At 45.4% G+C, this 112,665-nt stretch overlaps 2 protein-coding genes across 4 annotated transcripts; both read left to right on the forward strand.

Moving 5' to 3' along the window:
- Window positions 1-1,497: 1,497 nt before the first annotated feature.
- Window positions 1,498-36,907, forward strand: ATXN3 (ataxin 3). Of its 3 annotated transcripts, none has more exons than XM_004584334.4 (11): window positions 1,498-1,602; window positions 12,216-12,380; window positions 12,584-12,628; window positions 15,680-15,765; window positions 16,177-16,243; window positions 19,692-19,779; window positions 22,775-22,907; window positions 23,211-23,377; window positions 24,921-25,017; window positions 32,486-32,595; window positions 36,571-36,907. In XM_004584334.4, the coding sequence occupies exons 1-11, from the start codon at window positions 1,579-1,581 to the stop codon at window positions 36,663-36,665; spliced, it is 1,077 nt and encodes a 358-aa protein (XP_004584391.2). In that variant the 5' UTR covers window positions 1,498-1,578; the 3' UTR covers window positions 36,666-36,907. The 3 variants fall into 3 exon arrangements, with proteins under 3 accessions (XP_004584391.2, XP_058511147.1, XP_058511146.1); XM_058655164.1 differs by lacking the exon at window positions 1,498-1,602 and adding an exon at window positions 11,288-11,732 and having other exon boundaries at window positions 12,587-12,628; XM_058655163.1 differs by lacking the exon at window positions 1,498-1,602 and adding an exon at window positions 11,290-11,732.
- Window positions 36,908-43,766: 6,859 nt separating this feature from the next.
- TRIP11 (thyroid hormone receptor interactor 11) lies at window positions 43,767-99,258 on the forward strand. The gene is made up of 20 exons (XM_058655193.1): window positions 43,767-43,919; window positions 48,989-49,047; window positions 49,604-49,714; window positions 51,461-51,721; window positions 55,308-55,376; window positions 57,043-57,208; window positions 58,230-58,577; window positions 62,901-62,932; window positions 67,484-67,678; window positions 68,534-71,560; window positions 75,234-75,374; window positions 75,842-76,035; window positions 81,253-81,416; window positions 82,340-82,443; window positions 82,934-83,033; window positions 94,049-94,130; window positions 95,034-95,148; window positions 95,571-95,687; window positions 96,718-96,850; window positions 99,033-99,258. The coding sequence occupies exons 1-20, from the start codon at window positions 43,781-43,783 to the stop codon at window positions 99,248-99,250; spliced, it is 5,775 nt and encodes a 1,924-aa protein (XP_058511176.1). The 5' UTR covers window positions 43,767-43,780; the 3' UTR covers window positions 99,251-99,258.
- The last annotated feature ends 13,407 nt before the right edge of the window (window positions 99,259-112,665 follow it).

Below are 112,665 nucleotides of genomic sequence, written 5' to 3' on the forward strand. Positions count from 1 at the left end.
TGAATAGGTTAGAATTCTTCCGCAGGGTGGTCTGGTGTCCATGCAAAGGAAGGTGGAGCTGCATTCAGGTGGCTGTAGAGACATCACCGTGCCTGTCTCAGTCCACTGCACTGGACGGAAACCCAGAAACTGGCCCTGCCATGTCTCCCTCGTTCCCTGGTCTCCACAATCTGCTCCTCAGGTGCAAACCACCTCAGCCTCACGGAGGGACCTTCAGTGACAGCTGCCCCCCTGCATACAGCGCCCCACTGCCTTTACGACCTGCAGGCAGAGCCAGCCCCTGTGTCCCAGGCATCCCACAGGAGCACCAGGTCATGTCCAGGCTGCTCCATTTCCCGCCCACCCGCCTACAGTGATGTGAGAGACCCAGAAGCTGCTGGCTCCTGGTTGTTGCTTGGCCAAGCCACTTGGAGGGTGAAACGGATGCAGGATCTCTTTCTTCTATGTAATGGTCTTCCAAATAACTAATTTTTAAGGGCTGTGTGTATGGTATTTTGTTTTTTTTAAGAATGGCACCACAGGGGCAGGTGCAGTGGCTCGACAGGTTAATCCACCTTGCAGCACCAGAATCCCATATGGGTGTCAGTTTGTGTCTTGACTGCTCTACTTCGCATGCACCTCCCTGCTTGTGGCCTGAGAAAGCAGCAGAGGACAGGCCAAAGCCTTGGGACCCTGCACCTGGAAGAGCCTCCTGGCTCCTGGTTTCAGCTTGGCTCAGCTCCATCTGTTGTGGCCATTTGGGGTTATAGAACATCTTCCTTTGTTCCTTGTTCTCTGTAAATCTGCCTTTGAAATAAAGAAATCTTTCACGAAGTGTACCACCACCCGGTTTCAAGGTGCGGCATGTGCACCCATCCTACTCTTGAAACTGCATCAGACTCCCGCCCTCTTCCTGAATCAAGTCTAACCTTTCTGCTTGCCCCTCCCAATACCTGCCTTAGGGATGGAACACCAGCTGTAGTCATGGGCCTTGTGGGCATGAATCCTGGCCACCATCTGACCCTGGACGCTGCTCTGTTGCTAGTCTGTGCCTCGCTTCCCGCAGTAAGAGCTGCATCAAAGGGTGCGCCTAGGAAAGCGCCTCTCCTAAGAGTAAGCCCTATCAAAGCATCATTTTTACTTAAGTTAGGAATTGGGGGAATACAGAGTTGCCCTTTTCATGAAGGCATCTTCCGTAAAGGAGCTGAGTCAACAGTTACATACAGATGTGCTAAGTAGAAGACAAAGTAAATGACAACATGGAATGGCGGCGAGCAGTCCCTAGCGCGCCTCTCAGAAAACCTGAATAATCCATAGCAATGGGTGGAAAGCCGGACGGCTCTTCCGGACGGCAGGTGGCGCTATGGCATTCCCCATTTGTCCCGCCCCAAGGCTGGAGATGGCAAGATCACGTGTCTCCGCGTTTACCGCCTCGGCGACCACTCTCTTTCCGCGACGCGTGACTGGCCTCCTCGGGGATGATAGGCCCTCCCGGCTCACGTGGGGCGGGGCGGGTCGGGGGCGGAGAGGTGGGGCCGAGGGGGCGGAGCCGGCGGGGGGCTCGGTCGGCGCGGGGCCGTTGGCTCCAGACAAATAAACATGGAGTCCATCTTCCACGAGAAAGTGAGTGTCGGCGTTCGCGGGGGCGCGGCCGGAGGCTGGGACGCGGGCTGGGCCGTGGCGTCGCCGCTGCGGGCCGGCTGGGTGGGGCGAGGAGCGCCGCGGGCGCGGCCCGCTGCTGAGCCCGGGAGGGCCCCTGGACCACCGCGCTCCCGGCTCCTTGCGCCCCGGAGGCCCCCGTCTGAGGAGCCGAGGCCGCAGGTGGCGGGAGAAGGAGAGGGCAGGACCCGAGGGCTGGTGGCCGCGTGGGAGGATTCCTGGTCTGCGTTCTCCTCCCTCAGCTTCCCTGAGGTCCAGCTAGTCACCTCTCCACCCTGGTCGTCCCCCCACCCCTCTCGTCCTGCCCCCTTCGCCCTCCCTGGGCTTCTCATTCCATACTGGAACCTGCCATGCACTTTGGATCTTTGGGATCCGTATTCCTGGGCTTCCGCACTCACTTAGGAGACCTCGGGCTCACCCACCCCAGGAAGGCTGGCTCTTTGGGGAAGTGGAATAGGAAACCCCAGCCTCTCCCTTCCATCCTCCGCCCCTAAGCAGGGCGGTCTTCAGAAGAGTTATGTTACAGGATGTTTGGGTTTGGTGGGCTTGGGGTGGGGGTGTTGGGGTGGGGCTGACTTTGTTCAGTATTCCCAATGTTTCTGGATCCGGCGGCCAGCCGTGTTCGCAGGTGTTAAGGTGGACTGGGGTTTGGTGTTGTCATCTCCCAGTCTTGCCTTTATTCTGCCAGGCCATGCACCTGGAGACAGAGACTGTGGCATGTGGAGGAACTCGTCTTTTGTCCTATGCAATCATCAAGCCACTTTGGGCGTGAGTGAAACCCTCAGGTCGACCTTGGTAGTTGTTACCTTGTTTCCAAATAGTTTCTTGTTTGGAGAAGTGAGGCTGTTACTTAGTTTCTGATTTAGTAAGTACTTGTGAATGAACTCACACAGTCAATCAATCCGAGACAGAGGAGTCAGGTAATAGCTCCATAGTATAAATCTAAACAAAAGGTAACACGCAATGCTTTCTCTCTGCTGTGTGGGGGAGAGGAAGGACTCAGGGTGGTTATCACTGTTAGTTTGACTTGCTTAACATAATTTGTGAATCTTGGATAAGATTTAGTTGCTTGGCTGAAGAGATTGGGTAAGAAATACACGTGTACTTTAAACACACACACAAAGAACTTATTTGTTTGAAAGCCTCCTCCTCCTGAAAGACACTGCCTATCCCCCGGATTGCTCCCCAAATGCCCAAACCAGCCACTGCAGCTGAACCCAGGGCCAGAGATTGAGTTCAGATCTCACGTACAGGCAGTGGGTCCCTGTTCTCTTCCAGGGTGTGTGTGAGCAGGGAGCTGGAGCTGTAGGTGAAGCCCGGAGTCAAACCCAGGGACTGCAGCCTGGACTAGGGAGGTGCCAAGCAAGGCCTTCCCCCGGGGGGGGGGGGGGGCGTTTGACCTGTGCTCACATGCCCGCTCCCAGTTTTTACTCCCAGTTTTGAAAGGCTTTGGTGTATCCATGTGGCTGTAGGTTTCCACACAGGAAAACCTTAATCCTCCCTGCCCTACAATGTGTATGCTTTTTAATTGTTTGAGAGGCAGATGGACAGGGTGCCAGCCCTCTAAGTCACACCCCAAGAGCCTGTGGCGGTAGGGGCTGCACCGCGCACAGGGTGGGAGGAGGGAATGCAGCCCAGGTCTCTGGCCTGGTGGCAGGCATTTCGGTTGGTGAGCCTTTATCACGGTTCCACAGGCTGCGTTGGCAGGGAGCTGGAGTCAGGAGCTCTACTCGGCATCAAACCCTGTTTTCCAGCATGGGCACATTTTTTAAAAGATTCATTCACTTATGGCAGCGTACAGAGAGGGAGGAGGGGAGTAACAAAGACCTTTCCTCCACTGGATCACTACCCAGTTTTGACCAGAGTGGTCAGGTTGAGGCAGGACAAAGCCAGGAGCTAGGTCTCCCCCCTGGGTGCTGGGGCCCTGGTACTTGGGCCATCTTCTGCTGCATTCACAACTGCATTAAAAGGGAGTGGCTCAGAAGTGGAGCAGCCAGGACACGCGCTTGTGCTCATATGGGGTGTTGGCATCACCACTGCTAGTCTGAACATGTGCCCCATATACTATCAGTCACTAGCTAGTTTGGGTACATTTTAGTGAACCGCGTAATCAAGAAAAAGTTCGTGGGCCCGGCGGCATGGCCTAGTGGCTAAAGTCCTCGCCTTGAAAGCCCCGGGATCCCATATGGGCGCCGGTTCTAATCCCGGCAGCTCCACTTCCCATCCAGCTCCCTGCTTGTGGCCTGGGAAAGCAGTTGAGGACGACCCAAAGCTTTGGGACCCTGCACCCGTGTGGGAGACCCGGAAGAGGTTCCAGGTTCCCGGCATCGGATTGGCGTGTACCGGCCCGTTGCGGCTCACTTGGGGAGTGAAACATCGGATGGAAGATCTTCCTCTCTGTCTCTCCTCCTGTCTGTATATCCGGCTTTCCAATAACAATAAAAATCTTTAAAAAAAAAAAAAAAAAAAAAGAAAAAGTTCGATACTAGGCTGATGAAAATCTGCTCACGGGCCGGTGCGGTAGCCTAGTGGCTTGCACACACTGGGATCCCATATGGGCACCAGTTCTAATCCTGACAGCCCCGCTTCCCATCCAGCTCTCTGCTTGTGGCCTGGGAGAGCATCGAGGACGGCCCAAAGCCTTGGGACCCTGAACCAACGTGGGAGACCTGGAAGAGGTTCTTGGCTCCTGGCTTCAGATCGGCTTGGCTCTGGCCATTGCAGTCACTTGGGGAGTGAATCATCGGATGGAAGATCTTCCTCTCTGTCTCTCCTTCTCTCTGTATATCTGACTTACCAATAAAATTTAGTAAATTAATATTTTTTAAAAATCTGCTCGCTAGAAAAGCATGAGTGTCACTTATTGATATATGGGCTTAAAGGTATTGCAGGAACATGCTTACACTTATCAACATGTTGCCTTGGCATGTGAAGATGCTTAACAACCTCAGGCTCTTTGGGTGTGTTTCTGCCATCCCAGGGTTCACTGGAAGCTTGTACACAGTCCCTTCCGTGGTGCCAGGCTCACGAGTGCCCATTTCCCTTGCGTAGCACACTTTTTAAGATTTATTTTATTTTTATTTGAAAGACGAAGAGACAGATTTGCCATCTGCTGGTTCGCTCTCCACATGTCCACAGCTTCTGGAGCTGAACTGGTGCAAAGCCAGGAGAATGAAGCTTGCTTCAGGTTTCCCATGTTGGTGCAGGGGTCCGAGCACCTGACCCGTCCTTGTCTGCTTCTTTAGACCGTAAGCAAGGGGCCGGATCAGAAGTGGAGCAGCCAGGGCTTGACCCCTGCAACCGTACAGGATGCTGGCCACGGGCCGAGGCTTAGCCTGCCGCACATGACGCCCGTCCTCTCTGCAGCACAATTTTAACCTGGAAACCAGAGAACCAACTTTGGCCCCAAAGAAACCTAAAGAATATATATCTATAAAAGCAACTTCTTTTGGCTTGTTGGTTTCCCTGTTTTCACTTAGTGGCTATTATTTAAGTAAGGCTTTGCGGTTCACGATCCACTAGTACACTGTGCCTGGCACGTCATAGACCTTCTGAGTGTGAGGTGGGTGTGGCGCGGCTTGTTGGAAGTCAGTGAACTTGCCATCAGTATTTGGAGGCCTAGGAAGGCATGGTTGGATCTGTTACATTTTCTTGTCTGTATGAGTGTATGGTCTTTTTCCTGTACTATTCAAAAGATAAAAACCATCGTTAGATACTGGAGCAGGTGGGATTTGGCCCATGGGCTGAAGTTTGTCCAACTTCTAACTTCAGTTCTGATACTAAGTGGCTACTGACCTGAGTGACGCTGATTGTGGGTATTTTATGAACTATTGTTGGCTACTCTTGGTGCAGTCACAGTACCATCTAATTCAATCATTTTTTTTAAAACTTGAAATTTTTTACTTTTATTTTGTGTAAAAGAGAGATAGAGACCTGCCATTCCTTGGTTCACCCTCCCACATGCTTGCAACAACCAAAACTAGGCTAGACTGAAGCCACATTTCCTGTGTGGGTGGCCAGGGACCCAAGTACTTGAGCCATCTCAGGAAGTGAGTTAGCAGGAAGTTGAGTCAGTGTCTGGGAGGTGGGACTCAGACCAGGCACTCCTGTTTAATGGGATGCTTGTGTCCCAAGGGACAACTTAACATGGCACCAAATGCTACCCCTAAAATTTATACTATTTTTTTAAAAGAGATTTGTTTATTTTGTTTAAGAGACAGAGTGGCAAGGAGAGACTTTCCATCTACTGGCCCTCTTCCCAGGTACCCAAAGCAGCTGGGACTGGCAAGGCTCAAGTTCAGAGCTGGGAACTCCAGCTGGTTCTCCCACGCGGGTGGCAGGAGCTCTGGCACTTGGACCATGGTGCCAGGTGCGTTACGAAAGGCTAATAAAAAAGTTACCAAGACTTGAATTGGCATTCCTGTGTGAGCTGCTGGCACCCAAGCACCTCCACAGGCCTACCCCTTCAGTTCATGCAGATTAAATAAGGTTTTCTTTCATTGACAGTGTCACAGGGCCCGCACCGGGCCCTGAATTGGTAATTGTAACATAATATGTGGTAGGTGTGGTGATGGCATAAGCAAGGTTGAGCATTGATTTGTGACAGTCATTTTGTCCTTGTCATGGTGGGCAGCATTGGTCATTGTTGTTCTAGATAAGTGACTTGAACACGTGGCAGCAGGATAGACCCTGAGAGCTCTGGCTCAGTTTGAATCCCATTTATGCCGTTCCCTCCTGTGCAGTCCTGGACCAGTTAGGGTGCCTGATCTTCCTGTTGGGGTTTCCTTCTCTATAGTTTGAGTGATGAGTGCAGACTGTCCCACCAGTGCAGGCCGTGGCCCTACTCCAGGTGTCTGTTTACTGAACCTCATAGTAAGTGCCTTGAGAGCATGACGTCGCATCCATGCTGTGGGGCTGACTGTGTCCCTGCTTTGTCCATCTCTGGGAGTATTCTTAGCTTTGTACCTGGCTTCTCTTGTAGTTTATTACTGGTGTCCCTTGGAGAGTGAACCTGTTACAGGTTGTTCCTGAGATTGGTATTGCAGCAATGGTGTGGTCGCAGTTTTGTCCTGTGGGTTTATTCAGCACCTTGGCAGGCACTGGCATTGTAGCTTAACGAAGCTGGCATCCCATATCGGCACTGCCTGGCTGTTCCACTTCCAATCCAGTTCCCTGCTACTGCACCTGGGAATGCAGATGGCTCATGTTCTTGGACCCTACTGTCCATGTGGGAGTCCTGGATGAAGCTCCTGTTTTTGGCTTGGCCCAGCCCTGGCATTTCAGCCATTTGGGGAGGGAATCACTAGAAGAAAGACCTTTCTGTGTTTTCCTCTCCTCTTGTGAATTTGACTTTCTGAGCACAGCGGAGGAGGAGCTGTGCTCACTATCCTGGGAACTCCACGTCACAAACTTCAAGGCAGAGTGAATTTCTCTCCCACTCTGGTCAAATGAGAGTGAGGAGATTTGGGATAGCTTGGGGTGTGGTTGGAGCAGGGAAATGTGTTATCTTAGGGCCATTTGTCTTGTTGGTTGCTGTTCGTTTTGATCTGTCTTGTAACTTCAAGTCATTTTTAAACTTAGACTGAACAGTTTGTTCTTCGTTTCCTTTAAAATACATGACTTGATATTTCGTACAGCCAAGAGTTCAACTTGGGCAAGGTTTTATTTCAACAGCTGATTTCTCTGTAATTTAGAGATATTTATGTATTTGAAAGGCAAAGAGAAGTATCTTCCATCTACTGACTCAGTCCCTACATGCCCACAGCTGCTGGGACTAGGCCAAGCCCACTCGTTCCAAGCGGGCCACATGCTTGGCAGGGGCCAAAGTCATGGACCATCACTGCTGCCTCCTATGGGTGCAGCAGCAGGATGCTGGGACTGGAGGCACAGCAGGTGGTGCTGCAGGCATCTCTCACAATGTCTGAGAGTGGTCTGCTGGTGCTAATCCCCCCGCCACCCCCACTCTCACCAGAGTAGCTGCTGTCCTCAGCTCTCACTCCACAGGTGAATTTTGCCTGTTATAGAGGTTTTATAAACACAGTCCTGCACTAAATTTGCTTTACTTATTTAATTTTCTGCCTGACACCTCTCACTTGTCAGCCACCCATTTGAGCCTTAGCTCAACAGCAACACCCCATGCCGTGTGTCCCCAGCAGGCTGTTGCCTTCGTCCCTCGTCCCTCGTAACCACTTTCAACAGAACACCAGGCTGCAGGTGCCACCAGGCTGCAGGCAGAGCATACAGGTGTTCACCCCTGGGCCCTGAACACACTCGCTCTGCCGAGGTCTGATCAGGTTTCTGGCTGTGTGCACAGGGACAGCCCTGAACCACAGCAGGAAAGTGGGGTGTAGCCTAAGTCCCAAGTGTCCTAGAGCCCAGGCACCACAAGGTGAGTGTGGGTAGCCCAGATTACCCTCTGAGAGGCCACTCCCACCCAGGAGCAGACCTCTTCAGGGGTTCTCCCCCTCCTTTCGAGCTGGCCTTCCCAGGCAGTGCTTTGGGATGCAGTGGCCATGCTAAGGCAGGCTGCTTGAGGCCGCTTCATTTTGAAACATTGTTTGGCAGAGAACATTTATATTTTTGCAAGTAGTGGTAGTTAATTAATTCCCATTGTTATATTGAGTTCCTTTGTTTTTTTTCTATTCCATTTTACTCATTATACTGTGATCCAAACTGTTACATTTGTGTGGTTTCCCATTTGGAGACCATTAGGAAGTGTTGCCTTTCCTAACATTGTGTTACCTAACTCTTGATGAGCACATGTTTGCATTTCTGGTCTTTTCATGATGTGCCCAGTAGTGGAACTGCTGAATTAAAGGTGTGTGTGTGGTAGGCTTTAGTAGAGACGCTAGAAATGACTTTCCGAAGTCGTTGTGTTGGTTTATACATCCAAATATAGCGTAGAGCAGTTTGTGTGTCTAACCCTTTACACCATTGTAGCTCTGGATTTTTTGTTTTGTTTTTAAATAAAGACAGAGTGAGCAAGCTTCCATCAGATGGCTCACTCCCTGAATGCTTGCCGTGGTCAGAGGCTGGACTAGGCCCAAGCTGGGAGCCCAGAACACAGTCTGGGTTTCCCGTTTTGGTGACAGGCAGCCAGCTCCAGGAAGCCTTCGCCACTGCCTCTCAGGGTTGACATGAGCAGCAAGCTTGGAGCAGGAGCCAGTTGAGACTAGAATTCCAATATGGGGGCCGGGCGTCTGGACCAGTGTCCTTGCTAAGCCCCGCCTCACGCTGCGGGTGTAATGTGTGTTTCTATGCTGCCTAGTGAAGGTGAGTTCCTTTTGTGTTTTAGCTGTTCAGCACTTGTGATGTGCTTGTTTTCTTACCTATTTTCAGTAAATGTAAGTAGAGCATCTCTATGTCCCTTCCTTTAGCACATGACTTAGTGGGAGTTGCTCTCTGACAGCAGAACTAGAGTGAAAGAAGTCTCTCACTGCTGCTGCTGTGACAGGAAGGAGAGTGTCTTCTCCAGCTCCAAGCTGCTGCCTGCCACTCAGGAAATGAATCTGTGATACCCTCTGCCCCAGACTCACAACTATCTCATGCTGCCTATTAAAGTTTATTTGTTCACTGTTAATTGTTTACAAGTTAGAAAGAGAAGGAAAGTTCTTGCATCGCCTAGTTCATACCCAGAATGCCTGTAACAGAACCAGGCATCTGGTGTCTCCTGTGGATGTCAGGGATTCAAGTATTTGAGGCGTCACAGGAGGCCATTAACAGGAAACTGGATTGACAGGGCAGTGGGGGGCCTAGATTTGAATCCAGCCTCCAGAATGGGATGCAGGTGGCTTGCCCACTGAGCCAAGCATCTGCCCCAGTGCTACCTTTCTGTCCCTTTTTGTAATGTACCCTAGGTCTTCTCAATGGCTAAATTTTGTTCTTAGAAGAAACTGATTGGGCCCGGCGCCGTGACCTAGCGGCTAAAGTCCTCACCTTGAACGCCCCGGGATCCCATATTGGCGCCGATTCTAATCCCAGCGGCTCCACTTCCCATCCAGCTCCCTGCTTGTGGCCTGGGAAAGCAGTCAAGGACGGCCCAAAGCCTTGGGACCCTGCACCCGCATGGGAGACCCGTAAGAGGTTCCTGGTTCCTGACTTCAGATCGGCGCAGCACCAGCTGTTGCGCTCACTTGGGGAGTGAATCCTTGCACGGAAGATCTTTCTCTCTGTCTCTCCTCCTCTCTGTATATCTGACTTTGTAATAAAAATAAATAAATCTTTAAAAAAAAAGAAGAAGAAACTGATCCATCAGGGGAAAAAAGATGTGTATTTCTTACTTTCTAAAAAGATTTTATTTTTATTTGAAAAGCAGATTACAGAGAGGAAAGACAAATGTTCCATCCACTGGTTCCCTCCCCAAATGGCCACAATGGTCAGCACTGGACTGTTCTGAACCTAGGCACTTCTGTGGATCTGCTCTGTGGGTGCAGTGACTCAAAGGCTTGAGGCATCCTCTGCTGCCTTTCCAGGTCATAAGCAGGGAGTTGAATCAGGAAGTGAAGCAGCCTGGACCCAAACATGTGCCCCTATGGGATGTTGGTACTACAGGCTGTGGCCTAGCCTGCTGTGGCTTAGCATGCTGTGCCACCGTGCTAGCCCAAATGGTGTATCTTTTGGAGTCATCATGTATTATGCGATATAGCTCAGAATAAACTGCCTGCTTTTCAACAGGGTAAGGAGTAGACCTTACTAGGGAAAGAAAGAGCTTTGCTAACTAGCGTTAACAGGAGAAACAAATATTGTCATATTTGCCATTATGTCACTGAGGGGCAGATGCAGGCTTTGTGTTCCTGGATGAGTTCCTGCAGCCCCAGGGGTCTCCCATATGGTAGGGCAGCCTGCGGAAGCAGTGCTGCTGGGAGGAGGAGGCCTGGGATGGACTCTAGCCTGCTGCTGTATAGGAATACCTGGACCCATGGAAAGCTGCAGCCTCCTCAGCCGCTGCCTGGGAAGAGGAGGCCAGTGGTGAACTGACTAGGGACTCAGTCCCTCTTCCCAGCTGTGCCGGGGTGAGCTCTGGGAACCTCCTTGGAACAGCACTGCTTGTTGCAGTGCATTGGGCACATTGTCTGCAGATTCCTCTGAAGCAAATGCCAGCTCTAGAATGCTAAGTCTCAGTCTTTAGTTTTTACTGTTTATTTGTTTTGAAAGAGAGATTTCTCCTTGGCTGGTGCACTCCATAGATGCCTGAAACAGCTAGCAGTGAGGCAGGAGCTCAACCCAACTCTCCAACCTGGACAGCAGGGACCGACTACTTGGACTGTCACCTGCTGCTTGCAGGGTATGCCTTATCAAGAAGCTGGAGCTGTGAGGTGGGACACCGGTCCTTTGATGTGAGGTGACCCAGGCCACATGTTAACCACTGGACCAAACACCTGATCCCAGAACTACAAGGATGGCTCTTTTCCTTCCTCTTTTTCTGTTCCTTCCTTCCTCCCTCCCTCTCTTTCCTCCCTCCCTCCGTCCTTCCCTCTCTCTTCTTTCCTTCCTTCCTTCCTCTTTCTTCCTTCCTTGCTTCTTTCTTTCTTTCTGTCTCTCTTTCTCCCTCCATTCTCCCTTTCTCCCTTCCTTCCTAGGATTTATTTTAAAGACAGATTTACAGATGGAGGGGGACACACACAGACACAGGAGAGAGAGAGAATATGAGTGAACAAATGTCTATCTGTTGCGTATCTCCCCGAATGGTCACAGCCAGCAGAACTGGGCCAGACTGAAAGCAAGGACCAGGTGCTTTGACCAGGTTTTCCACGTGGGGGCCCAGGCACTTGGACTATCTTTTGATGCTTTTGCCAGGCGCTTCAGCAGGGAGCTGGATCAGATGTGGAGCAGCCAGGACTCAAACTGGTGCACCTATATGAGATGCCGGCATCCCAACAGCAGTGGGACGTGCTGCACCGCAGTGCCAACCCTGAGCTGCGAGTCTTGATGTGGAGTGATTCTCAGCTGTGTTGGCTGTTGAGCTTTGAAATCCCAGGAACAAGGATGTAAGACCAGGAGAGCTTGTCACAAACCAGATGTTTGTCACAATACTTCTAGCATTACTCATTTGCCATGGATTCTCCAAAGGTGACTTTCTTTTAGATACTGAAAAGGTTAGTAAGTGTTTCTATAGAGTAGTTTTGAATAAATTGTGATATTCTATGTGTTTAGTAGGTGATAATGTTCCATTTTAAGTCACTGTTAGCTTTCTGGATCATGTGACTAAATAATTGTAGTTTCATTGATGATAGCATTGTAAAATAAAGATCAGCAAATCACAACATGTTACGTTTGAGACTTAAAACATTTAATCTGATGGGGCTTGGCAGCGTGGCCTAGTGGCTAAGGTCCTCGCCTTGATCCCATATGGCCGCTGGTTCTAATCCCAGCAGCTCCACTTCCTCTCTATCTCTCCTCCTCTCAGTATATCTGACTTTGTAATAAAAATAAAATAAATCTTAAAAAAAAAAAAACATTTAATCTGATGGTATTAAAAAGGTAATAACTAAATCCTTTAGGGGAAGATACTATAAAAACAATTTGATAAATCACATCTGAATAAATCACTTGTGTTTTTTTTCTTTTGCGAATGTTAGCAAGAAGGCTCACTTTGTGCTCAGCATTGCCTGAATAATCTTTTGCAAGGAGAATACTTTAGTCCTGTGGAACTGTCCTCGATCGCACATCAGCTCGATGAAGAGGAGAGGATGAGGATGGCGGAGGGCGGCGTCACCAGTGAAGACTATCGAACGTTTCTGCAGGTTCTGATTTTGAACTCAGTCTTCTTTTGGGTCGGGGGAGACTTTAGAAAAGAGCAGTTTTTCCTGAGAGCTGGCTTGTTAATTCTAACTCTGCTCTTGACATTGTAAATGGGATGTATAGCATGGTATTTGAATAGCCACACTAATGAGCTTTTCCCGCCTCTCCTCGTCCTGCGCCACCCCCTCTCCGTCCCAATGAACAGCAGCCTTCCGGAAACATGGATGACAGTGGCTTCTTCTCCATTCAGGTGAGCGGCACATGCGCACACTCAGATTGTGCATGTCTCTCCAGCGCTGTCAACTGTGAGGCATTTGGATTGTCGTTAGCCTCTCCTGGTCGACGTGATGACGTGACCTTCACAGTTTCCTCCAGAGATTGTCTCCACAGAGGTCAGGGTTGTTTCCTAGGAGTGGATTTGTATACAGGGAAATGTGAACATCAGGATTCTAGATTTTGCATTAAAATTGGGCTTTTAGGGGGCCAGCATTGTGGTGCAGCAAGTTAAACCACTGCTTGTCGCATCACCGTCATCCCATGTGAGTTCCAGTTTGTGTCCTAGCTGCTCTACTTCCATCCAGTCCCTTGCTGCTTTGCCAGGGAAAGCAGTGGGAAATAGCCCAAATACCTGGGCTTCTGCCACCGTGGAGGAGACTTTAATGGAGTTTCTGGCTCCTCGGCTCGACCTAGACCACTCCAACTGTTACAGCCATTTGGGGAGTAAGCCGATGGGTGGAAGATTCTCCCAACCGTTCTCCCTCCTCCCCCATTTCTCTCTCTCTCTCAGCTTTTAAAAATCACTTGCTGGGAGAGATTATTTAATTTGCATCCACTATTAATAGCCTTAAATCACAGTAGTAAGTCACAGTGTTTTATACTTATATGTCTTGGTTAACTTGAGAAGCTGCAATACCTTGCTGCCTTCCAGTTGAGTCACAGTTGAATCTCTCTGTGATGGTCTATGGGTTGTGACTTGTTTTTACACATATAGCATTTTTCTACTCTGCGATACGTGTATGTGTCCCTTGATGATAGGACTCATTCTTAGAAAGGCGTCATTCGGCAGAGTCCTCGGGGTGCGGCCATCCAGGGTGTGCTTCCACGGACCTGGCTCTTGTCATTCACTTCACAGCTAGGCTGCATGCTGAATGTATACAGCACGTAACCCGCTGCTCTTAGGGCTCTTAGGGCTGGCAAATCCGAAGAGTATGCCATGCTTGACACCTGGTTGGCACATGGCATTGCACAGTGCTTTCTGGTGCTGTTTGGTATGTTCTAAAATACACGAAGGACTGCATCTTAAAACCCTAACCCCTGACAGTCATTCATCCCATGGTCGTGCTGTGCCTGTGGCCGTGGTGGGGGGTGCCACTGGATTCTCTGTGTTGGTACCTGTACAGTGCTAGTTACAGGTGTCACGTGCAGTGTCTGGGCAGCTCTGAGGACACGCAGTGGTGGAGGTGTTGGCGACACCGTGACCTTAGGATGGCTACATGTAACATGACGATTACACGTGCCCTGAGGTTCTTTCAGGACCTGCTTCTGTGAATGTCCTGATTTATCTTGAGCTTGTCCTGGACTCCTCGGGCACCAGCATCTCCACCCAGGGCCTCCTGGTGCTCCTGTGACCAGGTCGTGGCTGTCACAGGGCCAGGGTCAGAGGCCACAGCTGGCCCAGCACTTGCCACTTCCTGTTTGTGCTGCACAGGTTGGTGTGGGAGCCCACACTGGCCTATTACGCTGCATTTTCCACTTGCTGTTGTGTTGGCTGCCTTAGAGGGAAGTAAAGCTACGGGCATTTTCCTTTTTCCTAGAGAATTCAAAATAATTGGGCGTGCCTTTTGTTTTCTATATATTGAAACTGATGGCCTTAGAAGTCTGAAGTCTAATGATTGAAATCCCAGATAGATACCAAAGGGTGCTCTTTAATAGACATAGTAGTGACATTGCAGAGAAGGAGTTAATGTAACTTTTAAAAGCAGTAAACTTGGCAGCCATATTATCAGATGTAAGTTATGAATGACTTTTTTTCCAAAGATTTATTTGTTTTTATCAGAAAGGCAGGCTTACAGAGGAGAGGCAAAGATCTTCCATCCATTGATTCACTCTCCAAGTGGCCACAACAGCTGGGGCTGAATTGATCTGAAGCAAAGAGCCAGGAGCCTCCTGTAGGTCTCCCATGTGGGTGCAGGGTCCCAAAGCTTTGGCCATCCTCTGCTGTTTTCCCAGACCACAAGCAGGGAGCTGGATGGGAAGTGGAGCAGCCGGGATACAAACTAGTATCTCTATGGAGTGCTGGCACTTGCAGGATTAGCCAATTGAACCATTGCTCTGGGGCTCTATGAACAACTTTTATGAATATCCTCTGTGGCTTGGAGTTTATATATTTTTAGGTCATTTCATCTAGAAATTGTTGTGGTTCTCTAGAACATCTCAAAAACCTGATGTAAAAGTGACTTTTAGGGCCCCAATGCGACAACCTAGTGACCAAATCTTCGTTTTGCGAGTGCTAGGGTCACATGTGGACAACAGCTCGTGCCCCAGCTGTTCCACATCCCATCCAGCTCTCTTTGTGGCCTGGGAAAGCAGTGAAGAATGGCCCAAAGCCTTGGGATCCTGAACCCATGTGGAAGACCTGGAAGAATCTTCTGGCTCCTGGTTTCAGTTCAGCTCAGCTCAGCTGTGGCCACTGCAGCTGTTTGGGGAGTGAACCAGTGAATGGAGGATCTTCTCTGTCCTTCCTCTGCATAAAATCTGATCTATCTTTCTGATAAGTAAATAAATAAATTTTTAATATGGATATGTGTTATGGACTCAGGTAGCTGTATAGTTAACACTGTTTAATAATCAGAGCCTTCGTGGGGCCAGGATTGTGGGACCACAGGTTAAGCTGCCACCTGTGGTGCTGGCATTCCATATGGGTGCCGGTATGTCTGCTTTCATTCCCATGCAGCTCCCTGTTGTCAGTGTGCCTGGGAAAACGTCAGGGAACAGCCTGAATGCTTGGGTCCTGTCATTCAGCAAGCCCAGATGGAGTTCCAGGCACCTGGGTTCAGTCTGGCCTAACCCAGCCTATTGTGGCCATTTAAAGAGTAAGCCAGCTGGAAGAAGATCTCTTTTTTTCTCATTCTCTCTCCTGTTTCTTTCTGACAGCCTTTCAAATAAATAAATTCTATAAAAATAATATAGCCTTCTAGAAACATATAAAAAATACAGTGGTTTGGTCGACTTATCTGGCTACATTCCTTAAATTTGGAAGAATAGTTCTGCTCATGAAAAGTTGCTATTTTTTTTTTAACAGGTTATAAGCAATGCCTTGAAAGTTTGGGGTTTGGAACTAATCCTGTTCAACAGTCCAGAATATCAGAGGCTCAGAATCGATCCTATGTAAGATTATTTTGTTTTTGTTTCTTTTCCTACATTTGGCTTTTAAAATTACATTTTTTTTTTCACGAACATCATATTGTGGGTACTTCTCATGTTCCTTGTTGCATACTCTCCAACTTTGCCATTGTACCTTTGAAGTCCCTGAGCAGCTGCCCATCGCTGGGTCCTCCTGACCCCCTCTCTGGCAGCGCAGAGCTGGTACCGGGGGTCACATTAGGCAGGTTGCCTTGGTGCCACATTTCTAAGCTGCTGTATGCGTGCTTATGGAATTGTTTTGTTTTTCAAAGTCATCGATGCTTAACTCTAAATGCAATCCTAAGTTATCAGGAATTTTATATGATACTAATAGACAAAATAAATGTGTATAAGCTGTTAATGTTTCAGCTTAATACCATATTTTTTGTTTTTCAGAAATGAAAGATCATTTATATGCAATTATAAAGAACACTGGTTTACTGTTAGAAAATTAGGAAAACAGGTAACAGTTTTCTTCCTTTTATCTTTCTTCTTTATTCTATATTCCATTTGTAATAGAAGGAATTAGTGTGTTTAAAATTGGGAAACTAAAAAAAAATTGGGAAACTTATCAGTAATATATGTGTAAGGTGTGGTTTCAATCTTAACAGAAATTTCCAGATTTAGAAGGTAGCAGCAAATTCTCTTACAGCTTTTTGTGTGATAAACTATATACAATTCAGGTATATATTTGGAGAAATTCTATATTTAACATAAAATAGATTTGGGAAATCCCAAACCCTATAGAGTTATACTCTAAGTTCAAAATAAAAAATTTTAACTAGGAAAAAAAAAAAAGCTAAAATAGATATCATTACCTTTAAGTAGGATTTTATGTGATTTCCTCTGAGTTATTACATTTTCAAATTTATATTTGACATTGTACTGTCTTAAAGTCTTTAGCAGGGTCAGGTGTGAATGAAAACATTCAGCCATGCTGATAGATATACATTGATATAGCAAGATCGCTGATGGAATTCTAACATGTCATGTCATAAGTATATGTACACAAAATAATTTCTGGTTTTAAAAAATGGACCAAGTCTTGACCAAACTTTTTTTTCTAGTAAAATTATTTAAAATTCTTTTGTTAGAATGTTGCATCTTTGAAAGAGGGTTATGGGGAATGTAGCTATTATAATGGTTATGAATAAATTCTTGGACATGGCATTGCCTGGATGAATCTCAAACCTAGCTGAAAGAAAGCAGCAGCCAGATCCAAATGCTTCATACTCTGTGTTGTCATTTCTGTAAAAGGCTAGACAGGTGCGGGATCATGTGTGGTAGCAAAGTATGTGGGCCAGCAGTTGCCAGAGGAGGCAGTCGGCAGAGCCACAGAGGGAAGGCCGGCCAGCAGGAGGCGCGCACAGTGATGGCTCCACAGCTATGTACAGTTGTTCAGCCCCTTGAGCTACAGATGTGAACTGTGCAGGGTGTTTGCAAGTTGGTTGTATGTATCAAGCGGTTTTAAAAAGCAAAGAGAATTTTAAAAGGTAAGTGTAGTCAACAGAGAGTGCATTGAATCATTTAAATCCATAAGAGATGATTCAAGACAAATGGCCTACTGTGAACCTTCTAAGTCTGCCAGCAGGAAGCAGATTTGTCCCACATGTTTATGCGTTAGGGTTCCTCTGAGGTGCTCAGAGCCATCCAGGAGTTGTGGTACAGGGGATCAAGGTGGGCACTTTGTGAATGGGTGCTAACACTCAGGGGAACCCAGGCAGGGCACTGCCCTGGGGTGTTAGCGTCGGGATCCTAGTTACTCCTCAAAGGAAATGATGAGCCAATGTTCTTTTTCTATCTAATTGCTAGCTGTTTAGGATCTGAAGACTTAGATGTCAAAATTTCCTTTGTGTTGAGTTATAGTTAAACTTACATTATTATTTTAGAAGATTTTTTTATTTTCTAAGCATAACTTGTTACATCTTTGACAAACATAGAAGACATCAAATTTTAGTTTATTGTCTGTGGTTATCATAGATGTTTTTGCTTAAAATTGGCCTTTTTCACCATACTCTCATCGGATATTCCTGTGTAACCAAAGAGATTGGTGGAAAAAGTACTCTCTTGCTTGTCACAATGAAGCCCAAGTTGTTGAAGTGACATTGTCATGACCATAGCTTTGGAAACTTGCTGGGTTCTGTGGTTTGAATTAGGATTCCTGTGATCTGGCTTCTGGGTCGTGATCAGGGAATGCCAGCCCGTGGGCAGTAGTAGGTCAGCAAAATTATTTGTTCAGGCCCTGCCAAGGCAAATACACGCAAGACTCAACATGCGCTAAATCTGAAGCAGCTGGTTTTTTAGTTGATTGCTTGCTGTGGTCCAGGAGTACTGTTACAAGTATCCAGTGGCCATTGGCAGAAAACAGGTTCCCCACCCTGGTAAATGATGTGGATTATTTGTGACAGAGGGTTAACAATTTTCATAAAGTGAATTGGTGACTATATATTTGCTTCTGGGAGTGCCTTTCTCAAAACTGGAGTGTTTGAGACAAAATGGTATTTGGGACAAAGTAGTGGGAAAACTTTGCATTTTTCTCATTTTTCTTCCATAGCAGTGGGATTAATAGTTATATGGATTGCTACTGGGAAAAAGACTAATTATTGCCATCAGTAAGGACACATCATGCATCGGTCCCAGTTATAGTGACTCCTCTTAGGAGGGTTTTTTTTTCCTGTTTACTTTTTCTTTTTAAAATTATTTAAAAGGAAAAGAAAGAAGCAAAGCAAAAAAAAGAATTTAAAAAGAAAAACTAGGGGTCAGTGTGGTGACCTAATTCGCCACCTGCAGCCCCAGAAGCCCCTATGGGTGTTGATTAGAGTCCCAGCTGCTCCATTTCCATCCAGCTTCCTGCTGATGGCCTGGGAAAACAGTGGAGGAGGGCTCAAGGCTTTGGGGGCCCTGCACCCGCGTGGGAGACCTGGAAGAAGCTCCTGGCTTCAGGCCATCCCACCTCTGGCCTTTTTTAGCCACTTGGGGAAGTTCTCTATCTCTGTAACTCTGGCTTTTAAGTCAAATAAAATGAATCTTTTTAGAAAGTACGAGTTTGGATCCACTCCCCAAGTGGCTGGGCCAGGCTTTGGCTAGGCACCTGGAACTCAATGTGGTTCTCCCACGTGGACGGCAGGGACTCATCCTGTCTGCAGGTGCATTGACCAGAGGCTGGATTTGAAAGCAGTTGTGAGCTGAGCCCAGAGTTCTGATATGGAACCTGCATGGTCCAAAGGGACCTTAGCCTTACAGCAGCACAGTGCCCACCCCCACTTAGACTTTCTTCAATTTACGGTAGTGTGAAAGCTGTGCATGTTAGTAGAAACAGTATGTTAAATTGGGATCTTTTTTTTTTTCAAGTGAGCAGTATGCGGACAATTCTTTGTGGTGCCAGACAGTGGCAGCAAGCTGTTTCTCGCAGTCAGCTACACGGTCATGAGGGTAGACCCTGGCACCTCTTGTGCTGGATCACTGGGCTGTGGTTATGATAGCCTCTCAGGCCAAGGCTGTTAGCCGCATTTTCAGCTTAGGATTTCAACGTAGAAAAGAGTTGGCTTGTTGGGACATAGCGGCTTCTGAAGTTGAGGTGTGTCTGTACCATTAGCTTTTAATTTTACTACTTTTTAGATGAGTTCAGTTATGACTTAAAACTTTTAAGAAATACTTGTTAGTAATAAGTCTGCAACACTATTTCAGGTTTTTTTTTTTTTAGAGATGTGTTTATTAAAATGCACAGCAAGGAGCGCCTACTTTGACTTCTTTGAAGTCACATGACATTGTTCAGTTATTCTTCGTCTGAGTTCAGTGTATTCCCACTAGTTGGACAGCTTTGCCGGATCCGCTGTGCTGTGTTCTGCCATGTGAAACTTTCTTCCTCATTACCTGTGATGTACACTAAACTGGTTGATTTTCTTTTCCAGTGGTTTAACTTGAATTCCCTCTTGACGGGTCCAGAATTAATATCTGATACATACCTTGCACTTTTCTTGGCTCAATTACAACAGGAAGGTAAACAAAGACTGAAAACTATGTGATGGTGTTTTTTGAAATAGCTGAATGAAATAAGCTCGTTGGTTGTGAGTGTAACAGTGTTGTGCTGGCTGTGACCGTGAATCGATGCTTGTGTTTTAGGTGTGAGCTGCGGCTCGGGCTTTGGATGAAACGGTTCAGTTAGAGTTCTGACACCTGGTGCTTCTGTTTGTAGTGCTCCACACACAACTGGGGGTTGGAGGGAGGAGGGGAGAAAGAACTCATTGATTCACTGGTTTACTTCCCAGATGGTTGCAATGGCCAGGCCTGGACCAATCTAAAGTCAGGATCTAGAATTGCATCCGGGTTTCCCAGATGGTTACAGAAGCCCAAACACTTGGGCAGTCTTCCACTGCTTTCCCCAGGCACGTTTGCAGGGAACTAGATAAGAAGTGGAGCAGTGGGGATCTAGTTGGTGCCCCTATGAGGAGTCAGCATTGCAGGCTAAAGCTTAACCCACTGCACCACAGGGCCAGCCCCTAGGATAGTTTTTGAAGGCTTGTTTTCTCATTTAACAAGGTATTGCAAGCTTGTCTTGTGCATTCCATGCCCTGGGTTTGAACTCATTTCCAAGGGAGATCTGGTTCCTTTCAGGTAGAATTTAGCGATGGTGCTCTGCGCACTGGACTGCCGCGTTGGTTCTGTGTAGTGGCCCTCCATTCCTGTGGATTTCACTGACCATGGAGGGAGGATCTTAAAAATGTATCTGTACAGAACATAGATTTGTTCCTTTATTATTACTCCTTATATGATACAGTATAATAACTACATAGTATGGGATTACTTCAAAAGTTCATGGAAAGTAGAATTAAACAGGACCTGCAGAGTGGCCTAGTGGGTAGTCCTTGCCTTGCATGCACCGGGATCCCATACGTGCACCGGTTCATATCCTGGTGGCTCTGCTTTCCCATCCAGCTCCCTGCTTGTGACCTGGGAGATCAGTTGAGGATGGCCCAAAGCCTTGGGACCCTGCACCTGTGTGGGAGACCCAGAAAAGGCTCCTGGTTCCTGGCTTCAGATCAGCTCAGCTCCGGGTGCTTGGGGAGTGAATTGCTGAGCCAAAGCACACCCTGGGATCCTACCTTTATTTTTTAAAGCAACTTTTTTTCTTTGTAAGATTTATTTATTTTTACTGGAAGGTAAGATACACAGAGAGGAGGAGAAACAGAGGAAGATCCTCTATCCGATGGTTCATTCCCTAAATGGCTGCAGCAACCAGGGCTGAGCTGATCCAAAGCCAGGAGCCAGGAGCCAGGAGCTTCTTTTGGGTCTCCCATGTGGGTGCAGGGTCCCAAGGCTTTGGCTGTCCTCGACTGCTTTCCCAGGCTACAAGCACGGAGCTGAATGAGAAGCAGGGCTGCTGGGATTAGATCCAGTGCCCATATGGGATTCTGGTGCATGCAAGGTGAGGACTTTAGCCACTAGGCTACAGTGCTGGGCCCAATCCTCCCTTTTTGAAACACAGTCTGCATTTGTCTTCTTTCAGATTCTTTTTGTGGCTTTTAATCTTCACAGTTTCTTAAAAGTGATCCAAGGTTTCGTTTTGAATATGTGTCATCCCATTATTTTAAATGTCCTCTTTAAATCAGATTTTATATGCCAATAATTGCCAAGCTTTTATCTTTGGCCTGCACAGCTCCCCAGATGCCAGACTCCTAGTGCAGACATTCCTGGGAAATGTTCCTGAGTTAGAATTTCAACTTCTAGCTTCGACATCTCCACTTGAAGTGCAGAAAGCATTTCAAACTGAACTTGGATGTAAAAGACTGCCTTTTTTCCTCCCCTCATTCTGTCGCTCAGACTTCCTGTCTCAGCACTGGTTCATAAGTTACTGAGAAAGCTGCTAAGAGTGCTTGTATAGAGTTGATGCTTGTCCCCCCTCTCTTTGGAGCCCTCAGTGGCTCCCAGCACATGCGGAGTAAAATCCAAAGTCGAGTAAAGCCCACCATCCTGACTCGGCCACGTAAACAAGGCAGAGAATCTACGCCTCAAGGAAGTGTTAAGGTCTGGGAACAGCTGTAGTGGCAGCAAACATGTTAAGCCCTCTGACCTCTGAATATATTTACCCTTGAAATAACTGTTCAATTGTTTGGAGTCCTTTTGATCTTTGTTTCATTATCTACTAATGCTTCCACAGGATATCCCATTGTAAGTTGCAAAGTTTCAGAAAAATGACTGCGGAGAAAATCCAAGTTGGTGGAACTGACTTAGGCTTGGTCCACGCTCCCTTGGTTTTGTGTAGAATGTCCACCTGGGAAAATCCTTTATTTCCAGGATGGTGTTCATAAAAAATTATGCAAGATGCCTGTAATTCTTTGGGAACTCCAGTGACACTTGTGGCATCTTGAGTAGATTGGGGGTGCAGGCGTCCAGTCTTGTTTTTAGTTATGTGCCTGTCTGTCTCTCAGGGCACGGCAGCTATTCCCACAGGTGACTCATTTTATCCTTGTTGCCCATTATTAAAAACATGATTGTATCCCAACTCTCGGTACCTATGAGGAAGTTACCAACTGAAGGTAACAATTAAAGACGCCAAAAACATATGGGTGAAGTGATTGACAGAAACTGGGCATCTGGGTAAGTAGAAGGTTGTGATTAAACCAGGTGCTCTGGCCCCAGATCCCTTGCCCTGCCTGACCTGCTCTTGCCTGCCTCTGTCCCGGGAGCGAGTCTCCGGGCTGGCCCACCACTGTGTTTGTCAGACCCATGGCAGACATGGCTTCCTTTGTTTCTCCTGGTCACCTGTGAGATGGCTCGTTCAGTCATCTCATCAGATGGGGAAAGGCAGGCTTAGAGACTCGGGTGTCACCTCAGTCACCCTGCTGGTATGGGTTGGTATTTGAACAGAGGTGGTTCTGACTCATCAGCTCTTTTTCTTTTTCTACTATACTGTGCTGCGTTATTCTGCCGCTCTGGGGGCTCTAAACCCAGTTTTGACTTTCTCCTCAGCTATTCACTTTTGCCTCCCTTTTAGGTTATTCTATATTTGTTGTTAAGGGTGATCTGCCAGACTGTGAAGCTGACCAACTCTTACAGATGATCAGGGTCCAACAGATGCACAGACCAAAACTTATTGGAGAAGAATTAGCACAACTGAAAGACCAGAGGTAAAAATGAAGCCTGCAGTACAGAGTATAAGATGTTACTGCATTTTCATTACAAGACTTAAGCCCCGTGTTCCTATTGAATGGGTGTGGCTCTCGTAGACTGTAATGCTTTAGTGATGTGTGTTGAACCCAGCTGAAGTAATTAAATGTATTCACTTAGACTGACATTTCTACACCCTCTTTATATAACTAGACCTTGTTTGTTGGTTTTGACTTGCCATAAGATCTTTGGTTTGTAGATGCCTCTCTGTTATGTCTGAAATAGAGTGGTTTGCAGTTACCATGAGTGCTTTTGTTCTTTAGAGTCCATAAAACAGACCTGGAACGAGTCTTAGCAGCAGATGATGGGTCAGGAATGTTAGACGAAGATGAGGAGGATTTGCAGAGGGCTCTGGCACTAAGTCGCCAGGAAATTGACATGGAAGATGAAGAGGCAGATCTTCGCAGGGCTATTCAGCTCAGTATGCAAGGTATAGACATTCTGATATACGCTTAACTCATTGTTGAAGGATTGATTCAGCTTCTCCCTAGTTTTCCTGAAAGTTAACGTTCTGTTCGCACAAGTTCTTGGACAATTATTGCAGAAGCAATAGCTATATGCAGTCAGCTTTACTTTAGACTTTTTGAAACATTTATCACTTTTTACAACCTGTTTTGTCATAGAACTATATTACTTATAGTTAACTGATACAGTTATATTTTTCCTTCTGCTTATTTTAGTTGGCTAAACTACCATGCTAACATAACATTAAATTGAAGCTCATCTTTGGGGGTCAGTTGATGCTTCTCCCAGCCAGCTATTTCAGAAGCATTTATCATTGTGTTGTATGTTATAAATGTATGTGACATAATAGGAGGGCCTGTTCAAAGAACAGTAGTTGATTTGAAAAAATCCAACGCAAACTGACTCTGCTAAGGCCACTCTGGGGGGCTGGCTTTCTGCTGCTGATCGAGCATACCATTGCCTCAGAGGAGAGTGAAGAAGTTTACCTAAAGCTAGTTTTACTTGAAATGTTTTGTTTTTATCTAATTCTCATGAATTTGCTTCTACTCTTTCTTTCTTTTTTTCTTTTAATATTAGGTGAAAGGAAGAGTGTCAAAGACAGAAAAATATCTTTGGTTTCTTGTTTCACTTGCCAAATGACCACAATGGCCAGCTCTGGCACAGTCAAAGCCGGGAATTCCGTCTAGGTCTCCCATATGGGTGGTAGGGGCCCAAGCACTTGGGCCTCTCCCGATGCCTTCCCGGGCAAGTTAGCAGAGAGCTGTCAGTAGCGAAGCAGCTGGAACTTGAACCAGAACTACAGTGTGGGGTGCTAGTACAGGTTAACTCACAGGGCCACAGTGTCAGCCCCAGATTTGCTTCCCCTTCAATCAATTGAATTGCTCAAATGTTTACATAAAATTATAATTCCATGAATGCAGAGACTGTTTAGCCGGAATATCTCGTGGCACAGGGCCACCTGAGTGTGCTGTGTGCTGTGTACTCTGCTAGATTAGGCCCTGCGGGAGAGGAACCAGCTTATTTCAGGTGTTGTTGTGTATTTTCGTCTTAACAGCTTTATTTCCCAATTTGTGCATGCAAATGTACAATTATCATATGTGGACCTAGCAGTATTTAAGCTGTGGTGGTGCCCAGATGTTTAGAGGCAGAAGAGTATGGAGAGTGGGTTCTCTTACTTTTTCCCTTGGAGTTGCTTTGAGCAATTCCATGAGCTTGAAGGCGGAGCTTCATTTCTAGTAAGACAAGGAGAGCACACAAGGATGGCACTAATGCGTTCTCAGCCTGGGTTGGCTGCTGCGCTTGGGTTCTCGTAGCTGCTTGCAGCACAGCTGGGTGACCGCTTTGGTTGCAGTGGTGTAACGTTCAACTTGGACTGCCTGCATCAGATTTTCCCTGCGCTGTTAGAGCCTTTTTAAACGTATGGAACAGTAGTGTGATAAGCGTAAATGTATCACATTCCTTGAATTGGTATTGAAAACCATTTTTGTTCTGTTTTATTTTGTGTTCAGGCAGTTCCAGAAATATGTCTCAAGATAGTCCACAGACTTCAAGTACAAATCTTACTTCAGAAGAACTGCGGAAGAGAAGAGAAGCCTACTTTGAAAAGTAAAGTAGTTGGTACAAATTAAAATTTCACGTTAAACATTTTTGGCTATTTTGTCTGTTTGCAAATGACTGCTGAACAGTTGAATGTATATTTGGAAGATTTGCAGCATCATGCAGTGTAGATTTACGGGGAAACATTGTCTCAAATCTGTGTAAGTTTTTAAGAAATGGAGCAAAGCAAACCTTGGGAGATTTCATTTACCAAAAGGAAAACGGAATTGGAGCAGGATCAGAACAATGCCTAGTGTCTCTCGGCTGCGTGACCAGCCCTGCAGAATCCTGTTGGCTGTGGTGGCAACGCTCTCATCCTGCATACGAAAGCTCACTGCCAGGCTAGGAACTGCCATGCTCATTGCCGCGTCGTGGGTGGGTCCTCCTGCCCATCCGCACCAGTGACACGGAGGCGACCGTAGCGCTGAGTCATCAGTGCCGCGAGGCCCATGTTGTTCCCAGCTCTAGATGTGCTTGCCAACCGGAATTTTCATCCTTCCTTTCTAGTTGTTCACAAATGCTCTTTTCTTTTTCCAAAGGAAAACAAAACTCCACCTTCAAGATAGTAATGATCTCTAATAGATGCGTAGATCGTGTGACCCCAGGGGTCAGAGAAGGCCGCTCGCTGGCTGCATCCGGTCTGTTACTGAGTGTTTCCTCAGTGTCAAGGTGCATGTACTTCTGCTCTTCGGTGTGTCTGTAATTGAGCAGTGTCTTAGAACCATCGTTGGCAGAATTCTAGCAATACCAGTTTACATTTGGTGGTGTAATGATGATAATGTTCATCTTTTAATCTGGTTTCTGTTTTATTTTAAGTCAAAGCTCAGAAGTATTTGAAGCAAAGTTCTGAGTGGCTGGCATCCTCTTAATGTGAGATATTTCCAGTCTTTATTCGGTGATAGGTTGATGGATTTCATTATATTTAAAGTTCGAAATAGTGCTTACTAGTACTTTGCGCTTTTAAATTCTCAAATTAGCCTTTTCATTTCTACATTAGAATGAGCCTCAGATTTATGCAAAAATGGAAAAGCTAACATAGTGAGCCACTATTTATTAATACCCATTTTGAATAAATACAGCATGTAACCAGTGTTTTTTATTCTCCCAGCTTCTATTCTTTCTATTCTCTCCCTTCCAAGCTTGGACTCTTTTGTATCACTTAGTTTATAACTATTTCAGTATGTATCTCTAAGATATATGAGCTTTTTGTTTTTATATAGGCAAACACTTTGTCACACAATGGTAATTACATGGAAACTATTAGTAATTTCATATCATCAAATACCTGATTAGTGCTAGTTTTATTTAGTGTTAAAATTACATAGTTAGATAAAATTAATATTTCAGAAAATTTAAGTGGGTGCAGGGACCCAAGTCCTTGGGCCATCTCCCATTGTTCTCCTAGGCACAGTAACAGGAAGCTGGATCAGAAGGGAGGCAGTCAAGACTTGAACCAGTGCCCATGTGGGATTCCAGCACTGCAGGAGGTGTCTTAACCCTCTGTACCACAGAATATCAGAATTTAAAGAAAACACATTTCCTCTGCTCTTCAGTAATTTGATGTTACTATTTTGGACACATTCTCTTCCAGTCAGAGTCACACATGTATTGTGTAACAGTTATTCCCCAGTTAAGTAAATATCCTTTGACCAGTCTGCATATTTCATAAAATGAATAGATGCATCATAATTTAGATAGTACCCTTTGGATTTTTGTTATGATTGATAGTGCAGTAACAGTCATTTCTTTTAATTATGGTGAAGATGTCAGATTATTGGGTTGAAAGAGGTTAACATTTTTAAGGCCTTGGTGCAGATGCCTAATTGCTTTCCAGAAGTTCCTAAGTGATATTTCTTCATGCCTATTTCAAACATAATGTTTTGGCAAAATAAAATAGTCTAAACAAACATACTTTATAGAGAAATTGCAGAATTGACATAACACTCACAAAACCAAAAACCTCTCTTTTGTTTTTAAAATTCATCTGAGAGGCAGAGAAAGAGAGATGTATAGAGAAAGCTCCTGTCTGCTGGCTTACCCTGGAAAATGCCCACAACAGCCAGGGCTGGACCAGGACGCGGACACAGGGTCGAAAATGTCAGCCAGGTCTTCATGTGCATGGTCAGCATCCAGTCCCCTAAACCGTCGCTATTGCCTCCTGAGGCCTGGCTGTGCAGGAAGGCGGGGTCCGGATGGAAGACCCAGGCCCTCAGATGGGAGGCCCAGGCATCTTGACCAGCAGCCTACCTGCTCGGACAAAGCACTCCAGAGCTCTCATTTGCAAACTTTTTTTTTTTTTTTTTTTTTTTTTAGAAATCTTTGAATTAAAAATGTGAAACGTCCAATAGATGTAGCAGTGAAGATGATTCAGTAGCAGGCACAGCTGAAAGGGTGTTTTGGGGTGAGCGTGCTTCCTTCCTGATTGGAGGGCGGGTGGCTGTGGGTAGAAGATAATGACAGCTTCCTCTGCCTTCTGCTGTGACCCTAAACATACTGAGAAGAGCTAGAGTTCTCTGTATAGTCACAAGCTCCTGAGATTTGAGAGCTAGCCTTTTGACGAGGGAGGTGAGTGTGTGCGCATGTGCTTGGCTGGCATCCGGCCATTACCAGACTCTGTTAATGATACAGAAGCTGTGAAACTAGTACTGATCACTTGGTGTAACTGTACCCGTAGTGCTGTGACTTCCTTCTTTTGAACTTGGCTGTAAGGTTACGAGGTAAACTCTCTCTTAGCATTATTGACATCTCTTCCAGCTGTAGCTTGGAAATGATGCAGATTTTTTTTGGTTATGAAAAGCAGTTTTCCCCAGCAAGAAAGAATACAAATACTGTTTTCATGACTGTGGATTGCTGTGATTTTTTTTTTTTTTTTGATTGCTTAACACTGTAATGGCATAGCCTAATTTATCACACAGGATTTGAACTACTAGAAATTACTTGTTGAAAAACGAGAGAGATCTGTTCTCAGGTTCCCTTTACCAATGCCTGTAGCAGCCAGGGCTGGGCCAGGGCACAGCCAGGAGCCCAGAACCTGTTGCCTCCTAGTTTGTGTGTTAGTAGGAAGCTGGATCAGAAGTGTGTGTGGTATTTGAACCATGGCAGTCTAACCTAGGGTGCAGGTGTCCTGAGCAGTGGCTGAAGCACTGTAGCCAGCGCCTAGCCCACTAGAGGTGTTTTATACAGAATCTCAGGGTAGGCTGGCTGGTCCAGGCCAGGCCTCTGCAGTAGCATAGCTTGCCTGCAAGAGCTGCAACCAGTCCCCAAACCAGGCTGGTGAGGAAGCAGGACATCTGGGTTAAAAAAAAAAAAAAGCACTGCTATAGCAGTGACTTCAGGAAACCACCACTGTGCTTGTCCAGGATGCTGGACTCCACTGCCGACTGCAGTGGCTGTGCTGCCAAGTTGTAAGCCTGGTCCTGCCCCATGACTGCTTGCCCACAGAGACCAGCTGCTGCCTCGTAACACAGGTGCTTGGTTTGAAACCAAAGTATTTCTGTAAAGCAGAGGTGGGGAGCATCCTGTAGCCAGGCCAGTTAAGGTCTGGCCCTGCCAAGGTAACCATAGGCAGGTCTCAAAATTCAATCAGTTAAAAAAAAAAAAGATTTATTTACGTTTATTAGAAAGGCAGATTTACAGAAAGGACAAACAGAAAGATCTTCCATCTGCTGATTCATTCCCCAGATGGAACCAAATATTTCCTCTGGATCTCCCATATGGGCACAGGGTCCCAAGGCTTTGGGCCATCCACTATTGCTTTCCAAGGCCACAAGCAGGGAGCTGGAAGGGAAGGGAAACACCTGGAACACGAACCAGTGCCCATATGGGATGCTGGTGCTTGAAAGTGGCAGACTAACCTGTTGAACCACAGCACCAGCCCTTGTAACAGGCTCATTTTTAAGCTGATCATTTTGTATGACCTGCAGCTAATGTTATAAATATCCAGATGATGGAAGCAGGTTCCTCAGCCCTGCTGTGCAGGTTTTTGGTTGTGCAGCCTGTAAAGGACTGAAAGCGCGGGAGAAGCAGAGCAAGACTGGGTGCTGGGTGCTGGGTGTTGAGTGCTGATGGAACAGTCTCCCAATGCATCACAGCTCTAAGGGTCAGACAGCTTCAAAGTTGACAACCGCTTATTTCTCCTTTTTCCTAAATTAAAAATAGAATAGCCTGGGGCTGGTATTGTGGCACAGCAGGTTGGGCTGTTGCCTGGGAGACTGGCATCTCATATGTGCGTTGCGTCAGTTTGATTCCTGATGCTCCACTTCAAAGTCAGCTTCCAGCTGGTGAATCCTGGGAAAGCAGAGGAGGATGGCCTAAGTGCTTGAGCCCTTGCCCCTGACCTGGGAGACCCAGATGAAACACCTGGCTTTGACCTGATCCAGTCTTTTAAATCTCTTAGAAAAAGAAGTAAATAATCCCATAAGTAGTATAAAACACATTTTTAAAAAGAAAAATAAAACCATTTCCTCTAGAACTATTCTATTACCTGCCATTCCCTTCAACTCTGGCAGACTTCTTTCTGTAGAATGGGAGGAGAGTCAGGAGGAGGAGAGGTGCCAGAAGTGCCCCCATCACCCCCAGTCTTTGTCGTGTCACGTTGCAGAGACAGGACTGCTGGTCCGCATCACTGATGCAATACATCACTGACAGTGTACTGCAGCCTCACGCCCCCACACATGACCACATTCTGGCTGAAAGGCCAGCTGGAAAGGCCTTACAGTTCCCATTGGTTGGCTTTTCTCTAACACTCACCTTTAACATGTAAGATTCAGAGGGATCCTAGATAAAAGGTCTTGTGGTATTGGTAGTGTGGCTAATAATAAGTTCTGATCCCTTTTAAAATCTTAATGTACTTTTTTTTTTAAGTTATGGCTTCTTTAGAAAAAATTTTTTTTATTGGGAAAGCAGATTTTAGAGGGGAGACAGAGAAAAATCTTCCATCTGTTGGTCCCTACTTCCCTTGCTTTGGTCATAACAGCCAGAACTGAGTAGGTCCAAACCATCAGGAGCCAGGAACCTCTTCTAGACCCCCTAAGCAGGTACAGGGTCCCAAGGCCGTAGGCCATCCTCCACTGCTCTTCTAGGCCACAAGGAGGGAGCTAGGGAGTAGAGCAGCTGGGACCTGAACCATTGCCCACATGGGATGCTGGCACTTGCAGGTGGAGGATTTTCCAACTGAGTCACCATGCCAGACCTGGCTTTTGTGGTTTTTCTTCTTTTGTTGTTTTTCAACTTTTATTTGAAGGAGAGCCAAGGGGAGAGAATAAATCTTCCATCCAAGTTGGGGCAGGAGACCAAGCACTTGGGCCATCCTAGGTGCATTAGCAGGGTGCTGGATCAAAAATGGGGAAGCCAGGACTCAAACTGAAACCCGTGAGGGATTGCGAACGTCACAGGCAGATGCCTAACTTGCTTCTCCTCAATGCATCCCCAGGTTGTGGATTGTTAACCAGGTTACCATTTGTAAGTTTTATTTTTAGTTTTCTGTGTGTTTATATATACATAAAATTATTTCAAATTATTTTAAGGATTTGTTTATTTTTATTGGAAAGGCAGATTACAGAGAGCGGGAAATACAGAGAGAGATCTTCTGCCCGCTGTTTCACTCTGCAAGTGGCTGCAACAGCTGGAGCTGAGCTGACCTGAAGCCAGGAGCTTCCTCCAGTCTCCCATGTGGTTGCAGGGTCCCAGGGCTTTGGGCCATCCTCTAATGCCTTCCTAGTCCACAATTAGGAAGCCAGAAGGCAAGTGGAGCAGCTGGGACACAAACCAGCATTCATATGGGATCCCAGATCATGCAAAATGAGGCTTTTACCCATTGGGCCACCACACTGGACCCTCAAATAATTTTTAAGATTATTTTTATTTGTTTGAAAGTCAGAATTAGATAGAGAGACATTGAGATAGAGATCTCTCTGCTGCTTCACACTCCAAATGGCCATGACAGCCAGGCTAGGTCAGACCAAGGCCAGGATCCAGGAGCTTTGTGCAGGTCTCTGGCCTGGGTGGCAGGGGCCAGGGACGGAGGCCACCTTCCTCTGCTTTCCCAGGTGCTTCTGCAGGAAGCTGGATGATCAAACACGGGCAGTCAGGAGCGAGCCAGGGTTCATGTGGGAAGCTGGGGCCACAGGCAGTGGCTTGATGCACTGCACTACCACTCTGGCTCCTCATGTCAGATTTACATAGAAGCAGAAAAAGTATAGGGTCCCCTAATCCTTGATATTTTTGAACCCTTTAGGAATAAGTTACAGACATGATTTCTCAGTTCTATGTCAATACTTTTAGTGTGTATTTTCTAAGCAAGATTATTATTTTAGTGCATATTTTCTAAGCAAGATTATTTTGCATATTTATAGTCTAACCATTTTGTTTAAACTTAGTAATAGGGCCCGGCGGTGTGGCCTAGCGGCTAAAGTCCTCGCCTTGAACGCCCCGGGATCCCATATGGGCGCCGGTTCGAATCCCGGCTGCTCCACTTCCCATCCAGCTCCCTGCTTGTGGCCTGGGAAAGCAGTCGAGGACGGCCCAAAGCTTTGGGACCCTGCACCCGCGTGGGAGACCCGGAAGAGGTTCCAGGTTCCCGGCTTCAGATCGGCGTGCACCGGCCGTTGCGGCTCACTTGGGGAGTGAAACATCGAACGGAAGATCTTCCTCTCTGTGTCTCCTCTCTGTATATCTGACTTTGTAATAAAATAAATAAATCTTTAAAATAAATAAATAAATAAACTTAGTAATAGATGTTTTATGTAGCATTGGTTTTCTTTTTGAAAAGATACGTCAGTATGTATTAAAATACTCCTGACAACTTTGTGGTACATATTAGACTAAGTTTTTGTTTTTCATCAAGTTTTTGGCAAATACTACTTGATAAAGTTCTAGGCATTGGGAAAACAGATAAGCAAGATTTGCATTTTGTTAGCTTGTGCTTTGAAAGAGGAGACAGGTAGAAGAAAATCAGACAGTGTAAGTTTATGCTGAGAGGGAAAGTGAAGTGAGAACACGGTGGTAGCATTGAGAGGCCTGTCCCAGTGTGGGGACAGGAAATTCCTGACCAGGGAGATACCGCTGCTCAGGACTGAATGAGAAAGATCCAGAAGGAATGTTTGGTCTAGCTGGCTCACATGGTCACGGGATGCTCTGTCTCCTCAGAGGTACTGTTTGCAGTGACTTCTAACACGGTTAACAGTGTATGGATTGTGTGAGAAAAGCTAATTGTGACTTCTTTGACAAAGTAGATATTTTGTGGTAAAAATAGCCCGTTAATGTGATGAATTTACACTTCCTGTCTGAGTTGCTTAGCGTGGGAACCTGCTGTCTCTTAAGTAATATGTCTCAGACATTACCCTGGTGTCAGCGTTCGTGACAGTGCCTATTTTATTTGTGGGACACTTTGTTTTCCATGTGAGTACATTTTCTCATTCTGTATTTATTCCTGGGTCTTGTATTTTTTTTAATGTACCTTTCCTTTTCACTGTTTTAGGCAGCAGCAGGAGCAGCAGCGGCAGCAGCAGCAGGTAGCTGCCCCAGGACAGATTTCCCATCCCCGGGAAAGGCTGACTACAAGTTCTGGAGCCCCTGGGAGTGATCTAGGTACAGCCCTCTGACCATGCACATTTATCTTCTGCATGCTCTGTTTAATGCATAATTTCCATGTGATTTTTGCCTTGTAATCTTCTTTTCCTTTTTAATGTTGGAACTCTTAAATGAACTTATGATCTACTCAATATCCCTGGACTGAAAAGCAGGCCAACTAGGGAAGTCAGTTTTTGGCTTTAAAATTATAAATACAATAGTTGTAACATCACAAATCACACAGAAATCCCTCAGAAGTAATGAATATCAGTAGGTGCAGAATAAATATGTTTACCACTTTGAAAACTGCTGGGACACTTGGCTGTCAGGAAGTCCAGAGTTCCTTACCTGGTCTTAGAGTAATAGTCTGAAACTTCAGGCAACTCCTGCTCGTGCAGGTAGAGTGAAAGAACTTGTCAGCAGATGTGTAGCACCCTCCCACTGAAGAGAGAGCAGCCCAGCCGACAGGTGGAAGACTGGAGATTTCTCACCAAGTAGGGTGTAGAAATGACAAGCAAAAGGAACGAGGCTCCACTTGAGTTGTCTTTAAGGGAAATACAGTTGAAATCTACAGGAAGAGACCTTGGCACACCTGGAAGAGTGGCTTAATGAAAAAAAAAGTACCAAATATTGGCAAGAATCAGAACAACTAGGACTCTGTTGTACTGCTAGTGGGAGTGTATAGCGGTGCTTTAACTTGGGAATGTATCCTAACCATGGTGGTCAGCAGGCTTGCCACACAAAAGCTCACACACATGCGCACCGCTAGTTTACCTATAATTACCACAAATGGGTAATTGCCTGTGTTAACCTTCCTATTTCAAATGTATACACAAGCTCTGGTATGGCCACACAACTGAGTCAGAATCTCAAAGGAAGAGAAAAGACAGACAGGCTTGGGGCCTCTGGAACACAGGAACCACGTTGAAGAGACAACCCGGGATTTTTGCCTCAGAGAGTCCTAGACTGGGTGCAAGAGCAGCCACATGTACAGGCCAGGAGAAGAAAGCCTGCTGTCTCCAGGCAAAAGGGGTTGCCCAGCAAGATAAAAGCTGAAGGAGATAAGCCTTTATTTTCAAATTTATGTTTTATTGATTTAAGAGGTAGAGAGAATTTCCATCTGCTGGTTCACACCCTATGTGCCCATTATATCCAGGACTCGACCAGGCAAAGGTCCTGGATATAATGGAGGTGGGTGCTCAGTCAGGTTTCCCACATGGGTGGTGGGGCCCATCGCTGTTGCCTCTCAGGGTGCATGTCAGCAGGGAGCTGGACTCAGGAGTGGAACCAGGACTAGAACTCAGGCCTTGCAGGAGTGATGAGCCTTTCCACACAGCATCTTAGCTCTGCAACACAAGCTTTCAGATAACAAACACAGCGGTACAGGCCAACAACCACAAAGCAAGCTGGCCTCCTCCAACTGCAGCCCTGTCAGCAAAAGCCAAGTAGGAGCCTAAGTCTATATACATCAGCCTCTAAGTTGGCCAACTGGAGTGGTGTCACGAGAAAGCCAAGCAGGGAGCTGTGTGGTGCCGGTGGCCTCGGGGCATCAGCTGCCACTGGTACTAAGTAGGCATTCCTCTGGCTTCCCACATGAAGCCTGGAGGAGAACCAAGATGCCGCTCGGTGGTTGTCAGAATGCTTCCGTTAGCAATCACGTTGAATATGCTTGAATCCAGTGAAAAAACAAGTTTTGGCAGAGAAAAGGAGCTACAAAGAAGAGTCGCATGAATTTTATACCTGTAAAATAACAGTAACAAATTTGAAATACAGCAGATGGACAGCAGCAGAACAGAGAAGGCAGAACCTGTGTCCTTGAGAACAGGAGCAGCAGTGGCCCTTTCTGAGCCACAGAACAGACTGGAAGGAATGAGTAGAGACCCAGCATCTGTCATAAGCATCTTAGACAAGAGAAGGAAATGGGACCGAAGAAGTGATGGCTGAAAAATTCTGAATGGAATAAACTTACAGAAATACACACTAACATACATCAGGCTTCTGAAGACCAAAGATATCAGCTGCCAGCGCCTGCCTGCTCTTAACACAGAGAGCATTGGCTCTGGGATACGACATTTGTACTCAGTGGGCATTGGTCCTCCAGAAGCAAAGTTTGATGTCCACACAAAAACCTGTGCAAGCCGTCTGTACAGATTTGGTTGTCAGAATCTCACCATCAGTGCTGCAGTAGGTGAGTGGTTAGCTGTGGCGTCTTCACACCATGGAAAGCCTCCATGGATAGATGCAGCCACTGGGGTGGAGCTCAAGGACATCTCAGCAGGTCTGGTATGACTCCCTGCTTCTAACATTGTAACAGTGCCATGTGTCAAGTCAGAGAGCAGGTTCGTGACTGCCAGCAGGTAGGGAAGAGGGTGCACCTTGGCGGGTGTGAATAGGACGCAGTTATCATGAGCTGGGTCTTGGTGGTGCTGTTCCGTCTTGGCAGTGTGGTCACATGAGCCTTCTGGCGCAGTAGAATGCTGTCCAGGATTGCACACAGCACTGTGCCTTGGCACGGTCTGGGTTTTGGTTTATGCTTTAGTTACATAAGCTGTAACTATTGAGTGAAATGGTTGAAGGAGATGCTGGGCTTCTCTGAGCCGCCTTTACAACTCTGCATTGACAGCTATTTCAAGGCAAAGAATTTTGGAAAGCACAAAGCATTGATCAAATCTCAGGTACAGTTATGCTAAGTTGAAGAAGTTATATCTGCATCATTGTTTCATTCATATGGACTGCAAGAAAGGGCACCTTACAGGGCAGACCACATCAGTGGGTACCAGGGGCTAAGGGCTTACTGCATTGGACTAAGCAACTAGGGAGGTAGGGGGCTGGCAAGAAAACAACTCTATATCCTGGTGATGTGCATGTACCTGTGCATTTACTAAAATGTTAAACTACAAAAGAGTGAATTTTATATTATATGAATTAAAAAATCAGAAGAGGAAACTGGTGCCACATGGGAATGTATTTCCTAAGAAGTTCAGTCCTTTTTGGAAAGATGCTGTGGTGGAGCAGGTCAAGTTGCCACTTGGGACACCTGCAACCCATACAGAAGTGTCAAGTCAAGTCCCAGCTGTCACCTCCTACTGACATGCACCCGAGACAGCAAATGATGATACAAACTCTTGGCTTCCTGCCATTCCTGGGGGAACATGGGAGACCAGATGGAATGCCTTCCTCCTGGCTCTGCTCTGGCTTTGGCAGGCATTCGGGGAGTGAACCAGTGGAAGGAGGATTTCTCTCCCTAGTTCCTTCCACTTTCTGTCACTTCTACCTATCAAATATATATATATATATGTTTCAAATAAATAATCACCTTATTTATTTGAAAGATAGAAAACAAACTGAGAGATAAAAAATTTCCATCTGCAGTTAACTAGATGGGAGCCAGGAGCTTCATCTGAATCTCCCACTTGGGTAGTGGGGTCCCAAGCACCCCATCCATCCTCCACTGCTTTCCCTAGGATCATTACTGGGGACTTGGATCTGATGTGGAGCATCTAAGACTCAAGCTGGGGCCCAGAGCAGTAGCCCAGTGCCTAAATCCTTGCCTTCTGTCTGCTGGGATCCCATATGGACACTTCTTCATATCCCAGCTGCTCCACTTCCCATCCAACTCCCTGCCTGTGGCCTAGGAAAGCAGTAGAGGATGGCCCAAAGCCTTGGGACCCTGTGCCCATGTGGGAGACCTGGAAGAAGTGCCTGGTTTCAGATCGGCTCAGCTCCGGCCATTGCAGCCACTTAGGGAATGAACCAGCAGATGCAAGATCTCTCTCTCCTTCTCTCTGTTTATCATCTGCCTTTCCCATGAAAAATAAAGTAAGTCTTTAAAAAAAATAACTCAAGGTGGCACTCATATATGGTATGCTGGCATCACAGGTGGTTGCTTAGCCTGCCAACTTAAAAAAATAAACATTAAAGCAAGTTACCTTTTGGTGACTTTCATGATTTCCCAGAAATTTCTAAGAAATGTATGTTTTTCCTTCCTAACAGATGACACTATGAGTGAAGAAGACATGCTTCAGGCAGCTGTGACCATGTCTTTAGAAACTGTACAAAATCACTTGAAAACAGAAGGAAAAAAATAATGCCTTTAAACGATGATTTAGATACTCTGGTTTTCTGACATTATCCTGTGGGGTGACAGGATAGGGTTCATTTCAGTAATGTATCCGAAAGAAAAGTGTTCCACCGGGGAGAGGAGACTTTTAGGTGATTTGCAAACAAAATGATGAAAAAGTTGGAAAATCTGTCTGTTATTAGGACTAAATAATGATCCTCCACACACTAGCCAAAGGCATTTAGCAATTAAAGACATTTGAAATAGTTTTCTAAATGTTCCTTTTTCTTTCTTTGATAGTGAATCCCTAACACGTCTGAAGTAGAGCCTTGTGCACACGAACCTGTCAGCTCTTGCCACAGAACCTTGTCCTTATGGTTTTACTGTCTTGCCTCTTGTGGCTCATTTGACTCATTTTCATCCAACAGTTGCTTTTATTTTTTATTAACCAACTTCACCTTTTCAGGTTAGCATCTCTAGCCTGCATTAATCATAGTCCTGGTTCCAAAAGGATAAACTCTTCTCCCTCCACATCCATGCACCGTGTGTGACCTTGGGGCTTTCCTCGTGTTATTTTCTCCAAACACAATGTCTCTGCTCTCTGGTTTTCCTTATTTTTGTACAACTCTTCGCCCTGCTCTGTCCTGGCTTGCCCTGTAAGCCCTCACTGAAGCAGTCCTCACCTCCTGACTGGCACATCCCCCTCTCTGACGTCAGCCTTGCACAGAAAGCCGGGAAGAAATGGTGAAGCAAGGGTATGCTTCTGGAGCTGCTTTGTGAATGTTTCTTCAGTTACGTCACAACTTTACAGCTTTGTTGTAACCTCTTTCCTGGCCTTATTGTTTCCTTTCTCCTCCACTTGAGAAAAAATAGAAGCATAGTATGCAAGCAGGTTTCTTTCTGATAGATGATTTTATGTATATACCCACCATGAATGTATGATGGACACAATTTGGCCTTCAATTTTAGTCTGGTTCCTTATAATTTTTTTCTTTTCCATTCACAATTGAATGTAGACTCTGAATCACACCTGTTGTTAGTGGTTGGAGCTTAGTAGACATGATCTGCAACAGGTCCGTTTACTAATGAAAATGTTTAAATTGGTATTGTGATCTGACAGTTGCATGTTTAAACACCTGCAGGATTATGGAAGGCACCATGCTTAACGTGTGTTAATAAGCAAGTCCTTAGTTTTGATAAACATGGTTAAGATAAGATGCACAGAGTTTGTTGTTGGGTCCATGGAGTAGCATGCTTTCAATGAAATGTAACCATGTCTCTCTGAAATTGCCCAGCTCCGTGCAGCTCTCCAGTCCCCTTTCCTTTCTGAGGCCCTTTTGGATATATTGAATCATTCATGAGCTAGAATTCAAGAATTTGCAACCAACAGCTTAAATAGTTCAAGAGTGCCGTGCGACCCTACTGGTGCCTGGCTGCACACGTTTAATCAGGGAAAGTTTTCTGTTCTATGATATATTACTAAGTCACTGAAAAGAGAAAATATCTTTTATTTATGATTAATAAATAATTTTTCTTGTATAGAAGTTGTTTTAGATTATTTTGTGCCAACGAAATTTCCTTTAGATTTACATAAAGTTAGAGTTTTATTTTAAAGTGCGAAGTTCTCTTTTAGCAATGGAAAATGTTTCAGAAGAATTCAAACCTAGAATTGCAAGGAATGTTGGAGTTTTGTACTACTCCCTCAGGATTTATAAACCTGAGTATTTTAAGACAGAACATTTATGTAAGGGTCCCCAGGATGACAGTCACAATTCCCATTCATGGTTGGCCTTATCTCTTCCTATTGGAAAATCACACAAAACTTCCCATGTACTTCAGCTGCTGCTACTGAATGGAAAATGGAGAAACTAAATATATATTTAAATGTTACATAGTTTATGGAATTCGTATATTATATACCCTGGTTCAAGCACTTAAGCAGATGTGACATGGTGACCTGTCTTGGTTCCAGCAGCACTAAGCACACACTGCATACATTTGAATGTGTTCTGTGGTTTTTTGTGGAATTGTTATCCTGGGCAGGCACATTTAGAATCTGTAGTAAGCTGCCATGTTGTTTGGACTAGCTTAAATTGAATTGAACATTTATAGTTTATATCTTAACTGGCCATTATGAAAAATGCCAATTCTTCATAATATAGTATCAGAAAGTATAAAAAGTATACAAAGTTATATAGTTCATATAACAAGAGATACCATTGACTATAAACCACCTACGATAAGATCAGGAACAATGAAATTCATGATTACTCTTTTAAGAACTTTATAAAAATTTCCATTCCGTTTTACCAATTGGGAACACTTTAATGTTTAATATTTAAACTATTGGTATCTTTTTCCTAATGTAATTTGTATTACTGGGATAAAATATATATAGTGGTGATGTAAGTGTATAACTAAACTTTAAGCCAACTTTGGAAATACCACTTTCATATTTTCAGATGTCATGATTTATTAAGTAGTTATTTGTGTTTTAAAAATTCAAATCTAAAACTTCCACTAATACTTTTTTTAGAACAGTTAGCATAAATGTTTCAGTAATGTAAATAGCTTGAAAAGATTGCTGCAGGTAAATCCTATAATTAACCTTTAAGATCGTAGCCAAATAATGTACAATTCACAGAATATTTTTCACAAAGAGGTGCTTTGTTTTTTTCTTCAAAGTTGATTTTTCTTAATTAAGTCTTTATTCATGATGCCAAAGTTAATGAGGAAAAAAGCTCAAAACTAGTTGAGCCTTACAGGCAAAACAACCAGTAGTTTTTATTATTTTATTTAATATTAAATCAAATAAATTTTATTCCAATCAGAGCCCAAGTGACATTGTGAGTACCTATACACTTCATACCATCTAAAAAGTCATGCCAGTCCCATGCATTGCTGAATTTTGAAAACTGGTCCAGTGGACTTGTGCAAATCCAAGAAAGATTGATTCATGCTTAGTCAATCTTAACTGAAAAGCCATGTTTTAAATTCTTGGGAGGAATCAGTTATTGATGATTTTCTATTAAAAACTGAATCTTCAGTTGGAGGGGTCTGAGGATACTGTTTCCATAGTGAGTCGTTTATTTTATCTGAGCCCTAATAAAACTAGAAATCTGACCTTAATTAAGAAAAATCAGATTGGAGCAACTTATCATTTCAGCACTGTAAATATTTTTTTCATATTCAAAAATTTTTATTCATTCCTAGTTCCTGCTTAACTACTGTCTTTGGCTGAAGGAATGAATTGGCTTTGCATTTTTTAAGTTAGTCTGATATATAATAAAAAAACAATTTTCTGCTTTTCTGGAAGAAGTTTGGTTCTTGAAATTTTTTCTAAGTTGAAAAATTCTGTTCTTATTCAGAAATGGTTTGGCATTTAAGAATTAATGCAAATAACTTCTAATCTCATGTTTATTAATTGGCATGTTTCATCGTGTACCAATTGATATTTTAAGATGGGGTTCCTAGACTAACAGCAGGAAGCCTGTCCAGGCAGGAATTCCTGATTTATGGAGGAGGTCCCTGGTGTAATTCAAAAGTAAATGATGTTTTTTTTTTTTTTGAAGAGGAAAATACACATTTGAAATGTGATTGTTAATTTCTACCACACTGGACTACCAGGAATACCTGTTGTTTTTTTTTTAATGACTATTCTGTATCAATATCTGAAGTATGAAAGCTGTCTAAAGTGAAAGGCAGTCTGTTGGCCACGTTACAAGTGCCCTGTGGCAGTGCCGTGTGCGCTGTTTGCTCAGGACCCGAACCTGCAGCCCCTCTGTGTGTGCTCCTCGCAGAGTTGCTTTGCTGAAGGCACCCACACAGGCCTCCTATCTGGTGTCTGGTCTGCGAAAAGCCGGGCTTCCAAAGCACTGTGGAATGCTTAGGATTCGATTGTTACTGTGGATGCTCCATGAGTTGTATTTTAAATATCAAAGATGATTAAATAAAGAGAATGTTTGCTTTTGTATTTCATTTTTCATTTGTGCCCTACTGTTTAGAGTGTAAGAGTCAGAGGACAACAGCCTGTGCAGCTTGGCAGAAATGCAGTGCCAAACCACAGTCAGACCCACTGAATCAGACCTGCCTTTGCCCAGGCTCCCAGGGAATGGTGAAGCCCTGGGCTGCGCATGCTCCCTGACCAGGTCCTGGGATGGGAAAGCCCTAGGGCTTCCTCCCCGAGATCTGCTCTAACAGAGCAAACCTACGATTCCAAGTTTTTATTTACAATATATGCTTTTAAATGTTGGTTCAACTTTTAATTTTTGCTCAACCTTTTTTTTTAACCCTGAAGACAAAACATGTAACATTTAAACAACAAGAAAAAAAAAATGTTGGTTTTATTTTATCCAACTTGAGAATGCAATTGGGGTTGGGCACAAAATATCAAAATGTATTTCATGCATCCTTTAAGTAAAGACATTAAAAAAAAAAAGGAAAAAGAAAACTGTACAGGGAAGCAGGAATGTGAGGAAAGGGGGGAGCCAGTCTAGTACTCCAAGAACAGAAGCCTGTGCCGTGCAGAAGCAGCGAGGCTGCATCGTAGGCTGGTCCTGTCCAGATGGAAGAGCTGCAGCATTTTCACTTCCCGGGACTGTTGGCCCGGGGGAACCTGGAGTGGGCTCTCACGGCCCGAGCCTCCCACTGACAGAAGTGCTGCTAGCTAATGTTCTCCAAAACGAGCTCAGGGAAAGGAAGCCAGGTCAAAAGTGGGAATTCAGTTAACTGTACAAAAGGGGAAAACGCCTGGGGAACGACCAGCAAATACTCCTGTGAGAGAAGAGATCTGAACATTTTTTCAAAGATGAAAATGGGGGAGTGAGCAGAACCAAAAACTGATTATCAAATGTTAACAAACATGAACACCAAGAATGCACAGGAAATGAGAGAAAGAAACCATGGGAGGTGGGGTGAGAGGTGGACTGGGATCAGAGGATTTGGTTTAAGTTTCTGCAAGAAACAGACTTCCCAGAGAGGACTCCTTCATCAATACTTGAACTGGCTGACAGAGCTAATGGTCACAGTTTTGAAAGGCCTCACTGAGTGCCTGCCACAATGAAACAAAAACCCACATAAGAGCACATCATTCATTCTAGAGCGTCTGAGAGCAACAGGAGACCTGACAAGCTTCCAGGAAGAGAAACACAAGGTCCAGAGGGCAGGGAATCAGCCTGCACACACTGGATGAGGCTTAGCCTGTGCAGGAAAGATCTCTGTCCCTGCTAATTCTGCCTTTTAAGAATTAACTTATTTTTATTGGAAAGGCAAATCTCAGAGAGAGAAAACTCTCCCATCCAGTGGGTCACTCCCCAAGTGGCCCCAACCGCCGGAGCTGAGCCAGGAGTTGGGAGCCTCTTTCGGGTCTCCCACGTGGGTGCAGAGTCCCAAGGTTTTGGGCCGACCTCTACTGCTTTCCCAGGCCACAAGCAGGGAGCTGGATGCTAACATATACTGACTTGACAGGGAGAGATGGGCTTTTGTTAAACAGGGATAAGCTCCTCCCAGTTGGGGACCACGGTCCTCATGACAGGTCACAAACTTGCCCTCTAAAATGAGCCTCCTGAGAAAAAGGCTACTCATTTCAGGGACTAGATAAGGAACAAAGGCTTGGACTTGGGCTGAGAGAGATGATGTATGCACAGCCATCCAAGGCGAACGGACCTGGGGGCTTCAGAGTAATATAGCAGGTGTTTCTCTGGACCGCTCTGCAGATTTCAGAAGCGAGGATGCCTTGCCCATAAAAAATGCGCAAAGCATGTAACAAACACTTCCAGAATAGGGTGCGAATTTCTTTTAAAAAGCATCCACCCTGCAGAAAGGGCAGTTACGGTCTGCAGCCGACAGGGTCCAAAGATGCAAGGCATTCCGCTGTTGCGTTCCCGGAGTGGGCACCATCCCGGGCCGTGAACGGGCTCAGAAAAGATGCCAGCGTATTTACTGCGGCTCTTAACAGAAATGCACAGCCATCATCCCCAGCTTTCAAAACAAAAAGCGCAGGCGTCTCCGGGGCTGGGTGCTGCGTGCCCACGCCCCAGTGCACCCAGCGCGCCAGCGCCACGTAGCCAGCTTTCTTCCGGCAGGAAAGGGCCTCCTGGCAGGTGTGTGCGAGCCAGTGGCCGAGGTGTGGCCGGGGTCTCCCACGCCCACCGAGGTTGGGGAGCGTCCATGTCCCCCACAGCGCGTCAGAGGTGAAGTCGGCTTCTGGAGCAAAACCCAGGGAGCGGGCGTCCCCAAGGCGGGCTGCAGAGCCTCGGCAGGTTGTTACAGACGCTGTCAGTAACAGGTGCGGGTCCTGTCCGGACGCCTCAGTCCGCAACCCATCTCGGACAACTCGGGGCCCTCCACAGCCCCCTCAGGGTGTGTGAGACAAACGGCACAGAGGCGTGTGAGGAGCTCCTGCGAACCGCTTCCCCCCGCGCCCGTGGAACGACCCAGCCAAGGCTCCTGGAACCGCACGCACTGCTTTCGCGGATGTAGTCCGAAAGGAAACATTCAAGAACACGACGAGGAGCGCCCTCTGAGTTGCCGGGTCGAGGGCTTCCAGGTGGCCGGGGCAGGGTTGCTTCTGCCAGCAAGCTCGGCCGTGGAGAGTCTCGAGAACTGGAGCCTCCAGCTGCTCCTGTCACGGCCAGACCCCGCGGGCGACGTGGACGCCGACCTTGCCCCGACCTGCCGGCCCGGGCCTCCGGCCAGGCCCCCGCACGCAGTCCTCCGCGGTCCCACGCTCCTTTGCGTCCGGCGGCTCTGCAGGGCCCCTCTACGCCACCGCGGCGCACCTCTATGATCTCCGCTGCTTGGAGAGCGAGTGTCATGGCGGCCGGCGTCGAGTTGGCAGTAGTGTCCCGCGGAACTGGGCAAAGTCATTAAAGCCAGGGCAGAAGGACGTGTGCCTGCTCGGACGGTGGGACGTCGTGGGAAGGAGCGGAAGCAGCTCGCGGTGACGCCGTCACGAGGGCCTGGGTCGCGGGGCAGTTGGTGGGCCCTCCTCGCGCCGGCGTTGCTTAGGAACCCCACATCGCGCTGTCACCTCCTGAACCCCGAGTTCTGGATTAGTCCCGCCAAGATCGCGGTTAGAGAAGGTTCGGCGCGATCGTCGGGACGCGTACGACGGCGATTTGATGTTCTCTGAAACCCGCGACGATGGCTTCCTGGCTAGGGGGCATCAGCTCTGGTCTAGGCCAATCCCTGGGGCAAGTGGGGGGCAGCTTGGCGTCCCTCACTGGCCATATCTCGAATTTTACCAAGGATATGCTACTGGAAGGAGCGGAGGAAGTAGGAGGTAACAGCTGGAGGGAGGGAGAGAAGGGAGGGCCGGTTCCCACCGGGCGTCCGTCGGGGGACACGGTGCCCCTCCGTCCTTTCCCCTTCGTACTCTTGCTGCCTCCTGCCCAGCCCCTTCTCTCGGGGGAGGCGGGGGGAAGGACGTGTGTGTGTGTGTGTGTGAGAGAGAGAGAGAGAGAGAGAGAGATCCTGGGAAGATCCTGGGTGCGTGTGTGCCCACCACTTGTGTGGGAGAACGGCGCGGGACAAATGGGCACCTGTTTTTGGTGGTGCTTGTCTTCTGGTCTGTTTTCCTGACAGTGGAAATAACTCTGAAGCGGTGGTGCCACCTGCCCTCTGAGGCCCCAGAATGTTATTTGCTCGCGAGTTCCCTTGCTGTGTTGGGTTGTTGGCCCACTGTGCTGCTACATGGTGTGTTGCGGTGTATACTTGCCCGTGTACATAACTGCTTGGAACCCAAGGGCTTGGACATTTTTTCAGCGCAGGTCTGCCTTCCAGCACATAGAGGGCTGTTGTTTTTATTGTGTTTTGTTGTTTTGGGTGAGAGCTCGTTTGATGGTTTTATTTTCTGATTGAACATGGTGGAAGTCCTGCATTAATCGAGCCTTGACAGTTATCTGGATTACAGATAGGAAGATAGCGCTTCTGTTGATCATTTCTGGTATCTGTTTAGAGAGACAGTGAGGGAGCTGAAGTGCGCTGTAGTTCTTGGGGCCCTTGTGGGTGGCAGGTGCAGTGGGCCTCGTTTGGGAGCAGGGATTTAGAGCTGACCATTGTGGGACCCTGCAGGCAGTCATCACCCAGAGAAGGGTTGAAGAGCCTTGGAAAACTGAGAGCAAAGGGTTTGCTGTTGTTTTGACCTCTTGAGCCAGGGAGCATGCCTCCATCTAGCTGGATGTAAGGCATGTTCAAGGTGGAGTTCACTGTGTCCTTTCTGTCCTGTGTGTTTTCAGTCTTAATGGTTTCACCATCTGCCCAGTTGCCTAAGTTAGCCATCTTTATGTCCGCTTTGTCTCTTTGCCATCTCATATTTCCAGGTGCTTACTGCAGCTCACTTTGTGTCAGAGCTGACCCTTCCCTGGTCACCCTTCCTGCTTGGGTTCAGATCCCCGGAAAGCTGTCCCAGAGACTGTTGCCTTTTATGTCCTGTCTCCCACTCCTCCCTCCAATGCATTGCTGTTGTATTGCCAGTTGTTTTTTCAAGAAGAAATTTGCTTAAAAATGTCCTAACCCTGTTACCTCCAGAATCCAGAGCTGCTGCTTTTTCAAGGCCAAGGACCTATCTTGTCTTTCGTTAACCACTGTTTCTAGTTGGTACATCACTTGTGTATGTGCACTTTCATACACATATGCCCACCTATAACCCACCCAACTGCAGCCCCTGGAGTGTGAGTCCAAGCCTGCCCACATGGCCAGGACTTGGAGAAGCATTGGGGTTGCTTGCCTGCAACATATGTTCTGGTGCAACTTTGGGCATCTCACTTGAGGCAGCACCTGGACTGCTTTTTCAGTCCTTGTATAGTCAGCATGTGGCTTCTTTGTTGGTAATTAATGGATGCTCCATAAAAATTATGTGAAGGAGTGATTAAAATTCTGTAGTTACTTGATCCTTTTCATTTTATTTTGCACTAGCACTGGCTTGACACCTCACTTACTGGTTTTGTATGTCATTTAAAAATGTGATCCAAGTTTAGTGTGTTCAGTCATTAACAGTCTTTTTTTTTTTTTGTATTAATTACGTTGCATATGTGACACAGTTTCATAGGCTCTGGGATTCCCCCAACCCCTCCCCTGCCCTCCTCCCATGGTGGATTCCTCCACCTTATTGCAGTGTTACAGTTCAAATTCAGTCAAGATTCTTTCTTTGCAAACATATACCAAGCATAGAGTCCAGCATCTTATTGTCCAGATAAATTCAACGGTTTCTTGGGGAGACCGTCTCTGGTCTGAAGGTAGAGCTGGCAGAATAGCATCCCAATCAATTAAAAGCCCCAGCACAACATCAACAACAATTTACAACATTATGGAATTATTTGACATGGTATTGAGTAACCAGTATGTTAAAAAATGCAAGTTCTGGGCCCAGCGGCATGGTCTAGCGGCTATAGTCCTCGCCTTGGATGCCCGGGATCCCATATGGGCGCCGGTTCTAATCCCGGCAGCTCCACTTAAAAGTATATTAGGTTTTACAGTTCTTTGATGTAGATCATAAGCAGTCTGACTCACATTGATTGTACGTTCATTGGTTACATCACAATATCTTATTGCATGAGATACAGTCTGTTTGGGGTTGGAATAATATTACAGTTCACAGGCACATTAACAGTCTTTTATTGTTTATACGGTGCCAGCATGGAACAGGAAAGCAGGTCACAGTACCACTGCTGGGACACCCTGAAAACCAGCCATGTTGGCAGTATTACCAAGTTTCTCTTTTTTATTTTTTAAGATTCATTTCTGAATTTTTTTTTTTACTTGAGAGAGTTACAGAGAAAGAGGAAAAGATAGAGAGATCTTAATACACTGGTTTGCTCCTGAAATGGTCACGATGGCCAGAACTGTGCTGATCTAAAGCCTGGAGCCAGCAGCTTCTTCCTGGTCTCTCATGCAGGCGTAGGGTCCCAAAGACTTGAGCTACCCTCCACTGCTTTCCCAGGCCATAAGCAGGGAGGTGGATGGGAAGTGGAGCAGCTGGGATTCAAACTGGTGTCCATATGGGATGCTGGCCCTGCAGGCTGAAGATTAGCTTGATATATCCCTGCACTGGCCCCATAAAGCTGCTATTCTGCAACTGTATTAAGGCAAGGTTAGGAACGTGGGCTTTTAAATTACATAGACATGGGTTGAAATTCTGCCTCTGGGTGCAATGCATAGAATTGTTGGCAAATTTGTAACTATTTAACCTCTACAAAGCATATTGTCCTTATCTAGCAGCTGGGGGCACTTGCACCCACTGCGAGTTTTTTAGAGAGTTCATCAGAATGTTGAGTGTAAGATGTCTCTGGCTCTGCCTGACTGCTAGCATGAGCAGACGGTACATGTGGCTTTCCCTCATTGAGAGAGTTAGCATTTTTTAATCTTCATGGAGTATCTCTCTTATATAAGGGCCAGGATTTGGGGGATTTAAGGGAAGGGAGCAAAGGGCAGGTGGTGGACATCTGCATAAACCTTTAAATTGCTCTTGGAAATAATTGTAGCTTTGAACAGTTACCTTCCTAAGCAGATTAGGTTATACTTTGTCCTCATCAGAAGCAATTAGACCTCTCAGAGCTTAAAGGGAGATGTACAAACCACAGAAGCAAACCTACCTGGTCATTTTCAAAACAAGAAATGTAGGTGGCTGCAATTGTTACATGCCGCTTGAATTTTCTTTGATTTAAACCGGAAAGGTGTTTTTTGGGGGGTTTTATTTATTCATTTATTGATTTTTGATTATTTATTTGAGAGGCAGAATTACAGAGAGAGAGGGAAAGACAGAGAGACAAAAATCTCCCATTTGCTGGTTCACTCCGCACATGGTTACACGGCTGGAACTGGGCCAGGCCAAAGGTCAGAGCCAGGTCTCGCATGAGGGTACTGGAGCTCAGGAATGTGGGCCATCTTCACTGCTTTCTGAGGAACATTAGCAGGGAGCTGGATCTGAAGTGGAGCAGCTAAGACTCCCACCACCACCCATATAGAATGCTGGCCCAGCAGTCAGAGGTTTATCTTTCCACACCACAACCTGTTACTAGAAGTTATTTTTATAATATTAAAATGCTGGCTGGCACTTGGTAACTTGGGGCTGGCACAATGATTCAGCTGGCTAAACCTCTGCCTACAAACGCATCCTCTATGGGTACTGGTTTGTGTCCCAGCTGCTCCACTGCTGATCCAGCTCCCTGCTTATGGCCTGGGAAAGCAGTGGAGGGTGGCTCAAGTCTTTGGGGCCCTGCATCCAATCAGAGACTTGGAAGAAGCACCTGGCCCCTGACCTCAGATTGGCCATTGTAGCCATTTGCGGAGTGAATCGTAGATGGAAGATTTTTCTTTCTCTCTCTCTCCTCTATTTCTCTCTCTGTAAATCTGCCTTTCCAATAAAAATAAGCAAGTCTGAAGAATGAAAATAGCTACAATGTTATATAAGTAGTTCAAAACATGCTAGTACCTAGGGGAAAAAAATCTAATCCTGGCTGAGGGCTTTCTGACAGCTTTGAGGATGTCATTTTAGCGTTAGCAGGCTCTGACTCTATCTTGCCTACTTTTAAATGTTCATAACTTTAAATTAAAATGTATAAAACTATGCAAAATGAATCCATGACCATTTTAAATCATTTGTGTCTGCTACTGTGTTTAATTGCATGTTTAGAACATTATTTGATAGTTTTGAAAACAGTTGAGTAAGTTAAGTCTCATCTAAGAATGCAACATACGCCAGCAGAGAAAGTTTCAATTGGAAAACCTAATTTCCACAACAGTGCTGTTTTTTGGTTTGTTTGTTTGTTTTAGTATTTGTTTGAAAAGCAGAATGATAGAGAAGGAGAAAGGCAGAGAGAGAAGTGTTGGTTCACACTGCAAATGGCTACAGTTGCTGGGCCTGAGCCAGATTGAAGCCAGGAGCCAGGAACTCCTTCTGGTTCTCTCTCTCACATTGAGTTGCAGGAGCCCAAGAAGTTTGGCTGTCCTCTGCTTCTTTCCCAGACTCATTAGCAGGAATTGTTCGGATAGAAGCAGAGTACCAAGGACTTGAACAGCAACCTGGTAAAGGATGCTGCCATGACAAGCAGTGGCTTATTGGGCTGTGCCACAGTGCTGGCTCAGCAACTAACAACAGAAGTTTACGGACACTTCCAAGGGGCCAGGGTAGATGCTGGAAGCTGCAGGGCTTACTGAGTGATTCCTGTGACCGGTGATTAGTAGCAATGGAAAATTGTGATGATAATCCGGTAAAGTGTGCTGTGAATTTATTTTTGTGTAAGCCTACCAGTCTGTCGAAACTCAGTGAAATCTATTTTCCATAAAACGCCTGTTATTACTTCAAATGGCATTGATCAGATTTGCTCAGGGATTTTGTTTCTTTCATAACAGAATTATCAACTTCTAGAAAAAGTGAAATTGAAGCCCTTCATTCGATCTTAAAATCAGAGGTAAGGAAAATTTAAAACCACACTGGCAGTTTATTTCAGTCCTCTCTTTTTAAAATGCAATGTTCTCTACTTTTTATTTCCTCTTATTTGTCTCGTTTACCCCACCCCGAGCTTTTTATCACTCTTCCTTGATGAAGAGAATATTTACATTTTTCTACAGTTTGCTATTTTTTAAATAAATGCCCATCTGTATTTCTGTATCCTGGAAAGTAGGAAGACTGCCACATTTTGAAATAATATTAGCAGCAAATTATTATTAAGAATGACTATGTTTGAATAGTACGCAGAGTTGTAGAAGCGCATTTATTCATGTATAATGTGAAGAATGCAATTCTGTTTAATCTGCAACTCTCTAGTTCTCTAACTTTAAAATACCGATAATATTTGTGTGCAAAGAATTTAAGAATATAGGAGTGGCAAATTAACTTTTAAAGGCCAGAATTCTTTGACCTTTCTTTTTTTGTAAAGATCGATGTTTTTTTATAATGCCAGATACATAACTATTACCTTCAGTCCTTTTGTTGAAAATAGTATTTTTTTTTTTTTTTGCTTCTAGAATGAAAGGCTCAAAAAATTATGTACTGATCTTGAAGAGAAACATGAAACATCAGAGCTTCAAATAAAACAGCAGTCAGCAAGTTACAGAGGCCAGCTGCAGCAGAAAGAGGTAAGGTCATTGCATTAGCACGTACATCTGCCATCTTCCATGTGTGGTTCACTCCTCAAGTGGCCGCAATGACCGGAGCTGAGCCGATCCGAAACCAGGAGCCAGGAGCTTCTTCCGGTCAAGGCCAAGGCCAGGATCTCTCACATAATTTCTCTTTGAGATCCTAATCATGGCCCCTTGTGTTTTCTTTTCTAAAAAGATTGCATTTACAGACCAAAGCATTCTTCTAACTGTGTTTACAGTCTTGTGCAAAGTTACCTGTCACTGACAATGGACTTGAAGTGGAACTCCAACCATGGTCAGCCATGACTCCCACACCAGAAGTGTTCCATGGATACAGACTGACACGGCTTTTACTTTTCTTCTCATCCTTTGAGATTGATAGGAAACAGAACACTAAGAAATTGCTGGCTCTTTCTCTCTGCTTTTGCCTTTCCCTCTGTAGTTCCACCTATAAATTGTATTTATTCATTTGAAAGAGTTACAAAGAGAAGAAGCCTGGGGAGAGATCTTCTGTCTACTGGTTTACTCCCCAAATGACTGATTGCTGGGACTGGGCCAAGCCAGAGCCAGGAGCTTCATCTGGGTCTCTTACATGGGTGGAGGGACCCAAAGGTCTTGCAGCATCCTCCACTGCTTTCCTAGGTGTGTGGGCAGTGAGCTGGAGCAAAGTGGGGCAGCTGGGACTCCGTCAGCACTGGATGGGATACCTGTGTCACCGGTGGAGGTTTCACCTGCTACACCATGGTGCTGGCCGCTTGCATTTACTTTTTTAATTTTTCAAAAATATTTATTTATTTTTATTGGAAAGTCAGATATACAGAGAGGAGGAGAGACAGAGAGAAAGATCTTCCGTCGATGATTCACTCCCCAAGTGAGCGCAATGGCCGATGCTATGCCGATCCGAAGCCAGGAACCTCTTCCGGGTCTCCCACACGGGTGCAGAGTCCCAAGGCTTTGGGCCACACTCGACTGCTTTCCCAGGCCACAAGCAGGCAGCTGGATGGGAATTGGAGCTGCTGGGATTAGAACCGCCGTCCATATGGGATCCTGGCGTGTTCAAGGCGAAGACTTTAGCCACTAGGCCATGCTGTCAGGCCTGCATTTACTTTTTTTTTTTTTTAAGATTTATTTTATTTTTATTACAAAGTCAGATATACTGAGAGGAGGAGAGACAGAGAGGAAGTGGAGCTGCCGGGATTAGAACCAGCGGCCATATGGGATCAAGGCGAGGACCTTAGCCACTAGGCCACGTCGCCAAGCCCTACATTTACTTTTTAAAAGTCATTTTTAAAAAATGTTTGCATTCTATGTGAAAGGTAGAGAGAAAAAGAAAGAGGTCTTGCACCTGCTGGTTCACTCTCTAAATACCTACATCATCCAGGACTACCAGGCTGTAGCCAGGAGCTGGGGACTCCATCTGGGTCTCCCATGTAGGTGGCAGGTACCCAACTCCATAGGCTGCGTCTGGGACCTCCCAGGATGTGCCTTAACAAGAAAGCAGAAGCGAAGCAGAGCTACAACTCTGATGTGGATTGTGGGCGTTCCACACAGTGAGTTGACCACTGTGCCCAATGCCTGTCTCTTAGTTTAAATAAAGATATGATTAGGATATTACAGATTCAATTAATAGAGTATCATCACTGGATATCTTGGACAAATTACTATTATCCCTTCTAGTGTTAATTAATAAAAAAGTCAATAGTGGTAAGTAAGTGATCTCAAATATGAATTATAAATACGCAGGTGGAAATCAGCCACCTTAAAGCCAGACAGGCAGCGCTGCAGGACCAGCTACTAAAGCTGCAGTCGGTCCACTCGGGAGCTGGCAGCGTCCCTGCCACATCATCTGCATTCAGCTACGGGGCCAGTCATCACACGTCAGCATTCCACAATGACGACATGGACTTTATTGACATAATTTCCTCACAAGAAGAAATTAACCGGCTGTCCAGTGAAGTTTCGAGGCTGGAATCTGAGGTTGGCCACTGGAAAAACATAGCCGAGGTAGGTGGAAATTTTCAAGAGCTTTTGAAAACTACAATAAAAATATGGTACTACCTTGACAGCTGTCTGCAGGGCTCTCCTAAAGGAGGAAGCAGAAAGCCTGCGTTCCGCTTCTCAGTCCATCAGGGACTGGGAGGGCTTTGCCCAGGTCGTTTTCCTTTCTGTTCAGGATTTGGGGACATTTTTGGTTGATTTTTTTTTTTTTTAAACTATTGCAATTTCAGGACTCAGACCTGACATCTTTTTCCCTAGAGTTCCTGAGGATTCTCCCGTGGAGACCACAGGTCTCCCAGGTACTGTGCTTGAAGCTGCTGCTGGGCTGTTGGTGAGGGTTCTATGAACTGGGATAAGATGAAATGGAAAATTTTGATAAAAGCTGCTCTAGAATGTATTAAGCTACTTTGGTCATTTCTCATGCATTAGAAATGAAATCATCGTGGAGTATGCCTTTGAGGTGTCGCCTGGAACACCTCATCCCATGTTCGACTGCCCAGACATTGCTGACCGTTCCACCTTTCCATGAATGTGCACCGTCAGAGGCAGCAGGTGAAGACCCACGTGTTTGGGTCCCTGCTCCCAATCGGGAGATCGAAGTTGAGTTCTAGGGCACTGGCCTTGGCCTGACCGAGCTCTGGTTGTTACAGGCATTTGGGAAGTGAAGTGGTGAATGGGTGATCTCTATCTCTTACTCACTTTGTCTCTCTTTCAAGCGAAGAAGCTTTCTTTTTGATAAGACTGTTTCTGTATTTCAAAACCAATTGCAGAGAAGAGAAGAAACAGATCTTCTATTTACTGGTCTACTCCCTAAATGGCCACAATAGCTGATGCCTGGTCAGGCAAAGCATTGAGCCTGGAGCTTTTTATGGGTACCCTACAAGGGGGCAGGGGTCTCTCAAAGTGACATATCTATTGTTAAGAGTTGCAGTTCATGTACATGTGTTTTTTACTCCAAATTCCATGGTCTTTCTGCTAGACTGTGTTCTTTCTTTCAGCCCTGGAGCAGCTTTTGACCCACTAACCTGATTATATAGTCATTGTTAATTAAGACCACCATATGAGTGGTGACCAGGGTCTTGGTTGAGGGAAGAGGTTGCCCAACAAGTACAAGAAGGTGAAAGTTAAGACATGAAGTTATGCTGTTCTGTTGCCCAGTAGGGCAACTATGATAACAATGTATTCTGTATTTCAGAATAGCTACAGGAAAGAATGTTGAATATCTTTACCACCAAGAAGTGATAAAGGATTAATTTGGTAGATAGTGCTAATTGCCATAAATTAAACATTACACAAAGGTATTGAATCATCACCTAGTACCCCATAATATGCAATTAATGGGTATCAGTTGAACAATTTTATAGTAAAGACAAATACCAAATACAGCTTGAATGAGAAGAATTCAAAAGTAATTTTCTTGTCAGACAAAGATTATTCTGTACTGGGATAGAAATAGTGGGTAAAATAACTTTTGAAAGATTTCTACTGGATCATTAACATTCATGTTAAGTAATTTGATACTTTAGATACTTCCTTACAGAAAGGTGCTTAGTTAACTTTTGTTAAGCTAAGCCTAATAGTCTATTTTTTGGTCCTTAGTCTTTTGAAAACTGTTGTCTCCCCATTTAGTAACATTCTTGGATATGGTATAATTTATATATATATATATATGTATATATATATATATATATATATCTTAATTGTATATTATTCTCTACTGGACTAGATTCTTTTTTTAAAAATTATTTTATTTTTTGATGATTTTGACCTAGTTGATTAGGTGATAAGGGTCAGAGGCTACAGGAAGGTCAGTGAGATCACCATTTCCACATTCTCTTTTTTTTCTTCCTGTATCTGGGGGAAGGAAGGAGATAAGGGAAGAGGCCACACCCAGCCTCCCAACCATCCCAGGGTCCCCAACATGGGGCATGCTCTGAGGGTCCTGCTCAAGAGGTTTCAGTTGTTCAACAGTTCTGAATTATTGCTGATCTCGCCACTCCAAGTACGATAAAATCTCTCCAGAACCCATTGGTTGACGTAGTCCACCTTAGAGTCTCCATTTGCCCAGATATTCACTGCCAACTCTTGGCTAGAGTAGTTGATCAATTTACTCTGTCCTCCATCCTCTGTTATGGTACCAGTTGTCCTTTGCGGACTGAAATGTACTACCATATCCCCCATGTGCACCTGGACATGCTGTCCACTGCTCTGTTTAAGCCATTGAGGAGGCCCAGCTCTGACACATGCACTCCACGGTCAGACCATGGAACCTGCAATGCTTTCCATGGTTGCGGTTCTGAGTCCAGCAATTCAGCTGGGGGTGGTCCCCAAAGAAACTTCATCTGAGCTGATCCCAGACCTGATTCTTGTGTGTGCTTGCCAGTGCAGTGTCTGGCACAGTCCTTTGCCCCAACTTATGCACATGCTGGTGGTTGCAATTGTTGGGTCAGTTCCCTCTCCAACCCTGTCTTCTACACAAACCAATGGGTGTTGGAGCCCAGCCCAAGCCAGCTCACCACACATTCCTGTAAACCAGTGGGAGCTGCAGCCTAGTCAGAGTGACCCGCAATAACCCCCATTAGGACTACACCCTGCACTGGTTCCTGTGCTTTCCAATATGTACAGCAGACCAATCCAATCTGTCCCACATCTTGTTAAGCTCTCATACATGTTAATGGGCATTGAAACTTAGTTCAACCCTACCAGCCCCAGTATGCAGCCCACACATCTGGCAGCAGGTGGCATTCTCTGTCCAGCTAGGCCTGCCCCAGTCCTGATTCTTATGTTCACCAGTCAGAATGGCAACCCAACAGGGAAGTGCCCACTGTTTTTCTAATGGGCCCACTCCCATTCCTGGATCTTGCACTCTCCAGGTGGCTCTGTAGTTTAACTGGACAGAATTTGTCCCCTGTGCCAGCATCTGCCAGCTGATTTATTTATGTATTATATATGATTAAGATTTTATATGTTTATGTGTGTGATGAAATATATATATTTATGTTATATAATATGATTTATTATATATTTATGTATCATTAAGGTATATATATCTTAATTGTAGATTACTCTCTACTGAACTAGATTCTTTAAGATATTTGCCTTTCTATAATTAGAATCTGTTCAAGAAATATCCATTTTTAAATTTTTTTTATTTATTTATTTTTTTAAAGATTTTATTGTTATTGGAAAGCCGGATATACAGAGAGGAGGAGAGACAGAGAGGAAGATCTTCCGTCCGATGATTCACTCCCCAAGTGAGCCGCAACGGGCCGGTGCTGCGCCGATCCGAAGCCGGGAACCAGGAACCTCCTCTGGGTCTCCCACGCGGGTGCAGGGTCCAAAGCCTTGGGCCGTCCTCAACTGCTTTCCCATGCCACAGGCAGGGAGCTGGATGGGAAGCGGAGCTGCTGGGATTAGAACCGGCGCCCATATGGGATCCCAGGGCGTTCAAGGCGAGGACTTTAGCCGCTAGGCCACGCCGCCGGGCCCAAATATCCATTTTTTTAAAAAAATATTTTAGGTTAAACTTACTTTGTGGATTCCTATTTTATAAAAAAGGTGTTTTAATTATTTTCTAATTCTCTTTTTCTAGATTTCTGAGGCCAAAGGAACACACAGTTCTGATCAAAATGAAGTCTATAAACTTCAGTGTATCATTAACGTAAGTCAGCTGGCTGATAATGGTTACTCTGCATATAAAAATCTGTGTATTAAAAGCATTCTGGGACAGACATTTGGTGCAGTGTTAAGATATTGCCTACAGTGCCCATCTGTATTGGAGTGCCTGGGTTCAAAGCCTAGCTCTGCCCCCCAGTTCAAGCTGCTGCTTAGCAATACACACCCTGGGAAGCCACAGGTGATGGCTAAAGTGCTAAATAAAATTTTTTTCAAGTTTTAATTGCACATAATAACAACACTGAGTTTTTAGTATGTCAAATATTGTCAGATTTAGAATTTTTTGACTTTTCCATTGTTACAATCCAAGTATAGGCTTGTTCCAGAGTCAGATGTGGGTTTGAATCCTGGCTACACTACTTTCCTTCTGGGCTGCCTTGTGCAGGTTAGTTAAGCCCTCTCCAGCCTCTGTTTTATTATCAGTAAGGTAGTGTCATACAGGATTGTTTTGAGATTTAAATGTGGGCCCACTGTGATAATTCAGTGGCTAAAACCTCGCCTTTCACACACTGGGATATCAAATGGGCACCAGTTCGTGTCCTAGCTGCTCTGCTTCCCTTCCAGCTTCCTGCTTGTGGCCTGGGAAAGCAGTCGAGTGTGGCTCAAAGCCTTGGGACCCTGCACCCACATGTCCTTTCAGGAAAGCGAGGCTAATTTATAGACGAGGATTTTTGGTTATAAACCACAAAATCCTCTCTGGCTTAGTAAAACAAAAGAGGGTTTTACCAGAAAGTCCTGGGTGGTCCTGCCAGAGAATTAAAGTTGCACATTCTCGCCTCTGAAGGACGGGAGCAAGAACAGCAGCAGGATTCTAGATTCTTTTTAGAGATTTTTTTAAATACAGAGACAGAAAGGGAGAAACGTATAGCACACACACACAGCCCCACCACCCTGATCTTTTGTCTGCTGTTCGTTCCCCAGATGGCTGCAATTGCTAGAGCTGGGTCAGACCAAAACTAGAAACCAGGAGCCTCATCAGGTCTCCCACCTGGGTGTGCAGGCCCAAGTACTTGGGCCGTCTTCTGCTGCGGTCACAGGTGCATTCGTAGGGGGCTGGATACAGTGCAGAGCAGCCAGGACAAGAAGCCATACTCTTACAGGAGGCGTTGTCATAGGCAGCTTGCAAATCAATGAGTCCTGCACCACAACGCTGGCCCCAGGGGCAAAACTTGAGGATATGGGTTTTGGTCCAACTAGTCGCCTGTTAGGGACTCTCCTCCAGATAAAGTTGCCGGGAAGTACACCACACTGATGGTGTTGACAGGGATGGCAAGAATGTTGGTTTCCAGACTGGCAGTTCCATCAGGTTGATGGGAAGAAAGCTCAGTGAGAGTGTGGGGTGCTGGGAAAGTTCAGACCAGCCCTGGGGCAGCTGCTGGGTTCATTCTTTGCTTAGGAAAGGAGCTGTTCATGGTCACAGGTGCCAAGGAAGTGATGCCTACACTCCTTCTTTGTTTCACTATTCCCTGCTGATATTCCCTGGCTAAAACAACTGTTTCTAAGTGCTAAGAAAGGGAAAGCTGGAATCTGTCAGGATTGTTCTCATTTGGGGGCTGTCTTAATATGTTCAGAGAATTAAGACTTAGACCACAGTGAGTTAGGTAAATTCGTTAATCATCAGCATATTAAAACCTTGTTTTTCAATTTTTAAGGAACTTAAACAAAATCAAAGTCAGGAAATTGATAACTACCAACATGAAATGGCGGTATTGCAAGACACGTATCAGGTGAAACTGGCTGAGGTAACTCGTCGACATCGAGAGGAAATCCGTGGCCGTGAGGAACGCATTGAGGAGCTTGAGCAACTATTGGAGCAAGGTTATTAGTTTTGTTAACTTATTTCATGGTGTTATTAGATGATAACCTTGGTGATCTGCCGACCTGGACGATGCTGTGAACTTGAACTGAGTTCTAAAGAATGGGGAAATGATGAATTCTGCTTGTCTGCCAGAGGTTTGCAGTGGCACCACTATTTCTTTCCTTTATATTTATAAAATATTTTTACTTATTGTTTTTCTTAGAAGGGCAGATTTTTACAGAGAGACAAAGAGAGATGGGTGAAGGGTTTTCTTCCATCTGCTGGTTCACTCCCCAAGTGATCACAGAGGTTAGAGCTGAGCTGACCTGAAGCCAGGAGCCAGGAGCTTCTTTCAGGTCTCCTACGTGGGTGCAGGGTCCAAGGCTTTGGGCTGTTATCTACTGCTTTCCCAGGTCAGAAGCAGGGAGCTGGATCAGAAATGGAATAGCCAGGACGTGACCTGGCACCCATATGGGATGCCAGCGCTTGCAGGCAGAGTAGCAGCCTGTTGAGCCACTGCAGTGGCCCCAGAACCACTGTTTTTAAGCCTCTATAAAAATGAAAAAGTCCTTTGCCTTTGTGGTAAAAACTTAGAATTTATAGATTTCTTTGCCCTGTTTGGTGGTGGTATTTTGGTAATAAAGGATTGGCAATATTTTCACTTTTGAATTCAGATCCATTGGCTTTTCGGTGCTGATTCAAATCTTTTCCCCTTTTTCTTTCTTTCTTTTTTTTTTTTAAAGATATATTTATTTTATTACAGCCAGGTATACACAGAGGAGGAGAGACAGAGAGGAAGAACTTCCGTCCGATGATTCACTCCTCACGTGAGCCGCAACAGGCCGGTGTGCGCCGATCCAAAGCCGGGAACCTGGAACCTCTTCCGGGTCTCCCATTCCCCTTTTTCTTTATTTAAAAATGATTTTTTTCCTATCTCACCTTGTCTTTCCCAGCTCTCCAGGTTGCCAGCTCTCATGGGTGTCTCAGTGGTACTAGCGAGCTGCTGAGGTTACGGTGTTTGCCCTTGTGTCTGTGTTGCAGGTGGTTCAGGAGCTGACCACGCTAAAGTCTCCGAGATGCAAAAGTCCATTGAAGTATTACAAACAGAAAAAGCTGAATCCTCCCAAAAAATCAATGAACTGGAGGGTGAAATAAAAGACATAACTCAAAGATTAACTTCCGCTGAAAATGACAGGGATATTTTGAAGAGAGAACACGAACAGCTGAATGTAGAAAAGCGACAAATCTTGGAAGACTATAAGACCTTGCGAGTGGAGTTTGAGAGGCTGGCGTCGTATGCTGAGAGACCCGTGGAGCTTGCGGCGGGCGGGGAAACCGTGCCGAGTGCAGTGACGGAGGAAGTGCTCAGGCTCCGGCAGGCCCTGGCTGGTATAAAGCGCTTGGCTCTTGCTTCCACTTGGCCTTTCTCTGCATCCCAGGTGTTTTAGAGACCGACACTGAAGCACTGACCACTTCGTGGAAGTGGTGACGAACATGACTCTGTGTTTGAATACGGTTGTTTGGCATGGAGTTAGTGCTTTGGTTCATAGATTAGAAATAGTGCCTTTCTACTAAAAGGGCTCAAGTATTCCCTAGGTGCCTTTCAACTTCCCTTCTTTGTCCTTTAAGTATTACATGGAACTCATTGATTTGCAAGACCATGTAGGTTTCTGGGAAATGTGTGTAGATCTTGGCATTCCTGGGACTGGGGGAGGAGTGAGCAGGGTGTCTAGGGTTATTTCTCTTATCTGTTCAGAATCGAACCCTTCTGTGAGTCCCTTAAATAGGGAATGCAGTTGCCTTCTTCAAACACTGCTACGTGAGAAATGCTCTCCTGTGTTGAAGCCAGGGCCTGCATGATCCACTCTCAGATCTTAGCCCGTTGTCTGTGTTGTGGATGACGTCTAGTTACTCCACCAAAGTCTTGTGGTGACAAAGTTAAATATCGAAGGCAGAAGGCCAGGAGAGCACAATGGGAGCTCTTCAGCTGGAAAGACATGTTTTTATGTTGTCCTTTGTCCTCTCCTTACAGCGTAAACTCTCCCATCATAACTGAACACATTCATTCCTGCTGCTGGCGTCTTCTAACTCCCCACGTTAACTCACCCAGTTGTTTGTCCTGAGCTCCTGATATGGATGACCAACTCATCCTTCGTCACATGGGCTTTGTAACCAAAGTCAGGTTCAAAGTCCAGCCAGCGTGTCCTCCTTTGCTCTTTCTCCCCCACCTTAGTGACAGCTAGCATTTGCCAGTGTCACAGATACCCGTTATTACTCACAAATCTGCAGTTTCTGTTTCCTTAGTGTGTCTGGTTCAGGGATGTTTCAGGGTTTTGAACCAGAGGAGCTTGATGATGTCACAGGGTCCCCTAGAGTGTTGTCAGCCCCATGAGTTGCCATGGTGGCAGAAGAAAGGCAGGCAGTGGGGCTCTGGTCCCTTGGGTTTGACTTCAGTGGAAGTAAATCTGCTGTTTTAAAAAAACATGTTTGTGCTTTGGGGTGATCCGTCAGAGTTTATTGTAAAAGGCCAGCCTGCTTCCAGCCCTGCTTCCTTTTGTCCGTTGACACAACATTCCTTCAGCAGGTCGTATGTGTTCTCTGCCCGTGCTAACTGTGGACAGGCTCATCCTGGGGCAGAGGCGGACATAGCTGGGTTGGAATCCAGCGCCGTCCCTGACTGACCGACCTTCAGCCACTTAGCAAGCAGCTCTCTGCCTTGGTTGGGTTCTGTGCATGCGTTTGTGTGTGGGTAGGTGGGAGGGTAGGGTGTAGATAACAGTATCTGTCTATACTTCAGTATTGAGGATTGTATGAGATTTTAGCTGTAAGTTTCTCTGTAGGACAGTGCCCATATTGTTAAAAAAAAATGTTAACTATTTTAATCTTGTGGTCTTAATGATTCCTTCAATCTCTTTTTTAACCCTGTGCTACAACCAGGAAAAGCTATTCGGAAGTGCAGAGCAGGTTACTCCCCTGCTTTTTGTGCCTGTGGTTCCCTGTGAACTTCAGAACGAAGTCTGAACGTCCACGTCACACATAGACTGTCCATCACGGTCCGGTCCCTGTCTACCAGTGTCACCTTTAGTCATTCTTTCCATTTTAAACTAGCGATTTCTGACCGTGAGTCAGCCCTATTGTCTCTTAGCTCTGTTGCCTTTGCTTTTTTAAGATTTATTTTATTAATTGGAAAGGCAGATACACAGAGAGAAGGAGATACAGAGGCAACGATCTTGTGTCCACTGGTTCACTCCCCAAATGGCCGCAATGGCCACAGCTAGGCCAGAGCTGAGCTAATTTGAAGCCAGGAGCCAGGAGTTTTTGAGTCTCCCATGGGCATACAGAGTCCAAGGCTTTGGGCCACCCTCTGCTGCTTTCGCACAAGCAGGGAGCTATATGGGAAGCTGGGCTGCCAGGATTAGAACCAGCACCCATATGGGATTCTGGCACATGCAAGGTGAGGACTTTAGCCACTAATCTCACCAGGTCCTGTTTGTACATTTCTTTTAGCCAAAACTTAGTGTCTTAGAATGCAAGAATCGTTCATATAGTTCATGGAAAATGAAAGGTTAATTTTGATACAAAATAAAATCTTAAATCCACACCTACCTCCCCCCTTACAATTTAGTTAGGCACTTTTTTTTTTTTTTTGAGATCACTTAAGGTGTCATGATTCAACAGGCTAACCTACTTGCAAGCATTGACATCCCATGTGGTCACTGATTTGTATCCTGGCTGTTCCTCTTCCATTCCAACTCCTTGCTTATGTCCTGGGAAAAAAGCAGAGGACAGCCCAGCTTTTTGGACCCCTCCACGCGCATGGGAAACCTGGAAGAAGTTCCTGGCTGCTGGCTTCTGGCTTCAGATCGGCTCAGATCTAGCCACTCCGGCTATTTGGGGAGTGAATCAATAGATGAAAAATCTTTCTGTCTCTACCTCTCCCTGTAAATCTGCCTTTCAAATACAAATAAATAAAATTTGGAAAAAGAAAAGTATTTGTACGTCAGAGTCAGAGAGAGGGAGAGACAGGCACAGATCTTCCATCTGTGGACTCGGCTGATGGTTGCAGTGGCCTGAACTGGTCCCGGCTGAAGCCAGGAGCCTGGAAATCCCTCTGGGTCTCCCCTGTGAGTAGAGCCCCCCTCCCCACACACACACACTTGGGCCAGCTTCAGCTGTTTCTGCTTCAACTTCCAGGCACATTAGCAGAGAGCTGGATTGGAAGTAGAGCAGCTGGGATTTGACCTAGTAGCTATATGGGATGCTGGTGTTGTAGGCATTAGCTTAACGTGCTGAGACACAACGCTTTTTATTTAAAAGGCAGATTCACACAGAGAATGATCTGCTGGTTCTTGCCCCAAATGCCTACAATGGCCAGAGCTGAGCCCGTACAAAGTCACAAAGCCAGGAGCCATGAACCTTTTCCATGTCTCCCACATAGACGCAGAATTCCAATATTTTGGGACACCCTCTGGTGGTTTTCCGTGTCACAGGCAGGCACCTGGGTCAGAATTGGAGCAGCCAAGACACAAACCGGTGCCCATATGGGATGCTAATGTTTACAAGTGGAGGATGAGCCAGTTGAGCCATTGCACCAGTTCCTATAATTCACTTTTTAATGAACTTGTTGGAGACCTCTCTTGTGGTCTCTAATGTAGAGATGACCTCCCTGGGAGCTACCCAGCACTGCCACCTCCTGGCTGTCTTGCTTCCCTGGGTTAGGGATTCACCATTTTGCCTCTTGCCACCTTGTATTGGGTGCATCACATTGGGCCATAGCCGTGAATTTACTTCTTTAACCCTGAACTATCAGCTCTTTAGGAAGAAAGGCTGCATCTTCCATCTTATAGTCTAGCACCTAGCCTGTATGGTCAGTATTTGCTGAACTTATGTTAAATGAGTGACTCCAGCTGGACTTAGGGGTTTCTTTGTGGTCCTCTTCCAGATCCTCTTGTGTTTATGGATCTTGCGGTAAGACCAGATGATGGTCATTTTATCAATGGACGCTTCAAAGATCATTGCACGAGTATTGTTTGGCTATAAATGCATGTTTTTCTTTTTGGTTTTTATTTTCAACTACCTCAGACCTTTTGCTATTTCCTGCTGCCCAAACTAAGCAACTCAGTTTGAAGGGTTGTTAGTGTTTTGATCAAGGAAATAACTTTATGACTCATCCAATGTACAGTTGTAATGGTTTCTTTTTTTTTTTTTTAAAGATTTCTTTATTTTTATTGGAAAGTGATAATTTTAGAGAGAAGGAGAGATAGCTCTTTCATCCACTATCTCACTCCCCAAGTCACCACAATGACCAGAGCTGAGCTGATCTGAAGCCAGGAGCCAGGAGCTTCTTCCAGGTCTCCCACACAGATGCAGAGGTCCCATGACCTTGGGCCACCCTTGACTGCTTTCTCAGGTCACAAGCAGGGAGCTGGATGGGAAGTGGAGAGGCCAGGATACAAATTGGTACCCAAATGGGATCCTGGGGCATGGAAGGCGAGAGGACTTTAGCCATTAGGCTACCATGTCAGGGCCCTCTTATTGACATTTGTATTATGATTTTTTGATTTAGGCAAAATTAAAATATAAGCAAAACATTATGTTCTGAACTGTTCTGCTTATTAATTGTTTATAAATATATTTTGTCTTATTGAGTTGACTTTTTAGTAGATAATTATTCTGTATAAATAATGTCAAATTCATTTGTTATTTTTACAGATGCTGAAAAAGAAAACACCAGGCTCAACCAGGTAAACTAATAAGGGAAAAAGCTTTTGGCATTGTTTTACTAAGAAATGTATATTTGCTAATTATACTTTTTTTTTTTTTTTTTGCAAATTCACGTGAATTTACTGTAAGATTGGTCTCAATAATTTTATGTTTGCTAATTAATAACAGAAACAAGCATCTAAAGTATTTATTTATTTGAAAGAGAAAGAGACCTAGAGAGAATCTTTCACTCACTGGCTCACTCCCCAAACGGCTGCACTAGCTAGGTCTGGGCCAATATGAAAGCAGGAGCCAGAAACTGCATCCGGATCCCCAGCGTGGGTGGCAGGATCTCAAGTACGTTCTGCACTGCCTTCCTAGGCTCACTGGCAGGAAGCTGAATCATAAGTGAACTAGCCAGGGCTAAGACCAGCCCTCCATGTGGGATGACGGCATCACAAGGGATGCTAACTACCTGTCCTGTGATACTCACTGTAGAGCCAGAAACCTTTTGTTTGACCAATTAGCATAATTGTAAAGTGTTGTAGCTGAAGAATGCAGGTATGCCTGACTCTTGGAAGATGACTCAACATATGTTACATGTATAGATGATAGAAGCAGAGAAATATATTTTGATTTTCCTTAAAAAAATTCAAGGACTTGTTTCCCAATCTAATAATTAGAAGTGATTTTGTATATATATTTTTTCAAATTAATTTCTACATTGAATGTCTAAAATGAGTGACTAACTTTAGATGGGCCACTGTTGTTGCATTTTTATAATTTTTATATGTCACTGAAGAAATATGGCTTGTGTGCTTTTATGTAAACTGGAAATTTCTTGTCTGAAGACGCTGCTGTAATATTTCTGTAGGATAGCAGTCTCAGGAAATGGAAGCACAAGTTTTAGAAAAAGAGAAGTCATTATTGTGTCAGGAGAAGGTGGGTGCTGTGACAATGGGGACAGAGCTAGAGAGATGTGTGTGTTGCAGTTCTGAGGGCCTGTGCTGCCCAGGGGAATACCTGGTGGTTGAGAGTCCTAAGGATAAAGGTGATCTCACTGACACTTGGCAGGCCAGGCTGTAGTACCTGGGCAGGGTTCACACAACTCGAGGCTGCCCAGAGCTGACATGTAGAGATAAGCTGGTATGCACACACCTATGGGCAGCGAAGATAGGTAAGGCCTTTGGGTTCCCAGCACAGTGCAGTCAGCGGCAGCAAGCAGGTGGGTCTGGAGGTGTTGGGGGTGTACTGCTGCCATGCTGCTTCGTGTGTTCCTTGTGGTGGCTAGGGATTCTTCAGTGGCCAGCAGTTAAGCAGGGACTTTGGTCTTTTTATGTCTATTGGCAGCAATAATGGCAATAATGTTTAATGCATTGTTGGGCACGGGAAGAGGTGTTTTTATGTTTGCTACCACTTGAGGCTGCTTCCTTATTTAAGACAGGTACTTAAAGGTAGGACACTTGTAAGCTTTTATTATTAAGGTCCAGTATTTCAGCGTGATTTAAAGCCCGTGTATTTCATAATGCTTGCTGACAAACGAGATAGCACAGGTGGAGAATCCTTCGCGTCTCTAGTCCTGGACCTTTTGCCCAAAGTTGGTCTCTTACCAATCTCTGATACATCTTTCTAGACCATGTATGGGCTATATATAAATGGATGTGTATCTGTTTATAGAGCTAGATATAAACTGACCATATGTACTGACCTGTGTACCTTCGCTGTGTTTTCAGCTTCTTTCCGCATTAGTTGACACACAGTGCTTCTCAAAGGGAGCACTCTTAGCTCAAGGGGAGGAGTTGTCCCTCACCCTGGCCTTCTGACACCACTCCTGCTCCCTGCTGGGTGCCGCTACTGTCTGCCAGGTGTTACACACCTTCCTCGGTTGTTTCTCTGCCCCATTATCGTATGCTCTCTATCTCCCTCCGTTGCGTGTGTTTGGTAGTTTTTAGACCTCTTTGCATGTGTCTAGTAGAAGTGGCAAGATTTTTAGGATGTTGTTAGCAGTTAGATGATTCATTGAAGCTCCTTGAAATTTGTCTCCATGAATCTGCGCATTGATTTTAAAACGCCAGAAGTACATATAAGACTGTGTGCTCTTTACGATTCACCAGAAAAAATGCATGTGGTGTCCTGAATGAGCAGATAACTTTAGAAAGACATGAGCGTCTCTAAGTTATAGTTGAGAATGAACTTTTGAACTGGAAGGAAGTGGGATTGTGATACAAATGTTACATGATACAGTGCTTATTAGTCTCTTATAAAAGATGTTTAGGCTCTTTGAAAGAATCTGAAATCCTTCTTTACTTTGAAGTAGATTCCCAAAATTTGATTGGATTTTTAAATATGTCGAAAAAGGTTTTACAGTTATATATGGTAAACATTGCAACAGAATCATGGGGCCGGCATTGTGGCATAGCAAATTAAGTTGCCGCCTGCCACCCCAGCATCCCAAATGGTCTCTGGTTCGAATTTCAGGTGCTCCACTTCTGATCCAGCTCCCTGCTAATGTGCCTGGGAAGGCAGCAGAAGATGGCCCAAGTACTTGTTGGGCCCCTGTACACCTATGGGAGACACAGATGAATTTCTGGCTCCTAGCTTCAGCCTGGCCCAGCCCCAACCACTGCAGTCATTTGGGGCAGTGAATCAGTTGATGGGAGATCTCTCTCCCTCTCTCTGTATCATACTCTAAGAGTAGGATAGAAAAGTCTGCCAATTGGGAAAGGTCTTCTCGAAAGAAGTTGAACCAGAAGATAAATTTAGAGTGGATACATTCTTAAAATTAATTTTAAATTAGTTTATTGGAAAGGCAGAGACATGGAAGTAAGAGAGAGGGAGGGAAGGAGGGGATATGGGGAAAAGGAGGGGTATCTCCCATGTTCTGGCTTACTTCCCATATAGCTGTAATAGGGCTGGGCCGGGGGCAATCGGGAGTCTGAAACTCCAACCAGGGTGTGCACTAGCAGAAAACTGGGATTGGGAGCAGATCAGAACCTAGATATTCTAGTGTTGGATGCAAATTTTTTTTTTTTGAACTTTTATTGGAAAGTCAGAGAGAGGAGGAGGGACAGAGAGGAAGATCTTTCAAAGGTTGATTCACTCCACAAGTGGCCACAACAGCCGGAGCTGCGCCGATCTGAAGCCAGGAGCCCAGAGCCTCTTCCAGGTCTCCCACGCAGGCACAGGGTTTCAAGGCCTTGGGCGTCCTCTACTGCCTTCCTCTACTGCCTTCCCAGGCCAGGAGCAGGGAGATGGGTGGGAAGCAGGGCCGCTGGGATTGGAACCAGTGCCCATGTGGGAGCCTGGTGTGTGTAAGCAAGGACTTTAGCCAGTAGGCTACCATACCAGGCCCCAATTTTTTTCTTTTAAAACAAGACTTATTTATTCATCTGAAGGAGTTACACAGAGAGACAGAGAGATCTTCCATCCACTCCCCAGAAGGCTGCAGTGGCTAGGACTGGGTTAGGCTGGAGCCAAGAGCTTTTTGCAGGCCTCTTACATGAGTAGAAAGGGCCCAGACACACAAGCCATCTTCCGCTCCATTTCCCAGACCATTAGCAGAAAGTTGGATTACAAATGGAACAGCCAGGACTAGAACTGCTGCCTCTCTGGGATCCTGGCCTTGTAGACAGTAGCTAAACACACTCCACCACAGAGCTGGCCCCTGGGTACAGGTGCTGTAAGTGGCATCTTAACTACTACTCTAGGCGTCTGCTCCAGTTGTTGCATCTTATTTATAGTTACAAAGATGTTTTTCTTGAAGCTGTGAATTAACTAGCACATAAATGAGGCATATGATTTGTGGAATCTTTACATGTCATTATTGAGATATTGTTGAATAATGTTTCTGGTATAGACTATTTAAAAGAGATTCCTCAGGGCCCGGCGGCGTGGCCTAGCGGCTAAAGTCCTTGCCTTGAACGCCCCAGGATCCCATATGGGCGCCGGTTCTAATCCCGGAAGCTCCACTTCCCATCCAGCTCCCTGCTTGTGGCCTGGGAAAGTATAGAGGACGGCCCAAGGCTTCGGACCCTGCACCCGCGTGGGAGACCCGGAAGAGGTTCCTGGTTCCCAGCTTCGGATCGGCGCAGCACCGGCCGTTGCGGCTCACTTGAGGAGTGAATGATCGGATGGAAGATCTTCCTCTCTCTCCTCCTCTCTGTATATCCGGCTTTCCAATAACAATAATAATAATAATAATAATAATAATAAAAAAAAGAGATTCCTCAGGAGCTAGCACCATGGCTCATGGCTTGGCAGGCTAAGCCGTGCCTGCTGCACCAACATCCCATATGGATACTGGTTGAAGCTTACCTCCAGTCCAGCTTTTGCTAATAGATTGGGAAAGCAATAGAGGATGACCCAGGTGCCTGGGCTCCGCACCCATGTGGGAGACCTGGCTGTTGGCTTCGGATTGGCCTCGCTCCTACTGTTATAGCCATTTGGGGAGCTAACCAGCAAATAGAAGAGCCTCTCTCTCTTTCCTCCCCCCAGCATAATTCTGTCTTTAAAATAAATACATCTTTAAAAATCAGATTCTCTAGTTGTGTGTGTGTTTGCATGTGCATTGTAATCTTTTGATGTCTCTTCAGAAATCACTTGCAAAATTAAGCAGTGAATATGAAGACATTAAAAGTATAGATGGGAGAAATTTGAATTCAGAGTTACATAATCTAAAACTTAACTTGGAGGCAAAAGAACGGGAACTCAATCAGAGTATTGGTGAAAAGGAAATACTGATGGCTGAGTTGGAAGAATTGGACAAGCAGAATCAAGAAGCTACAAAGGTAAGATACGATACAGTGAGTTGGCACATTCTGTTTTGGATTTACCTGCAAAACTAATGGGTGCAGTTTAATTTTGTGGTGAAATATTTTAGTTCATTGATGCTGTAGCTAATTTTTTGTGCAGTGTAAGGTGGCAAACATTTTCTCTCTCCAAGCTGCAGCATCCTCTCGGCTGCGTCTCTCAGCAATCCTGCTGTTGCGATCTGCAAACAAATCAATGTGGCTAGCCCTGTTTCAGTCAAGTCTCATTTATGAAACAAGCAGTGGGCCTGGTTTGACCCATGCTTTTAACTCCTGCTCTAGTGTTTCAGAGTTGAGAATACTTATAACTTACAGTTTACCATTGTGTGTATGTGGTGGTGTTTGTTGGTTGGCTTGTTTTTTTAAGATTTATTATTTCAGAGTTACAGAGAGCTTTCATCCGTGGATTCACTGACTATACGGCCACAACAGTCGGTTGTGCTGGGTGATGCCAAGTCCAGGAGCTTCATCAGAGGGTCTCACAGAGTGGCAGGGGCCCATACACTCGGGCCGTCTGCTGCTGCTTTCCTAGGTCATGAGCAGGGAGCTCGGTCAGAAACGGAGCAGCTGAGGTGTGAACTGGTGTCCACATAGGATATCACATCACAGACTTGACTGCTACGCCACAATGCCAACCTCTTCTCTGGGCTGAAAAGAAGGACTTGCTGAAAGATATTGTAAGATAATTTTGTAGAAGATATTGAAATAGAAAAGAAGTTGTTTTTAAGAAGGGTTTGACATTTCTGAGGATTGTATTGTGTGTGAAATCTACAAGTTAAATATTAAAATGAAAAGGTATTGTAAAGCTATCAAGCAAATTATTTTTTCTTTCAGCATATAATTTTAATGAAAGATCAGCTGTCAAAACAACAAAATGAAGGCGAGGTCATCATCAGTAAACTGAAAGAAGATCTGGATCATGAAAAAAAGAGAGTTCACCAGCTTGAGCTTGACAAGGAAAACATCTCTGAAGAGTTGGAGGAGGAGAGAAAAAACTTAATTCAGAATGAGAAGGGACTGTGTGCTTTGCATTTAACCAAGCAGGAGCTCGAAGATAAAGTGCAAGATTTAGTTGATCAACTAAATAAAGCACAGGAGAATAATGAAGGCATCCAGAAAGAGAATGTTGAGCTCAAAGAATGCATTCGACAAAATGAGGAGGAGCTTAATAGAATTAAAAAAGAATTAGTTCTTCACCAAGATTTAATTAGTAATAATTGTAGCGATAATTTACTTAAAGAAAAGGAAATTGAACTAAGAAACTTAAAGCAGAAACTTTCAGAAGTACAAGAATGTGATGAAAATTTACAGAAAATTGCCTTTGATCTCAGAATAGAAAATGAGAAGTTGATTTTGGCATGTGAACAGGTGAAACATGAATTGGAGGAGTCTGTTACTGTAAACAATCAGGTTTCTTTAGAAAAAGACATGATTGTGGAGACCCTGACAAGGGAAAAGGAGCAGCTAGAAGCTCAGTTACGTGGCGCTGAGAAGAGGCTGTCGGAGGAGGCCGGCAGGCACAGGCAGAGCCTCGAGGAGCTGTCCAGCGCACACGCGTTGGATTCCTCTGCCCTTAAGCTGGAACAGGAACGTTTAATGAAACTCAATCAGGAGAAAGACTTGGAAATAGCGGCTCTGAAAGCGAATATTAAGCAAATGGACACCAGTCATAAACATACCGAAGAGCTTTTGTCATCTAGTTTAGAAAAGCAGGAGCAGTTGACACATGTTATAAATGAGCAGGAAAATTGCATTGAAAATCTTCAAGAAAAAAGTTCAGAGCTGCAGGCGGAATTGGACAAATATATTGAGACTTGTAAAAAGAATGAAGTTTTACAACAGACCATAGAGGAAAAGGATAGAAGCCTGGGCTGCATGAAAGAAGAAAATAATCATCTCCAGGAGGAGCTCGAGCGGCTCAGGGAGCAGCAGAGTCGGGCTGCGCCCGGGGCCGAGCCCAGACCCCCCGACAGCATGGCCGAACTAGAGTCAGAGGTGACCCAACTGACCATTATCAAGGGACAGCTTGAAGAAGAGATTAAACAACATCAAAAGATCATTGAAGATCAAAAGCAGAGTAAGAGGCAGCTGCTTCAGTCTCTGCAGGAGCAGAAGAAGGAGATGGAGGAGTGTAAGTACCAGTATGAGCAGATGAATGCCACACATACACAGCTGTTCTTAGAGAAAGATGAGGAAATTAAGAACCTGCAGAAAACAATTGAACAGATCAAAACCCAGCTGCCCGAGGAAGGACAGGATATCCCACCCAAAAACTGTGATATCTTTCCTGTAGCAAAAGTTCAAAATGTTAGCGTGGAAAATGAAAGTGAAAAGCATGATTTATCTAAAGCAGAAACAGAAGAGTTAGTAAAAGGAATAAAAGAGCGAGAATTGGAGATTAAGCTTCTAAATGAGAAGAATATATCTTTAACTAAACAGATTGACCAACTATCAAGGGATGAAGTAGGAAAGCTAACTCAGATTATTCAGCAAAAAGATTTGGAGATCCAAGCTCTTCATGCTAAAATCTCTTCGCCGTCCTACTCCCAGGACGTCCTTGACCTTCAGCAGCAGCTGCAAGCCTACGCTATGGAGAGAGAGCAGGTACTAGCTGTTTTGAGTGACAAAACGAGGGAAAACAGCCATCTCAAAATGGAGTATCACAAAATGATGGACATAGTGTCTGCCAAAGAGGCAGCCCTGATTAAACTTCAAGATGAAAATAAACTAATGTCCTCCAGGTTTGAGAACACCAGCCAAGAAATGTTTAAAGAAACGGTTCAGAATCTATCACGGATCATAAGAGAAAAGGACATTGAGGTAGAGGCATTACAGCAAAAATGCGAGACTTTATTGACTGTCCTGCAAACCTGTGGCACCAGTAACGAGGCCGGGGGTGTTAACAGTGATCAGTTTGAAAAGCTGTTACAGGAACGTGATAAGTTAAAGCAACAGGTAAAAAAAATGTTTGAGTGGAAACAGCAAGTAACGACTACTGTCCAGAATATGCATCACGAGTCAGCCCACCTCCAGGAAGAGCTGCTTCAGGTTCAAGCTCAAATGTTGGTGAACAGCGACTGTAGTGATAAATTACAAGGGAACTATGATGACCTGATACAGAATTATGAACAAAATGAAAACAAACTAAAAAATTTGAGGCACGAGTTGGCACAAATGCAGCACTATTTTGGGCAACTCTGCAATGCCAAAGACCTTTTCTTAGGAAAACTTGATAGCATTTCACCCCCGCCGTTTACTGGGTCATTGCCTCCTTGCGAGGCAGCAGGGCCTCATGGAGCCAACGAATCTGACAGAACCAGGGAGACTTCCCCATCACTTCAGCAAGAGGTAGAAGAGCTAAGGAGATCCCTGAAAGAAAGAGAAACCTGCATCAGAACTCTGCAGGAGAATAACCAACACCTGTCTGACTCGGTCGCTGCCGCCGCAGAGCTGGGAAGGAAGGAACACGAGCAGCACGACTCGGAGCTCGGGCAGCTGAAGCACAGGTATGATGTGCTGCAAAACCTGCTCCAGGAGAAAGACCTCCTCCTCAAGGACCAAAGCAGCCAGCTGCGCTCTTCCAGTGAAGATTTGACCAACAAAGTGAATGAGAATGAACTTTTGAGGCAGGCAGTAACAAACCTGAAGGAGAGAATACTAATTTTAGAAATGGAGATTTCAAAACTGAAGGACGAAAATGACAAAATAGTAGAAGAGGCTAGGGGGAAGGAAAATGAATATCAAGCATTACAAGAGGCTAACATGCACATCTCTGTGATGCTGCGAGAAAAAGAGGCCGAGTGCCACTCACTGAAGGACAGAGCTGTTGCTTTTGAGCAACTGCTGAAGGAGAAAGAACAGGTATGTTCTGGGTGGAGCTTCTGGAAGGAGGCTGGGACGGGAGGAGAGGTTAATGTATTAGTTACTTTCTTGGTGTCTCTGAATAGGATTACAAATTTGTTAATTTAGAAATATTTATTTCAAGGTAGTGTGACTCATTCGCAGTAATTTTTTCTGAGAGGCATGTGGAAGTTTCTCAAATTATTAGATATTCCTTGGTATTTCTAGTAGAAGGTTACTTAACTTACTAGTTTCTAACTAGACAAAAAAAAATGGTAGCAATTACAATTTTTATTTTTAAAAAAAGTTTGGGTTTTTTTTTAGAAAGCAGAAAAGTACTAGAAAAGGGAGTTTTGAACTCACCTCAATTAACCAGATTTTAGGCATATTTCAGTAGCTGCTCGTGATTGAATGTACACAGTGTTGTATGTGAAGAGAAGCACTGTGAACACATTGCATCTTTGATGATGATCTGTAGTGAGAAGTAGCATTTTGCCCATGAGCTGCTCTGTGTGTGTGTGTGTGTGTGTGTGTGTGTGTGTGTGTCAAAGCTAGCAGCTACTTCAGGAACCAGGAGCTAACTTTACATGCAATCTTCCATTAAAAAGAAAATAGTAGGTGACCTATGACATTGCCTTGTTCGGATTTGATGTTAGTCACAGCCTGGAATTTGAACAGTCATGGCCAAGAGTACAGAACAGGCTTAGTAAACAATTCTAATCCCAGCTCAGTTACTGGTGGCATGCTAGTTATGTTTTGACCTTGTCAGTTGATTTTTTTCAACCAGGAAATATGGAGGGCAGTGCAGTAGGTTGTGCAAATATCAGTAGTTTGTGGTGCAAATTCTTTGTTTGTTTGTTTGTGTTTTAAGATTTATTTATTTTTATTGCAAAGTCAGATATACAGAGAGGAGGAGAGACAAAGAGAAAGATCTTCTGTCTGATGATTCACTCCCCAAGTGACCTCAACAGCCAGTGCTGCCCTGATCCAAAGTCAGGAGCCAGGAGCTCTTCTGGGTCTCCCACACGGGTGCAGAGTCCCAAGGCTTTAGGCCGTCCTCGACTGCTTTCCCAGGCCACTAGCCGGGAGCTGGATTGGAAGAAGGGCTCCCGGGATTAGAACCTGCGCCCATATGGGATCCCAGTGTGTTCAAGGCAAGGACTTCAGCCAATAGGCCACGCCGCCGGGCCCATATAATTTTTTTTACAGATTTATTTATTTTTATTGAAAAGGCAGATAGATGAGAGAAGATGACCCAGAGAGAAAGATCCTTCGTCTACTGGTCAGTTTACTCTTCAAGTGGGCGCAGTGCCCAGAGCTGAGCCAGTTTAAAGCCAGGAGCTTCCTTCCCCCACAGTGCCCCACCTCCCCATGTGGGCACAGGGTCCCCAAGCTTTAGGCCATCCTCTACTGCTTTCCCAGGCCACAAGCAGGGTGCTGGATGGGAAGTGGAGCAGCTGGGACACAAGGCAGCACCCACGTGGGATCCTGGCGCATGCAAGGCGAGGGCCACTAGACCATCGCTCCGGGACCTTTACATCATTTTTATAGTAATTATTGGAGATCTGTTAAATGTTCCTGTAGGGCTTTTTGGTGTGCCCTTTTACTGTGGTTTCTGTATTTCTGGTAATAAAAGTTTGGAAAAGAAGTGATAGGTGAATTGATGGAATATTCAGGAAGTCTGAAAATTTGTGTGGTGCTAGGTAGGCATGAGATAGGAATGGTTCAGCTCCTGTTACCTGTGAGTCTGTGGTCGCAGGGTCCTGTGTTGAAGTTGAGAAACTGCCTCCTCTTCCCTCTGTGCCGTTCAATTGAGTGGGGACACAGAGTGTCAGTGTTGGGCTGTTCCTGTCCTTCAGCATGAGTTTTTAAAAATATTTGTCGGGAAGCTGGGGTTGTGGAGAAAGGGAGAGACAGATTTTTTTATATGCTGGTTCACTCCCCAAATGGTTGCAATGGCTAGGCCAGACCAAGTCCAGGAGCCTGGAGCTGAGTCCGGGTCTCTGTGTGGACTACAGAGCCAGGTGCTTCAACTGGTCCACATTAGCAGTAGCTGGAATTGGAAACAACCCAGACTGGGCCGGCACGCTCATGGAGGATGCAGTGTTCTGGTGGCGTCTTCGCTGCTGCGGCCAATGCCTGTCCTTGTCTGTATGTTTTCATTGACATTTATACATGCGAAGTGTGCACATTTTATGGAGATTCTCCTACGTTATAGGAAGCGTCCCTCAGCTAAGTAGTACTAAAGTATTGCATTACTTGAAGCAGTTAACATGATTATTTTCTTCTAATACTTCATATGTAATTTAAAAGCACTTTTAGGTCCTTTTAACTTTGAAAGGCAAAGTTAAAAGGAAATACAGATTTTTTTTTACATCCCTGGTTCTCTCTCCAAGAGGCCCACAATGGCCAGGGCTGCACCAGTCCAAAACCAGAAGCCTGGAACTCCTCAGGTCTTCCACTTGGGTGGTATGGGTTGAGCCCCTTGGGCCATCTTCTGCTGCCCTCCCAGGTACATTAGCAGGGAGCTGGAGAAGAAGTGGAGCAGCCGGGATATGAGTTGCTTCCAATATAGAAAGCTGGCATCACAGGGATGTGGTTTTACTTGCTTTGTCACGATGCCAACCCTAGATTGTATGTTGAATCTAATAAATCTTTATAGAAGTCTTGTTTTAGGGATGAAGGATAGTCTCAATAGGAGACCCCTAAATCAGAGCCGTTTTATTTCTCAGTCATTTGTTCTACGCAAAAAAAAATTAAATTGTAAAACTATTGGGAAAATACCTTCTTATCAAAGAGGGAGAATGGAGATAAAAGTAACAGTTTTATGTTTGAGTTTCTGTTGTCCTGGGGATCTGTTGTGCGTTAAAGAAATGGAAAGCTTGTATGAGAAGAGTTGGCTATAAACAACCTGATACTTCTTTTGTGTGCTTTTTAAAATTCCAGCTGTCATCTGAAATCCATAGCCTTGCTTTTACAGTGAAGTATTCCCTTCACTGTTCTCTTTAATGTGTTGTACTGTGTGGGATACATCTAAGAAGAAATTCACATTACTATCTAGCAAGATGCCAAACTGTTCTTTCGCAGTAGGCTGTGCGTTCCTTGCTGACCGCTCAGTCTGTGCTTTGTGTAACTGCGGTGTGGGTGGCGGATGAATACCCGCAGGTGCACATAGATCTTGGTACGACTTGCAATCTAGGAACACCTTGGTAAATAACGGGATTTTTGTTTTTTGAATTCTTTTGCAGCCATTTCCCATAGACATACCTTTTCATTTAGAATAGTTTAAGATTTATAGAATAATTGCAGGGATGGTGTGGAGACAGTTCTCAGCTATCTTACACCATTTCCGGAAACTTCCTGGTAGCAGGTTTGTGTGGTGCCCGAGTCAGGCTAAGGGGCCGCTGTGGAGTGTTGCAGTGTGCTAAGGTCACCTGTGAGCCGCTCATTTCCCTTTCTACAGCAGGTCCCTTGGTGCATGGATCAGGTTAAGCCGCTGTTGAGTGTCACCGCAGTGCCATCAGCATGCCACTTCAACCCCCACTTCCCTCCGCTCCCTCCCTCCACTGGGGCAGTTTCTTGAGCTTTCCTTGGTTTTTGTTTGACTTTGACGTAGTCGATTTTATTTTAAAATTTTTTGATGAAGAAAATAGTGTATTTTTCTCTAACGCTAAAGTCACTTTTTCCCCTAAAGGGCAAGGCCGGAGAATTAAATCAACTTTTAAATACGGTTAAGTCGATGCAGGAGAAGGTGGTAACGGTCCAGCAGGAGAGAGACCAAGTCCTGCTGGCCCTGAAGCAGAAGCAGATGGAAACCAGTGCCTTCCAAAATGAGGTGTGCTTTCTCTGAAGGGAACGGGAGAGAACACTGGGAGCGTGATGAGTCACAGTGCATTTCTTGGGTGGTTTTCCTTAGTTTTCCTCTGATGTGTGGTTGAGGGATTCTGACCTCCTAAGGTGCCTTTTTTTTTTTTCTCAAAAGGGAAAACCCTGGTTTATCATGTATGTGAATTTCCCACTTACAAAGTATGAACAAAATGAGGCTTACTAAAAAAGTGTTCAGTCCCATTTTCTGTGGGAGCCACAGGGAGTGAGCTTGTACAGAATACACCTGCCAGATGAATGTTCAAGAGGATTTCAGAATTTTCTCCCAAGCCTAAATACATCTTGCAGTATGTGAAATTAGTGTACAGTTACTAACTTGAATAACGGGGAAGAGGTTTTTGTAAGAGTGCTTTGTCAGCAGGGTAGGCAGCCTGGAACATTGTGTGGAAGAGAAGTGAAGAATTTGTCATTTTCTAGGTTCGACATTTACATGACAAAGAAACGCGGTTAAACCAGGAACTAGAGCGGCTGCGGAACCACCTGTTAGAATCAGAAGATTCTTACACAAAAGAAATTTTGGCTGCTGAACAGAGAGAGGCCAAAGTTAGAGAAAAAGTCACGGTTTTGGAAAAAAAGCTAGTTTCATCCTCGAATGCGATGGAAAATGCCAGGTGAGGTCTTCGTTTGTTTTCCTCACCTTCAAGAAAAAAATTCTTGAGTGTCCAACTCGACGGTTTTTTCTGCCTTAGCTCTGTTTCACAGGTGATGAGGTCAGGCACAACGAAGGTGCGTGGCTCTCCAGCGGACTTTCTGAATGTCAGCCATCACTATGGGTGATTGCCCCTTACTGTTCCAGCAGTAGGGGCGGAATTCTGACAGCTGTGGTTAGCTGTGTCCAGCTCACAAAGAACTGATTTCGTTTCATTTCTTTTTGTTCATCAGCTGATCAATCTAAGGTTGAACTAGATGCTAATATTAGGAGGAAATAAAGGTAAGATGAAGTGCTAGGTCAGTGTGAAGAATTAAATGATGTTTAGTTTAAGAGACATTTTAGGTGACTAGGTCTCTGCTTATATATTTAAAATTTTTATTTCTTCCAATAAAATATTTTTCTCACTACAGAAGCATTGTATACTCCACTTCAGGAAAATCACACAAATGAAGATGCCGTGACAGAGTTCCACCCACACAGCATAATCCTTTTCGTATTTTTAAAATTTGTGTTGTGGAACTATTTAGAACAACGAGGAGTATGATCTGGAAATCCCCAGGCTAATGTATTTTTGTGTTGATGACAGTTATTTCCATAATATGCATTCTGAGAAATGAAACTTATAGGTCAAGGAGCATTTTAAAACTTGGAATTGTACTGCAAAGTTATTTTTGAGAAAAAGATTCTCACTACTATTTTCACTAGTGGTTGTACAGCATTTTCTCTTTTCCCTGCATGTTTCTGTGGGAGATTTCAGGAAGCAGTGAAGACATTCGAAGGGTGAACCCTTCCCCTGGCCTTGCAGGGTGGATTTTTCTACCTTCAGGGTCAAGTGAAGATGGGGATTACAATAAAGGATCGTTTCTGTATATGCTTCACATTGGCAGGAATGCCGAAACACTGTCGGGCAGAAACATTGCATGTTGTAATTCTTCTTTGCAATTTTCAGGCCCTGATGTGCTTTAATCAAAAGAATTTTGTCTTCAGCCCCTTTCGTGTACCGTTACTAATAAGGGTACAGGAATGATGTCACTGAAACAGAGCTATAATCTTAATTCTTTTTCAGAATCAGTGTTGACTCCGTGTTGTGGAAGGTATCCTCCCCCGTCCACTCGAGAGATGAGCTCAGAGTCGGGAAGGGCAGTGAAAGGGAGACTTTCTTCTGGGCTTGCAGGGTCAGCGTCGGAGGGCCAGGCACCAGACCAGCCACGGCAGACATTCATAAGCTACCACGCAGTCCCTCTCCACCCACCCCCCCGCCCTGTTTCTTCCCTGACGGAGTGCTATGGGCTATTCAATCACAGTGACCTTCATCCCTCTCTGTGCCTTAGTTCTCTCTTGTGATTTGGTTATTCCATAACAGCCTGTTAGCCTAGTGAGTTTTGCTACATCTGCAAGACAGCTCATAGTAATTTTCCATCCTGTGGTGAAAATGGACCCCGGAGGTTTTCTTGCAGCACCACTGTCCACGTGCAGCCAAGCCACGGTGGTCAGCCTGCTTTCCTGCTCTTCTTTCCATAGCGCTTCTTGCACATGATGAGTACATCTGAGCCCTGCTGCCTGTTACCCGCATCCCACCAAGTGCAAGGTGCTGCAGTCTCATATCCACATGTGGACTGTGGTGCGATTTTCCTTTGAACTGAAATAATAGCTTGAATACTTAATAGGGCACTTACTTTTTACTTGAGGGCGATTGCCCTGTTTGTACTGCCTCCCGTTCCGGAGAATGTCAACATGCTGTGGGTGGGAGATAAGCCATTCGTTCTGCACCCCTCCCTCAGGATCTCTTGCGCATAGTTTAATAGGTAGTATTTGTTGTATGAATAATTCATATCTGCAAGCCAGATTATGGTGTTTTGAACCTTACTTAATAGTAACACCTGGTATTTATTGACTTTTTGAGTGCTGCCATTCTTAATATCAAACCAGCAATACTGAGTCCAAGAACCTTTGAGGCCAGTTTGGATCTTCTGATTACCGGTTTGTGTTTAATCCACAAGAGGGTGCTAGTGGGCAAAGTCTCTTCAAGAGGAGTTGCTCTTTTTTTTTTTTTTTTTTTAAAGATTTATTCGTTTTATTACAGCCAGATATATACAGAGGAGAGACAGAGAGGAAGATCTTCCGTCCGATGATTCACTCCCCAAGTGAGCCGCAACGGGCCGATGCGCGCCGATCCGAAGCCGGGAACCTGGAACCTCTTCCGGGTCTCCCACGTGGGTGCAGTGTCCCAATGCATTGGGCCGTCCTCAACTGCTTTCCCAGGCCACAAGCAGGGAGCTGGATGGGAAGTGGAGCTGCCGGGATTAGAACCGGCGCCCATATGGGATCCCGGGGCTTTCAAGGCGAGGACTTTAGCCGCTAGGCCACGCCGCCGGGCCCAAAGAGGAGTTGCTCTTGACTCCAGTAGATTACTGTTGAGTAATAATTTAAAAGGATACTAAGAAGCTAGAAAAACCATTGCGATATTTTGAATGTGATCGTTATACATGAAGGAGGTTTACCCATGATACAAGCCTGGGTAGCTGCATAGAAATAAAGCTTGCTGTGACCACTGGATTGTGTTTTGGGGCATGTGTAGGGGTTATTGTACTTAAGGTAGGTGGAAAGAGTGCTAGCAGTCACAGATAACCCATGCAGTTCTTCAGTGGGGTGGCCTTTGGGAAATCGAGAGTTCCCTGTTACTGCAAGGTGTCAAAATCAAGATGCTATCAGGAAATAAATTCCTGTTTAGGTTGGGAGATGGACAGAATGACATCAGAGATGCCTTACAACTTTAAGCTTTGTTTGAAAATTTGTTTTATTGTTTGACAAAGCAACATAGAAGTTGGGGCCGGCAGGGGGTAGGGGGCAGAGGTAGAGAGAGATCTTCTATTCGCTGGTTCACTCTCCAAATGGCTACAACAGCCAGGGCTAAGCCAGGTTGAAATCTGGAGCCAGAGGTTTCCTCTGGGTCTCCTGCTTGAATGCAGGGCCCGAAACACTTCAGCCATGCTCTGCCTTCCCAAGCACATTAGCAAGGAGCTGTATCAGAAGTGGATCAGGGAGCCCAGCACAGTAGCCTAGTGGCTAACCTCCTTGCCTTGTATATGCCAGGATCCTATATGAGCGCTGGTTCTAATCCCGGCGGCTTTCTATCTGGTTCCCTGCCTGTGGCATGGGAAAGCAGTCAAGACAGCCCAAAGCCTTGGGACCCTGCACCCGTGTGGGAGACCCAGAAGAAGCTTCTGGCTCCTGGCCTTAGATTGGCGCAGCTCTGGCTATTGCAGCCTCTTGGGGAGTGAATCAATGGACAGAAGATCTTCCTCTCTGCCTCTCCTGCTCTCTGTATATCTGACTTTGCAATAAAAAATAAATAAATCTTAAAAAGAGGAAGCAGTGGTGCAGCCAGGACAGGAACCTGTATATATATGGAATTACATCTTAGAGTTTAGCCTGGAAACACAAGTTGTTAAATAGTCTGTAAATTAAGCTAAACATTTCTTATTTACATAATTATCAAGGCTTTTTATTATTATCATTTTTATTTGATTTGAAAGACAGTGTTTATTTACTCCCCACATGTCTGCTCCAGCCAGGACTGGTTCAGGCCTGTGCCAGGAGCCAGGAGCTCTGGCAGGGCTTCCCATCCGTGTGGCATCTGCTGCCTCCCCTGCACACATTGTAGCAGGAAGCTGGAAATGGAATTGGAACTCAGACTCAACCCAGGCACTCAGTGCGGGCTGCAGGCGGCCCTGCCGATGGCTCCGGTGCTGTGCTCCATGCCTGACCCCAGTTCTTGGTGTTTAGAAGGTCTGCCCAGAGACTGACGTTGTGACGGAGCAGATGAAGCTGCTGCAAGATGCCAGCATCCTGAATGGGTACCGGTTCATGTCCTGGCTGCTGCACTTCCAGTCCCGCTCTCTGCTGATGTCCTGGGAAAACAAGACAGGTGGTCCTGTGTTTGAGCTCCTGCCTCCCTCGGGCGGGCCCCGGTCCCAGCCCTCACTGTGTGGCTGTCTGGCAAGAGAACTAGCCAACATGCAAGCCCTCTCTGCGTAACTTTCTCAGATAAATAGATCTAGTAAAAAAAGTGCTTTGTTCAAAATTTTTTTTTTTAAAGATTTTATTATTATTGGAAAGCTGGATATACAGAGAGGAGGAGAGACAGAGAGGAAGATCTTCCATCCGATGATTCACTCCCCCAGTGAGCCGCAACGGGCCAGTGCGCGCCGATCCGATGCTGGGAACCAGGAACCTCTTCCAGTCTCCCACATGGGTGCAGGGTCCCAAAGCTTTGGGCCGTCCTCGACTGCTTTCCCAGGCCACAGGCAGGGAGCTGGATGGGAAGTGAAGCCGCCGGGATTAGAACCGGCGTCCATATGGGATCCCAGGGCGTTGAAGGCGAGGACTTTAGCCGCTAGGCCACGCCGCTGGGCCCTCAAAATTATTTTTAAAAATATTTATTTTTATTTAAAAGACAGAGTTACAGAAAAAAAAGTGGGGACAGAGGAAGAAATCTTCTACTTTGCGTTTCATTCCACAAATGGCTGCAAGAGCCAGAGCTGGCCAGTTTGAAAAAAGGAACCTGTAGCCTCTTCCTAGTCTCCCACATTGGCACAGGGTCTTATAGGTGCCCAAGCACTTCGGCCGTCCTCTGCTGTTTTCCCAGGCCACTAGCTAGGAACTGGATCAGAAGTAGAGCATCTTGGACTTGAACTGGGTGCCTGTATAGAATGTTGGCCACTCAGGCAGAGGCTTTGCCTGCTAACCCATGACACCAGCCCTCAAAATTTCTTTTGCAGAAAGATAACTGAATTAACAAAATGCACTATCTGAGGGAATCTATAAGCTTCTTTGAAATCTGATTTGAATTTAATGCAGTAAAATGTAGGGAAGGACAAAATCATAGAGAAAAGTAGAATGGTCGATGCCAGGGGAAGGGGAACTTAAGTAATGAATATACCAGTTCAAGGAGAGGGAAAGGCTCATGAGGCGTGGATGCTGATGATGGTTACACAGCAGTGGGAACGTATTTGCTGCCCCTGGACTGTCCCCTGGACAAACGTTAACATGATAAATATTGTGCATATTTTACCAGCATAAAAATATGTAAGAAGATGTTTCTATAAAGTTGTTTCTTCTACTGAAGTATCTAAGCAGATAGAAGCAGTTTGCCTGTTATTGTTTTGGTTTGAAGGCATCAAGCCAACGTGCAGATAGAGTCATTGCAGGAGCAGCTGAACACAGTCTCCAAGCAGAGGGACGAGGGTGCCGTACAACTCTCTGCGGCTCAGGAAGAGCTGAAACAGTCCGTCGTGTCCATCAGGAACCTGCAGATGGTGCTCGAGCACTTCCAGCATGGTAAGGCTGTTCTGCTTAGAGCCGCCATGGCTCAGGCCCGGGCAGGCCTGTGAGAGCTTACCCCGTGTGGTGAGGGCAGCGAAAAGCAAGGGGCCATCAAGTCCGGGAGACTGCTTTTACAGTTAAAACAGAACTGACGACATTGAGTATTGGTCAAGTTTGTCTTGGTATCTCACTGCCAGTTAAGGTGGGAATTGAGGTGGGGTGCAGAGAGCCCCTCTTGGAGCACAAGGTGCGCTTTGAGCTCCCAGCTGGAGGCTCAGTCCTTTACAGAGTTTTACTCATGGTGATTGTTGGAGACATTCACCAAGCTGCCCCTGACTGCCGTGTCCTTGGAGAAGCACTTTCTCCCATCGGGAGCACCTTTCTGGAGAGCAGTTTGTCTTGAGACTTGTGGTGCTTTTTCATGTTCCTCCCATCCCGAGATGAACCCACTTCAGCTCATTTGATCACCCATTTGTTGATTCATTCATTTGCTAGTTACTGTCCATGATGTACCTACTAGTGTGGGTGGCGAATAGGGGACTGAGAGTAATAGCAGAATAGGGTGTTATACTTGTGTGTCCAAGCAGAATTTAAGTTTATTCCTGTATGTCCCTGCTTGGTTACTCATATGGTTGGAATTTATAACTACAGGAAAAATTCTAAATCTGCTGTGGGGAGGCTATAAAGAAAAAATTTTGCCACAGAGGAAAAGCTCGAGTGGAGATGTGAAGGGAGAAAAGAATTCGTGAGAAGGGCAGAAGGGAGAAGCGAGAGGCAGAGCCGACACTGACTGTTCGGGTCAGGGCTGCCCGGGTCACCGCACAAGCACGTGTCTTTCCTTACTCAACTGTCTCTGTTGATTTAAAATTTCAGCTGGTTTGCTTCCAACTTTATGCCTCGTTAACAGAATACTAATGTAACTTTTCTTTTTTCTTTAGAGGAAAAATTTAGGTATTCTGCTGAAGTAGAAAAACAGAAGCAGCTTATAACTGAGTGGAAGGACAAGGCAGAAGACCTGCAAGTGAAAGTGAATGCTTTACAAGTATGTCAGGATGGTTTGCTCTTGTAGACTTCATTCTTCGTGAATGGCCGCTCGTGGGGTCCCTGTCATGCAAGTGATCTGTCAAGCCATGCTTCAGTGGCTGCTGCGTTCCTGCCCCAGGCTGGCCCTGACGTGAGCAGGTGTTCAGGCGCGGACAGGGAGGGCGATGGAAGCACACTGACGTTGTCTTGGCACGGGCAGGTATTTTAGAAATCTACAAGACGCAATTCCAAAGTCATATAAAACTTCTGTATTTTTTTTAAACTTGAATCCCCAAGATGTCTTTGCATGGCATCTTCTCTTTTCCTTTGGTTCCTGTAAAAAGGCTTTTTTAAGAGTGGGCTGCACCTTGGGGTTCTTAGTAGCATGAGGTCGCAAAGGTGCCGCTTCCTCAGCTGCGGCGTGAAGAACTGGCTCAGCGCTGTTTTGGCACTTTGGGTTATGAAGCAGGCTTTACATGCTACTTTTTAAATAAGCTTTTCTCCTTCAGGAACGTTTGGATGAAGCAAATGCTGCATTGGAGTCAGCATCAAGACTGACAGAACGATTAGAGCTCAAAGAAGGAGAAATTGAACAACTTAAAAACCTAAGTAGGTTTGGCTTTTCATTTCCTCCTCTTGCCTCAGTACGAGTGCTCAGTCAGGTGTCATGTTACATCATGCATTGGCAGAGTGGGATTAGACCAATTCCACGGGGGACTTCCATGTCCATTTCCCGTGACTGGTTTGCCTCGAGTGTGTTGAGTTTTCCTGGGTGGTGAGACAGTCCTGTGGTGTGGGTTGTCACTCTGGATCATCAGGAGAGTTAACTTAGGCTGATGCGATTGTTTACAGTTAGGCTCTTCCTGGTCAGTTCATGTTGAAAGCCATCTTACTTGTTAGGATTGTGTTCGTAGGTAAGAGCAACATTTGCTTTTGTGGGAATACTCAGCTTTTAGAATTGTAGATGGTGATTCACACCATACACTCATCGTGTCTCTCTTAGCTTTCTCTGTCAGTTCCTTAAGGTGTGTCCTGTGCTTGGGGTTAAGACCTGAGGTTATTGGGTTGTTCCAAGTGCTTGGTTGAAGCAGTTGACAACGTGGTGGGTCCTTGAGTCTGATTTCGGGCAACCATGAAGTTGAAGCTGTTCTGAGACTGAATATCTAGGTAAGGATTCAAGGTTATTGGAAAAGTGGTCTTGGAGCCTAGGACTGCACCAACCTTACGTGTCCAGAGTAGGCAGTAGCAAGATGCATAACTGAGTCGAGAAATACATAGCATATCATATAAAGTAAAAATTAGAAATAGGCCGAAAACAAAAACCCAGATATAATGTTAAAGAGTATTTACAGTGCCTGGATCCTCTGGGCAATGTAGGTGAGAAATCCTGGTGCCTGGGTGCTGGGGACAGAAGCCTGAATCCAGAGGGAGGGAGGAGATGCGATATTTATAGGAATACAAAGTAAGAGATTTGCAATAAGGTTTAGTTGGTCTAGGTTCCTCTTCGTGTAAAAGCAAAAAAAAAAAAATCGCAGTTATTATTTATCATAAATACATAGGGTTCATCTGGAGCACTCACTCTGAGCTAGAGAAAAATCTGGAATTATGCTTGTACAACTGGTGTTTGAAATGGCAGGCAGGAAGCCAGTGCTGCCCAGACAGGAAGCGGAATGAAGAGGCAGTTGGTTCTGCTGTGGCTTCTCAGTGGTCTGTTTCCTTACATTAGCTAAGTGTTTGGTATCACTTTTATATCTCCAAACACAAATGTGATTTTGTTTCTCAAAGCTGCACTTTTGATTTGATAATATAAACAAAGTTTGATTGCCCTGATTGTTTCAAAAGAACTCTTGTATATTTTCTTTCCTGGATCATTAAGTGCTTTAAATGTTGATTGATGTTGTAATACTGTACTTTATTTTTAACACAAAACTTGGCCAGACAGCCAAAATATTTGCCAGGAGAAACAAATTTGAAAAAGACAGATTGGCTTTTGATGCAAGAAAGTACATAGAGATTTAAGTTGTAGAGGCAAAGTATTGTTTTGTCTCTGAGTATCTGTAGTCTAATGATTAGTTGATACACTGTTTCAACATTTAAACAATATTAGGAAACTCACTTTAGAAAATAGTATTTTATTCACAATGGCTGCTGATCTCATTGCTGCCAGAGATGCGGTGATTCCGATTGGTCAGATGTGAAAAGAGAGCTATTGCCCACGAGCCCAGTGTTGAAGCATTTGATTGACGTCAGGCTCGGGAAGTGAGTGTTGTGTCTGTGCAGCCGTGGCCGTGGACCGAGCATATCTGCAGGCCTTGCATTCAAAGGATGAGGCTGGATGCCTGGCCAGGGTTAGTACTTAATGAGAAGCGACTGGTGTCATGTTAGGAGCTGTGTGAGACACTAGTTGTCTGTTTATGTATTGATTGATCTGTTTACTTCTTTAAAAGGCAGAGTTAAAGGAGAGATGGATCTTCTACCCACTGTTTCACTCCCCAGGCCAGACTAAAGCCAGGAGCTTCATCTGGGTCTCCCCTATGGGTGCAGGGACCCAAAGACTTGGGCCATCTTCTGTTGCTTTCCCAGGTGCATTAGGGGAGCTCAATCAGAAGTGGAGCAGTCAGGACTCAAACCAGTGCCCATATGGGATGCCGGCATTACAGGTGGCAGCTTAACCTGTTATGCCATGACACTAACTCCTTCCTTTTTCTTCTCTTCTCTTCTTTTCTTTTCTTTTCTTTTCTTTTATTTTCTTTTCAAGAGCAGAAAGATAGATAAATCTTCTATTTACTGGTTCATTCCCCAAATGTCTACAATAGCTATGGCTGGTCCAGGCAGAAGCTAGGAACCTGGACTTTAATGCGGTCTGTCATGTGGGTTGCAGACACCTGAGCACTGGAGCTGCCATGTGATGCCTCTCAGGGTGCACATTAGCAGGGAGTTGCATCAGAAGCAGAGCTGAAAGTCAAACCCAGAGACTTCAGTAAAGGATGGCATCCCGAGCATGGGCTTAACCACTGTGCCAAATGCTCGGCTACACAAGCATTTAAGGTGTTTAGATAAAGAAATGACATGTGAGATGCTGGACCCTATGCTTGGTATACACTTGCAATGAAAGAATCTTGACTGAATCTGAATTGTAATGCAGCAACAAGGTGGAGGAATCCACCATGGGGGGATGGTATGGGGAGGGGTTGGGGGAAATCCCAGAGCCTATGAAACTGTGTCACATAATGCAATGTAATTAATTGAAAAAAAATGTATGTGTATATATATATATATATATATATATATATGTATATATATATATATATAATTTTTTTTAAAAGTCATTTAAAAAATGTCATGTGGTTTAGATACATCATGGATTAGTAATTTAAGATAGTACTTTTTTGGGCCCGGCAGCGTGGCCTAGCAGCTAAAGTCCACGCCTTGAACGTGCCGGGATCCCATATGGGTGCTGGTTCTAATCCCAGCAGCTCCACTTCCCATCCAGCTCCCTGCTTGTGGCCTGGGAAAGCAGTGGAGGACGGCCCAAAGCCTTGGGACCCTGCACCTGCGTGGGAGACCTGGAGGAGGTTCCTGGCTCCCGGCTGTTGCGCTCACTTGGGGAGTGAAACATCGGACGGGAGATCCTCCTCTCTGTATATCTGACTTTGTAATACAACATAAATAAATCCTTAAAAACAAAAGATAGTACTTTTTTAATTCCTCTGGAATCTCATTGAGTTCTCCTGTGGCATTTATTGAAGGAAAGAAAGTTCAGTAGGACTGTATGCCAGAGGTAGGCTTTCAGCTACAAGTTTAAAACTGTTTAGGACCAGCTTTATGGCATGCATATTAAGCACCCACGGGGGGGGCCAACGTCCCATATGAACACACCAGTTTGAGTCCCAGCTGCTTCACTTCTGATCCAGAGTGGAGGATGTTTGAGCCCTGTACCCATGTCACTGGCAGGGAAGAAACTCCCGGCTCCCAACTTCGGATCAACTCAGCTCTGGCCATTGCAGGCACTTGCAGAGTGAACCAGTGAATGGAAGATTTCTGTGACTCTCCTCTCTCTGTAACTCTGCCTTTCAAATAATAAATAAATACATCTTTAAAAAAATAAAATGAAAGCCATCTCTTTCCTCCACAGTGAGCAAATAGTGAGGAGAGCAGTCTGTAAGCCCCTACAGGTGCTGTGATGAGCCCTGCTGGCGTGCAGCAGGGTCACAGCCGCTGTCCTCTTGCTGTCAGCATGCCCGCATCCTTCCCGAGACAGAGGCTGCTCTCCCTGTGCCGAGACCTTCCCACGCAGGCCCATGACAGCGTGATATCTTCCATGAACAAGTCTGAGTTAGAGTTGAAATTTTTTGTGAAATTGTTATTGATAAGTAAATGCAATTTATAGTCATAAGTGGTAAATTTCATTGTCTGCAAAGAAAAATACCTTTTCATACACAATTCAGATTTAGTTATAAAATTTTGGTCTGCTGATTTGTATCTGTATCTTAAAGGACCTTGTCACTTGTTTTTTTTTTGTAAAAATGATTTAGTGATTGCTTTTTGAAAAATCTATGATTAAGAATGGAAAGTTTCCATAGAGTAGTTCTTTTTGGAAAAAAAATGTAGACGAATATATAAAATCAGTCCCAGTAAAACCTGCTGTAATATGAAGCATAAAGACATTTTAGAACTAGAAGTATAAAAAGAACTTGAAATGGTTTTCATGGAACTACCTTTACGGTGCTGGATAGTAGAGTTTTTATTTTAAATAAAGACATTCCATTTTCCAGAACATGATTTATACAAGAAAACATATAATGTCCTGTTGAACATAGGCCAAACACATTCCCAGACGCTTTGTTACCCAAGCCTTTTGAGGGATTTTTTAATAGATATTTTTGGCAGAAGTGGTGATTTTAGAGGAAACATATAAGAAGTACCAGATGCAGTTTTCTAAATTGCCATAAATGGTTAAAAAGTTACTTGTGATGATAGAAACATCTGGGTATACTAGACAGTGCCAAAATCTGAATGAAGAAATAAGTGTGTATCAGCTAGGTAAAAAGGCTCTTACTCAACTGGAAAACTTTACTTTTAAAATATTTCCTGAATATTAATATCTAAACCATGTTTTAGAAATTGGAATTTAAAATAATCCTCTAAAGGAAAAAATAAATTACATAGTAAAGACAATGTTTTGATTTTATGTATTTTCTGAACTTTTCATTTCTTTATGGATGGATGCATATTTGAGAACATAAATTGTTTTTGTTGTCCTTCCCAGATGTTTCCTATCCCAGAGAAAATCAAGCGTTGTTTTGCTCGATTAGCTGCTATACCCCACGCCCTAAAGGAGGCAGGCTGGCATAGGCAGCAAGGGCCCTGCCTGCAGAATCATGGAGACAGCTGATGGAAGCGGGGAGGGGTAGCACACTGTCTCAGGAGAGGGCTAAGTAGTGATGGTGGCTTGGAGCAGCAGGGCTAGTGAGAGGTGTGCTGACGTGCAGGTAAGCAGGCCGGCGGAACTGCTGGGAAACGAACTGCCATAATCTGGAAATTGACTGATGATGTGACTGAATGGTAATAGCCAAAGCATGTGGGTGTGGCAAGTGTTGATGCAGCCTGCTGCTGAGCAGGTAGGTACTGTGCGGGTGGGTCGCTGAATGGAAGAATGAAATGCTTGGGTGGGGGAATCATACAGGCCAGTGGTAAACTGGGGGCAGGATGAGCCTGGGAACCGGCAAGCAAGACCATGTGGGGCTGCATGAATTGAAGAGTGTTTTGTTGGAGGATAGCAAATCCTCAGCTCCTCCCACTGGCTGCTACACAGAATATAGGCCCAACATTGCCCAGTGTTCGAGAGACATTGAAAATCTGGATTTTTATTTGAAATATCTCACTTGTTTATAATATAATGGCTGATTGAAATTTCTGTAGAAACCCTGAGAATGCTGAGTGTGGGCCCTGCTGGGTCGCTCTCCTCCAGCCATCTTTACCAGCGTGTCCTCAGTGTGGGCCCTGCTGGGTCGCTCTCCTCCAGCCATCTTTACCAGCGTGCACTAAATGGGAACATTACCATGATTTTACTTTTTGCTGGCAAAATTGCAATCCTTTCTTTTGGGAAAAAGACTGATCTATGTAAATCTTATAGAATTAAATGCTGCATAAACTATACTATTAGCTCCTTAAAAAGTTTTTCTCTTTTGTATGAAAAATCATAGTACAGATTATCTGGATGTGTAATAATGGATTGAGAGAAAATAGATTTGGCTTGGTTACATTACAAATATTTATACAAAATCTCTTTCACACAGAGTATTTCCAATTAGCTGTCTACTTAATCTAGTAGACCTCATCCTATCTTGTTTTAATCACAAATTGTGATCTAAAGAATTCAAAGTAATGAAATTACACTATATTAATAAAATTCTTTCACTATGAATTCATTTCCAGTGTAGAATTTGGAAAGTTAACTTGTGGGAGCTTTTCCCCAGGCCTTAGATGCTCACGTGCCTTGTTGTAGTGCCTGGGTTCAGCACGCAGCTCTGGTAACACAGAGCAGGGAGGCGGCAGCGATGCCCCACGCGGTTAGAGTCCTGCCACCCCGGAGACTAGGACTGAGCTGCCAGCTCTGGCTTTGGCCCCAACCAGGCACCATTGCAGGTGTATGCATAGCAGGCCAGCAGATCCAAACTTCTGCTCCGCAACTGTCTCTTCGGTGTCTCTGCTTCTCAGATAAATATATAAATTTTAGAAGTTGGTCGAAAAAAGAAATTAAAAAATAAGTTTATTTTGGTATAAAACATTTTGAAATTACATGTGATGTTTCCAAATACGCATTTTCCATGAACTTTTTAACCAACTTTCATCTATCAACTTCAAAATGCAAATAGATAGGATGACATTTGTTTATTTAGGAATGAGAGAGACACACACAGAGAAAGAGCTCTTCACTCCTGTCTCACTCCCCCCAGGTGCCCACAGCAGCTCGGGCTGGACAAGCAGCCAAGACTGGAGCTGGTAGAGCTGGCCAGGTCTCCCATGTGAGATGCAAGAACCCCACTGCTTGAACCATTGCCACTGCTTCCCATGATATATTTTAGCAGGAAGTTGGAGTTAGGAGCAAACTATAGGTATTGAACCTAGCAGATATGATATATTTTAAAATGATATCATTTGATATTAAAGTGACGCTATAGAGGCTGAAATTCTGTAGTAAAAGCTCATTTAATATCCAGCTTTGGTGTTGGTTGTATTGAATTAAATGAAGAGGCTTAAGTTCTTTATATTAATCTTAATATTTATCAGATTCAAATTTACTTCTAGATAGTTCATACAAAGGGGACAAAGAGCCCACTTTATGTACTGACTTTTCAGGAATGTAAGAGTTTTATGATCTTACTCCTGTTGGCTCCTTTGCCTTGGTTCTTAAATATGACAACTAAGCAGAGGGAAAGTCACAGAATATTAATATTAGCCAAAGTGATGTATGTGAAATGATTGGGGCTGTATTTTCAAAGGATTAGTTATTTGAAAGGAGTAGTTAGGGAGAGAGAAGGAGAGACAGAGCGATCTCTCATCTCATTCAGCTTCCAGTTGACCACTATGGCCAAGGCTGGGCTAGGCCGAAGGCAGGATCCAGGTGTTTCATACAGGTCTCCTGCAGGGGTGTCATTTTCCACTTGGGCCATTCTCCACAGCTTTCCTAAGTGCATTAGCAGGGAGCTGGATTGGAAGTGGAATAGCCTGGACTTGAACCAGTGCCCATATGGGATGCTGGTGTTACAGGTGGCTACTTAACCTTCTCCACATTGCCAGCCCCTATCCAGATTATATCAAAAATGAATTCTTTGAGTATTTTCAGAAATCAAATGAATGAGTACTGTTGCTTTGTATAAAGTGACTGTAGAGTAAACCCAGGTATGGGGCTTGTGTTCGTGGGAGCTCAGTCATGAAACATCCAAATGTCTTTGTAAGAGAGTGTGACTGATTAAAGATGTTGTTTGAAGACTGCTGTTTTAGTGCACTGTCACTAGGTACAGATTTCCAGCAGTCAGTTATGCTTTTGTATTCAGTTTTGATTTTAACTGAGGTGCTGAAGTTCCTGGCTGCACCACTGGCATCTCCGCGATGACGCGCTGTGCCCTGCCGTCAGAGGGCTTGTCCCCAAGTGGACGCCATCTCTGTGGCTTCAGTGCTGCCCTCCAAATGGCCTCCTCTAACTTCCAAAAGAATTATTGTGGCATGTGAGACTATTTCATAACAATACTGTATTTGGATTAAAACCATTTCTGAATAACTGTATTTTGCCTGTCCATGCAAATACAGTTCAGATTTCAAATTGTTAGCCTTCTTTTTCTTTAGTGAAATCATCGGAACCTCAGGGGGTGAGGATGCCTGAGGAGGAGTCTGGGTGCTTTGAAGTGGGTGCTTGTCCTTTTCCACATCTCTCAGAGTTAGTGACCATCCTCTCGGGCCCCTTCCTAAATGCTGGGGTTTTTGTCCCTGAGCTCAAATATCAGAACATGTGTAAAGCAGCACTTGACTCTGAAACGGCCCTTAGCACTGAGCATTACTTCATGGCCTAACTGCATTCTGGTAGTGTGAGAAACATTGGTCTTGTCATTTTGACCTTCGGATAGTTTTAGCCCTTCCTTTCTGCTAGAGAGGCTTTTTTAAAGGAAAAGATTATTATTTTTTTTTAATTCATGTTAAAAATGAAGCAGACAGAGCTCTAACTCGCTCCCCAGATACCCAGAGTGGCAAGGATGTGGCCAGGCAGGGGCAGGAGTGTGCAGCCGTCACAGTCGGGTCCTTGGGCTGGGCAGGAATCTGCCTCTGCGGATCTTAGTGAGAATTAGCCCAGCTGTGATGAGCTTGATCAAGAAGGCATTTTGTTTTACATTTTAACCACTACCTGAGAATTGTATGTATTTGTAGGGGGCCATGTATTGTTTCAACACATGCTTGCGTTGTGCAGTGTCCAATTAAGGGTAAATGTGCCTGTCTCCTCAAACCTCTGTCATTTCTTTAAGATGATAATAGTCTTCCCAGCTTACTACAAAACAGTATCCAGAACATGACAGGCCCGCTGTGGAGGAGAGCACAGACCTCCCTGGGGCCTCTTGGGTGTTCCCACCTCCCCAAGAAAATAGTCCTCATTTCAATTTTGAAGTAGTTTGACCTTTTGACCAGTTTTTCATAAAGAAAAACATTCCTAGCTTATTTGACTGAAGTAATTTTTATCACAATTGAGTCTGTAAATTTTATTCTGAAGAAGCTTATCCTTCAGTGTTGTGTCTTAGAAGGGAGACAGTGCAGTGCACAGCCTAGCAGCACTAAACAGTACTGTTTTCCAGAAGTGCAATATTACTCATGTGTCATTTTAAATTTTTAGTGACTACAGTTAGAAAAAGTACATAATGGTGGATGAAATTAACTTTGATGTATCTTAAATAATCCAAGTGTATCCAGATTGTAATTTTGACGTGTCATCAGTGTAGCAGTTGTTAGCTTTAGAGGGAAGTGGGGAGTGGAAGGGAGCGCTCCTCGACAGGGCGGGCTGAGCAGAGGAGTTTGGCTCCTGTGTCTCACTTTTCTGCAGCTGTGCGCAGGGAGGGAGGGCGGAGGAGACCTTGCCTCACTCCGGCTTGAGAGATACTTGAAGCCACCAGAGACAAGCTTCCTCACTGGCCATGCTTCCCCTGAGTAATCAGGAGTTCTGTTTACAGTCAGGATGTACTCGCAGTTCTAGCAAAGCCCCAGCTGGGGCCATGTGCCCATAGTGGGTAAACACACACGTCCAGAATTGACTTCGGCTGGTCCTCCTTCTCTCTCTCTGATCCTTCTCCATGTGCTTTTCTGTATTCAAGTTTAAACTCCTTACAGGAAAGACAGAAAAGTTGGCAGTAGATTTTCCAAACACAAAACTGGCTTTATGATTATGACCACCAACTTTATTTTGGTAAATAGCCTGATTAGCCTATCATATGAATGGCATTTTACATTCTTCTAAGTGACAATTTAGATTTTTGTGTGTGTGATTTAGAAAAGCTACAAACTATTGCTAACAGTTATGTTAGATATTTCATATTTGCTTTTATCCTGTAAATCAGCATTCGGGTGTTGTACAGAAGTGCTGCCCAGGACGTAACGGCGTCACGGCAGTGCAAAGCAGGCCGACCTGGCCTGCTCCAGAGAACGTAGAGGAAACTGAGGAAGTGAGGAGTGAATAGGAGTCAGCAGCCAGAACTGCTGCAGAAGAGCTTTCCCAGCAGCAGCAGAATTCTTACAGTGAGACTTGAGGCCAGGAATTGATTTTTTTTTTTTTAACAGTAGAGCCAAAAAATTAGTTTTGTCTCCGAACGTCGCAGGAACAATTGAATAACTCATGCAAAAAAAAAATTAGCCCCCTGATTCATACCAGGTACAAAATGTAATTCAGAATGAATTGTAGACCTGACTTTGAGAGTTACAACTCTTTCTTGAAACATAGGAGTGAATCCTTCAGCTGTTGGGTTAGGTAATAGCATCTTAAGATGCAGAAAGCACAAACAGCGAAAGAAAAACTACATTGGAAGACTTCATCAAAATGAGTTCAAAACTTGAAAGGGTACTGTCAAGAAAGTGACCTGTCAGTCCATGGGAAAAGGCTTTTCCAAGTTGCATATCTGAGGAGGGAACTAGGGAACTGCAGCATCACCCAGAGCAGGCCGATCAAGGTCTAAGTCCGGTGACTTCCAGTGCGAGTATTGCTGGGTCTGAAAGGCGGTGTCCTGCTGGCCACGCAGTCTCCATTTCCTTCTGAATAAAAGCTAATGACATTGCATGAGGTCAGTAAGTGTCTCCTTGAGCTCTGACTGTCCCCAGCTCAGGGAACGGGGTAAGCGCCATGCGCACACGCCTCAGAGTCCTGCAGCCCAGGAACCCGTGGCACTGGGGCACACACAGTGTGGGCAATGCAGGACCAGAGAATCTCCTGCCATAATTCCAAACTTTCCAACTGACATGACCCACATTGCGGCTGTTCTTCCAAGATTTTACAACTCTTGCTTACTTTTTAAGCTAAGAATATTGACATAGATGACGCATTCTTTTAAACTGTCACTTGATCAGGGATGTTGAATGGAATTTCTCTGTTCCTCGGGAATACGGTGCCGTCAGTTGTGTCTTGAGCCATGGTCTCTGCTCTGTTCGATTCCCTTAGCTTACCAAAGCCAGACTCCAGCTGGGAAAACAGAAAAAGGAAAGCCTGAAGCTGGTGCTTTTCCATTTGCTCTGGTTAAAGAAGAGTGCTTCTGGAAACATTTCCTGCAGCGAGGTCATGATGAAAATTCTTTCTCTGCTGTTCGTGTCTAAAGAAGATGAAAACCTTTTTTGCTTTTTAGATTTTCTATTAAAGAATCAGTTATTTATAGGGGTTAAACCATGTGAATTAATGCATACACTAGCTTCTAGGTAATTTCTACATCAGCCATGTTCCCTGAGTTAAAGGGAAGACAACTGATAGAATGTTCCTGTTAGGATAAGTGCGTATATCAAGTCATTTAATAAAAAATGGTGTAGCTTTCATTATATATTTATCAGATTATTTTAATCAATCAATTAATGGCTGTCTTTATTCACTTATTTTAATGCAGATCAGCTTCAACAAGAAATGTTGGATGATGTACAAAAGAAATTGATGAATGTGTTAAACAGCACAGATGGAAAAGTGGATAAGTATGTTTTGCCTTTTACTCTTCACTCTGAGTATTTACATGTGATTGCATTTTAAAGGCCTTTGGCTTGTAAGATTGACCTGTGTATTTGAAAGGCAGAATGGCAGAAAGAGAAGGGGAGATCTTCCGTCTGTTGGTTGGTTCCCCAGATGCCCACACCAGAGCAGGGCCAGGCCACATTCAGGAGCTGAAACTCCATCTGTGCCACACGCACAGGTTACAACTGACTGTGGACAAGCTGTCACTTGACTCAGACTGGCAGTCTGTTCTGGGTGGAGGCGTCCTAAGCACCAGCCCAACCAGTGCTCCACGGTGCCCACCCCAGAGAACCTTCTTCTTACAGAGTGATAAGTTGGAGGATCTTCCTCTCTGTCTCTCCTTCTCTTTGTATATCTGCCTTTCCAATCAAAAAAATAATAATAAATCTTTAAATATATTTTATATATATTTTAAGTTTAGTGTTTAAATATTTAATTGTGGGCCTAGTGCAGTGGCTCAATTAGCTAATCCAGTCCTCACCTTGCCAAGCATTGGGATCCCATCTGGACACCAGTTCATGTCCTGGCTGCTGCACTTTCAATCCAGCTCCATGCTGTGGCCTGAGAAAGCGATACAGGACAGCCCAAAACCTTGAGACCCTGCACCTGCATGAGGGACCTGGAAGAAGCTCCTGGCTCCTGGCTTCTGATCAGCTTAACTCCAGCCACTGGCGCTACCTAGGGAGTAAACCAACAGATGGAAAATCTTTTTGTCTCTGTCTCTCCTCCTCTGTGTAAATCTGCCTTTTAAATAAAGATAAATAAATAAATGTTTAGTTGTTTGAATATAACTCAGTGTTCATATTTTCTCATGTGTGCACTCAAGGCTGAGTTAGCCTGAGCTGTTTCCATCTGCTTTGTTGCAGAGTATTGATGAGAAACCTCTTCATTGGACATTTCCACACCCCGAAAAGTCAGCGGCCTGAAGTGCTGCGTTTGATGGGGAGCATTCTGGGCATGGAGAGAGAAGAGATGGATGAGGTGAGGTGACTGGGGAGCCCGGGCCCTTCTCAGCACGCTCCTCACTTAGCAGTCGCAGGACACCATTTTCTTTCACTGTGGATGGTTTTTATCAAATATGATTTTCCTGTTCATGTGGAAATGGAGTCATTTCATACTGTGTTGGAGAAGTGGAGTTTTCTGGTTTTGAGTTTCTATGATGTTAGCTTTAACTGTTCTGTAGCTTAAAAGCCACTTGTGGTGTGAAGATGCTGAGATTTTGAGATGTGACAATCCCACACCTGTACTGTGATGCTTGGGGAGGGGAAGGTATTTGCAGCGTTTATTGGTAGGAGACAGTTGGTAGGAATGGGGTGGGCACAGCGTGGTTTGCTACTATCTGAAATCTTGTAGGAGCGGTTCTTGCACTGATCATAGTTTTCTGTTTTAAAATAATCTTCCAGTTGTTTAAAGAAGACCAAGGCGGCGTTACAAGATGGATGAGCGGGTGGCTCGGAGGAGGATCCAAAAGTGTCCCCAACACACCTCTGAGACCAAACCAGCAGTCTGTGTTAAACAATGTAAGACATGCTTCTGGTTTTTCAGACTAGTTTATAGAACCCTTTTATTTTGGAGTTTTGGAAACTGACCCAAAGAAATGATTAGCTGACATACGACAAGATGGGTATCAATCATTTAGTTGCATGTAGGTTATCTCTGAATGTTTGTATATAGTACTTCCATTTTTCAGAGTGTTAACCAGGTCTTTGTTTTTGATCATGCTAACTACTGGCAGTCTTGCTAATAAATTGGGACATTTTTATAGAGACTTTCTTTCGTTCATGTGTGTATTCCAAGTCACTTAGCCAATTGGTGACCCTTAACTGAGTGCCGACTATGTACCAGAATGTTCTCGGTGTTGGGCACACAGCTGCAGACCACACAGACAAGGTGGCTGCCATTACCAGTCGGCAGAAGAAAGCATTTGGTGAACATGAAAACACAGTGCCGGTGCTCTGGAGGCTTTAGATAAATAGTCACTGCATTGAGTAGATTAAGTTGTTTGCTTTGATGTTAGTAAGGAGGATGCTGAAAATAGATGGGTTACCCAGAGCTAGTTGAAAGATAAGACTTGGATGATATAAAACTTAAGATAGAATCTCTAGTATGTTATTTTAATCTAATAATGGTATTGGTGATCTTGGTGTATTTATTGGTTTGATCTTACTTTAGGATATTATCTGTGATGTTTGTTGTCTATTGATATTATTTTTCATGTTTTTGCAAATAATTATTTAAAATGGTTAAGACTTTATGTCATAAGTACTAGTGAAGGCAAGAACTCTGAGTTTACCTTTTCAGTAGGCGAATTCTGACTGGAAGCTGTTGGGAGTGCCTTGACCTGTTGATTGGGATCTTGTTAAAGGCAGTTTCAACTAAAGTGCCAACGTTTTCTGTTACTCATAAAGCTGATTTATAAAAGAAGCAAACAAAAAAGATGCAATCATGAGTAGTTTTTAGTTTGTAATGAAACAAGTTAGTGTATTTTCCTAGTTGTGTAGAATACAGTTTTCATATCCTAACTAATACAGCCAAAATATTTTTCTTTAGTCTTTTTCAGAACTTTTTGTCAAATTTTTAGAAACTGAATCACACCCATATGTTCCACCACCAAAACTTTCTGTTGATGAGATGAAACCTCTAGGTTCCCTGGGAACAAGACTGGGCACAGAAACTCTTAAAGGTAAACTAAATTACTTTTCTACAATGTAAAAAATGGAAATGTATAGTTCACAATTATTCTTTACATTGATGTTAATTTCTCCTAAAATCCTAAGAAGATACCAGATTTGGCTTCCATGTATTTTTGTAGTAATTAGCTTAGATTAATTTAAGTTCTGTGAAGTATTTTCCCTTTTCATGAAGAATAGCACTTCTCCTTTTACATAAGCCACTTTGAATTTCTGTTGAGGAAGAGGTGGTGAACCGGTTAAACCTGTGCTTGGTCACTTGCATGCCTTCCTCCTGATCAACAGCTCAAACTCGTAGTTTGAGACAATTTATTTCCCCCTCAGAAAATCCTGAGTGTCCCCCTCAGTAACTAAGCCTTGACCTGCAAGTAGGCTGCGTAGACGCATAGCTCAGTCTGTCGGCTGCGGCCTCCGAGGACGCCGTGTGGAAGCCTGCCCAGCTGAAAGGTCTGTGTGCGTGTTGTTGGACCGCACCGGGCCGGGAGGGTCTTGGTCATATTCATATCCCTAAAAACCATGCAGTGACATTTCTGGAGTTGAAATTAAATGATAATACATCAGACTGAAAACAGATCCTTTACTAGAAAGTCTTTTCTGAAATTCTCGTGGTTTTTTTTAAAAGATTTATTTATTTGTTTAAAAAATGGAATTACAGAAAAAGAAAAGAGCGTACGCTTGCATTCCTCTGGGGCTAGGTCAGGCTGGAGCCAGGAGCCAGGCGCTCCTGCTGGGTCTCCTACAGGGATGTCAGCGGTCCACGCACTTAGGTCATCCTCTCTTGTTTTCCCAGGCACTTAGCAGGGATCTGGGTTGGAAGTGGAGCAGCTAGGAATTGAACCAGTGCTCATATAAGATGCCAGCCTCACAAGAGAGGGCTTAACCTGCTCCACTACAGTGCTGGCCCCTAAAGCCACATATTCAATAAGATGTTTGTTAGTGGAACTTTATATGTTATATACTTTATATTACTATCACATGTCAAATACTTAAATTTGGATAAAATAGTAAAGAATTACTATTCTGGTAATTTCAAAATTCCTTAAATACTTCTAAACATTGACAGAGGATACAATGATAAAATTTATCTGTCATTGGGATAAAAAAAATTGGGCTGCTAAATTGAGTGAAAATTCCTGGCTTTTTCTATATGTGTTACTATCCTGAAAGCAGTTGTTTGCTATTGCACTAGATTCTGTGGCATCTCGAAGCAGATTGTCAAGTTCATTAGGGCAAGGTCTGTCTGCCTTCGCTTGCTTCACTCCCTTCCTCCCTGGCTCCTTTCTTTTGTCCACTGCTGCCTGGTTTGATTGATAGTCATCAGCAGCACTAGCCAGAGGTAGTCTGGGCTGAGGCCAGTTTTGCAAGAGGAAAAACTAGTTTAGTGTCTCAGCCTGGAGTGGGAAGTCACACCCAAAGCTTTTCCAGACTTGGAAAGTTGCACAGCAAGCTGCAGCTTGGGAGCCCCCGAGCTGAAGGGGCAGGTATGATGACTTGGCCTCGGTGCTGCTTTTGCTGTTGGAGGCCTCTGCTGTTTGAATTTCCCATTGCCCAAGTGGACATCTTCAAAGAGAGGCTTGTCTCTTGGCATTGAAGTTCTTGGTGGTCTGGGGAGATAGAGCAGAATTGTGCCCTGGCAGTCATTAGATCATAAGCAAAACCTTCTTCCAGTAAAAACTGGTTGTTGCAGGTTAACTTCACAGAGAACTCAGGTAGCCAAGAACTCAAATAGGATGCCAGATAGATAACAGTACTATAAGCGAACATTCCCTATATGTATTTTGTTGTTGTTGTTGTTGTTAAGCTAATATTAGTACTAATTGTTATTACCACTGTAATACAGTTGACTGGTTTAGGCGTGGTTCAACCCTGGCCATTGCAGCCATCTTGGGAATGAAACAGTGGATGGAAGATCTCTCTGTCTCTCTCTCTCTCTCTCTCTCTCTCTTTTTCTGTAAAGCTTTCAAATAAACAGGTGAATGTTAAAAAAGAAAAAAAAAATGTTAAATCCCAATGAAGGTGGAGTAAGCTATAATACATGATAGTTTACATGTATGTGTTCATGTGTGCTTCTCTGTGTGCAAACTAATCAACATTACAATAACTTATATAAAGAAAGTTGTTTCGCTTCAGTGTCTTCGTAAAGAGAGGTCAAATTATCCCTCTTTTATTGTTTAGATTCAGCCAATTCCAGGTCTGGTAGAAGTGACGTGAAACCGTTCTTGGCTACCCGCTCGGATGCTGTGCCCCTTACTAGCCCTGCTGGACTTGGTCTGGGCAGACCCGGGCACCTTCTCCTTAAGCCCCTTACGGACGTGTTACCTACATTTACGCCGCTGCCAGTGTCGCCAGACAACAGCGCTGGAGCTGTGTTAAAAAATCTGCTAAAGCAGTAGAGAGCTCTGCAGACTGAGAGCCTGCGTAGCCCTTCTGTTTCTGTTTGTTCTTTTTTGGTTTTGTTTTTTTCTTTTTTGTTCATTCTTTTTTGGTTCTTTGTTTTTCAGGGTTTTTTTCTTTTTGTTTTAGTTTTTTGGTTTTTAGTTTTTTCTTTTTTTTCAAGTATTTTTTCTTATTCTTTTTGTTTCAGTTTTTTTCTTTTTTGTTTTGTTTTTCCTTTGTTCTTTTTCGTTTTTTAGCTTTTTCTTTTTTGTTTTAGCTTTTTTTTATTGTTTTTGTTTTAGTTTTATGTTTGTTTTTTAGGGTTTTTTTCTTATTTTTTGTTTTAGTTTTTTCTCGTTTCATTTGTTTTTTTAGTTTTGCTTTTTTTAGTTTTTTTTTTCTTTGTTGCTTGTTCTTTTTGTTTGGGGGGTTGTTTTTTTCTTTCTTTTTGGTTTTTTTGGTTCTTTTTCTTTTTTGCTCTTTGTTTTTTTGTTTGTTTGTTTACAACATAGCACTTTGAAGAAGGTTTGTTAACACTATGCGATGTCTGTTTTCACCAAGTGCCCTTTAAGAGGTTTATTATTTAGAACTGTCCAACTCCAGGTACAATAAAAACATCCAAATGCTTTTGTTAAATTACAGGAGTCTGAAGAACAACTGTTCTTTTACTTCTCTAATTTGACCTAATTTAAGCTAGATGTATTTTATCATGTTTTATGTTAATTTACAAACATTTTAAAAAGACAAAATGCTGGTAGCTGTGTATCAGCTTTTTATTTCCTTTCTCTCAAGCTTGTTGAAGCAAGAGAAGTGTGATGTACCTGTTGCAGGTCAGAGAGACATTAATACCAGCAGTGGCTTCTGTGCACAGTGTGGGCACAGAGCGGAGGCACTGTGTGTAACAGGCTTGCAGCTCGGCTGTCTGGGGAGGTTCCGGTGCCCGAGAGGGAGCGTACACTTGGTTCTGTGCATTTAAAAAGACCAGTACCTGGCTCCAGCTGTGAATGCGCCCATTGCAGCCTCCCTGTGCTGGCTGTTGGTGATCAGCACAAGCCCTCAGCTTGGTCCCCCTGACCCCCTGACAGCCACTAAGTGTTCTCAGCAGGTTTCACCCAGCGAGCTCCCCTGGTGCGGCTGCACCACTTCTTGTGAATGTCCAAAGCCACATGTCTCCTCACACAGCCAGGCAGAGCTTTCAGCCACACCTGTGCACCTGCAGTGAGCAGTGGCACTGGATGCCGATGGAGCTGCCTCCTGCCTCTGCGTGAGATGCTGCTACCAAGGCAGGGGGAGGAGCCAGGAGGGTCCCTCCCAGTCAGGAGCTTCCTGAGGATGACCCATCACCGCGCCAGGTGTTCAGAACTTAAAGAGTAAGAATATACTTAAATTTTACATGAGCCAGATATAAAAAAATCCTGACTTGAAACTTAATTGTATCAAGATATTCATATTTGTGTTGGTTGTTGAGGTTGTGCATTTAAAAAGACACTTCTTGCGTATGTTGTGAATTTCAGTATGCCTTTAAAATAGCAACATTTTGTAAGCAAGGAAAGGTGAAAATAAGACTAACTGTGTAAACAGCCCGGCTGTGAGCGACTCAGTGTGGCTGGCTGCACGCTTTGCCGTGGCTAACAGGATATTCCTCATGTACTGACATTGGCTAAAACCTCTGTCAGCCCCACAGCATAGCCTTGTGGGGAAGCTGGCGTTCAGATCCTGAGTCAGAACTGTTGAGCTTCCGCTTGGCTCACATGGGGTGGTATGCTTTGAAACCCACCGGGTGGAAGGCACCGTGGATCAGCGCGGCAGGTGACACACCGAGCCTCCTGGATGTCCCGGCCCCGCAGCATGGTGCACTGCGGGGGACGGCGCTGCCTCATCATGACCACATCCCAGCACGTCACATTGCAAGAGAACTTGGGGCCGCAGACCACCAGCCTCGGGCAGGAGCCAAGTTTAGACTGAATCATGTGGCTTTCACAGTATCGAAAGTTGAAGAATCAGAAGCGAAACCCTTGTGGGGTGGGGACCGAGTGTCACTCTCTGAATTTTATATGCTCCTTTCAAAGGTGCCCCCGCTGACTGTCCGGAATTATTTGCTGCTCACCACTGAAGTTTTATTTCAGCATGGAGCAACAGAAATACTAGATTATAAGTAAAAAAATGTTCATTTTTGAGAACATGCAGAAAGTTTTTTATTTTGTAAAGGAAGCACATGGTGGATATGTCATATTTGAAATGTATATTGTCATATTTGAAATGCCTTTTATGACATTCTGAATATTCCTTTCCTGCTCAGAACAGCCTGTCTCCCCCACCCCACCCCACCCTAGCACCAACCCCGGAGCTTCAAGTCAGTTTGGAAGCTGTTGCAGATGGATTGCATAGCCACATATCACAGAGCATGCTGTTACAAAGCCTCAATTGAAATCAGTATCTCCCAAATAATGTCCTGAACTCTAGTACCCACATGCTTTCTCTGTCACTGAAGTTGGAGCTGAGTGACCCGAATACCAGACATAACTCATGGTTTTCTGGAGCTGAGTCGTGTCAGAGATGAGCCATCTGCTCAAGGAATCTTTCCTGTCTAGGTAGCAAGGAGGCCTAGAAGTCCGCTCCTTAGCCCTCAGCCAGCCCAGCAGAGCCCTGGCCGTGGTGCTGCGGCCATAGTCATTATGGAGTTTATTCCAAGTGAGCGGAATCTGGGGTTGGATTCTTCCTGAGCCGCCAGCTTTTCACAACATTCCTGATGATTTTCAGCTGTAGTTAGTTGACCTGTGCTGTAGCACAATGTTCATAGGCATTGGGTTTTGATTTCCTTGCTATAATAGCTTAGCTTTTGGTGGTTTGAATTTAGTTCCTGTCATTCTTGATTTAAAATATAAATTTCAGTTTTAAAAGGCACAACAAAACCATAGGAAAAACGAAATGGCTTTTTTTGCAGCGAATCACTTAAAGCATTAACTGTCCCTGTCCCCAAATCCCCAAATGGAGGCTGCAGCCTTTGCCTCAGCCTGCTGCCCGCAGGACCAGGGCTGGAGAATGACTCCAAGGACTGTGCAGCACCGGGTCTCTCAAGCTACTGAAGCTGTTCATGTGGCAAGGCATTGAAAACATCTCCCACCAATGAAAACTTAATTTTGTAAATTCCAAATGAGTTGTGATATTTATTTTGTATATTCCTATGGAAAAAAATAATAATACTTGTAATGCTCTGATATTTGCAATTATTTGTCAGTCTTTATTTTTTAGCCTATTATAATTTTTCTATTGAAAAATTATACGTTTTTGGAGCTGCCATTGTGGCACTGCAGGTGAAGCTACTGCCTGTGGTGCTGGCATCCCATGTCGGTATTGTATCCTGGCTGCTCCACTTCCAGCCCTGCTCCCTAGGGAAAGCAGCAGCAGATGGCCCAAGTGCTTGGCCCCTGGGGCACCTGTGTGGGAGATTGAGACGAAGCTCCTGGCTTTAGCTCTGTCTGGTCATCTGGGGATGGAAAATTCTTTCTCTCTGTAACTGCGACTATCAAATACATAAAAATAAATCTTAAATAGAAATTATAAATTTTCTGTTGATTTTTAGGGAATCTCTAAATATGGAGAAATTCCAAAGCAACCTTAACATTAGGTTGTGTTTTTTTTTTTTTAAAGATTTATTCATTTTTTATTACAGCCAGATATACACAGAGGAGGAGAGACAGAGAGGAAGATCTTCCATCTGATGATTCACTCCCCAAGTGAGCCGCAACGGGCCGGTGCGTGCGGATCCGAAGCCAGGAACCAGGAATCTCTTCCGGGTCTCCCACACGGGTGCAGGGTCCCAATGCATTGGGCCGTCCTCGACTACTTTCCCAGGCCACAAGCAGGGAGCTGGATGGGAAGTGGAGCTGCCGGGACTAGAACCGGCGTCCATATGGGATCCCGGCGTGTTCAAGGCGAGGACTTTAGCCGCTAGGCCACGCCGCCGGGCCCACATTAGGTTGTGTTTTACAGAGCTAAAGCCAGGGCATCTTTAGTTTCTCAGGAGCACAAAGGAAGGTGGTCTACATAGGTCGCCAGTGTCTGTTCATTACACACACACACACACATATATATATAATTTATTTATTTTTATTGCAAAGCCAGATATACACAGGAGGAGAGACAGGAAGATCTTCTGTCTGATTATTCACTCCCCAAGTGGCCGCAACAACCGGTGCTGCACCGATCCGATGCCAGGAGTCAGGAACCTCCTCCAGGTCTCCCACACGGGTGCAGCGTCTCATGGCTTTGGGCCATCCTCAACTGCTTTCCCAGGCCACAAGCAGGGAGCTGGATGGGAAGTGGAGCAGCCGGAATTAGAACCCGCACCCATATGGGATCTTGACAGGTTTAAGGCAAGGCCTTTAGCCGCTAGGCCACGCACTGGGTCCTAAATATATATATTTTTTTCCTAATAGCTGCTGATTTTTCTTTGGAAGAGGAGAGATGACTTGCACATGTTGTTTACAGCAGTGGTTGATGAACTATTGAAGCTAGCGTCTTCAAGTACTCACTAGATGCTTGAAAATTTTAAGCATGAGCAGTTTAAAAGGTGTTCCGGGAATAGGCATCTGACCTGGCAGTTAGCACACTGGGTGACACTCACACGCCACACCAGAGTACCTGGGTTCAGTACCCAGCTTCCACACATGACTGCAGCTTCCTGCTAGTACAGACCCACAAGCTGTTGGGTCCCTGCCATCTGTGTGGGAGAGCAGGCCCGGCCCAGCATCAGCCACCGGGACCATTCGGGAAATGGGCTACGGGGTGGCAGCGCGCTTGCACTCCTGTCTTTCAGATGATTAAGCAGAAATGTAGTGTATATATGCAGTACATATTACCTATACACTGGACGCTGTATGGGAGAGCTGAAGGCTTGGCAGCAACCGCCTCTCTTCCCTCAGAGGTGTGCTGTGTGTCAGCAGGCGTCCTCATTTCGATGTGGAGCCTGCCTGGTCTTTGCCGTTTAGCTGGTGGCAGCACTGGGAGGAAGATGGGCTGTAGTAACAGCCACATCGGAGTGTCAGGCATCTAACCCCTGTGCAGCCTTTCACAAAGTCACCTTGATCCTGGGCCCCAGTTTTCCTCAACTCTGAAAAATCATAGTCACCTCAGTGGTCTCACGGGGTTGTAAGAGCCAAGGGACCCGTGTGTCATGTGCACGGGATGAATGAAAGTTGAATGAGATGAATGGGAATGTTGGCTGGAGTCCGCAGGTCCAGACAGGTGGCAGGAATGGCAGGGTTTGGAGTGCCAGCGAGGGGTGTTCTCAGGAGGGAAGGAGAGGGAAGAAGCATATGGTGAAGGGGTCGGTGAAAGACCCGGATGTTAAGAGCCTGCAGGTGCTCAGCATTGACTGGAGCAGCTCAGGTGGAATGGTGGGAGAAAGGCCACGTCACTGCTGGTGGTGAGCACCCGCAGGTGTCGTCACAGGGAGCTGTGCTGAGGTGCTCTGTTTTTAGAGCTAGACAGGAGGCAGGTCGGGTGGAGAGAGTTGCTTTAAGCCAAGCAACTTGGGCATGGACACAGGGAGGACGCAGCATGGGTAGAGAGCCGGAGCAGGCATGGCGATGGGTCCTTCCTGCACAGAGAGGAAGTGGCCTCCAGCTGAAGGACCCTTTCCCTGCAGTGGGGGAGGAGAGCACAATTAGCAGGTGGAGGTGGGCTGAAGAAAGTTGTCAGAATTCTGCTCTGGGAAGTTGGACAGCTAGAAAAATGAAGAAGAGGGCAGGGAAGTTCATGGTCGAGTGGGAGAGACGACTGCAGATCCAGGTTATTGAAGGAATGAGAAGAATGCTGGTGGGGCTTGTGCCAAGTGCTAGGGGCCCTGACTTGGTTGCCGCCTGGAGACAAGGGGAGGGAAATGGCTGGTAAGCTCTTCTAGAAGGAAGTAGCATGGAGCGCTTCTGAAGGAGGCACATTCCGGGCAGCCTCAGGTCAGGGGTTCTTGCCCTACCTGAGTGCAGTGGGATATAAACTGCTACTATCCTGACCTTGGCCTCCTGTCCCTGGGACTCAGTCATGCGAGTTACAACAGAGCCAAGGCTCTTACAGCAGGTTGTGGTCCTAATTCAGGACAGCTAATAAATTAGTCTACTAACATTGCAATAATATTTGTCTTAGAGATAAAATTTTTCAGATTATTAATAAGTGGATGACTTAAGGTGAACATTTGACCCTGCAGTTTGCTTTCTGCCCAGGCTCTGAAAATGGAATCTTCCTGTGTACCCCTCTTTTGGTCCTTTTGGGGTGAAGAAATTAATCATTTCCATTTTAACTATATATTTTAACTGTGGTCATTTTCATGTTAAGTGTTTTTACAAGAGTAATCTTCTCAACTCTTTGACTTCTCAACATTCTTTGACTTGAGTGAACTATTTTTGACCCTCGCAAATTAAATCTCAGGGATTGGAAAATATGTTGACTGAACTTAAGAGGAAGAGTTTGGTGACGTTGTTTCCTATATATCCTTAGATTCTCAAAAGGTGCTCCATCCCTTTTGGTAACAGAGGGAGTGTCGCAGCTAATGGGGGTCACCTTGGAAGCTGGCATCCAGCAGGATGGGTCAGGCTTGGCCCTGGAGAACAGGGAAAGGGAATGTGTTCTTCAATGCAAGAATGAGGTGTGAGCTGAAACATTTGCACATTTGCTTCAGGTGTATCCTGCAGTTCCTTCCATTGAAGTGAATTTTTATTGTTAGATTTTTTAAATGATGTATTTGAAAGGCAGAGTTGGACCTGTGGCTTATACATGCAACCTAGCCTGGCTTTCCCCCAATGCAGCTCACATGAGGCCAACAGATGTTGTAGCCCTGCCCAGCCTGATCTGCTCCATCCCAACTCATGCTCACCAGTGTGAGTGGTGGTCCAGCAGGGGAGCCCCATGGAGCCCCCTTAGAGTCTTCGCCCACTCCCTTCCTGGGTCTTACGTGTGCTGGTTGGGTGCTGCGGCCCAGTCTAGCATGGCCCGCCTTGCCTCAGCATTTGCCAGTGGGTGCTGTAGCCTGGCTGGGCCCGGCCCGCCCCCATTTCCAACTCGTGTTGGTTGGGGCTACAGCCTAGTCCAGGCCTTAGGCATTGTCTAAAAAGCAGTCTTTGCCCCAATCCCTATGGCCACAGAATCAAAGTCCGGAAGTAGGGCCTATTATGGGGGCTTTTACAAAAATATTGATTGACTGATTGGTAGACAGGTAGACTGACCCTGCTTTACTTCCCAAATGGCTGCAAGAGCTAGGGCTGGGACAGGCCGAAGCCAAGAGCCTGGAGCTTCATCCAGGTCTCTCACGTGTGGCGGGGCCCAAATTACTTGGCCCATCCTCCACTGCTTTCCCAGGTACCTCAGCAAGGAGCTGGACGAGAAGTGGTGCAGCCAGGAATCAAACCAGTGCTATACCAGGGGATGCCAGAACCACACGCGGAGGCTTAACCCTCTGCATCACAAAACTGGCCCCTGGCGTGGGACTCCCAGCAGGCTCTCGATGCTCCTGGTGCACGCTGGCTTGTGAAGGCACCTTGAGCTCTTCCACGCTTGTGTAAAGAAAGAACCGGGGAGGGCTTGGGGGAGGGGTGAGCCTGGAAGTGGAGCAGAGCTGACACATGTGTCTGAGCATGTGTTTATCACGTGCCGTGCAGGGCTGTGAAGCTTTCGTCAGCCCACTACTAAATGAGGAAAGTTAGAGCAGCGATGCTTCATGTAGACCAAACATTCAAGTTAGGAAATCCTGTCTCTCCCCTCCACCCACCCCCCCTTTTTTCAATGAAATACAAGGATATGGCGTATAATAACGATATTTTTTTAATTTTCTTTGGCAAAATTGGAAGTCGGCAGGGTAGTGTTGTCCCCTCCATCTCTTAGAGGGGGGTGATTTTATTAGCTTGGTAAATGCAATCATCTAGGAGCCACTCATGTGGTCTATTTCATGTGGATTAAAAATAGGAAATGAGGTCATTGAGCATCATGCCATTTTACAGTTATAGTAGATGCATTAGGCTTGCCCCAAACCTCAGTCCATACTGTCAGAAACCCAACCCGCCAAAACAGAACAGCGGTGGCAAATTGAAGCCATTCGCTGTTCGTAGAACACAGCGCCGGGACTCCATGGCAGCGTGGTGGTGTTTCCCATACAGATCCCACCCACTGTGTTCCAACTCCAGTCGGATCAAAGAAGCCAGAAGGCCAACCCTGGTGTTTGCCCCAGGTCGCGAGAGCACTGCAGACTCCAGGCCTGTACAGCGAGCCCTGACAGACTCACATGGCTTCACTCTGTGCAAGGCCATGGTACCCGAGGAAGGAAGCCCGGAAGAGGTTGGCCGACCCGAGGCCCAATCCTGGTTCTGCCTCTGACTGTGTTGGTTCTGGGTGTGGTACTCGCCCTGAGCTGAGTGCTCCCATTTATAAAGTGAATGACTTGCAGTAAATGACCAATCCACGGTCCAGGACTCAGTCTCCTCCTCCAAGCCGCCAGCCCTGTGTGCGTGCTGCTTTGGCCTGGGCACATGTCCTTGTACCGTTGGCTAAATTAATGCCTGGTAGCGAAAAACAGGGGTGTAAACCAGCTGGGCATGTGGTACAGCAATTGTAATGCTGATGTAGATGCCAGTATCCCATGGCACAGTGCCTGGGCTGGGCCCTGACTCTGCGCCAGCTCCAGTTTCCTGCTAATGGGCACCCATTGGAGGCATCAAGTGATGACCCAAGTGGCCTGGCCCGCTCCTGGGAGCTGCGGGCATTTGCAAAATGAAGCAGCTTAAGGGGATCTGTACCTGCCTCTGTCTCCGTCTCTCAGTCTTTCAAATAAAATGAAATAAATAGCAAGCAGCACGGGACAAGGGGCCCTGGCCTCGGTTGAGGACACACTGTGTGTGAGCACCCGTCTGCTCTTCTGTGAGCTCTGTCTCCTCCACAGCGCCACACTGTGGTGGTGCCGCCTTTTCACAGCTGGAAGCAAATGAGGGTAGAGTCAGCTTAAGGTTTCACAGATAGTAAGCAACAAAGAAACCAGGCTCCGCTTGGCCTGATTTAAAAAGTCCAGACTCTCAGAGCTGCTCTTAAAAAAGTTTAAATACTTGATGGGTGCTTGTCCATGTAAAGGGATTCCTGAAGCTTCATGTAGGCTGAACAAAAGCTGAGTAGACGGACAGGCCTCGCACGTTCACGAAATGAGAATTCTCTCCATAGGACTTGAAAAGGTGAGTACAACTCCAGTCCACACTCAGCTGGGTTGTTTTGGAGCATGGGAAAATCATGCTGAACCTTATCTGGAAAAATAGCAGCAGTGCAGTCAGTACGGATTTGGGGAAGAGTAAATAGCAGGAGTGGAGCAACCACTGTGATTACACGATAGCCACGCAGTGCTGTTTTTGCTTTTTAACTTATTAAAAGACATATGTGTTCATTTAAAAGAATTACAGGGAGAGCAACGGAGAGAGATCTTCATCCACTGGCCACTTCTCCACCACTGCAGTGACCAGTGATGGGCCAGACCAAAGTCAGGAGCTTCTTTCGGGTCTCCCATGTGGGTGGCAGGGGCCCACGCATTTGGACCATCCTCTGCTGCTTTCCCCATTGCATTAGCAGGGAACTGCTTAGGAAGTAGAGCAGCCAGGACACGAACCAGTGCCCACATGGGATGCTGGTGTTATAGGCAGCAGCTTGACTTGCAATGCCACAACGCTGGGCCCTCCTCACCCCATATTGTAAAAGTTACAGTAGATAACAGTGATTCTGGCACAGGCACACACATGCTGAACAATGAGGAATGGATGGAAACAGGAGGGGAATGTAGAACTCACTGCGGTGGGAAAGGGGCCTTATTTGATTGATGAAGTTATTTCATGGGATTAACCATTTGGAGAAAAATTAACTAGATGCTATCCGTATAGTCTCTCCTAACAAAATCCAGATGAGCTAGAGATTTAAGGATAAACATGCAGAAACCCAACTATTAGAATTAGGAATGTACTTGTTTATAATTTTTTAAAGAAGTTATTTATTTTGAGTTACAGAGAGTGGGAGAGACGGAGAGAGATCTTCCATCTGCTGGCTCACACCCCAGATGGCCACAACTGCCAGCACTGAGCCAGCCCAAAGCAAGAGCCAGGAACTTCATTCGGGTCTCCCACATGGGTGGCAGAGGCTCGAGGATTTGGGCTGTCTTCTGCCGCTTTTCCCAGGCCGTGAGGAGGGAGCTGGGTGGGAAGTGAAGCAGCCGGGGCTTGAACTGGCACTCACATGTGGTGCCGCGTCACAGGGAGCAGCTTTATCTGTTGTGTCATGACAGTGGCTCTGCATGTTTATAATTTTCTTTAGGGTCGCCCAGCTAACGTGGGCCGTTGGTGAACTCCTCATTCTCACCTGTTTCACGCCAGTATCTAGGCTGTTGGGGGACGGCCAAGCATCTCTGCAGACAGCTTGTTTTTCCAGAAAATGCCTTTGGAGCAAAGGGATTTTGTGGATTTACCTTTAAAGGGCACTGTCTGTTCAACCCAAGCACATTGCTGAGGGCAGGAACGACGGATGATGAGAGTAGACATCCAAACACAGACACATGCAAGTGCACCTGCTTCCAAAGATGTGCTATGTGGGATCTGAAACTGACGGAGCCTTTGCAACACATGTGGGAGTGAATCTGCATCTTCAATACAAACACGCAGCTAGGGCCTTGCTGTTTTGTCTCGTCTCTCCTCTCCTCTTCTCTCTTTTTTTTAAAAAGATTTATTTTTATTGGAAGGCAAATTAATGTGGAGAGGGAGAGACAGAGAAAAAGATCTTCCATCTTGGCTTGAGCTGAGCCAATCTGAGGAGCCAGGAGCTTCTTCCAGGTCTCCCACATGGGTGCAGGGTCCCAAGGCTTTCCCAGGCCACAAACCGAGAGCTGAATGGGAAGTGGAGCAGCTGAGACACATAGCGGCACTCCTATGGGAGCCTGGCACTCGCAAGGTGAGGATTTAGCTACTGAGCCATTGTGCCGGCCCTCCCCGCAGTTTCTGGTGGTGGCTGCTGCTTGTCTTCTGTGTTCTCTGCTCTCTCAGTTGGAGAATAGACAGAGCCAGCCGCAGATCTCCCATCCACTTTACCCTGTAAATACCGTTAACAGCCATACCAGGGGTATCACGGCTTGAACTCAAGGCTCGGCTCCCATGTGGCAGGCCCAACTGCATGAACCATTCCCTGCTGTTCGCCAGGGTCTGCTGTAGCAGGAAGCTAGAATGGGGCAGAGCCAGACTCGAACCCAGGACTCTGGGACTCTGACAGGGCAGGCGGGCTTCCTGTGTGGGGTCTTAACCACTGAGCCAGTGCTGGCCCTGAGTGCTGGAATGTTGAGACAAGCCTGGACATGACTCGACAGAACACAAACCACACCTTCCTGCGTGCCCTGCTGGAGAGGCCTGGCTGTCATCTTTTTCCCTGCTTGCTGCATGTGGGGGTGACGGTGGGGAGCCTCCTTGGACCATGGAGAGAGGAGGTCACCACTTTGGGAACCTTCAAGGACAGAGATGCCGCAGTGATGGAGACCACCAGCCTACAGTAACATGAGACTGCTTCCTGACCCGCAACCATCCAGCCATTCTGATTTGCAAATTAAAGCACCCGAACCACCAGCCCCACACACTGCAAACAAGCCTCGCCGTGGGTGGGAGGGCGGGGTGGCATCACGGGGAAATGGGTTGGGATCAAACGTGCAGATGCACCGCAAGAAAGCAGTGGCGGGTAGATGATGGGAGGGCTGACAGCCGGGAGATGGGGCCGGAGAGGCGAGACACGTGGAGGCTGGGCTGAACTTCTGAGGACTCTAGCTAGCATGGAGGAAAAGGAGAAGGGGCTGGAGGAAATGCCATCAGAGTCATAGAGGGCAAAGCAAGAAAATGTAAAGTTAGGGACATAGGTTGAGCAGCTGGGTCATCAACACGAGCCACTCCAGTTAGAGACAGAGAGCACTTAGGGTGAGGGGCTGAGCTCAGCTGGGCTCCAGGGCGTCGAGATGGGGTCTCAGGCAGGAAGGCAGCGGCTGAGATGGGCAGGTAGAAGTCTGAGAGGGAACTTCTGGGACATCAGGGATTATCGCAACCTGTGTCCCCCAACCCCAGGAAGGGAAGCTCCTGGGAGCGGAGCCATGCCCCACACTGATCTTAGGCGCGGGCTGCCAGTTTGGTTTTCAGATTGTTTGGGGCCAAGTTGGAATCGGTGGAGTTACTGGTACTTAGGAAAGAAAAAGAGAAGGTGGCAATGGACAGGCCCCCCTGGCTCCGGAGTGTTCCGAGGGGGCTTGACTCAGACGAGAGGAGGGCAGGAGGTGGAGGTTGCAGTCACTTGGTGGTCATGTGAACGCCTGTCCTGGGTGGGGTGGGCACTGCTGCTGGACCTCACGGTGGCTCAAATCCTTTGGGGTGGCTCCTCCTCTGTGGATGGCAGATGGGCTGCCCTACTTTGCAGGATTGTTGTGGGGGACAGAGGAGCATGTGGAGGGTCACAGCCTCACAACCATGGCATTTGCTAACATCCCTGGCCCTGCTCTGCATTCACTCCCACAGAGGTTCTGTGATGCAGTTATTGGGGGGCAGTGAGAAAATATCCCTCTTATTTGTAATGGTCACAGTGGGTCATCAGATGCCCAGCTTGGTGAGTTTGATATCTTCCCACCCAGGCACAGTGGGCAAACCAGCATCCCTGGGGACCAAGAAACCGGCAGCAGGTGACATGGGTTCATGTGCATGCTGCCAGTGGCACGTGGTGAGGTTGTGTTGCATGTGTGGTAGCGTTGGCTTCTGGCGACAGGAGGGAATGTGCAATGTGGGGACCCTATGTTGCAGCTGAAGAAGGCGAGAGCTCAAAGAAGGTGAGACCGCGAGCAGCCAGGGTTCCTCAGCAGCTTCTGCCGAGAGACCTGCGCCTGGTATTCTAGAACAGGCTTCGCTGTCCCCAGCTTGGGGCCGGGCCCTGACATCAGCGAGACAGGCATCTCCCACGGTATGTTGTAGAAAGGGAGGAGCTCGTGGGTCCAGAGAAGCACCTTTCCAAAAAATTATCTATTTATTTGGCAGAATGTTGGAGAGAGAGAAAATGATACTCTTCTACCCACTTGCTCAGTCCCCAGATGGCTGTAACAGGTTTGAACTACGTGGTAAACAGGAGCCAGGAACTCTATTGGGGTCTCCCAAGGGGGGTGGGGGCAGGGGCCCTGAGGACGTGGGTCATCCTATGCCACCTTCCCAGTTACATTTGAAAGGAAGCAGGGTCAGAAGGAGAGCAGTTGGCACTTCCACCAGCCCTCTGGTTGCACCTTAACCAGATACATCTGGAACATCAGGTACAGAGAGATTTACAGCAACCATGAAGAGCAGAATGGGCCCACCATGACTTCATACCATAATAAAATGGTCAGAATCACTACTCACTGAGCCTTGGGGGCCAT

Source organism: Ochotona princeps, chromosome 26, assembly GCF_030435755.1.
Source record: "Ochotona princeps isolate mOchPri1 chromosome 26, mOchPri1.hap1, whole genome shotgun sequence".
Classification (NCBI taxonomy): domain Eukaryota; kingdom Metazoa; phylum Chordata; class Mammalia; order Lagomorpha; family Ochotonidae; genus Ochotona; species Ochotona princeps.

Excerpts from the sequence above, each read along its gene's own strand:
- TRIP11 (XM_058655193.1), top strand. The coding sequence starts at position 43,781 with ATGGCTTCCTGGCTAGGGGGCATCAGCTCTGGTCTAGGCCAATCCCTG. Across the intron at positions 75,375-75,841 it reads CCAGTGCCTTCCAAAATGAG|GTTCGACATTTACATGACAA; the intron begins GTGTGCTTTCTC and ends GTCATTTTCTAG. Across the intron at positions 83,034-94,048 it reads TGAACAACTTAAAAACCTAA|ATCAGCTTCAACAAGAAATG; the intron begins GTAGGTTTGGCT and ends ATTTTAATGCAG.
- ATXN3 (XM_058655163.1), top strand. The coding sequence starts at position 11,655 with ATGTTTGTCACAATACTTCTAGCATTACTCATTTGCCATGGATTCTCC. Across the intron at positions 12,381-12,583 it reads ACTATCGAACGTTTCTGCAG|CAGCCTTCCGGAAACATGGA; the intron begins GTTCTGATTTTG and ends CCCAATGAACAG. Across the intron at positions 12,629-15,679 it reads GTGGCTTCTTCTCCATTCAG|GTTATAAGCAATGCCTTGAA; the intron begins GTGAGCGGCACA and ends TTTTTTTAACAG.